The 143,103-nt window shown below is 44.4% G+C and overlaps 7 protein-coding genes, 1 long non-coding RNA gene and 2 pseudogenes across 13 annotated transcripts; 2 read left to right on the top strand and 8 right to left on the bottom strand.

The window, feature by feature from the left end:
* Positions 1-13,529: 13,529 nt before the first annotated feature.
* On the bottom strand, positions 13,530-17,950 carry NUDX14 (nudix hydrolase homolog 14). 4 transcript variants are annotated; one of them, XR_015610633.1, is made up of 8 exons: positions 17,590-17,950; positions 17,397-17,474; positions 16,783-16,875; positions 16,604-16,696; positions 16,284-16,385; positions 15,440-15,798; positions 14,032-14,197; positions 13,530-13,832 (listed from the first exon to the last, which is right to left on the bottom strand). XR_015610633.1 is itself a non-coding variant. In XM_048686015.2 (6 exons), the coding sequence occupies exons 1-6, from the start codon at positions 17,923-17,925 to the stop codon at positions 15,538-15,540; spliced, it is 963 nt and encodes a 320-aa protein (XP_048541972.1). In that variant the 5' UTR covers positions 17,926-17,950; the 3' UTR covers positions 15,343-15,537. The 4 variants fall into 4 exon arrangements, 1 of the variants encoding a protein (XP_048541972.1); XR_007288932.2 differs by having other exon boundaries at positions 14,032-14,289; XR_007288933.2 differs by lacking the exon at positions 14,032-14,197.
* A 2,425-nt stretch (positions 17,951-20,375) lies between these two features.
* On the bottom strand, positions 20,376-26,667 carry LOC125525413 (disease resistance protein RGA5). Its single transcript, XM_048690416.2, has 4 exons — positions 25,786-26,667; positions 22,190-24,177; positions 22,036-22,084; positions 20,376-21,859 (listed from the first exon to the last, which is right to left on the bottom strand). Exons 1-3 carry the CDS (start codon positions 26,610-26,612, stop codon positions 22,047-22,049), a joined length of 2,853 nt encoding a protein of 950 aa, XP_048546373.1. The 5' UTR covers positions 26,613-26,667; the 3' UTR covers positions 20,376-21,859; positions 22,036-22,046.
* A 2,192-nt stretch (positions 26,668-28,859) lies between these two features.
* Positions 28,860-30,318, top strand: LOC125520806 (coiled-coil protein). 2 transcript variants are annotated; one of them, XM_048685832.2, is made up of 5 exons: positions 28,860-29,129; positions 29,214-29,278; positions 29,402-29,586; positions 29,858-29,984; positions 30,069-30,318. In XM_048685832.2, the coding sequence occupies exons 1-5, from the start codon at positions 28,967-28,969 to the stop codon at positions 30,186-30,188; spliced, it is 660 nt and encodes a 219-aa protein (XP_048541789.1). In that variant the 5' UTR covers positions 28,860-28,966; the 3' UTR covers positions 30,189-30,318. The 2 variants fall into 2 exon arrangements, with proteins under 2 accessions (XP_048541789.1, XP_048541788.1); XM_048685831.2 differs by having other exon boundaries at positions 28,861-29,129; positions 29,211-29,278.
* A 94-nt stretch (positions 30,319-30,412) lies between these two features.
* Positions 30,413-34,139, bottom strand: LOC125520803 (cytochrome P450 704C1). Of its 2 annotated transcripts, none has more exons than XM_048685828.2 (6): positions 33,768-34,139; positions 33,055-33,270; positions 32,538-32,822; positions 31,769-32,104; positions 31,182-31,382; positions 30,413-30,745 (listed from the first exon to the last, which is right to left on the bottom strand). In XM_048685828.2, exons 1-6 carry the CDS (start codon positions 34,110-34,112, stop codon positions 30,554-30,556), a joined length of 1,575 nt encoding a protein of 524 aa, XP_048541785.1. In that variant the 5' UTR covers positions 34,113-34,139; the 3' UTR covers positions 30,413-30,553. The 2 variants fall into 2 exon arrangements, with proteins under 2 accessions (XP_048541785.1, XP_087393800.1); XM_087537674.1 differs by having other exon boundaries at positions 30,549-30,741.
* A 1,872-nt stretch (positions 34,140-36,011) lies between these two features.
* LOC125520805 (sulfite exporter TauE/SafE family protein 2) lies at positions 36,012-38,002 on the bottom strand. The gene is made up of 4 exons (XM_048685830.2): positions 37,167-38,002; positions 36,889-37,029; positions 36,633-36,782; positions 36,012-36,527 (listed from the first exon to the last, which is right to left on the bottom strand). Exons 1-4 carry the CDS (start codon positions 37,863-37,865, stop codon positions 36,219-36,221), a joined length of 1,299 nt encoding a protein of 432 aa, XP_048541787.2. The 5' UTR covers positions 37,866-38,002; the 3' UTR covers positions 36,012-36,218.
* Positions 38,003-38,963: 961 nt separating this feature from the next.
* CYP704A2 (cytochrome P450, family 704, subfamily A, polypeptide 2) lies at positions 38,964-42,093 on the bottom strand. Its single transcript, XM_048685829.2, has 6 exons — positions 41,749-42,093; positions 41,274-41,489; positions 40,628-40,912; positions 40,207-40,545; positions 39,880-40,080; positions 38,964-39,473 (listed from the first exon to the last, which is right to left on the bottom strand). The coding sequence occupies exons 1-6, from the start codon at positions 42,091-42,093 to the stop codon at positions 39,288-39,290; spliced, it is 1,572 nt and encodes a 523-aa protein (XP_048541786.1). The 3' UTR covers positions 38,964-39,287.
* LOC147957507 (uncharacterized) lies at positions 41,992-44,856 on the top strand. The gene is made up of 3 exons (XR_015612199.1): positions 41,992-42,120; positions 42,244-42,954; positions 44,050-44,856. It is a non-coding gene; the product is annotated as an uncharacterized LOC147957507 (long non-coding RNA).
* Positions 44,857-50,310: 5,454 nt separating this feature from the next.
* On the bottom strand, positions 50,311-53,494 carry LOC125518005 (putative indole-3-acetic acid-amido synthetase GH3.7). The gene is made up of 4 exons (XM_048682967.2): positions 53,064-53,494; positions 52,389-52,490; positions 51,451-52,286; positions 50,311-51,053 (listed from the first exon to the last, which is right to left on the bottom strand). The coding sequence occupies exons 1-4, from the start codon at positions 53,402-53,404 to the stop codon at positions 50,458-50,460; spliced, it is 1,875 nt and encodes a 624-aa protein (XP_048538924.1). The 5' UTR covers positions 53,405-53,494; the 3' UTR covers positions 50,311-50,457.
* A 1,532-nt stretch (positions 53,495-55,026) lies between these two features.
* On the bottom strand, positions 55,027-69,859 carry LOC147957508 (cytochrome P450 704C1-like; annotated as a pseudogene).
* A 49,791-nt stretch (positions 69,860-119,650) lies between these two features.
* LOC147957509 (cytochrome P450 704C1-like) lies at positions 119,651-127,420 on the bottom strand (annotated as a pseudogene).
* Between the last annotated feature and the right edge of the window lie 15,683 nt (positions 127,421-143,103).

Raw genomic sequence — 143,103 nt, forward strand, 5'->3', positions numbered from 1 at the left:
ACTCTTCTGCTGCGCGCAAGCTGTGAACCCCTATCTTATTCATTTCAAGTGATACCTATAAGAACTAAATTGCTTCAGGGTTTATGTTGGCATCCGTGCCTTTGATTTTGCGATGACTGCAAGGGATCCCAAAAACCTTGTATACATCCTCAGCCCAGAACTTGAGGACCTTGATGCCTGTCAGCACTATCTCTCTCCAACTGACACTTACCCTGCTCATTATCCAAGGGAAGGTAACAACCGAAGCTGATAATGCATGTATTACATGTAAAATAGGAGTGGAAGAGGTGCTGTCCAGCTACATGAAAAATTGTACTGTTCAGTTAAAATTCGAGGAAGAGAATAAGAGATACGGTGAGTTCCTGTTCAATCCATTTTTGTTGCCTTGCCTATCATGCCTTCATTGAACCGAAAAAATGGACTACGACAAGAATAGACAAGTTTATATTTAGGCATTTCTGCAAAACAGAAGACACAACTTTGCCAGCTCAGCTCAACTTTGCCATAGGCCACGATCATCACAAACAGCATGAGAACCACTTGATCTTGGACTTCTGAAGATGCGTCTGGCGTGCGCAGCTCAACTTTGCCATAGGCCAACTGGCATCCGCTGGCGACAAAGCTTAGGCATAGTCTGGTCTTGAAACTGCTCGCATGACTCATTGGCTTCCCGAGCTTCCCATCACCGCCTAGACCCAGCTGTTCATCTTTTTTCGTAATAGCCTGATCATGTCCATTGTGGCTGCTTGTAAAGTGATGGAGGAAATGACAGTCATCGCCAAAGCGGTAGTCGCTGCTGCTGCGCTTTAAAAAAAATAGATCCACCGCAAGGAAAATGAGAGAAAATAATCCAGCTGTTGCAAAGTGATTGCAGGCAGCAAATTTTTGTTGTAGATACAAAAGGTTGTTGTTCACAACATGCCATCCTTTCAGAAAAAGATTTGCTTTTCGAATGGAACAGCTTGATATTTATGACCGCAGAAAATTAACCTGGAGGACCTGGTGTATATCTTTTTGATTTGTTAAATGCCAACAAAGTCAGTGTATCTTTTAACTGAAGGAACTGGTTACATGCTCCCATACTACTCCCTCCGTCCCATAATGTAAGACGTTTTTTGACACTACACTAGAGTCAAAAAACATATTACATTATGGGATGGAGGGAGTACTTTCAAATGCAAAAAATGTTTTGAGACATCAATGCATGATTCTAGTTGTTCCCATGGACTGTTGGTGTGGAAGCAGATTGAATGCCGAGAGGACAAAGTCAATGCAGGAGATCGTTTGTGGCTGCCTGGTGTGTACTTAAATCTGTTTTTTTTTCGTTTGTTAGAGAATATAAAATAGTTGGAAATGTAATTGACAATGACTCTCGGTTTTGCAAAGCAGGGTAAGCCAGATGCAGAGAATAGAAGGTCGTGTAGATGCGATTGACCTGCATTAATACGGCTACTGTGGGCGGCTGAAAATAGTTGGTATATAATAGAGCATCATGAGAATCACAGCCAAGCACATAGACGTGTACACGAATGATCTGATACAGCCAGATGAAGCGGCGCAGGATGATGGCGAGGTGAGCACTGCAAACTTAGAGCAGGCAACATTCGCCTTTGGTTTTATGCGATTGCTCCACGGTGATAAGTGTTCCAGGGTGAAGTTGTCCTCATGGATGGCAAAGGCGGAACGAGCTGCAAGCAGGAAGTGGGCGTGGACTCAGGTTGCAGTTCTTTTGGAAGAAGATTTTGGCGATTTCCCAACCTCCGGCATGCAGGTCAATAAAGTGTTGCTATAACTGATGTGGAAAATGGATCCGACCGTGTATGTGCCGATTGACTTTAATGACACTTGCTCACACGAAGAGGAGGTCAGTAGCATCTCCTGTAAGCGTAGGCAAACAAAGAGTTGGTTTTGTTGATTGTCTGTGTCGCTGTGTTTTTTCGGTCTCGCATGTAGAGCTTTGACTACTAGCGTAGTTACTGGGGTTTGCATTTTGGGAGCACTTGTTGAAGGCAGTAGTCTGATATGCGTGAGCCAGCTTTTTTGATTGTCGAAACCATTGGTGTTGTAATGTACGACCTTGTTGCCGGAGTGCATCTGTTAGTACATTTTTAGTCGTAGTTTTTTGGTCATGGCTGGTGTGAGGAGGTGCGTGCGTGTAAAAGATGCAAATCATGCCTCAAGAAATAGAAAATGGCATTCGTATTATTTCATTAATGACAAATCATGCCTCATTGGCATGTGTAATACAGACGAGCCGGATGTGTGTCCCTTACAGCAGCTAACCAACCAAGACGGCTCAGCCGGGTACAGGAAATCAACTGAGCCGTGCACGGGTCATCTGTTCCAGCTGAAGGTGACGGTGGCCGTCGCAATTAATGCACGCAGGAACAAGCCATATTTGAGTGCAATACAATGGCTATACCTGACGCAAATACAGTCACATGCACAGATCCAGATGGTAGCGAATGGTGTTGATTTCAGGTTCAGCTGAGCCCGAGCTCAGAATGGAATATCCGGCTAGTACGAGCTTAGCTAGTTGGCAGGCATGCATGATGCGTGCTCCATTCACGACCACAACTATCTAGTAGTATATAGAACTAATTAACCTAGCAGATTCTTGATGCTGCTAGAAGATTACTCAACCTCCTACGTATCTGAAGTAAGTGGAGTACTACCGTGGAGTGGAGTAGCTCGTAGTCTCGTACAGTACATTCCAAGATCAGATCAGCATGTTGAACTGTTGGGCATGTTGTGGGCGGTTGACCTATACATCAATCCTATAAATAGACATCATCCACCTTGCCTAATTTGCTCATCTCCTCTCCACTCCAACCGGCTTCCTTGCCTTTTCTGGCTCTTATCGTCAGATACCACCTCTAAAAAGCACTCCTAAGATGGCTGCTAGCTCCGGCAGGGTGGCCACCCTCCTCCTCCTCCTCCTCTGCCCGGCGATGGCCCTGGGTTGTGTCTGCCCCGGGGGGGCGTGGGCCTGCACCGACGAGGAAAGAGCGTGCATGCAGACGTTATGCGACCCCGACTGCCACCAGTGGTTAGGAAGCCTCGTCTGCCTGGAAGGTTGCCGGCAGTGCCTGCAGGAAAGTCCACTGGAATGCCGCAAATCGTTCCAGGATTGCACGTCCAGATGCGAACAGCCAGACCAGTATTGCCATAGCAACTGCCACATCAACAACAAATCCGAATGTGACGTTGGCTGCGACAAGAAAACGACGAATGCGTGTCCCAGTGCCTCAAGGCCCTCTAATCCATGTCTTGTTTGGTTCTGCGGAGCTCAACGCATTTGTTCTCCTGTCATGTCTTGTCATTTCTTTCCTTCCCTCGTGAAGTCATGTATGTGTTGTCATCATGCCTTCTTGCGTTTTTTTTGCGGGGACCTTCCTGTGTGTTTGCTTGATCGTTGTCTTAGTTTGTGTTTCACAATAAACGGACAATACTTGCAGTTACTGTTTGGATCGATTGTGATTGCATACATTGTAGTAGTACCATTTTTTTTAAATCATAGTGTAGACACGCACACGCCCACATACACGTACACACACTCATTCCTATGACAGATGCACGCACACTGTACCTGCGAGCACCTTCGAGAGACTTAGCCGGCGGGTCTTGAAATTGACCAAGTCACCATAGGCATGTCGCTACTCGCTAGCGATAGGAACTTCGCGTTCCACTCAAAAAACAAGCAGCCTTTGTGAGACAGGTTTGATCCCAGATATGCTGCGGGTAGAACATTCGTACTAACCATTCAAGCACAGATTGGTTCTCATGCTAGTACCATATTGAGTATGTCATGAATCATCTAAACAAGCCTAACATTATATTGCCGTGATTGGCATGAGTGGGAAGTTAGTTACTTCGCGTGAGTATTTACAAAAATCCTATATTCACCGACATTTTCATGTGGACTGGTTACTTGACAATCGGGTCGACGCAGCGGAAGCAACTGTAGTCAAAGTAGTGATGTCATCCAAGGTAGTGTGTTTGATCCAAGAACGATGGCGACGGTCGTGCCTGCACGATGGCAAGAACGAGAATGGGGCAGCACAGGGCGATGCTAGCAGCCCTGTGCAACAGAAAGGAAACAGAGGGCGTGGAGATGTGGAGGCAGAGGTGGTGGCCAGACTAGATCTTGTTGTGCCCCTTTTGCCCCTCTTTTATATAGCGCCCCCCCCCCCCCCACCCCGCCTTCACAAGGTAGGAGTGGTGTGCTCCCCTTTCCATAAAAGAGAGCGCCCCTCCCCCGAAAGGAAGGGAATCTTTCCCTTCATTTCACACAGGTTTAATTCCTTGTTCCCTTTATTTTCCACCAATATATTTCCTTATTGTATTTATAGCTGAATAAGGAAAGTTTCGTATTGGGTTAAGCGTGCAACCTGATAGGTCCAGTAATCAGTAGGGGAATATAGATAGTCATACCAACTCCGAGACAAATACGAAGGTCCTATCGAACAAATCTTGTACATGTCATATGTGACCCATTTCCCTCACGGTATATGTCGAGCTCAAGGCGAGGTTATCATCCTTGTTGTTGGCCAAAATCACCTTATTAATAGTTATTATGCCGATCGGGCTAATATGACAACTATGCAAGGGTTGCTCTTATAAAGGGTAGGCTTAGTTAACATGTGATTTACAAATCTCTTATCATCAGCAAAACAATTGGGTAGCTACACAAGATTCTACGAAAGGGCCGCTCGCCTCTGTGGCTTTCTAATCTGACCGAGCAACGTGGGAGGAGCACTAGCTCACCAGCGTTCGTCTTGTTCTGCTGATTTTTTTATTTTATTACTTTTATTTATACTTTTGAAATGGTAAAGTATATTACTTAAATTGAAGAAACAATGATCACGCAGTGTAAAAAACTGTCCATGCAACTTTAAAAAATATTGATAGCATATAAAAAAGATGTTTGGAACATTTTAAAAAATGTTCGCACATTTTGAAATATGATCATGATTTTTTTTAAATGTTAGGGTAATTTATAAAAAAATGTTTATTACCATTCAGGGAAAACTTTGAGAGATTAAAAAAAATGTTTAAGCATTTTAAAAATATGTTCTGACTTTTCTAAAAATGTTTATACATTGTAAAAAAATGTTTACATAAATTTTCAAAAGCGTTTGATACCATTCAAAGAATGATCGTGCCATTTAAAGAAAGTTCGCACATTACAAACATATGTTCATCATTTTCTAAGAAACGTTAATACAATGTAAAATAATAATGTACTCTTTTAGAAAAAATGCATAGGTAAAGAAAATGTTCAACATGTGTTTGAAAAAAGTTTAACATGTATTGAAAAGGTTGTTGTATTTGAAAAATGTTAAAATGCATAGAATTTTTTTAATGTGTAGTTGAAAAATGTTTAAAACATATCAAAAATTAAGGTTGTGCAAACTTGTATTTGAAAAACAATACAAAAATGGTTGAACATGTATCAAAAACTATATTTCACATGTATACTAAGCATGTATAACCGATGAAGATATATTTCACGTGTATACTAAAAAAAGAAAAAAAAAGACATTAAGAACACACAGAAAACAAAAAAAAACAGCATAAAAGGTTATAAAACTGGTCTATATAACCTTCTCAAAACCGTTTTAATCGGCTGGGCACTAATACAAGTGTGCCCCAGTGCCACCAGATGGGAGGCAGCACTAAGTCTCACAATAAGCTAGACATAGCCCCCTCAACGAGGACGTACTCGCCCAACCCACCCCGGTTTGGAGACCGTGCATCCCCTTCCCGGTGCTTGTTGAGGTTTTTTTTTCACATGAAGCATGAACAGACCAAAAACAACAAAGAATATTATGATCTGGGGCACCTAATAATGCGCTAAACCAAATTGAGTCACCCTAGTTATGTTATTCTTTTCTGGAACAAAAATTTTGTCAAATTTGTAAAGTGAAGGTAATTGAGTCTTCCGAGAAGCTAATTTTTTTCCATCACCTACCATCCATCTAGAACAACATTTAACTGCTTTACATATGCACGCCATTGAGCAGACAAACTTCAGATAATACAGGCATTTTTAACGGAGACTTAGGTGATACCCGAGCCGAGACCATCCATCACTTCTCAGCTCAACGCATGAGGGGTATATAACGAAAAATGCATAAAACTATTTACATATGCACGCCGGCCAGGCTTTCTCCCATATACATGCACGTGTTTTTCTAACCAGGCCAACCCCTTTCCATCACTTGTGTAACAGAAATACAAGTCGTATTTTTTTTAGAACGAAGACGCAGGAAGCGTCCGGCTTTAAATTAATAAAGCCCACCGACAGGCAGCATCCAACAAGTTCAACGCAGAACTACAGCAGAAGATAAATGGCCGTAGCCAAAGTACGGTACATGCAACCGGCCTGAGCCTGATAGATAAAGAAGAAACAATAGCACGCAAGCGACCAGTCCAAAATAGCACAGCGAGCAGCATCCTAGTGACGGGCTTCATACTGAATCGTGCGGATCCACTCCATGGCCTCCGTCATCCGATCTGCATCACGCCATCTCCCTAACTGTGTCCATGTCTGAAGAAACAAGTGACATTTGAAGATAATATCAGCAGGATGGTTAGGGAACTTGTGTTCAATAGTCATCTTATTACGAGTGGTCCATAATGCCCAGCACAGCGCCCCTACGCATCTCCACAAAACTCGCCCAAAGCCACCCCTATGAGCGAGAAGGATCTCACGGAGGTCCGAAGCCGTATTAGGATTACAATTCTGCGCAAACGCCTCGTGAACGGCGCTCCAAGCAAATCGGGCTAGGTGGCATTTGAAGAAGATGTGGTTATCATCTTCATGCGCTCGACACAACACACAAGTCCCATCCGAAGGGCCATGCCTAATAGCGATGTTGTTAGAGGAGGGAAGACGGTCACGGAACAATTGCCAAAGAAAAACTTTTATCTTCAGAGGATAGACGCTTTCCATAGCCCCCTAGCTATGTCTAGAGTCGGTCCCTCGGTCAGCTTGTTGTATAGAGACTGGACTGTGAACTTTCCGGAACTCGACAGGGACCACGAGACCGTGTCGGCCTCAGGGCAGAGAGTCACCCCATCCAAAGCAGTTAGGAGCCCGTCCCAACATGCCCGTTCATGGGTGAGGAGTGGTCTTTTGAAAGAAATGGCAGGAGGATTTGTTCTGAGCGCATCGGCCACAAGAATATCAACGTTAGTGGCTAATTGGTAAATGACAGAATGGCTGCGCCAAAGAGGTTCCGCCCCAAGCCAATGGTCGAGCCAAAACCTCGTGGAGATGCCATTCTTAACGCAAAACTTGGCTCCTAACGTGAAGGCAGGCTTAACAGCCTGGATCCCGTTCCAAAAAGGCGATCCCTTAGCCTTAGAGGTGAGGAAATTCCCATCAGGGAAATATTTAGCGCGTAGGATATCCGCCCAAAGCCCTTGTTCGTTCTGGGAAAGTTTCCAGATCCACTTGACAAGGAGCGCAACATTCATGAGTTTGGAGTTAAGGATCCCTAGGCCACCAAATTTCTTGGGGCGGCAGAGCGCCGCCCACTTGATCAGGTGGTATTTCTTTTTTGTCCCAGTTCCTTCCCAAAAGAACTTAGACCGAGGGGTGTCGAGCTTGGCGTGAACTCCATCGGCCAGCAAGAACATGCCCATAGTAAACATGGGTAAAGAGGACAGACTAGAGTTTGTCAAAATCAGGCTGGCCGCGAAAGATAAAAACCTGCCGCGCCAGGGGCTAACCCGGTTCGCCACCTTGCCGTACAAGGGTTCCCACTCAAGAATCGAGATGTGTTTCTCCGAGATGGGGATACCTAAGTACTTAATTGGGAAGCTCCCTAGCTTGCAGTTAAGCAGGTTGGCTATAAGTTTGGCAAGGGGATAGTCCATCCCAATGGCTATCACCTCACTCTTAAGGAAGTTGATCTTCAGGCCTAAGATGATCTCGAAAGCGAGGAGGATGAGCTTAATCGAGGCTATACTATGGTCATCAGGCTCGAAGAGCAGCAAAGTGTCATCCGCATATTGGAGGTGAGTGATCCCTCCGGGGATGAGGTGAGGCACCACACCACGAATGTGGCCGGCGTTCTTGGCCTTGTTCACCATGGCCGAAAGGGCATCAGCAACAAAGTTAAAGATCAAAGGCAAGGATCTCCCTGTCTGAGACCTCGTTTGTTGCGGAAGAAGTTCCCCACTTCTCCGTTAATCGACACCGCAGTCTGTCCCCCCGAGACAGTTTGCATGATGCGGTGTACAAAACCCGACTCGAATCCCTTCCGAGTCAGAACCTCGCGAATGAACTCCCAGTTCACTCGGTCGTAGGCTTTCTCGAAGTCAAGCTTAAAGAGCACGGCCGGCTGACGCGTGCGTTTAAGCTCGTGAACGATCTCTTGCAATACTACCGGTCCTTCTAGGATGTTACGGCCTTTGAGGAAGCCCGACTGGCTACGATCAATCACACGCTGTGCGACCGGGGCAAGTCTCGTAGTGTAGGCTTTGGAGCAAATTTTGAACGGCACGTTAATAAGGGTAATGGGGCGGTATTGCTTAATAGTGTCGGCCCCTGTAACTTTTGGGATGAGGCTGATAACACCGAAGTTAAGGCGTGAGATGTCTACCGTGCCTAGTGCAAAACCGTTGATAATATCGTAGAAAATGTCCTTGAGTGCCGGCCAAAACCGGCGGAAGAAAGACATCGGCCAACCACCCGGCCCTGGTGCAGTATCAATCTTCATCGAGCCAAGCGCATCGTCGATCTCCCCCGTGGAGAAGGACAAGGCCAGGGCATCATTCTCGTCATACGACACTCGTGACTCTTCCCCCCAAAAGTCAGCACGAAGGCGCAGAGGCTTCTCCTCCGCTGTACCCAACAGGTTAAGGAAGAATTCATAGATATGACCCGAGATTTCGGCTTGACTGACCAGCAGCCCGTGATCAGATTGCAATCTCAAGATCGAGCATTTCCGTTTGCGGTCATTGGCGAAGGCATGAAAATAGCCCGTATTCGCATCACCCTTGGTAATCCACTTGACGCCGCCCCTACGGCGCCAATATTCCTCCTCTTCCCTGAGGATGGCCAGCACTTGATTTCCGAGGGCGTAGCGGTTAGCCCACTCCGCTTCTGAAAAGGTTCTAGAGTCAGCTTGCACATCAAGGGCTTTAATTTCCTCGATAATAGCTTCCCTTGCTCGTTTAGCTTCACTCCCGTGGTTTGCACCCCACCCTCGGAAGAAACCACGCAGGGCCCCGGCCGCCGAAACCCAAGTGTCAATAGGACCCCTGGAACGACCAGCCGCAGCCCTTGCTTGCTCCCAGCGCGCAAGGAGCATGGGGACGAAACCCTCTACCTCGAACCACCCTATTTCGAAGTAGAAACGAGGACTACGTTTGATCCTATCCTCCCCAAAGGCCAAGATCAACGGCACATGGTCAGAACCAATGCGCGTTTCAGCGACCAACGTACACATGGGGAAGATCACTTCCCAGTCTGCCGTAACAAACACTCGGTCAAGAACGCTCTGCACCGGAGTGAGTTGCTTGTTTGTCCACGTATATCTAGCCCCTGTCCTAGCGACTTCCCGCAACGCACAAGCCGCAATGGCATTGTTAAAGAGGGAGACTCTAGGCCAGTCAATGTTGCGGTTATTTTTGTCCGCGCCCAAACGAATAAGGTTAAAATTGCCCCCAAGAACAATGGGGATATTAGCGGCTTGCTTGGCCCCGACCAAGTCTTGGATTTCCCCCAGGAAGTCTGCCGCGCACGAGTGGTCAGCTGGACCGTAAACACACACAATCGCCCAGGAAGCCAGAGAAACCTTATGCTTAATCGTAACAGAAATGAAAAACGAGCCCACGTCCCAGGTTACAACATCACATACATCAGAATTACATCCCAGGAGAAGACTGCCCGAATGTCCACTGGAAGGAACCCAGCCCCACACGAAGCGGTAAAGGGGGTCATAAGCCGCAAGATCACGATAAGAAAAATCAGCTTTGATCGTTTCTTGAAGCGCCACTACGTCAATCCTCTCGTGAGCAATATACTCTTTAAGTTGCGTGCGACGACCCGAGTGCCCGCAACCCCGAATGTTCCAGAAGATGTATCGCATCAAATAATACGGTTGCGTAGGCGAACCCCTTTGGAGGTCATCGGTTTTGCCACACGTTTCTTAGCCTGGGCTCGGCTCGTCGTTGGCGCTGCGTCAACCTCCCTGGTTGCAGCAGCCCCCTCCGACAGGACTAACGAGATGGAATTGGCCACAGCCCCAGAAGAAACAGGGGCCGACAGCGCCGTGGCGGCGGCCTCCCTGGCCTTGGCCGCTGCAGCTGCCTCTGCCAAAGCCGCTTGGGCCTCCTCGCGAGCACGGATAAGGGACACTAGCTCACCACGCTCCGCGCCTAACTCGAAACCGCCGTCGTCTAAGATAGAAACAAGTTGCGGATCTGTAAACGCGTTCAGAATCTTAAAGGAGGGAGGGGGGTTACGTGAAGTCTCAAGATTCTTGTCCGCAAGGCGTAACTGCGCACTCTCCAGGGAAGACAGGTCCCCCAGCGCCGCCTTGGCCCGAGCACTTGGAGCATGCTGAGGGCCCGGGGAGGCCCGAGAAAGCCGCGCCTTGGTCGCCGTGCCCGCAGAACCCAGCGCAGCCTGCAGATCCACACACGCCGGCGCCACAGGCGAAGGGAGCGACAACACTGCTTGATTGGCCGTAGGCTTCCGCCCGGCCGTCTTCTTAGGAGCCCGCCCGGAGCCCCCCGAGCTGCAGCGACTTGACAGCGGGGTGCGAATGAAAGGCTCATTGAGCACCACGCCCATGTTAGAGCCGAGCAGACTGGGGGAGGCTGGGGCGACCGCAGCAACAGTGCGACCAGCAGCAGGCAGCGTCAACGAGCCCACCTGATTGAAAGCCCCCACCAGCGCGCGGGACGGAGGCGGACTGCTCCCAGCCGTGTCCGAGATCGCGCGACCCAGGCTCCGCGCTCTCCTTCCCCGCGTAGAGCGCAAGCTCTTTGATGCCCAGTTGATTCCAAGTCTCCGTGTCGATTGACGTGTCTGGCATGTTGTCCTCAGGTTCGTCCTCACGGCCGGCCATGTCCACATCCATAGAGCGGCCATCGTTGCCATTGTGCTGCCCTCCCTGGGCCCCTGGGTCATTCTGCTGCTACCCAGCTGACCCCTCGGTCCCCGAACCAGGCGGACCAACGTTCTTGTCACCCGGGTGAGAAGGTGTGTTGCCAGGGCCAGGCGCCGCTGGCCCGTCTCCAGGGCGTTTTGGGAGCCGCTCCACCTCAACCCGGATATCGAATCCCTCATGGTTAAACCAGACTTGCACAAAACCGTTCAACTTGTCAGGGGCTTTGCATCCAAACTTCATCCTTACCAGTCCCACCCGGATGAGGGAGAGCTCATCCACCACGATTGGTCTTCCCAGCATCTTGAGCCCCTCCATCAGACGATCGACACGCCGGTGCTTCTTGGGGATGCCATGAAGGCAGAGCCACACCTCCGGCATGGAGAGGGGCACAATCGTCTCATGGATCGAGTCACGAACCAGCACCGTAATGTCATTGATGGAGAGGAAGAGCTTACCACTTGTCTTGGCCATATGCAGCAGATCTGCAGAAGGGAACACCACCGCAAAGTCGTTGTCACCAACCTGCGCAATCTGCCAGTCCCAGTCACCAGCCACCATGTGATTCAGCTCCTGCTTGAGCGTACGCAGCGAGAGCCTCCCTGGCTCCGCTGACAGAATGGCACCATTAGCAACCTTAAGATCGTCACCCTCCGCCACCTCTTCTTCTTCGAACTCCATGCAAAAGAAATCTTCGCCCGGAATAGCACTGCCCATGATCTGGAGGTGCATTGCTTGCCCCGCGAAGGGCAATAAGCCGAGGCGTGGCCCTCCTGCTTGCAGATCACACAGGGGGGGGGGGAGGTGCACTTGGCCTGGAAATGCCCGGTCCGACCGCACTTGAAGCACTCCCCGCCCTCTTCCTCGACCGGAATGGGCTCGTCCGCCGAGCCCCGCGGCGCATCAAGCAAGACTACCGCTAATGGGACAGCCGATGCCCGTGGCTTTTTGGCCAGCGGATCCCCATGGCCCCTGCCGCAAAGGGGGTGCTCCTGCGGCTTACGCTCCAGCTCGTGCCGCCGCGTCCCATGCTTGCGCTTCTTCTTCTTCTCTTGCTGGCCCCACCAGGGTGGAGGAGGACCCCAATCCCCCTCGCGCCCGTGGAAACCAGATCCAGATCCTTGACCCTGGTAGCCACCGTAGCCACGACCAGAACTGCCGTCTTGTCCATGCTCGAAACCGCCGCCGCCGTCCACACGCCCCGCCGCCTTGGCCCTCTGACCATGCTTCGCCTGCAGGACCATGCTTCGCCTGCTCCTGCAGGGCCTTCTCACGCCGTCGTTCCTCCTCGGAGATCGGAGGCTCCATCGGTCGCTTGTCCGTGCGCCTGTCACCCATGGCCGTAGCCTGAGTTTGGTGGAGACTGAGTTTGGTTGATGATCCTGAACAGCCTGGGAGAGTGAATGCTTCAATGTTCATCACGTGTATGAAGAGTCTGGACTGCTTCATAATCTGTTTTCAACATTAGAGATAAGTACTCCCTGTCCCAAAATATAAGAACGTTTTTAACACTACACTAATGTCAAAAACGTTCTTATATTATGAGACAGAGGGAGTAGTAAGTAATTCTGAACATCTTCATAACTTGCAAAAACCAGTTTGCAAGTAATCCTGAACATCTTTGTAGCTTGCAAGAACCAGACTGTTGCTGAATCTTTATCACTGTAACCCTATGCTCTTACAAAAACAACATTTCAATGAACGAATTCTCCTGATTCTGCTATATCTAAATCTCTACAATATTAGTTCTTTTGTAGAACAACTAGTTCTTTTATTGTACATTGTTTAATTGATTTATGCTGAAATGCTAAATGAGGGTTAGCATGCTATAGCTGCGCCATAGCGTTTCATAGCTTTTGGCCGAGCCGCCGCTAAGAGGCTTAGCGCACTATTTAAAACTTTGGTTGGATCTTTCGTCTTTTTTTTTCTTTTCTTGAACATCATCTTCTGCATCAGGGAGTTCACACAGAGACACCATGTCCGCCCACAGCTCACCGGACAGTGTTCCGCCAGCTTAATGACTTTTACAGGATCTTCGACGAGCATGTGACGTACGCGCTCCTACACGCCACCGTCGGGCTGGTCTACCCAAGGCAAACCGATGTTCTAACCGCTGACCTCGCCGTCATTGAGCAGACAAACTTCAGTCAATACAGTAGGGTGATCTTCCTTGCTGAACATCCTTGTTCCACCTCTCTTTCTTAACAAATAGCATGGTGAATTGCTGATAGATACATCAGTCTGTATGTCAGACGTTTAATTAGATCCTGCAAGATTTATAGAGGATGGAGTCAAAACTGAGTAGTATGAACAACATATTGCCATGTACTCCTGAATTGATTAACCATCATCAGGTAGACGATTAACCTTGACTTTAAATTCAAGGTAGTCAGACCAATCTAATTAATGATACTAAACTGAATGACTGTGGCAATGTACGGGGAGAAGTGGCGACATCAGAGAAAGCTAGCAAGCCACGAGTTCTCAACCAAAGTGCTACATGAGTTCAGCAGTGATGTTTTCAGAATCAATGCTGCAAAACTATCAGAGAAGATCTCATAATTGGCAGCTAACAGAATTACCATAAATATGCAGATACTTCCATGATCATCAGCAATATAAATAGGATAATATTTTAAGTGCTAAGATCATATTTCTAGCTTTAACAGTTCAGTCTGCCTGTCCAATTTAGCACTTCATAACCTACAAAAGAGAGAATCAAATCAAATCCTAGACCTGAATGGCAAAACCAAAATTCAGTGAGCTATTCTTGGGAAATAACTGCAGTAAACATAGTTTCTTCAGAACTTTTGAACTGGGCTATACTCAGATTTCAGAGTGAGCAAAGTAAATATATGAATTAATTGACTTTGAGTTCGAAGCTGAGGTAGCATGCTTGTACCAAAAGCTGAATGATTTGATGCGCATTTGCTGGCTGGCAGTTCTCTTAATTTCTACCATTTCGATGGCAAATCGAGTCTGAATGCACATTTCCTCGGGACCTTTCGATGAGAACAACTATGGATTCCATCTTCGAAGTGGATTCAATTTCGAGCTTAACACGCTATCTGGATGAGATTAATCCAGCATTAAATTCAGCAAGGCCTTTGATGAGGCAAATTCTCTTGTTTACTACCAGTATGTTGATATGTTCTGCAACCTGAAAAGGTATCTTAATATTGGGCCAGAAGCCAAACTGAAAAAGAGCATAACATAATGAATGACTTTGTGATACAGTTGATCCATCAAAAGAAAGAGAAAATGAAGAACAGAAGTGATTATGTAAGGGCTACGATGCTCCATCTATATGATAGTTTTCTTACAGTATGAGTACGTTTTAATACAAAAAGAGAAACTAATGACTGATACTTTTGGAGTAAAATATTTTTAGCATAAAGTTGAACTTAGTATTGGAATAGGATATCTTGGTCTTCAAGCATTTCAAATTTCATATATGTTCAATTCTATCTTTTATGGTGCATACAAAAGCCAGGAAGGACCTACTATCAAGATTCATACTTTAGAGAGAGAAGCATCGTATGTTGTTATGTCTATTTGTACTAGCAAGACTTATTCTTTGTTGACAAATAAAATAGTAACATGAACAGGATTAGAAAGGTAACATGTGACATTTGAGGAGCATAGACATAACAAAAAAGGCAACCACATTGAATAGGGAACGTCATTGATATGGAGAACAAAAAAGCATTCTAATTTCAAATGGACATCTTCACTGATCCGTAACATTACCAACAAGGTACTCCAATCAATAGATGAGTTGTCAAACAAGATTTGGGTTAACCACCCAAATCACACTTTTATCTCAATTTGAATCGCGTTACCCACCCAATTTCCAACAGGAAGTGCCTCCAATTTCCAACAGGAAGTGCCTCGATAGCTGGTTAGTCAATGGTTGGCCAACCATGACTAGCACATATCACCCAATGTTGAAGGTGTTGGCTCAAAGCTCTGGAAGCTTCGGAGATGAAAAAAAAAAATGTTTGACCTTTGGTTGAACTCATAAGCATCGGCACACGTGCAATGCTCTCTTCAAGGATTTGCCTAGCAGTAGTACATTTTTATTGGTTATATGTCATAGTGTTTGTGGTAGAATTATGAAGATTCTGCCACAAGTTTTGTAAACTGATTTGTTCGCCGGCAATGCTTAACTTTTAACTCGAAAAGAAAATAGTGAACATGGGTGCACACATACTCAGACTGATTATTTTTTTACTTTTTATTGGAAAGTCAAATATTTCTGAAACTTTTTCTGCAACAAGCATGGTCTAGCATTTTATATTTCTTGTTACCTTTCAGGCAGGCATGAACGGAGACTACGGTGCACTTGATCACCAATGTTCTCAAACATCTCGTTACAGAAGAACACACAGTATGCCCCGTTCGGTGTTTATAGGTTCGACGACGAGCCACTAGACGGCGGCGATGGTGGCAGGATGCCTTCCTTCTTGGCCATCTCGTACAGAGCTATGGCCGAGAGCGCCTTCGCGTCTGACGTTGAGCGCCAAAGCTGGTCGTAGGGGACCACACGCAGCTTGATGAGCTCGCCATGATCTCGCAGGCCCGTTTCCTTCCCTTGGAGAGCACTGATGGTCTCCTCATCCACATGCCCCCTGTAAAGGAACAGGCCAATCTCTTCGTCACAGCCACCCTGGTAAAAAGGGAAGCTAGTTAGTCATTGGTAGTATTGTAAAACATGTGTCAAAATTGTATCGGCATGGATCGGGAGAACTTTTCCATTCCAGGTATATGGTGCCAAAAGAACATCCCGCTTATAGAAGTTTTGCTGAATCACATGCCAACTAGTACATCCCACTTATAGAAGTTTTGCTGAATCACATCCCGCTACACAGTACTCTTTGCTATGTTTCCAAGCAGCATATATAGCAGGATTATTAAGATGTGCAAAGTTATTGCCAACTGAATGCATCCGGCTGTTTTCTGCTTTTTGTGCTGCGTGCGATTCTCAACAAAAACATATGGGTATACTGAAGCAAGGAACCCAAACTACGTATGTCAATGTTATCATCAGGTCGGCCCAGTGCACATAAGCCAATCTGAGTCAAGTTATGTTATTCTTTTCCGAAGCAGAAGTTACGCCTTAACTGTGAACTGAAGGGAATGCAGGCCACTTACCGGTGATGGTAGCATTCTGCACCCAGTAGTAGCAGGGTCCAGCAAAGCAGTAAGATCAACCATGTCCCCTAGATTTAACTTTATACCAGTTTCTTCTTCAACCTGCCAACAATCCAGGTATAATTACCGAACAGTGATGTATACATTAACTGAATACCTAGTACTTCAGAAATTAAGTCGGATTCCTGGCAGTGGCAGCAAGACTGGTATATGCCTTGTGAACCTAATAGAGTTAAAACAGGGCTAGTGTTTCTCACAAGCTGCAATAGCATGCAAACTTCAGTGGATAAACTGTATATTTGGGGAAAGAAGATACTAACCTCTCGGACTGCAGTGCCAACAAAGTCACCGTTTTCATCATCTAGCATTCCAGCTGGTAGTTCCAATATAAATTTTCCAATAGGAACTCTAGCCTGAAAAATTCCAAAAGGGTCAATAAGAAATAGAATGCTTTGGTCTAGGAATATTCAACCATCCGCTGCAAATCACAGTAATATACCTGTTCAGTAAGAACGGCATAAATTTGCCCTTTAGACTCCAAAAGAATCAACACAGCAACAGCAGGCCCTCTTGCGAAGACAATCCCTGGAATCTAAACATATTGTCGATCAATAAGATGAACAAAAATCCACAATAAGTACTTTGGTTATGAAGGAACTGTCTAGAATAGAGATTTCACAAGCATGCAAATTAGCTCTATAGCCATCATGCTCGCAGTGCCACCAAACGGTGCTTCAGCCTATGCATATCGACTTGGCAAACCCTGGTGAAGCACATATGTTGCCCACCTTGGTCCAGCCCGGCTCCTTCCCCTGTTCTTGTATCCTATTTGCACCTACCTTATGATCCCTTCTTGCTCATGTTGCTCCAAACCCTGTTTGTGTCTAGGCAATACTAATAGAGAACAAGCTAGCCATGACAAAATCACATACATTTCAGTTGGAGAAACACCATAAAATTGCATAAATCACAAACTGTTACTAGTGCCAAAAGGTTGGAGTTTCTTAAAGTACCCCCTCCGTCCCATAATGTAAGACGTTTTTTGACACTACAAAAAACGTCTTACATTATGGGACGGAGGGAGTATAATTTTGATAGGTACATCTTGATCACCTTGGATTGGGTCTCCTCGTCGACGATGTCGGCTTTGAACTTGAGGAACCCCACACGCTGCCCGAACATGTCCACCCCCTGCCCACACCGCGCGCCGTGAATTTCAGGTGCGCCGTCGGTCGATTGATTCGGGAACGACATCGTAACAGCTCAAACATTTCGATGTGAGAGTGTGAGAGGGGGAGGAGCAGACCTGGATGAGGATCTGGCGGAGGCTGAGCTTCCCGTGGGCGAGCAGGCCCCTCTCCGCCTGCAGGTTCTCCAGCCACCGCCTGAACAGCGCCGAGTCCAGCGCCTTCCTGAAGTCCACCTCGGGGAGGCCCGCCGCCGCCACGACCCGCACGGGCCCCGCCGCGCCGGGCACCTCCACGGTGGCGCCGAGCTGAGCGTCCGAAGAAGCCATGCGCACAGCCAGCGCGCCGCTCCGGCGGGGAAGGGGGAGGGAAGAGAGGAGAGGCAGCGGCGGCGCGCGGCGACGGACCAATCCGAGCAGACACTGCGCTGCTGCTGCACGTGCCGCCGCCGCCATTTTCTCTCTCTCGGGAAGCTTCGCGTCACGCGAGCCATGTGCCCCTTCACATGGGCCGGGCCGGGCAGAAGAAGCCCATTCACTGTGCCAATTTTGGCCCATCGGCCCGCTTGGCGCCTGTAACCTCGCCTCCTCTGCTCTAGGCCCAGTTCTTTTGGCGATTCTCCCACAATCTTTAGGATCAAACCTTTATCCAACTTCTCCCAGAATCTTGAACACATATTTTTTTGACAATCCTAGCTGTAAACATCCTAAACAAGCTAGGATTGTAAAAAAAAGATTTCAAGATTTTGGGAGAAGTGAGGGGAGGCTCGATTCTCAAGATTCTGGGAAAAGTGCCAAAAGAACTGGACCCTAACCCCGCGTACCAGTGGCGGCGGCGGTGGCGGAAAGAAACCAACCATCGAGCGAGGGAGCCGCGGCGGCGGGGGAGATGACAGGGAAGGGGGCGTGGCGGAGGGAGAAGAACTACCGGGTGTAGCACGGGGGCGACGCGCGGCTGCCCCCAACATTCCCCCAAGACGTCCACAAATTTAAAATCACATCCAATGCTCACACTTTGGATGTTGCCCATTTCCCCAGGGAGTTTACAAAAGCTTCCTCCAACTCCAAGCTCAAATTACCAAACCTAATTTTGAGATTTCTCAATCTTTTCATCTTGTCCAGCTCATTCACAAATCACAAATGCTTAGAGTGTCACCGTTGATGTCAAGCAACACTTCCATGGAGGACATGTTTCCCGATCTATACAACTAGAACTGGATACTAGAGACACTAAATGGATGTGGTGGCTCCAGAATCGCTTTCTCGCAGGGAGTCAAGGAAGGATCTTTGGGCGAGGCTAATATATAGTTATTACTATATGTTATGTTATTCTACTCACTTCTGTTGCTGCAAGAAGGTAAAAAAAGTTTGACATGTAGGAGTATATAAAGTGTTCTATCACTATGTCATTCAGTTCTCTATATGATATATAATTGGACCCTCCTCCTTTTTCCTGGTTTGGGACCGGCTATGAATAATATTGAGTCTAAGCTTCACATTAATGGCATAGGCGGAGTTCCCCACTTCCCAAACTCCTAAAAAATCTACCCATCGACCAAACCCAAATACAGAAAACCTAGCACATAATTAAGTACAAGACTAGTACATGTCATAGAACCTAAAACCTATCTTTTAATGAGTTTTTAGGCAACATACCACTAGGAGATCCAAAGCAAACAATTATTTTACTTCATTTTTTTGTCGAAACTAGTAAGATGCCAGTACTATGCTACGGAACCAAGTGAAATGATGTGGAATAGTAATGTATGGAGCCAAATATATATAGTACTTTCTCCGATCCATAATAATTGACACTGCTTTAATATGGATCTGAGGGAGTACGGAAAATATTTTTGTGAGAGAAGGTTGGGCTTTAATCAGATCAGGCAAGAGTATTTGTTGTATAATGACGTCCACCCCCCCCTCCCCCAAATCATAGTTATATGGAGGCACACCTGCTGCATTACCCTACATCAAACCTTAGCTAACACGCATGAACAACTATTTGGAGCTCACCCAGACAACGCGGCAAGCTGCAAAACTATTGCATTTCTCCTTGACCTCCAGTGTTAATGATGCACACATTGATATAGCAAAATTATTAGTAATGCTACACTTACGGAATATTACAGGCGTTTTACGGAGCAGTTTGGAATTGAGATGTTGTGATTGGTTTAGTGAGGAGGAAAGGGCCCCACCCACTTGAAAATCAGGGGGTGGAGAGGATTAAGGGAAGGCTCCATAATCACCCCGTAAAAGGCCCGTGGATGTAGGATTATTGCAAAATTATATTATAAAAAAAATGGTCGTTATTATCTCATAATCGATGGAGTGCATCTCCAACAGCAAACGTAGTACTCCTCGTTCATGTCCTATCGCTGACTTCCTGGGGAGGGTATCTGTTGAAATATTAGGGTGGGCCTAAGGCCCATCTAACAATTTTTGAAAATCTCTAAGGGACCATGTGGGTTTAATTGGCATTAGGTGTAGTGGGAAGTTTAGTCCCACCCGGAAGTTGAAGAGGAGTTGGACCTTCTTATAAGGGTTTCTCTTCCACATGCTATTGAAGTTTGAGAAGAGAAGAGGCCCTCGCGCATTCCTCCTCCGCCCCTCTTTCACATGGTATTGCTGCGGCTTCAGCCTGGCCTACTGGAGGGTATAACTCGTTTATCCCGCTCCTAGTGTTTTTCTGTTATAACCATGCTAGCATTATGCGTAGATGTGTCTGCCATTAGCGTAGTATATGTGCTTGTGTGATCCAGTATCAGCATTTTGTTAGTTCTGCCAATGTCATGCTAGTCTTTCATTCATGGGTTAAATTAATCGAAAAAATGCCTACTTATTCAACAATATCTTGATCCTCTAAATTTCAGTTTTGCAAGTAATAATATAACACATCATTAGACTGAGAAAACAGACCAGTGAATATTATACCACCAATTTCAATGGTGGATGCCGGCAATGGCATGCTTGATGATGGATTGGACACTAAAGAAGCACTTAGCTCAGGTATGGATTTTAGTAGAGTCGGTACTTACAAGCATGGGAAAATATTGTACAGTAGTAAGATATAGCAGCATGATAAAAAGTGCTTGAAGCGCACACACGCCTGCAAGGAATACGCCCTCCACGCGGTTTGGTGACGGCGACCGAGCGTGGCGACGGGTGGTGCAGCCTCCACGCGGTCTAGGCGAGCAATCGAGCAGAGCACACAGACACAGGTAGGGCCGTAGGGGTCGCAGCTTCCACGCTTGAGCTATGGTGATCCGTGAGCGAGCAGTGCCGACATCGACTGACCCTCAGCAGTGCGCTGGCTGCACGCTCGAGGCCCGAGGGACGACCGCTCAAGGCGCGGCATGAAGCCCGACCTCGGCGCTCGGCCTCTGCTGCTCGGTCTGTGGCCATCAACTCTGGCGAGGAGCAGAGGGGCAGCCAGGGACACCTTGAGGCGCGGCAGCTCACCTAGGAGGAATCCCGAGACGTCCTGCTCGGCCGCCGGCCCTTGCTGTTGTCCGCTGCCGCCGCAACTTGCTGCTGGCTTCCTGCTGCTGCACGTTGCTGCCGAGCACCCACAGACCACACACACGCACATCAAGCATGCACAGCACACATGAGCACATCAAGCACGCTGCTCCAGTTGGCGTTGATGGCCGCGGAGCTCATCCGTTTCCCTGCTGCCGGAGAAGTAGTCGACGGTGGTGAGCTGTCCAACCATGGCAGCCTAACGTGCGAAAGATGAGAGCTTCCTGCCCGGCTCCACCTGGGCGCCGTCGGGTTCAGCCTTGCCGTGGACTTGGCGCCGCCACCGCTGCACGTTGCTCTGCTACCCATCGGCTAGCTGGCGCCATGCCTCGCCGGAGCTGATGGCACAGAACCGAGCAGCAGAGGCCGAGCACTCGTGACAAGCGTAGGAATCGGCAAAGATCGGAGGCACGGTAGAAGTGAGAACTGAGCCAGTTGACAAGGCGTGGGAGTTTGCAGCCAGCTCACCAGAGTTTGAGTCTCGACTCAAGCGCTTGGTGCTCATGAAATTTTCTTCTATAAAAAAATGTCAACGGGCTAGTCTAGCCTGGGTTGGTCTTGTTTTTTTTTTACTTTAGAAGTAGGAAAAATTAGCATATGTTATTTTAAGAACTATTCAGTACTGAATAATTAATCTACATAAAAGTGCATAGTAATATGTATCACTAGTTTTCAAGTAAGTTGACCTACTAATGATCACAAACAGAACTATAAAAATACATTATTTTTCGTAAATTTCCTTTTTCTTTCTTTGTTGTTTAAGCCAGCAAATAAGCTCAATGATGAAGGAGTGTTGAAGTGTTGATCGGTGTTGCAGTCCGCAAATGTGCATGTTTTACATACAAGAGTCTCGAACACGCCGGCCAACCTACAAAATAATGTGTTACAAAATATAAGCATGGCTTCAAAATGGTTTTATTAATGGATTACTCTCTTCGTTCCATAATTCTTGCCGTGAACCATGACAAGAATCATGAAACGGAGGGACTAGAAAAGCAGTTTCAAATCGTTAACTGGTTTTCTTAACAGAAATATTAATATAACCTGCAGATTCTTCACTCCTCCTCAATGTGGACGTCACCGTCAGGAGCGTCTTCGGAAGAAGGAAAGATTAAGTGTCAATCAATAAGTATATAAAGACACGGATTCATAAAAGCGGTAGGAAAGAAAATTGGTATCATGGTTTCAAAATACGCACCTTCTGGTATGCTCGGCCTGATGGAAATTTCAAAGGTGGGACGGTTAGGATGGGTGCGGAGTGTGTTCCCTAGAGCAACCTCCGCTTGCTTGGCCTCACCGACCGTCACTCCGGAACGGTCAAATCTGACAGTGACGTCCCGAAGGGATGGCAAGTTCCCCATGCTCAGATCAAAACAATATCCAACACTGCCAACTACTTCCTCTCTTGTGACCCGCAGGCCGATATCGATGACAATTACTTCAATCTTCAGCAAAGCTCCTGGCTGGAACACGACTTGGCCTGGTGAACCAGAAAAGGACGTGAATGATGTCAGACAATGGAACTCATCGGCACCGATGACTAGCAGCTTGCTTCGGCGGAGGCTCCACAAGGCGAGATTACAAAGAGCCGGTAACTTTCCAAGGGATCTCAGATCAGCCTGTTGCACTTCCTCGACGAAGATGCTTAAGTTAGAGAGTTGTGGAAGATGCAAGGGATTATTTCTTATCCATGCAGGCAGTATGGAGAACTTGACATCTCTGAATGTGGTAAATTCCCGGAGACTTCGAGGGGGCACCCAATGTTCCCCCAAGATGTCCACAAATTTAAAATCACATCCAATGCTTACACTTTGGATGTTGGCCATTTCCCCCAGGGACTTCACAAAAGCTTCCTCCAACTCCAAGCTCAAATTACCAAACCTAATTGCGAGCTTTCTCAATCTTTTCATCTTGCCCAGCTCTTTCACAATGCTTAGAGTGTCACCATTGATGTCACGCAGCACTTCCATTGAGGACATGTTTCCCAATCCATCTGGAAATCTCTTGCAGTAATGGCTAATAAGCAGGCACATCAATCTTCCCAACTTACTAATAGTAGATGGCAGTTCTTGTATATCATAATTATTACTCAAATCCAGCACCTGCAGAAATTGCAACTTTCCAACTTCTTCTGGGAGCTTAGAAATACCTGTACTGGCTAGACCTAGGTACCTTAGGTGGAATAAACTCCCCAATTCCCGAAGGTTAAGATGACAACTAGGGCCAAGATGGCATTTAGTCATATCCAATACACGTAAAACATCAAAGCTCGAGAAAGATGGCATTACACGAATAGCAGGTTCAAATGTAGCAATGGACCTCACTTGTAATATACGCCCAGATTCCAGAGGTGTGGCTTCATGTTCTTCTTTGCTAACATTTTGGAGGGAAAGCCTGTGGACGTTGCTCTGAGAAGACATAGCACCAACACCATTCACTATAGTAACGAAGTTCTCTTCCCTTGATAACAAACAAATGAGATCAAGCACCATATCATGTACACGACAAGCACATATTGTGCCTATGACGCTTTCTTTATCATATACCGGCTGGATCATGCTTTTGTTCACAAGCTCATTGAAGTATGTTTCTCCAATCTCAAAGAGACTAATTCTTCCATTTCCAGACTCGACAAAGCTTTCTGCAATCCACATCCATATTAACCCATCCTTTTTAATTTCTTGATCTTCCGGGAACATGCTTAAATATAATAAACATGTCTTCAGATGAGAAGGAAGATCATAATAGCTAAATGATATTATCCTCATCATCTCCTCTACACTGGGGTTCTCTGTAAGTCCATGACCAATAGACTTAAGCAAAACATGCCATTCATCCTCTGGTTTTATGCATTGATCACTAGCCAAAAGACTAGCTATAGTAATGATGGCTAGTGGCACTCCACCACATTTCTTCAATATATTTGTGGACACTTCATCAAATTCAGGAGGACATCCACTCTCGCCAGAAAATATCCTTTTATAGAAGAGCCTTTTGGAATCATCATCACTAAGAGGTTCCATTTGATAAACTGAATCAGTACTAGAGGAGCAACACAATTTAGATACACTCACTATACGAGTTGTTGTGATCAACCGACTGCCAAACGTGTTACTCTTAGAGAATGCCAAGTTAATAGTGGCCCATAGTTTTTCATCCCATATATCATCAATTACAATGAGGTACCTATATCAGTTATGAAATCATTAGTGGAATGCATGTACCTATGGTAGGCCCAAGGGGGGAGAGTTTTAATATAGCATGATGAAATGGAGATATGGGTAGTTAATATGCAAGGGATAAGAAACAAGGACGGACCAATTCCTAGATGACTGATTGTGTTTTTTTGTGTGTGCATATAAGTACTCATGTATGCATCTATCTACATGAATTGACAGAGCACATGTATTTCATGAGAAAGAAAGTACATGTTTTCTAATATTACAACAGTGATAAGATCGATCTTCGTGATCAAGAGTTAAAACATGAAGCCCCTAGTAGGACAGTACAACATCCGTTTGTAAATAAGTGACGCTGTTTTAGTTCAGATTTGAACTGAAACAACATCACTTTTTTCGGAAGGGAGGGAATACGTACTATATTATAGTGATAGGTTGAATATACGTACAGCATAATATTTGCTCTTGGCATGCTTAAATTTATATATCTCTGTCCTATTGGATTCTCATTTTCTCATAGATTGGAAATATTTTTCAAGATAATATACAATATTAATATTAAATTTAAGTTATAAGAACTATATACACTCATTTTGTAAATACATGACATTTTATACATTGGCACATTCTCCAATATGAATCCTGAACATAAAAGTTTATATTATGCAAATAGTTTTCATTAGAAATCCAATGGTCTTTATATATTGTTTGTGCATCTGGGTTTGGAACCTATTCAAATATGAAGCCAAGCTCATTGAGTGCATGTGAGCTAAAAATTCGTTCTTATGCAATACTAAACTGATATTTAGAATAAAGTATGGATCGGAAAATGGCTAACATTGTACATGCTATTGTATCTATATACCGAATTAATCAAATTCTTTACAGATACAATTATAGAAATGAGTGAACAAACATACTAAACATGTCTATATACATCCGATTGACACAAAAATTGGAACATCTTATATTTATGAACCAAGGGAGTATTAGACAAGTCCATGAAACTAAATTTTAGTACTCCCTCAGTAAATTAATACAATACTTTTTAGATCACTAATTTAATGGTGTAAAAAGTCTTATACTTTGTAGTTTACAGAGGGAGTAGTTGTTGAAGTCCAAATCACCGTCTAGGTGGTTGTTGGCATTGAGATTGGGGCTAAACTAAATTAAAACCATAAGTATGTGTAGATCAGTAAGCATAACTGAAGTTTGCATCACCGAGTAGGCCATTGAGCACATGTGAAAGCGTTTATGGTATCGTGATATTATATTGGCGTAGAAAGTTAAAGTTGCATCGTGAATGACCATTCTCTCCTACTGAAACCTCATTGAAATATTGCAAAATATTCTCGTTACAACATGCGGGGGGCATATCTATCTAGTTTATCAAATGAGGCAGTACAATCTATTGGATTCTTTCCGATATTTGGCCCAAAAATTTATACTAGTTCTCAATTGTGCATACTACTACTTGTTAAAATTATTTTTATCATGAAAGGAATAGACATATTTCCCATGGACAATGTTTGAAACAACAACAGGTAATTAAGATATTTCGCACGCAATTACGAAGGCTAGTCTGCTAGTTGGGTAACAGGTGATATGTACGTACCTCTTGTTCTGTAGACTTTCCCTGAGTTTGTTGATAAGCTGTCTTTCATTCCACAGGGTGAGATTGCTTCCGCACATGCCAAGATCAACAAGGATGTCCATGAGAACTTTCTTCCCATCAGCATTTCTACCCACTGGAACAAAAGCCCGGCAATCAAAATCTTCTTTGATATTATCATAAACTGTTTTGACAAGAGTAGTCTTGCCCAATCCTCCAAATCCTACAACGGAGACAATTTTTAACTTCTCCTTGGACAGGATGTCTCCCTCTGAGAGCAACTTCATTAGTTCTTGATCCCTTTTTCCAACAATGCCAACCAGCTCTGTCACTTCAGTGTACAGAACCCGAAGGCGAGGATCGACGGGTGTCACTGTTGTAGGCCCGCAAACAATATTGTCGACGGCGTTTCTTCCACGCCTGTTAGCAACCTCCTGGACTTGCTTATTGATGTTCTTGATCGCAGTGGCGATCTCACGGCGAGCCTTCCCCTTGGTGAACAACCTGACCATATTCTTGATGAGCCGTGCGAGCTTATTTGAGTTGGCTGCAAGCTCAGAGCCATCATGGACACGCACCAGGAACTTGTCGACGACATCCTCCATGTCAAAGGATAGCTCTCTCACCTCCCCTGCCCAGAGCTTGACCTGTATGTCGAGCTGGTCTCGCGGCACGTCACGCACCTTGCATAGGGCAGCCTGCATGCTCTTCATCTCCTTCTCGAGAGAGTCGACTTTTTTCTTGATGCTCGTCTGCAGCATGTACTCCTCCTTGAGGAGCTCGGCCAACTTGGGGAGCAGGGAGCCCATGGCGCCCGTTGCCAGATCCATGGCTATCGCTTCTTGATTGCCTTGGTTGCTTTGTTATTTGGATGACAAACGCACAATGGTTCACTGTACTTTGAATGGCGCTGCAGGGCTGCTCTTTATAGAATCCGGGCATCCGTCCGGGGCGGGCAAGTTCACGCCATCATGTAGATATTTCTCTTGAGTGCTTATGTGCATCTCAAAGTCGTCGGCCAGGGCGGGGGGTAACGTGTGCATCCCTAATATTCTGCTGTGTATATAATCGCACAGAGCAGAGCTGGCCTAGCTGACGTGCACTATAAATTTGTAATCACATAGTAGGTAGTAGACAGAGCTGGCTTAACGTGCGCGCGGATGGCTCTTGTGCCATTTTTTGCAATCAATAGGAGATTGCGATCTTTGTTAGGTCCAAAGCCTTTATAATAGCAGTTTTGCTAAGTCTTAGTCGACTGAGACTTTGTTATGTCTCAGTCGATACTATATTCCTTTTGATTTTGCATATGGACTTCATACGGATGTATATAGACAGATTTTAGAGTACTCGTTTTGCTGCGTATGCAGTCCGTAGTTGAATCTCGAAAAACACTTATATTTAGGAATGGAGGAAGTATAAATCTTGTTTTTCCAACAAGCCAAAATATACTATCAGTGTATGCCTATATTTTTACTGATGTCATTTGAGAGTAAACCCCATATGCATTTTCCAGCGATGTTAAAGGTCTATCGACATTCTTTGTTTACAAGGTTTATTTACGAAGATATTTGCCTAAGACGGGAGCAGGATCAGCGGAAATTTAAATGGTCAGATCGAGGCACCAAGCCAACTCCCTCAGCAGTAGTACCTCTCTTACCATCTACCGGTAAAAACGACGCCATAGTTGAACCTCCTTCCATCCTCATAAGCTGGACAACGTTTCTATGATTTCAGCCCGCCTGCTGAGATTTTCTTCCTTTTTAATTTTGTTCTGGAATTCAAAGTCCCGTCCCAAATAGGAGCAAAACAGCTTCCTTTCCTCTCGGACCGCAGTGCCAACAAAGTCACCGTTTTCATCATCTAGCACTCCAGCTGGTAGCTCCAATATAAATCTTCCAATAGGAACTCTAGCCTAAAATTTCTGGAAGGGTCAACAATCAATAGAATTTGTGTTCACCGAATATGCAACCTTTCGCTGCAAATCACAGTAATATACTCCCTCCGTTCCAAATTACTCGTCGTGGTTTTACTTCAAATTTGAGCTAAAACCACAATGAGTAATTTGAAACGGAGGGAGTACTATATACCTATTCAGTATGAACGCCATTTTTTTTGAGAAACTTATGAACGTCATATGTTTGCCCTTTGGACTCCAAAAGAATCAACACAGCGACAGCAGGCCCTCTTGCAAAGACAATCCCTGGAATCTAAACATATTGTAGATCAATAAGATGAACGAAAATCCACAATATGTACTTCAGAAGATAAGACGGAGTACCGATGATTATTTAGGAACTGTCGAGAATAAAGATTTCGCGACTGGTGTTGCTCCAAATCCTGTTTGTGTCTAAGCAATCTTAATAATATAGAGAAGAAACAAAACATGGCAATTAACTCTAGATCCATCATGCTAACACTGACGATTATTTAGCAACGGTCCAGAACAGAGAATTCATGAGCATGTGAATTAGCTCTAAATCCATCATGCTAACACCAACGATTTGGCAAACCCTGGCGAAGCACGTATATTGCGCGCCTTGGTCTATCGCAGCTCCTCACCATGTTCTATCCAATTTGCAGCTACCTTATAATCTCTACTTACTCATGTTGCTCCAAACCCCTGTTTGTGCCTAAGCAGTCTTAACATAGAGAACAAACTGGCTAGACATGACAGTCACATCTATTCCAATTGGAGAAACACCTTAAGGGCATGTTTGGGACTGTTCCACTTCATCAAAATCAGTTTCACTCCACTAAATTCACTTTGGAGCAGTTTCATATACAAGTTGTAGCACTATCAAAGAGAATGTTTAGTTTTCATCTAGCTTCAGCTTCAAGAATGATTTTTTGGTAGAAATGATCCATTTGATTGGATGAGAGGGAAGAAACGAAGAGGTATCCACTTGCAGGTAGTGGTGGATAATTTCCACCAACTGTGGCCCTTTTCTGCAATTACGGGTAGAAGAGGTATCCAATTGCACGAATCATGAAGGAGAGAGGAGCAGTTTGGAAGCTTCGCGTCACATGGGCCGCACCAAAGAAGCCCATGCTCCTACAGTGGCAATTTAGGCCCTAACGGCCTACTTGGGCGGCTGTAACCTCGCCTCCTCCTCTGCTCTAACCCGGAGAGAGCGGCGGCGGAAAACAAACCCAGCATCGACCGGCGGCGGCGGAGGAGGAGGAGATGACGGGGAAGGGGGTGCGGCGGAGGGAGAAGAACTACCGGGCGGCGCACGGGGGCGATGCGCGGCTGCCCCCGCCGCCCAAGCAGCGGGAGCTCGAGGCGCTCCCGTCCAAGCTCCGCCGCCTCATCGCCATCCAGAAGAAGCAGGCCGACGCTTCCTCAGGTGAGCTTCCCTTATCCCTTTATCCGCCCCTCCTACGGCGGCGGCAGCGCTGGGCTGCTAATAGTCTTGCTTTTTGCCCAGCAGCAGGAGGGGCTCCCGGGAAGCATGGCGCTGATGCGACGGGGAAGGGCAAGGCGGGGAAGGATAAGGTAATGCGCCCTGTCTAGAGACAGGATGTAACTTGCGAAATTGTGCTTAACACAATTCGTCTTGCAAAATTAGCTTCTGTGGTCTGTGCCATTGTAATTTAGTAGCTGGTGTTGATTGTGCAGAAAACCAAGAAGCAGGCACTGGAGGCTGCCGCGGATGCCAAGGCAGCGGAGGCTGGACCGGCGGCTGAGGAGAACGCGAACGCCGACGGTGGAAAGAAGAAGAGGAAGCGGGGGAAGGTCGAGGATCTCCGTTTCAAGGAGCTCGAGGCGAATGTCTCTGTTTCAAAGAAGCAGAAAAGAAAGAAGTGAGTTGTCTAACCATTTGATCTGTCCTGGTTTGCTTTGCTCGGATTGTGTAGCTTTTGCATCAATCTATTTTGTTTCTATGTTGCCTGGTGCAAATAAAATGCCATCTACATAGTATCTTGCTTCAAGTGATGCTAAGTTAATTGCATACATTTTTTAACTAGGACATGTACTCTAGTGTAGTTGACACCTGCTTAAGAAAACCTCCATATTCAGTCATAGCAACGTATAATAAATGGACAATAACATATCTTGTATCATTGGTTTCAGACATCTGGATGAGAAGAAAAAGAAGCGCAAGGCTGGTAAGGCCGAGACTCATCTGGAATTCCCTGGACGTGAGAAGGTCAAATTTGGTGATATTGTTGAGGCTCCACCAAAGCTATCATTCCCAAAGGTACCTTCTCTTCTCATGTCCTTCTATGTGAACTCATTTACTTTGTTATTTCGTGGGTTAAGTGTGCTGTTCTTGTGTTTGTAGCGGAAGAGTCATTTGGATGTTTCTGCTGAGAGGCTAAGGAAAGAGGTGGTTGAGAATTACAGAAACATCAAAGGCTGGGCATCAAGGCCTGGTCTCCAGCTTCCCACTCTAGCTGAATAAACATCTGTGTAACCATTTATCTTGTACCTTCTTATGTTAGATCAGAGTTGCTTATATATTACAAGTTGTGCACTCTCGTGTAAGCAATTTTGAAACAGTATATTGTTGTTTGAGTCCAGTTTGCTTGTTCTGTTTTGCTTCCCGAAAGCAATTATTACTTCATTCTGGGTAATTGGGAATTCTGGGGATAAGAAAATTTATTGTTTGCTTTTGGATCAGCAATAGGACCATTAATCCATGCTACTTTGTTGTTCTTAAGCGAGAACTGGACATCATTATTACAACTTGTCAAAAGAGAAGCTGTTGGGGATTTACATATATGACAGTGCGATCAGAAAAGATCTACTAGTAGCTTGTTCAGGTGTTCAAGCTGAAATATTACGGGGGTACACAAATAGATGAAGGCCTTGATCCATATGCAGGGTAAACATTGTTTTGTATACTCGACTCTTGGATTCATCTTCCAGTTTGAACCTGAAGAAATGTATCAAGGTAGCAGCCATGATTTTCATCTGCCTGTATGCAAATTCTTTCCCCAAGCAGATACGTGGGCCTGCCTGATCATGGGAAGAAGACTTATTAATAAATAGTGAAAATTGCAATCTGGACTCTAAAGGAAAAATAAAATTATCTTTGCTTGTGTTTCTGACTTGAGAACTGATGATGTTAATACAGGCAGACTTTTTTATTAGTTTGTGTGCAAGTGCTTGATGTCAGCTGCGGTACTATTCTGAAAGTATATCTATTAGCAGATGTTTCCGAATTCCGACTTCATTTGTAATGTAATGCTTGATTTTCTGTTTTATGAACAGAAGGTTATATTTAAATACCAGCAATCTGACTTTTTACTATGTTTTTCACCAAATACTAACTCATAGTGATGTTCTCGCATGTGCCTAACATGACCCAATTTGTCAGAGTGGGTTATGCTGACTTAATAAAATTATAGGCCCTCTGAACATGTGCAGAGATTGTTTCTCCAGTAGTACTTACATTGAAAGATATAAACTTGTAAGGGCTTTCTTGCTGAAAGATTCCATCCACTAGCCATCGTTCAGGCCTGAATTCTTCGGCGTCCTCACCCCAAAGGTATTTCATTCTTCCCATGGCATAGATCATGTAGTTCATTCCATCCCCTTTAATCACTCTGTAGCCATTGGGTAGCAAATCATCTTCATCTGCCATCTTGCCATCCTGTAAAATTGCAAAAGATCTTCTTAACCATTGCAATGCCATTCTGGAGATAATATATTTCTGTGCAGAAGTGTAGAATTTTCGAATTAATTATTTCTCTTAATCGTTTTGACAACAGTTTAAGATTATATCGAGCAATTTATTTCTGCCCATTTTTCCAGGGGCTGCTATTCTAGTATTATCCTGACATTATTTTTTTTGGCAACTACAGTCCTCCCTTATTGATTTTTGTCTTTTTTATACAAAAGATGGGAAAGTGCATACATTACGTAACTATACATGCTCAGATTTGTCAAGATTATTATACATCATCTGAATGTTTACTCATTTTAGTTGTATTCTACTCTCTACAAGGAATAGCTACTGAAGTTTGGAGTTATTCATACCACTGGAACAGCAGGATACAGTCGGAGCGTCTCAGTTAATGTAGCATGAAGGTACTGCAACTTGTCAATGGCACCTTGTTTTAACCTTGCAGTGAAAGTTTCCATGTTATCTTCTTGCGCCAATTCAACAGATTCCTTGATTTCATAGGCAATCTTATCCTGCACTATGGGGTTCTTGCAGAGCATGTAGACGAACCATGATAGGGTATTTGCCGTGGTATCTTTCCCAGCAATCAGGAAGCTGAGGACTATGTCACGTAGGTAACGGTCGTTCATCGTCACTGGGTCCTCCTCACTTGCCAGTATGAATCTTGATAGTATGTCTTCTCTAGCTTTCTGCATGCATCATAAAAGAGAACACATAGTTAATACATCATGGTACATGTAGCTTTGCCTACAGCTTTATTTATTTGAAGAATGTTTCTTGAATTTTGAGCAGACCATATTCTGAACTTCCTCCAGAAATTGATGCCATGTGATATATATTATATACTTCAACTAATCCTGCCAAGCCTATTACATGATGTGTATTTGAAATAATCTCCATATTCTAATCTGTTAGAAATTGATGCCATGTGATATATATTATATACTTCAACTAATCTTGCCAAGCCTATTACAGGATGTGTATTTGAAATAATTTGGATACCAATATCTATTGCAACGCCAAGTTAAATATTATTCCTCAAGTTATCTGTGTACTTGACACTCGGACATTATTACACAGATTGTAACAAATTATAGCGAGATAGAGTTTCGTAGCCCTTACTTGATCCTGCCTATTCTTCATTTGCTCTCTCTTTTGGTGGATCAACTGCATCACAAAATCATCGATTATCTGAATGTTCTTTTTGAGTTTGGCTTCTGATCCGATATTAAGCTGGCGCTTTACTTGCCAGAACATATCAACATATCGGTAGTAAACAAGAGAGCTTGCTTCATCGAACGCCTTGCTGAATCGAATGCTAGATTCATCTGATCCGGATAGTGTGTTAAGCTCAAAACCAAGCCCCACTTTGAACATGGAATCCATTGTTGTTCTCATCAAAAGGTCCTGATAAAATTTGCAATCAAAAGGTAGAAAAAGGTAGAACAAAACAACCAGGTTGGTCTCTGAACTTTGCAGGTTGTTCTCATTTGGGTTTGGTTGGGTGTATGATTAAATATCTTTACTCTTTCATATGTTAATAAAGTGCTAAAATAAAATGGAGAAGAGATAAGGTGCAAATATGATCCTAGCAATTAATAATATTGTCTTTCTTTATTGATCATAGTCATGGAAGTACCTGCATGTTTATGGTAATTCTGTTAGCTGCTGCATATGAGATCTTCTCTGCCAGTTTTGCAGCATTAATTCTGAAAACTTCACTGCTGAAGTCACGCAGCACTTTGGTTGAGAACTCGTGACTTGCTAGCTTCCTCTGGTGTCGCCAGTTCTCCCCGTCAGTTGCGAAAATTCCATTACCAAAGAGGTCCCTCATGACTCGTGTGTTGAAATCCCCCTGTGAAATAGGCTCCGACGTTATCGAAAAATTGTGCTCACGGGCTCAGTTTTTTTTTTTTTTTACGTTTACATACATTTGCAGTAACTATTCAACTTGATCTATTTCTTGTAAGATTAAAACATGAGCAACCCGACTAGCCAGTATGTAGTTTTAAGGTTAATATCTGCGTCTTTGTGATTATTAGATCTATTTTGGTTTACATGGCATTATGCTGTTAGTCATCCTATTCTGAATGAGGATTGCTCTGTGTGTTGCACTATGAGTTGTTGGACCTCTAGATGATTGTGTGTGTGTGTGTGAACTTAATAATATCATAGCAAATTATAGCATTTATTGACAACTAAAGAAACTACTCAAAGTTTGACTTGATCATCCATTATTTAAATCTTCAGGATTTCAACATCGAAATTCAGAATTAATTATCTGTCTATTAGCTTATTATAATCCTTAAGAAAGGCAGAGAAGGAACAGGGCCAATCAGCATGGAGAATTACCTTACTGTATTTACTGAAGTTGGTTTTGAGAAAGTACTCGATGACAGCGGGGTCAGAGGTGAAGATCTCACTGTGCCCGGGATAGACCAGCCTGCTGGTGGGATGCAGAAGCGCATATGACACTTGTTCATCAAAGAGCTTGTCAAAGTTCTTGAGTTGACGAAGCACAGTCCCGATGAGCGGTGGCCGGTCTTGGGCTCTCTGGGCGAACTCTCTGGTGCAGAAGACTGCGAAGGACACAACAACGCCAAGGATGTAGAGGGTGATTACCAGGAAGGCCATGGCTAAAACTGAAACTAAGCAGATCCCCATGGACGCAGCAACGGAGGAGAGCTGGGAAGCCATTAGAGGTGCCTGCTGCTGCTTGCTGAATGTATGTTTACCATATGCATCTTATATATGTAATCTACTCGGCCAGCCATCCACTTTATCTCTTTGGGTTTAGTTAATGTTAATGTCACTGTCTTCTAGACTAGAACACTGACATGCATGTTTCTATATTCTTGGCGTTTTGGACTGTCCTGTATGATAGTAAGTGGGCAGTCACGTGGTCAAACTATTCAAATGGCTAAAAAAATCGCTTATGCTTTGATTAGATTTCAAGTTCAAATTTGTATCTGCAAATTATGTGTTTGGTAAGACTTTGTGTGGATAATTTAGGCTTGGAACTTTTTCATAGTAATGAAGTTCTCCATATGCATATTTCACTTACCATTATATATTCTGCTACTTCAGGATGAAGAATCTAATCGGGAAGACCAATATAGTGGAGAAGAATCAAGTCCACCCTTGAGTATGAATAATAATTGGCAACTGTGTTGAAGATTCAGCTTTTGGTTCAACAAAATTAAGCATCCAAAATAGTGATATGTGTCACTTAGGACTTAAACTCGCGTATAATAGCATTCTTTATGTACATCCTTGCTATGTTTCTACAGGGCAGCCTGGTGCACTTAGCTCCTACATTTCTGCAAGAGTCTACAGGGCAGCCTTGCTACTTTACCGCTGTGCCAAGGCTCCCTTTCACATCCTTGCTATGTTTTTGAGGGGGAAAATGCACAGCATTGTTGTGTTGTGTCTTTGGAATGTACTTACTTGGATGCTAAGTACCAGCAAGCTGAAGAAGTCAGAAGGAGCAGTGACATAGCTGATTCCGTTAGCATGAGTTCAGCAAACTGGATGATGGCGAAACTAAATTATATCTCAATTGGATTGGCAGTCAAGGACTTGCAACCTTGACAGCAACATCTACACTATGACATAGCAGTTAGATCTATCTATTTGTACTTTTATATATGGCATTGGTATGGGGAACAGTCCAGGTTTATTACTTCTGATACGATCACTTACACATACATTATGATGCATTGAGAACTAAATACTATGAATGAAGACCCCATTGGAGAGCCATCGTGCCTCTTTAGTTTAAGCTAATCGAGCAACAGAACATGGATTCTTTTGTCCTCAATGGGTCATGGTAGGCGAACGAAATACTTTTTAGGTTCCTTCTGCCTGATTGTGCCTTCATAGTTCTTGAGCTGATTGCTGGTGTACGTTTGTGATTATGCTGCATATAAATTTTATTAACTATGCAACTTCAGGTCAAGTCAAAGATTTTTTTTCTTTGTTTCTGTAAAGTGCATATATTTTAGTAAACCCATTGTTGCTGGTATGTGTGAACTTGTTGCTGCTGCAAATCGTTCCAGTAAATTAATACTGACACTTATTACCACCTATGTTATGTACCATGTTGTAGGTCACACCTGGTGCTCAAGTTGGTTGATTGTCTCTTATCTTACACAGATTTTCATTTATCCGACCAATGTACACGCCTGTCATGAGGTACCTATGATATACATTTCTCAGTGTAAAGCCGTATTTATGCCTTGTATTTGCATTGCTTACCATTGTACATTTGTTATGACACAATTTAGATGCATATTCACAGTCTATTATAGATTTTCTTTTTCATATCTGTCATTTTTTCACCTTTCAGTAACTCAGGACCTGTTAGGATAATCCTAGGATAACACTACACTCCATGGGAAATCTATACAATGAAAAAAGTAGCGTGCTATAGCATTCTGAGCAATGTCTTGTTAAAATAAATCAGTGTACAATCGTTCTCTATAGCATGATATAGCTTTGCCATAGTGCGATATAGGTTCGCTATAGCGGATTCTAAGTGTTGTGCTATTTTATTATAGCACTCTATTTTTTTTTCATGTGTCTGTATCCAAAATATTTGTGTCACAAACTTAGCAGTTGAAATAGTGTAACTGTTACATGGAACTCTTCACTAGCTAAACATCCTAGCATAGTGAAGTGTACAATTTATATCAAACCCACTGCCTTAACAGTGCAGCAGAGCGTGATAAACAAAAGGTCACTGGAACAACTCGGATCTCACTTGCACGGCTAAGCGTGCTTAATCCCTTCTAGTTTCTTGCTTTAGCATGGGAGCTTGAAGCCCATGTACTGCCCGCTAGTGTACTGCGCCCAGACATGGACCCCGCCGGAGCAAGCTATGACGACGGCGCTGAGCGCCAAGATGGCAGCAACCATGAGGACAATGAGTGAAACCCTGCCTGACCTCCTGATGGCCCCTTCTATCACGACCAGCCCAACGATGGAAGCCACAAAGCAGGTGAGGGCGTAGACCAATGCGCCCACGATCCCGTCAACTCCCAGGATTATGAACTGGACCATCGACATGGAGGCGCAGAAGAGGACCATGAACATTGTCGTCGCTGACGCAGTCTGAGACATAGAATCAGAATCACAACCACGAACTCATCAACCACGGAGCCTGCCATTAGTTGTTAATTTGGACCAGACATTAACACCCAAAAAAGAAAGAGTTACTTTTGGAGGCACTCCAATGTGGAGTAAGACAGGATTGAGAAGCAGTCCTCCTCCAATGCCGAAGAGTCCGCCCATCACACCGGTCAGCAGAGCAGCCACCGGGAAGGCGTACACTGGTAAAGCGTCCAGCCTGCTCTTCACGGAAGTTGCCTTCGTGTGTCGTCAAACAAACAGAAAAGGAAATTTTGTTATCGCAAATCAAGTGAAAAAAGGAGGTGTTTTTGGAGACTGGCTAGTATGATCTGTCGCAGCGTACCAGCTCAACCACTTGGCTTTTCCGAGTCTGCGATTTTCCTTTTTGGTGCGCGATACATGCTGTGAAAGCCACGGCGACAGGGATTTGAGCGACTGTGATGAGCCAGTATGCAACGCCACACGGCTTTATGTCAAAAGCCCCCTGATGGAAGTATCCAGTCCTCACAAATTTTAGTTCAGAACATACTACTAATTTGGAGCATTGAAGACATGACGATGGAAAAAGTTAATTGCATGATAAAGAACAGTCAGGATTCTGTAGTCGAGAGATTATCATACCTTGGCACCCTCACCTCCTATGAACAGATGAATGACGAAGAAGCAAAGCCAGACGGATAAAAGCACCGCTAAGTCCACCCAGTGATACCCATGGCCGGCCCCTTCTTTCTGGCCAATAAGCAGCGCTTCCTCGGCGCCCTCCCTGGTGCTCGCTCCCTCAAGCACCCCCCTTTCCGTTGCTTCCGACTCCGCTCGCCACCGCTTCAACCCGGTGCCGTATGTCTTGAACGTTGCCAAGGAGAGGAACCCGGTGAAGAGCACGGTGATGAGCCACTCGGGGAACATGACGTTGCACACCACACCGACGCTCACCCCGAGAAGCAGGCACGGCTGCGAGACCACGGCGACGTCGTAGTCGATCAGCCCGGGGCCACGGGCCAGCAGGGTGTAGAGCACGTTGGACAGCGTGCCACCGGTCACCATGAACGTCGAGAACGCCACGGAGGTCTTGAGGCTCAGCCCGGCCACGATGTTGAGGATCGGGACGTACAGCGAGCCACCGCCGACGCCCGCAGCGCTGGACATGGTCGCGGCCAAGAAGGAGAGGATGCATGCGAGGACCGTGCGGAGGAGGCTGCTCTGCTGTGCAAGCAATGAGGACTCCACTCCCATCATCATCTGTGATCTCCACTGGGTCAGGTAGAAGGATGAGTTGGCCGCTGTTGCAGCTGTGAGGAGTTGTGAGGACGATGAATCCATGGTTCTGGTCAATGCCTTTGGAGACGAGCTGCAGATCAGGAGGTGTTGCCTTCTTTGCAGTGCACGCCAACAAATAACAAATTGGAAGCCAACGTAGGGTGATGTGCTAGCACAACTTCCCGGGCATTAATCTGTCTCTTCTCCTATATATATCTTAATAAAGATCGGGTACTGGCCCTTCTGACCGTGCATTTGTCTCGGCAAAGATGCGAATGGGCATACTCTGTCTATCTCTAATAACGTCCACTTGCTCCGTATGGTGTGCAGCGTTCTACTCTTTGTCTCTAGTTTAGACTTTAGAGGCACCGACTACACTTTGTCTACTTATATTCTGTCAATTAACTAACTAAAAAAAAATTAGTTTTCGTCAATTATATGTATTTAGACTCTTTGCAGGTGTTTCATGTATCACAAACTGAAATGAAATAGGAGTGTTGGAATTGATCTCTAGGCTAACCTCCTGACAACCCGGGAGAAAAAAGGGGTGTGGGCTACTTAGTCCCAGTTTCTGTAACCTGGGGACATCTGGCCCTGATAGGTGTCCACAAGTGACTGGTCCAGCCTATCGATCATTGTACGAAGGGAGGCCAATGTATTTGTTGCCGGTATTATGTAGTATTGAGGGTGTTGGCGTCTTTGCTGGTATATGCACAAATATATAACAAAAATGGCAATGTCTTTGCATAGACCCCAATGAGCAACAGGAAAGGAATAAAAGAGTTGGGTTGACTCTGTCTAGAATAATTAATATCCACTTTCTCTGGTTATTTGTAGTTTAGAGGCACCAAAGACACTTATAGATGGATATATGATGTTACTTAATTAGCTAATAATTCAGTCTTGTCAACTATGTATCTAGACGCTTTGCAGGTGTTTGATGTATCACAAACTGAAATGAGACAAGAGTGTTGGAATTGATGGAGACACAATACCACTTTACTGGATAGTGGTGAGACCAAAACTAATTCTCGAGTGGATTGGCAGTCAAGGACTCGCAACTTGACAGTGACATCTATATGACGACACAGCAGTTAGACATAGATCCATCTGTTTGTACTTCTATGCATGACATTTATCTGGGGGACAATCCAGGTTAATACTCCTGGTATGCTCACTGAACACCTACAGTTTGATGCATTCTGAACTAAATATGGAGGAAAATTACCTAGCTAGGATCAGCACAAATTTCATGTAAATGGAAATTTGGGGTTGACATCACACCAGTCTGGATATCTCTCTGTTTTCTGACAGTTCAATATACTCTGTTTCGTGCAAAGTTATAGTATAAAGTATGAATTGACTAACCTGAATGCAACATCGGTTGGTGACATTTATTTTTACAACTTGAAAAAGTAGATGTTGATAACGTACATAGTTCAGTGCAACAACAGAGTATCTAGTAGCCTGTTCTGATGTTCAAGCTTAAATTTCACGGGGGTACACAAATAGATGAAGGCTTTTATCCATGTGGAGGGTAAACATTGTTTTGTATATTGGACCCTTGGATTCATCTTCCAGTCTGAACCTGAAGAATTGTATCAGGGTAGCAGCCACAATTTTCATCTGTCTATATGCAAATTCTTTCCCCAAGCAGATACGAGGTCCCGCCTGATCATTGGAAGAAGATTCGTCAAATGAAAAGGGTTACTTATACTCTAAAGGAAAATGAATTTATAACTTGAGAACTGATATTAAACCCATGCAACTTTTTGTATTAGGGTGCATGTGACCGCTTGCTGTTAGTTGCCGTCATCTTCTGAAAGTACAAGTGATTAGTAGTTAAGTAGCATGGTGGACCCTACTTGTTGGAATGCAATATTATATGCTTGATTTTCTGCTTTAGCAATAGAAGGCCAGACTTAAATACCACTAATGTTACTGTTTTTTAGGTTCTTTGCCAACTCTTGGTGATGATCTAGGTTGTGACCAACACAAATCTAATCTGTTAATTAGACCTGTTCACTTAGTAAAATTATTATAGGCTCTCTAATCATGTCTTCTCTGTAGAACTTACATTGAAAGCTATAAACTTGTAAGGGCTCTCTTGCTGGAAGACTCCATTCACAAGCCATCTTTCAGGCCTGAATTCTTCGGCATCCTCACCCCAAAGGTATTTCATCCTCCCCATGGCATAAATCATGTAGTTCATTCCATCTCCTTTTATCACTCGTTGGCCGTTTGGTAGTACATCATCTTCATCTGCCATCTTACCATCCTGAAAATGTACCACAAAATATGTTACTGTGTATGCCAGATCCAAATTAAATTCTGTCGAAGCTATCTGGACTTGTTAGTTTTAGACTCTACTCTTAAAATGAATAGCAAGAGGAATCATTTGTACCACCGGAACACCAGGATACAGCCGGAGGGTCTCGGTAATCGCAGCATGGAGGTAGTGCATTTTGTCAATAGCACCTTGTTTCAATCTTGCGGTGAACATTTCCATGCTGGCATCTTCTTGCGCCCACTCGACATATTCTCTGATTTCAAAGGCAACCTTATCCTGCACTACCGGGTTCTTACAGAGCATGTAGAAGAACCATGTAAGGGTATTTCCTGTGGTATCTTTACCAGCAATCAGGAAACTGAGGACTATGTCACGAAGGTAACGATCGTTCATTGTCTCAGGATCCTTCTCACTTTCCTGTATGAATCTTGACAGTATGTCATCTCTGGGTTTCTGCATTTATCATAAAAGATAGAATTGAACATATGTAAAATTTTGAAATAGCTGTAACAAACTACCGTACAGTTTTGCTTACATGGCCACTTATGTTTTTCATGTTCTCCCTCTTTTGATGGATCAACTGGAACACAAAGTGGTCAATTATCTTTATGCTCTTTTTCAGTTTAGCTTCTGACCCGATATTAAGATACCTTTTCAGCTTCCAGAACATATCAACATACCGATAGTAAACAAGAGAATTTGCCTCATCGAAGGCCTTGCTGAATTCGATGCTGGATTCATCTGATCCAGATAGCGTGTTAAGCTCAAAACCGAATCCCACTTCGAATATTGAATCCATAGTTGTTCTCATCAGAAGATCCTGAGGAAATGGTGGAAATTAAGAGAACTGCCAGCAAATGCGCATTAAGTCACTCCAAGTGTGTACCTAAAACTTCAAACTCGGAGTCAATTCATTCTTTGCTCACTCAGAAATCTGAGTAATGGATAACCCAATTCAGAAGTTCTGAAGAAACTAGGTTTACCCCAGTTATTTGCCATGAATGGTTAACTGAATTTTTGTTTGGCAGTTTAGGTCTAGCTAGGATTTGATTTGCTTCTCTCTTTTGTAGTTTAAAGTTCTAAATTTCATAGGCGTTGACTGAACTATTAAAGCTAGATATATGATCTTAGCAGTTACAATACTATCCTTTTATATTGATGGTAGATAATCATGGAAGTACCTGCATGTTTATGGTAATTCTGTTAGCTGCTGCAGATGAGGTCTTCTCTGCCAGTTTTATAGCATTCATTCTGAAAACGTCACTGCTGTAGTCACGTAGCACTTTGGTTGAGAACTCGTGGCTTGCTAGCTTCCTCTGGTGCCGCCACTTGTCCCCGTCTGTCACAAAAATCCCATTTCCAAAGAGATCCTTCACGATTTCTGTGTTGAAGGCCCCCTGTGAAATAGGATCCATCATTGTCAAATTGTAGTCAGACTAAGTATTGTCTTCTACTTTTTGTAAATTGCCACAGGCATTCAGTTTACTCTCTAAATAGCACGTATATGATTGGTCTCAAGTTTTGGCTGTCGACCATCCTCTGTTTAAATTTTGCAGGATCCAGTTTAACATCTGACATGCAGACTCCATCTACCATCATATTACTGGTTAACAGGAAAGGGAGGAGGAACAAAAATGATGAGCAAAGGAGAACTACCCTGCTGTATTTACTGAAGTTTGTCTTGAGGACATGCTCGATGACGGCAGGGTCGGCGGTTAAGATCTCACTGTGCCCTGGATAGACAAGCCTGATGGTGGGGTGCAGGAGCGCATACTTCACATGCTCATCGAAGATCTTGTCAAAGTTGTTGAGCTGCCGGAACACGGTACCGATAAGCGGTGGCCGGTCATGGGCTCTCTGGGTGAACTCTCTGATGCAGAAAACGGCAAAGGATCCGGCTGTGCCTAGGATGTAGAGGGTGATCACCAGAAGGGCTATGGCGAGAGCTGAGACTACGCAAATGCCCAAGGATGCAGCGAGAGAGGAGAGCTGGGGAGACATGATCAGAACTTGCTGCTGCTGCTGAGAGTAAGTTTACCATGTCTAGCATCTTATATATGTGATCTGTGCTGCCACAGTATTTGTTTCGATTTGGTTGATGTCACTGTCTTCTAGGATAGGACAGTGACATGAATGTTTCTATACTCTCAGGTTTTCGACAGTGTCGTGGAAAATGACAACCTGTGTTCAAACTATCTCCATGGTATGGGAGAACATTGCCTATGCGCTGATTGGTCGTTGAATCTGAATTTGTATCATCAAATTTTGAGTTTGGTAAGACTTTATGCATATCATTTTGACTACAAGCAGGCTTTCCTAGCAACCAAGATCTCCATATGCATATACCATGTCACACTGCTGTTTCAGGACAACCAAGATTCAACTTCTGATTCACCAAAATTTTGGTACCCGGGTATATGTCGCCGACATGTGGGCGCAGACCCGCAGCTGTGCTGGCCAGTACAGTGCAATCTAATGTGCATTGTATTTGTGGAGTTTCTGGCTAATTCTCTGATTCTAATGCAGGGCATTATTGTAACTTATGAACCAATTTGCATTGTTGTATCAGCAAACAGAGGAGAGGACGTCAGGGGAGGCAGTGACATAGCTGATTCCGTGGGCATGAGTTCAGCAAAACTGGATATTAGTTTCGCTCTTATTAACTGGAACGGCAACTTGCATTGACAGCAACACCTACACGGCATACATAGCAGCTGGATTTATCTGCTTGTATTCATGTGCTAGGCCAGCCTTTTATGTGAGAGGAAGAGCTCACGTCATTGGAGGATGGGAGTTGACAGGGCTGCATAAGAATGTTGTGTGGTGCACCAGATTACGATGCTAGAAGATGCGCTGGGCCAGGTGAAAATAACATTCTCTCTCCGTTTTCCGCCGTTTGAACCCTATTTCGTTTCCCCGCCTCCACCTTCCAGTGGAATTAACCGTGCTTGCTAATGTCCTGATGTCTCCAATTCCCGTATTATGTCCATACATATCTCTCCGGTTTTTAGAGAGACCTTTTTTGTGGTTGACACCAATCTTATGGACTTACATATACGCCCAGTAAGAGAGTCACTAGTTAGAACTCTGGGTATAGGATTTTGTGAAGATGGAGTGGTATATATAAAGGGTGAGATACATGGAGAACATTACTCACACAAGTGTGAGAGTTTGGTGGAGTCTTCATTCCTTCTCCACGATGAATGCTCACGGCCTGCTCTAGCCTAAACGTGTGGTCCTTTATTTGCTGGTAACTTGGTAGGCACCCCTATCTTCGGAGGGATATTTCAAACCTAATTATTAGTACAGAAAATGGTTTCACTATTGTGTTGACTCTCTTGACCTTGTTTACCTCCATATATATATGGTCACCTTTGTACATCGGCTTTAACCTTCTATGTCTTTGATGTGCTTTGTCCCTCTTGTACAATGTTTTGTTGGGGTTCATAAAAGGAGGATGTGCTCCGACAATAAGACAATTAGCTTGTTTGCCACACTGTTATTTATAGGTTGGCATGGAGTTATCCTCAAAATGATCTATATGCTACATGTTTTTTACTTTGGGGATGGTGACAGCCAGTTGTTACTGCTTTTATTGTAAGATGCTGATGGGTCCCAAATCAACCAGGCAGCCTAATAGTCCTACTTTTTTTTATTATTCCTCCTTGTGCCTAAGCATCATAATAATGCTAAAGTTTACTTTGTTCAAATTGGTCAGAATGAGTCTGACCATATTTTTTCCCAATCCCACGACACATAAGAAAGTAATTTGTGGGCATCACACCGGATAATTTCCTTAACTATGTGGTCTTAGAAGTTTTATTACAGATCTTAGAGACACTTTACATTAGGCTTATTGATTGATAGTATTTCCCTTTGATTAAGTTTTGTTTGTACTTCACAACTGCTTCCTAATGAAAGCGTCGAGTTTATTCTAATAAAATTGTTAAATCCAAGATGCGAGTCCATTTGAGCCAACCATCTCTGTTGAAATTGATGAGTGACACAAGGCTCAGACATGCCTCATGGAAAGAATATGAAGAGTTCATATCTCTGGACGACGGGAGTTAATAGGCCAGAATCTCTGAAGGATGAGAGTTGATAAGCATCTCTCTCATACCATGTCACACTGCTGTTTCAGGAAAACCAAGATCCAACTTCCAATTCATCAACATTTTGGTACCCGGTATGTCGCCGACATGTGGGCGCAGACGCGCAGTGCTGGCTAGCAATGCCCGTATAATTTGCGTTGTTTCGGGCTAATTGTCTGATTCTAATGCAGATCCTTGTTTTATGTTAGGAACTAATTTACATTGTTGTATCAGAAAACAAAACAGAGGGTGTCAGGCGAGGCAATGACATAGCTGGTTCCATGGGCATGAGCTCAGCAAAACTGGATACTGCGTCCTAATTAACTGGAATGGCAACATGACAGCAACACCTACACGACGTAGCAGCTGGATTTATCTGCTTGTATACATGTGTTAGGATAGGACAACCATTTATGTGACAGGAGGAAGAGTTCACATCTTTGGAGGATGAGAGTTGATAGGCCTCATAAGAATGTTGTATGGTATGTACTCCATCCCTTCGTTCCAGAATAGAAGTTTTAGGTTTGTCACGAGTCAAACTTTTTAAGTTTGACCAAATTTATGTAAAAGTATGTCAAAATATAGAATCTCAAATTTGCTTGATCAGATTCATTGTGAAATGTATTTACATATATTACAAAATTGGAAGGAAGAAAAATTCTTTTGGAACAGAGCGAGTTCATGAGATTATGATTCCAGAAGGTGTGCTGGGCGACTATAGCATTCTCTCTTTCCTTTTTCTTTTTGAACTATAATTCGTTTCGCCGCCTTCACCTTCTGGTCTTGTGAAACAACTGGTACTGGCATACTAGTGACTTGATTCAGCTTGAGGTCCCTGTGGAGCTTAGCAGTCATGCCTCCTCTGCTTTGTCTCGGAGGCAGATACCACCCAACCTGTTGATAGAAGCCCTGAAGTTATTTTATCATAGTATACTCTCTATTTTTGTTGTTGACACTATATCATGGGCTTACATATATGCCCAGTAAAAGAGTCGCCAGTTAGAACCGTGGATGGTGGAACAATATAGTTTGGTGAGTATGGGAATGGTATATGGAGAACATTACTCACACAAGTCTAAGAGTTTTTTGGAGTCTTCGTTCCTGCTTCACGGGATGAATGCTCACGGCTTGCTGTAGCCTATAGGTGTCGTCCTTTATATGTTGGTAACTTGGTAGGCGCCCAATCTTTGGAGAGATAGTTCAGATCTAATTATCAGTAAAGAAAATGGCTTCCATGTTGTGTTGACTCTTGCCCTTTTTTTTACCTCCATGTATGGGAACTTTTGTACATTACCTCCCCCGTTCTCTCTCTTCAACTTGCTTTCTCCCTCTTGTACAATGCTGGTTTTTTTTTTGGGTTCATATAATAGGAGGATGTACACCGACAACAAGGCATTTATCTTGTTTGCCACACTGTAATTTATAGTTGGGCATGGAGTTATTCACAAACTTATTTATATGCTATTTGTTTTTACTTTGGGGATGGTGACAAGTAAGATGCTAGTAAGACGTTGATGGGTCCCAAACACTAGGCAGCATAATATCGAAAAAAATTATCTTATGCCTCATTGTGCCTAAGCGTCATAATGATGCGAAAGTTTCCTTGTTCAAATTGGTCATGCTTTTTTTCATTTCCCTTTGGCATATACAAAAGTAATTTCTGGGTGTCACACATGATGATTTTGATGACTCTGTAGTATTAATAGATCTTATAGACATTCTAAATTGCGCTTACAATTGATAGTCTTTCCCTTTGATTAAGTTATGTTTGTACTTGACAAATACCTTCTAACGAAAGCGTTGAGTATATTATAATAAAATTGTTAAAACAATGATGTGAGTCCATTCAAGGCAGCCATCTCTATGGGAAATGATGAGTAACACAAGGCTCAACACATGCATCATAGAAAGAAGGGACAATTCCATTTCTCCCCCTAACTTGAGCCCACACCTGGCATTTGCCCCTAAATTTTAAGTATGCTCAAAATACCCGTCTTCCGTCAAGTGTCTTTATAGAAATGCCCCTCCGAACAATTTCCGTCTGGTCAAAGGCCTTTGACCATCTCTGAGACATTTTTCAGACATTTTTGCCCCTTCTGACAGGTGGGACCACATGACAGAAGGGGGGCCCACTGGTCAGCGTCTAAAATTCTAACTACTCTATATTGGTTAAGAACTAGTAATTGTGTTTAGCCCTAATTTAAACTCACACGGGCACATCTGGCGAGTGTGCAGCATGCCGGCGACGCACCAGATGGCACGGGAACACGCAAGGAGGGGGAGGGGGTTCAAGGAGCGCTTGAGCTACATGGGGCTGCGGCGGACTAGTCAAGCACGATAGTAGGATGCGAGACCTTCACAGACCACGACAACTGCGATCTCCGTCGGCGGCGAGTGGTGGCGCTAGGTGGGGTGGCGCTATGTTGCTCGGGCAGGCTCTGGAAAGAGGGCAAAATGTCCAAGGGATCACCAGGAACTCGAGGACATGCTCAGACGAGGAAGGGCGAGCATAGCCGAGGAGATCAGGGCGCGGCGGAGCACCGCCGGTGGTGGAGAAGACGAACACCATGGCGACGATTTGTGGCACCTCCGTTCAATTTATTCAGAGGTAACACTCTATAGGTAGAGGCGAACTTAACAGGTGTGTTTTCTGAGCTTCGAGTTGACTCTGGCCGCGAACTACGCTGGCGATGGCACGTACGGACGGACAAGGGAGGACTGAGCCTAGGTGGTTGCGTGGACTTTCGGCACACAACAGGCGCGCACGAGCAGGAGACGATGTGGTGAAGGTTGCTGCAGCGCCCTTCTGCTGCCCGCTGCTACTGCTCGCCGGCGGCGAGCTACTGCGGTTGCGTCCAGAGACAGAGAGAGGGGAGGAGGGAGAGAGGGAGAGTTTTTTTTTCTCTTTTTGGGTCCCACATGTAAGTTGCAGAGAGAGTTTTTGTTTTTATTTTTTTGGGTTGGGCACTATATGTAAATGACAAATGGAGGTAGGGCAAGAACGTCCAAGGAATTTTTCAGAGACGGTCAAAGGCCCTTGACCAGACGGAAACGGCATGGAAGGGCATTTCTATAAGGACACTTGACGGATGAGGGGTATTTTTGAGCATACTCGAAATTTAGGGGCAAATGCCAGGTGTGGGCTCAATTTAGGGGGAGAAATGGAATTGTCCCTAGAAAGGGGAAAGAATATGAAGAGTTCACATCTTTCGAGGGGAGTTAATAGGCCACAATATTTGGAGGATGAGAGTTGATAGTCCACATTAGAATGTTGAGGTCCTTTTTGGAGCTTTGCTTGTTTCATGAAAAAGAAAAATGATAGACAAGACTAAGATTCCAAAATATGCACTAGACGACGGAAAAATTCTTTCCTCGCTATTCGCTGCCAGCTCTTCATTTGAACCCTAATTTCACTCCTCGCCTCGCACACAACCATTGCCATGCATCAGTGAATCAATTTAGGTTGAACAACCTTGTCTGAAACTTACTAGTTTCGCATGGCTTAGTTATTAGTCAGAAATCCCATGATTAACCGTCATCACGTTATCAATCCTAGAGACCAAATGAGCTTCCATCATCTAATAACTAAGATTAGTGATGTTACTAATCAGACAAGAGAAACCAATTAAAAGAATCATAAAATCTTGGAGCTCGAACATTGAGTTCTACACTTTGATTTTGTTTTGTACCTTCGTAACAGAAGTAAGAACAAGGCATCTCGTGTTAAAAAATGAACAAGTCATATGACCCTCTAAAACCTTTTTAAGGGAAACTTTGTGTGCCTAGCAAAGAACTAGTGGCCCATTGGAAAAGCACGGACAAGCTGGGCTAGGCTGGGTTGGGTTGGGCCTAGCACTAGCAAGAAGGCTGTTTCCTCAACCGTATACTTAGTTACTCACTCATCGATAAGCACTATCAAGAATGGCACACCATGTTCATCGTGGTGCAGTGCCAGTGGAGGCTGAGCTCTCGCCACCGGCACCCTCCATCGTCAACACTAGGTCCGTGTGCCCGGCTTCTTTGCCGGTACATTTGACAAAGAAAATGTTGCGATAATGCATGTGTGTACATAGACTAGCGTGTCAGATTTATTATCGGATGGGTTGAGCCGTCGGAGAACGAGCTCTTGCCATCACCATCTCCCCTAGGTCTGCATGCTCTGTTGATTCCTTCTTACTCGTAGGTATGCATGCTTAACTCTAACATTGCTTGTATATTTTTCTCTTCGTCCCCTGTTCTAAAGGGCTTGTGTGACATTGTGCTATTGTTGTGTCACATTGTGTTAAAGTCCGAAAAATGATCTATGATATAGGAGAAGGGGAAAACCGAATGTGCATTGCTATAGAGTAGTTATGTGTATGGGTCAGGTGGTACACTAGACCCAGTAGCCGACCCATGCATCCATGTGGAGGAAGAGTGAGAGATTAGAGATATAAAATAGCAAGACCATGGATAGTGCAAACCCATGTGTAAGGTTAGTAGGGAGCTAGCCTGGCTCATCACGTTGGTGTGAAGGTGGCCCCGGCCTGCAGTAGTGACTTAATTCAGCTTGAGTGCCCTATGGAGCTTAGCAGTCCCGCCTGCCTTGCCCTGTCTAAGAGACATTGCCCACAAAAGCGTGTTCCCTATTGTCTTGATGTCTCCGGTTACCCCATTATTTCACACATATGTTCCCAGTTCTTATTTCATGGTCTAATCTGTATTTGCAGCTGCGACTTACCTCATGTGTGCTAACATGTAGGCCCAATAACAGGATCACTAGTTGGAAGTACAGATGGAGGAGAAATATAGTTTGGTGAAGATGGAGTGATATATGTAAAGGGCGAGATGCACCGAGAACATTACTGATTACTCATAAAAATTTGGAGTCTTTAATCCTTCTCCACAAGATGATTGCTCACAGCATGTTGGGAGTGGTCCTTTATATGTTGCGACTTGGTAATCACTTAGACTTTGGAGAGGGACTATTCAAATATAATTATAATTAAGTAAAGAAAATTGCTTCACTATTTGGTTGACTCTCTTGACCCTGTTGTATTCCTCCTCCTGTACAGTGCCTCCCCTCTTTTGTGTCGCCCCATGCTTTATCCCTCTTGTGTAATGTTGTTTTATATATTGGTTCGATAAAACAAGGTTTAATAAGTTGTAGTTAGGCCTCTTATCGAGAAACATATTTATTTGTTACTTATTTCACTATGGAGAAGGTGGCAACATGTTATTGTTTTCTGAAGAGGCCGGTAGGTTGTTGATGGGTACCAATTGCACTAGGTAGTCTAATATCGTATCCTTTAATTTTATGTCTGCTTGTGCCTAAGCATTAAAATAATGATATCATATGGTTTCTTTTGTGCAATTCCCTAGACATATAAGAAAGATTTGTGTGTGTCACTAACAATTTCTTTGCCATCGCGCCCATTAGAAGCTTTACTGAAGTTTGTGTTGAGTACATGCTCCTCGACGGTGTGATCACCGTTCTAGATCTCGTTGCCCCCGGGATTGACCGGACTGGTAGTGGGGTGCAGGAGTCTTGTACTTCACTTGCTCGTTCAAGGTCATGTCGAAACTGGACAAATCATGTATTCGAACGGTGTCTAATGCTCGAAAGAATATTGCCAATGCGCTCATCGGGCATAAGCAGCAAATTTCATACATGCTGGGATGACCTAGGCATATGATTGAGAAGAATCACGCCACTCTTATTCCATACTTACTAGACAAGGAAGTTCAGGATTCACTTTTGTTTGAGGGAGTTCCAGAAATTTTCACTAAATGAAATTGAGCACCCAAAATTACGGTATGTATGTGTGCCACTGACTTGTGGACTTGTGGCCCAAGTGCTCCATGCTTAGGCTCCTGTAGAATAGTTCCTTTTCTTTAATGTGCATATCTATGATATTTCTAGGCTAATTTTGTTATGGAAATGGACAACATTGTTGTATCTTTTGAACTAGCTTCCTTAGCTTCAAGGTACCAGCAAACAGAAGAGAAGACGTCACACGAGGCAGTGACCGGACCTATAGTAGTGCGTGCCAGTTCAAATCATGATCTTCACCAACCTGGATTTGGTTCTCTTTCAAAAATGACTTGATGCAGAGATGAGAACATGTAGTCCTGAAAATACCGCAACTAAATACGGAAAGAATGTCACGTCTTCTATTTCTTTGTTGCGCGTATTCTCTGACCATATTTATTGCATTTCCATGGGGATTAACACATACGTATCCATACACATGAGTAAAACACTCGTCTTCTAATCAACCCATCAGGGCATCAATCATTTCTTCACGTAATCATCATATAGAGAACCATGGGGAATTTCTTTGCTAAAGAACCTTGCCACCACCCTCTCTTCCAACACCATCATCGCTTCTTTTGACCGAATAGCCGTTGGAGTCTTGTACTGGCCCGCCGATGCGCCTCTAGACACGAAGAAGTCCATCAGAGCGTCGAACGCGCCCTGCTCAAGCACCCTTATCTCAAGCGCGGTGATGTTCGCGCGCTGCCTGATTTTGCAGTACATTTGGTCGAAGCATTCTTCAATTGTCGAGCAACAATTCTCCATGACAGTTTGATTGGGGATGTCGCCAACCATGTGGTTACTCCTTGCGTTGGTTAGCTCCCAGAACAGGACGTAGTGGCCTGGCAACTTGGATATGTCTGCAATGGCGGTGCTTCCACTGAGCATATACCCAAGAGGGCCAAGATGGAGCTCAATAGCCTTTGAAATTGCCCTGAGTAATTCCTCCTCGCTTATCTTCTCATGGTCTATGCTTAAGATGACATCATGCCGTCCCGAGAAGAGGAACAACGGCGTTGCGTTGTAGAAGCCAGTCACGGTGAGAAGGTCACCAACTCGGTACCTGTAAAGACCTGGTATGGTTTGCACATGATATATATGAAATCAAATCATAGCTACTGAACTAATAAATAATTCTTACACAAGTTGGCTAAACACAATAATTCCTATTACTTTTCATCAATTATTATTACTATTATTGGAATCCTTTATCTATATAGTCAGACAATGACCGGTTGCAAGCTCGGGATTACAGGGCAAGAACATTTGACTTAAAGTTTCATATTTTCTTTATTTCTTGGAACTAGAAACTTATGTAAAGTCTGCTTTTACAAACACAATGCCCGGCAAAAAAGACTATTCTAAAAATAAAACACCGAATGAAGTAGGGCAATATACAAAAATCAAGATACTTCAAGACTTATATAAGGAGGGGGCAAAGTGTATATGAGGAGGTCTTAACTAGCTAACCTGCAAAGGTGGTGACAACCAGCTCATAGGACCGACCAATTTCGACATCCACAAGATCCACAAGCTTCATCTCACCCGGATCGCCATCGTCATCAACAGTAGGAGTTTCTTCATCATGAGGCTGGATCTCAGCAAATTCGAAGTAGGCGATGTTGGGAAGCAATGCATACGACGCACGGCCGGGTGGGTCGAGAGGCCTTAGATTGACTCCGGCGGCGCACTCAGTAGACGCATAACAGGGTGAGACGATCGGCAACCGGCCACCGCAGTAGCTCCGGAGAATCGGAATGTACTGCGCCATCGAGCCGGTGACAATGGTGAGGGCACACCGTGCCCGCGGCCATAGTCTGGCGACAATCCCGTCCCAGGGCTTGGCGGCACACTCCGACGCGACCTCGTCCGCCAGTGCTGGATCGGGCCCTCGTAGGTATCGCTGGATGACGGCGTCGCGCAAGGGCGCGTGCGTTATCCGGCCACTGAGGCTGCCGGTGCGGATGTCGGAGCACATCTCTTCCCAGTTGTGCTCCAGGAACTTGATGGCTCGCACGAGGCTGTTGGCGAAGGAGGTGCCGACGTGGTCCACGGAGTCGCGGTGGACCAGGCCGCAGAGCAGCTGGCAGTACATGCTCTGCTCGGCGTCCGGGCAAAGGATGGCCTCCATGGGGCTGGTGCACCGGTCAAACCCGCCCACCTCCTGGTCCCGGAACTGGCTGCTGCAGTAGTAGGCGGTGGTGGCCGCCTGGACGTGAAGGCCGGACGGCGTGTGTTCGACGGGGAAGGTGAGGGTGAGGCGCATCCCCATGCCGCGCTTGCTCTCCTGGTCAGCATGCAGATGCCTAGATCGAACAACGCCTCATTGATTAGTATCTTGTTGAGATCACCAAACTTACTGGACCAAGCGAGCAATGCAATATGTAATACTACGTGTTTACACGTACATGTTCCTCACGAGTGCCTGGACGCCATAGAAGAAGAGCTTCCGGTCGAGCTCCTCCGCGGTGGACGGGAAGATCTTCTGCTTCCCACCAGACGTGCCCGAGCTGCACACCATGACACGGAAGGAAGGGACATAAATGGGAGCGATAATTTTAATTTGGGTCAGTCGATCATTCTCTGCCCTTGATTTCTGATCTAGCGGCCAGAGTGTGTCTTCTTCCTCCGACCTGTTCTTCCTCAAAAACAGATCACAACCGCCTCCATCTTCTTCCTCCCGCCGCCTGTTGCTACCGGCGTGCTACAGCCGCCCGCGGCCGGTGACACTCTCGCGCCAGCATCGCCGCCCCACCCTCCCACCAACCGCCGCCTACCCTCGTGTTGCCGCCGCCTCCGGCCATCCCTCTAACCCCGGGAATGAGCAGATTTTTTTTCCGGCGAACTTGCACCCCCCTCCACCCCCACCCCTAAAATAGATTGCCGGTGAGCCTGCCACCCTACCACTCTAAGATAGAACGTCGACGGCTGCTCCTTCCTTCCTTCCTTCCCTCCGGCGAGCATTCTTCTTCCAAAAATCGACTAACCCAAACTGTAAATTCCTTACATATACTAGCTATTATGGACATATAAACATGTCGAGACTTGAGATAGCTGCACCGCACGGGCACAGCTTAATTTACCTTCTAAGGAGGTGGGTGATGGGCTCGGAGCAGAGGAGGTTGGTGGACGGCGGGCCTGAGGCGATTCGATGCACATATGGCTTGATGTCGTCGTAGCAGGAGACAGGCACGAGCTTCTTGAAGGCCTCCCGGAGGTCGCCGTCCGGTGGCAAGCCGCCATCCGGGCGGAGGAGGAAGGGGCGGAGGTACTCGGTGTGGGCGTTCCTCTTGAGGATCTCTGTGAGGAGCTCTCGCTGGAGCACGGCGGCGTCGGTGGTGAGGCGATCGACAAAGCCATGGCCGGCGACCGTGTCTGTCGGGTCGAATTCCGGCAGCCACGGCGGCGGCGCCATTGCTTGCATACAGGAGCTCGATCAGCTGGCTGGTTCAACGTTCCACGGAGGGGTGGATGGTGCGAATTGGATAAGCAGCTAGCTGGCTGGCCTGGGCCTCATACATATTATATGCATAGATAATCGTTTGGATAAGCAGCTAGCTATCGCAGACTGGATCTTGTTTTCTTTTCGAATTTTTTAAGCTAGATAACTGTTCACGGGTTGCATCAGATCGGATCGCTTGGAATCAAATCAAGCGCCAATCTTCCGCACACATTTGAGTTGACTTTATTTGGAGATAGTATTATGTAGGAGTTGTTATTAAGTTTTTTTGGGGAGTGCCGTTGGTCTAGCTGTATTGATTTTCAAGAAAAGATACTTAGATACATGGCATCGTCCTAGGCAAACGAAGCTACGAGGATCAGTTTGGTAACTACGGTTGGGTGTAACTGCATAGAGATGAACTCCAACATCATCGAGGTGATAAAGAAAATGAAGAATGGAGGTCGATCTTCCAGTCTATCCACGGCAGTCTTTTGTGATACATATACATATACATACATACATACATACATATATATATATATATATATATATATATATATATATATATATATATATATATCACCTTGCGTGTGATTTTACGCATATTATTTTTTAGCATGCTCATTGAGAGTCTAATTATGCTGCCCATGATTTAGCCAAACTAGCTAGAAGTAAGGTGTGTGTGTGTGGTGGATGGAAGATCCACCTATCACCTATAGAGATTGTTGATACTTTTGTAAAAGATAATATAGTGATCACCTTGCAATAAAGAGTAATTTGATGTAAAAAAAGCTAGGAGGGTCATTGCCACTTACCAAAAGTTTCCAAAATTTGGAATTTTTAAAAATTTGGAACTTTTCCATTTTTTTGCTTTGAGGTCGATTGAGCTTAGCAAGTTTTGATGAGCAATTTTTCATTTTTTTGGAATTATTCAGAACACTAATCTGTCATTTAGGTAATATTTATAAAACAAAAATTAAGCTCACAACATACTTGAGACCTTTCGATAAATATTTTGGGATGAAAAATATTTCCATAAACTCATAGGATTTATTTGAAACCCTAAAGTCAATTTGGAATTAGACTGAACACAAAAGTATTCAGGGAATAAAATGATACCCTAAAATAGTGCGACAATTAAAATTTTAACTTGTGCCGCGAAGTGTTTTTCACAAGTCCCAAATAATGTTTTCCGCCTCTGTTATTTTTTTCAAAAAATGTTTAAGTTAATTTTTTATTTTTAATCAATTCAAAATTCAAAGGGACTTATTTCAAAAAGGCCTACATTTTAATTTTTTAGGAAATTAAATTCCATAATTCCTAAATATCGACCTTGATCCCTATGTTAAATTTCGAAGATGCATTTTAAAAAAGTTTATTTTTCTAACCAATTTGAAATTCAAAAAGGAAATAGAGAAACAGAAAATAAAAATAAAAATAAAATCTAGCTGAACAGCATCCAAACACATACAAATTTGGGGTTGACATCACACCAGTCTGGATCTCTCTGGTTTCTGACAGTTTACTTTAGTCTCTTTCTCCAAAGTTAAACTAATATAAATAATCTGACTAACCTGATGAAAACTCAATGGTGACACTTATTTTTAGAACTTCTTGAAATTTAGATATGGGTAAGGTACATAGTTCAGTGCAACAACAGAGGATCTAGCAGCTTGCTCTGATGTTGAAGCAGACATGTTACGGGGGTACACAAATAGATGAAGGCCATTATCCATGTGATGGGTAAACATTGTTTTGTATGTTGGACCCTTGGATTCGTCTTCCTGTCCGAACCTGGAAAATTGTATCAGGGTAGCAGCAACGATTTCCTCTGTCTGCATGCAAATTCTTTCCCAAAGCAGATATGTGGTCCTGCCTGATCATTAGAGAAGACTTGTTAAATGAAAATTTCAATTTAAATTCTACAGGAAAATGAAACCATCCTCCCCATTGTCCCTCCAAAGAAATTTCATCCTCCCAAAAGGCATTTCATCCGGCCCTAAATTCTTCAGCGGGCAGTTTTAACATGGTCCCTCCAAAGGTACTTCATCCTCCCCATGGCATAGATCATATAGTTCATTCCAGCTCCATTTATCACTTGATGGTCGTTTGGTAGTACACCATCCTGAAAGTGTACCACAAAGTAAGTTACTGTGTATGCCATGTCCTAATTAAATTATGTCGACACATATCCGGAGTTGTTATTGTTGAACTCTACACTTAAAAGTTAATAGCAAGAGGAATCATTTAAACTACTGGAATACCAGGCTGCACCCGGAGAGGCTCGGTAATCCCAGCATGGAGGTAGTGCATTTTGTCAATAGCACCTTTCTTTCAATCTTGCGGTGAACATTTCCATGCTGGTATATTCTTGCGCTCACTCGATAGATTCTATGATTTCAACGGCAACCTTATCCTCACCCGCCCAAAAAAAGGCAACCTTATCCTGCACTACTGGGTTCTTGCAGAACATGTAGAAGAACCATGTAAGGGTATTTCCTTTGGTGTCTTTACAAGCAATCAGGAAACTGAGGACTATGCCACGAAGGTAACGATCGTTCATCGTCTCAGGATCCTTCTATGTCTTTCTGCATTTATAATAAGAGATAGACTTGAACATATGTAAAATTTTGAAATAGTTGTTACAAACTACCGTATAGTTTTGCTTACATGGCCAGTCATGTTTTTCATGTTCTCTCTCTTTTGATGTATTAACTGTAACACAAAGTGGTCGGTTATCTTTATGCTCTTTTTCAGTTTGGCTTCTGACCCAATATTAAGATACCTTTTCAGCTTACAGAACATATCAACTTATCGATAGTAAACAAGAGAATTTGCCTCATTGAAGGCCTTGCTGAATTCAATGCTGGATTCATCTGATCCAGATAGCGTGTTAAGCTCAAAACCGAATCCCACTTCGAATATTGAATCCATAGTTGTTCTCATCAGAAGGTCCTGAGGAAATGGTAGAAATTAAGAGAACTGCCAGCAAATACACATCAAGTCAGCCAGCTTTTCGTACAAGTGTGCTACCTCAGATTTAACTCGGAGTCAATTAATACTTATCTTTACTTTGCTCACTTAGAAATCAGATTAATGCATAACCCAATTCAGAAGTTCTGAAGAAACTATGTTTATCCCAGTTATTTGCGAAGAATAGCTAACTCAATTTTTGTTTAGCCGTTGAGGTCTAGGATTTGATTTGCTTCTCTCTTTTGTAGCTTATTAAAGTAAATTTGTCAGGTGTAGACTGAACTATTAAAGATATAAATACGATATTGGCACTTAAAATAGTATCCTATTTATATTGATGATAACAATGGAAGTACCTGCATGTTTATGGTAATTCTGTTAGCTGCTGCTGCAGACGATTTCTGTGTTGAAGACCCCTATGAAATAGGATCTGTCATTGTCAAATTGTAGTCAGACTCAGTATTGTCTTCTAGTTTTTGCAAATTGGCACATGCATTCAGCTTATGTCTAAATAGCACGTATATGATTAGTCTGACTAGCATGAATCTGAATTCAAAGGTTGATAGCACATGACAATATGTTATACAGACTACTCAAGTTTGTCTTGAGGACAGGCTCAATGACGGCATGGTCGGCGGTTATTGGTTAGTAAGAAAGAGAGGAGGAACAAATATGATAAGCAAGGAGAACAACCCTGCTGTATTTACTGAAGTTTGTCTTGAGGACAGGCTCGATGACGGCATGGTCGGCGGTTAAGATCTCACTGTGCCCTGGATAGACGAGCCTGATGTTGGAATTTTTTTTGGTCTACCCCCTAATTCCTCTGCGCTTATCCGTGGTGCCGCTCACAATTCGCATATCTGAGGCTAGGGCGTAGGGGCCTTCTTATATTGTCTTTCCAAAGAGTCCGCCTCTTATACAGATATAAGATTCCTAGTCTTTTCCACTAGTTTCCGGGATAGAGTCCAGATCAAATTACCAACCACGATCATATTTGTCTGTTTAACGGATTCTACCCGTTTTGTTCCCGGAGCACGCGCTTGTGAGCAATGCGCCATAATAGAGTGTAAATTCCTCTAATTATGTAGATCAACATTAGGGCTGTAATCTAACTATACGATCTAACTCCTTCCAATCATCAGTGTACCCGGGTAGTCTTTTCAATATAAATAGTATATTGTATTCCACTGATAATTGACCAGCTTCCTTAAGCATACAACTTAAGTATGTTCCAACAAATGATAATTCCATGCTAAACATGTAAAGCAATTCCATGTACAAATACATGTATAATTCCATAATGAGGTATTCTGAATATTTAACAATTCCAGGTAATTTGAATATAGTTGCAGGACACATAATTCCAACATCTCCCACTTGTCCAAAACGATCATTCAAATATTCGTAAACCCATAGCCTTAACATGCTTGCCAAATACCTCCTGACTAAGAGGCTTAGTCAAGGGATCAACAATCATATTAACACTATGTTGAAAACCCACAAATATATATACGGTGATACTTCCCTTCAATATGTTTCCTTGCTGTGACACTTAAGATCACTAGAGACCTTTAGTTTCCGCCTAATTATTCCAGCATAGCTGTCCTTGGCACGTCGAGTATTATTTCCTCGAGTGTAATTCCACCTTTATAGGCACCTTGAGTATTTTGTTTCCTCAAGTGAAATTCTGCATCAATTATTTTCCATCACATATATAATAATATGATTAATTCCGCATCGAGTCAAGTATAAGATAACATGTTGAATAAAATTTGAAAACCACATAAATATCAAATCCAATAAGGAAATGAAGTTCCATGATTAACCATGTGTTGATAGAAATTCTTGACTTCGATTAGTGAACCTGCACCATATTAGTACTACAAAAAAATATGAATATGCGTACCTTGACTTATTTCTCATCTTGTAGACCTCCTCAATGTGTTTACCTTTAATATAAATTTAAGAACAAGTGACAGGTTGTGATGCACTTTCCACAATCTTATATGATGTGTGAGATTCCCTTAGCTGCTCATCTTTCCTTCCACTGCTTGAATGCAACATAAATTCCGATAGCTAAGGTATGATAATATAATGAAGATACATACGAACTCCAGTACCATTTATTATTCCATTTTTCCTCAGTAGTTCAAATATAATTCCTGACCGAGTATGATTCCCTTTATCAAAGGTATTTTAACACATTTGCAATTTTCCATAGAGAAACATTTCAAAGTATTTTCTATGTATTTCCACTCATAAAATTAAATAGGATTTTCAAATGTTCCTTTCATATGAAAGTTGAAACATGACCAAGTTTTGTAGATGACCGCCTTGATTCCTTTAGAAAACCATATGACCTGCTATTCCATTGATGTGAAGGTTCTTATATGACCATACATTAATACACTCAATTAGCAAACCATGTCTTTAGTTCCTCTTTCCCAAAATTCCAGGGGAGGCAGTTTCCACAAAGTATATTTCCCTTTATGTGAAGAATTGAATAACAAGAGTGACATTATAATATTCCAGCGAGCCAAATTTCCTTACAAAATATAAAAACACTTCCAGACAATAGGCTTGCGATTATTTGGTATGATATTAAGTTCCCAAACTATGCTCTTCCTCATTTGAGTTTATTCCTTCCCGCAATTCTTCCACCCATAGTTGACATTGATGAAAAAAAACTTTCTTAAGAGAATTTAGTGATTCCTCTAAAATTTAGAGTGACATCCCCCAATAACACATAATAATTATCCAGACGTCCAAGCTAATTCCTCCCACTTATCCTAAGCATGTTAATATTGGGAGTTTCACTACTTGTAGTTTCCTTTGGGGTCAAGATTATTCCAGTATGATTGTTAATATTTCCACCCTTGATCATAAAAATAATTGTTTTCCTACTTTCCACCAGTTTTACTTTTTCAAATGAAAAATAAAAACAAACCTTTGATCCACTAGAATAACCATGAAAAAAATTCCTGGTGTGCACTTTGTATTAACTGAGAATTTCCTGTCAAGATAGAAGATTTCCTTCTAGTCTACAAGACAATAGTGACTGTGCTAGATGAATAATGATATCAACAAACGACAGTGTCCAATACATCTTTAAAAATACAAGGGAGTATAAAAGACATTCAATAATTCCATGATATTTACATGTTCAATTGATATATTACTGAAGTGTACTTCCCCCACCAATTGGTTGTTAAAACGTTGGTAATCTTTAATCAACCGATTTTCCACTTCAGTACAACATGTGACAAGCACAATAAAACATTCCGACTTGTATTTTGAAATAGTATAAACATAACCATATCATGTGCAATCATCAATGATAAGATAAAAATAAATAACATGACCTCTAGTGGGAGTGTCCAAAAAATAATACCATAAGTACCACAAGAAAAAAGTGTGAAACCTTTTTATTTCCTTCCACCTTAAAAAAAGAAGGTGTGCAAGTAAAAATACTCATTATATATGCTTCCCAAGTACCACAATCCTCCCACTAAAGTTTAGAATTCCAGAATCAGTAAGCCACTCAGTTCTTACTCAATTATGTTCCGTGATATCTGACCAAGTCGTCCATGACAAAATAATAAATTCCAAGCTTGTGTTCTCATTATCAACATTCCTCTCCGTGAGTTATCTTCCCCAAATGACAATTTGGGTTGCTAACTTTCAATGGACCATCAAGAAAGAATAAACCATTGTGTGAAATTCCGTAATGCACTAATTTTATCATTGAGCAATATTTCCACTCTTCCCTTTCCAAATAGTATTTCATAAACAATGGGTTTCAAGATAGAACCATAAATCAAATCCCTTCTTACTAAAGTTGCACAGAATGTCCTATGACAAAAATACTTTTCCTCCACAAGGGAGTTTCATGGCAAATTTTCCAATTCCAAATTGTATAAGATTTAGCAGCAATGAGGAAACACATAAATATGGATAATTTCCTTTGGCACTATCAGCATGTCAATAAAATTGCTATTGTATTCCAGCAATAAGACATAGCCTAAATCCATTTATACTTGAAAAAATAGCACCAAATAAATAAATATAGTGCAAATATTATCATTAGGCATATCAGCAAATGAAGAGCAAATTTCCTTGTCCTCGGAGTAACTCACATCTTCCTCCATAAACAAGTGATGCAATAATAATATGTACTTCTCTGAAATCCCTTTCCAGGTTATGCGTAACTTTCCGCAGAATAATTCAACCATTTGCTGATCAACTTCTTCCAAGGAGTAGACATATTTTCCTTGTTATGACATACATGCAGTTGATTAGCAAACCATTAATGAGTGATGTAATAAAATATAATAATCAACATATAGGATTCGTAATTTGCTTCTTTTTCCTCGTAGCACCCGTGCACAAGTGCATGCGCGGCTCTTCCGGCCGGCCTCTCGACCGTGTAGTTGGCTACATGTTAGACACAATAAATAATAATAGAAATTCCCTCTCTTTCCTTCAAATAATGGCTTGAAATTCCAGTAATTTTCAAATGAAAAATTGCTGTTCTTGATGATATAGATAGTAGCGGCAGCAAGCGTTGGCATGACCTGCAGTTTCCGAGCAGTTGCTCGTTCAACTTGGAAAGTCCTTGAGTGGAGATTTCCTGTTCCTTGGTCAGCAAGCTGCCAAGTTCAGGTCAATTAGAGATGAGTTTGATCCTGTATAGCTGTCGACGCATCCGTGCCTATGCGTGCAGCAAGTAGGAGAGGCCGCAAACTTCTGAACGTCCCGACGGAGCGATGCGAGGACCATGTGAGTCGCGACTCATGTGGCTTCACGAAATATCAACACCAGTAGTACTCCTTGATCTCCATGCAGCAAGTTTAACCTTCCATGCCCCACGTGATGTCACGATTAGCTTCCTAGATTTCTGTCATGGCTGTGCTTCCGGTTGATCAACGCGCAAAACTTCCAGCAACCTGCAGTGCGGCGCGCTTGCCGCTTGATTTCTCGGTCCACATAAATTATTCAGCAGAACGATCCAGCAATTTGTACTAGTCTGACTCGATCCATGTGCCCCTTTTGCTTGGACATATAAAAAGTACTGTACGTACCAAGAGGTACACGTAGCTGTAGAAAAATTGCTGAATCAAAGAGCAGATCTGAAACCAGGCAGACTGCACGCGTGGGATGCGATTGTATAAGAGAACCGATCGACATACGAAGGAGAGTACACAGCGGAATCAGATGCGACCGGCGGCAATCACGACGACCGCGGATAGTTTGCACGGGACTAGGGTTAGAGCAATCGAACCTTGCGCTGATGCCAATGTTGGATTTTTTTGGTCTACCCCCTAATTCCTCTGCGCTTATCTGTGGTGCCGCTCATAATTCGCATATATGAGGCTAGGGGGTAGGGACCTTCTTATATCGTCTTTCCAAAGAGTCCGCCTCTTATACAGATATAAGATTCCTAGTTTTTTCCACTAGTTTCCGGGATAGAGTCCAGATCAAATTACCAACCACGATCATATTTGTCTGTTTAACGGATTCTACCCGTTTTGTCCCCGGAGCACGCGCTTGTGAGCAACGCGCCATAATAGAGTGTAAATTCCTCTAATTATGTAGATCAACATTAGGGCTGTAATCTAACTATACGATCTAACTCCTTCCAATCATCAGTTTACCCGGTTAGTCTTTCCAATATAAATAGTATATTGTATTCCACTGATAATTGACCAGCTTCCTTAAGCATACAACTTAAGTATGTTCCAACAAGTGATAATTCCATGCTAAACATGTAAAGCAATTCCATGTACAAATACATGTATAATTCCATAATAAGGTATTCTGAATATTTAACAATTCCAGGTAATTTGAATATAGTTGCAGGACACATAATTTCAACACCTCATGGTAGGGTGCAGGAGCGCATACTTGACACGCTCATCGAAGATCTTGTCAAAGTTGTTGAGCTGCCGGAACACGGTCCCGATGAGCGGCGGCCGGTCATGGGCTCTCAGGGTGAACTCTCTGATGCAGAAGACAGCAAAGGATCCGGCGACGCCAAGGATGTAGAGGGTGATCACCAGAAGCACTATGGCGAGTGGTGAGACTATGCATATGCCCGCGGATGCAGCGAGGGAGGAGAGCAGGGGAACCTGATCAGAGCTAGTTGCTGCTTGCTCAGTGTAAGTTTACCATGTTCAACATTTTATATATGTGATCTGCACTGCCACTGTATTTGTTTCGATTTGGTCGATGTCACTGTCTTCTAGGCTAGGACAGTGAGATGAATGTTTCTATACTCTCAGGTTTTTGACAGTCTTGTGTCGTAGAAAATGGATAACCTGTGTTCAAACTATCTTGATGGCTCGGGACACCATCGCCTACGCACTGATTGGTCGTCCAATACAAATTTGTATCTGCAAAATTTGAGTTTGGTAACATTTTTTTTTTCGCGAATACGCAAAAGTGCGTATCATTTCATTGATAGGAAGGGGGGGGGGGGGGGTACAGGAGAGCCTTTTTGAGGGTGGGATGCTCAGCCCACAATATTACATACATACACGCCTATGCCAGCAAAAGGTTGAATCCGCGAGCACCAGCTCGAGCCCAGGTCCGGGCCTCGTCTTGAATAGACGCCAACAGCGTCGAGATGGAGGGGGTATCGCCGTCGAACACGCAGCGGTTGCGGTGCTTCCATATGTTGTGCAGATCATTTTGACTTAAAGGCTTCCCTAGCAACCAAGATCCCCATAAGCATATCTCTTACCCTTACCATGTCACACTGCTGTTTTAGGACAATCAAGATTCATCAAAAAAAAAAAAAACTGGCACCCGGCATGTTGGGGCAGACCTGCAGTTGTGGTTGGTTAGTACAGTGCCTCATCTAATTTGTGTTGTATTTGTGGAGTTTCCGGCTAATTATCTGATTCTAAAGCAGATTTGCATTGTTGTATGAACAAACAGAGAAGAGGACGTCGGGCGAGATTCTAATGTGACATACCTGCTTCCGTGGGCATGAGTTCAGCAAAACTAGATTCTGTGTCCTAATTAACTGGAACGGCAAGTTGACAGCAACACCTGCGTGACGTAGCAACTGGATTTATCTGCTGGTATACATGTGCTAGGCCAACCTTTAATTGTACAGGAGGAAGTCTCGAAGAGTTCACGCCTTTGGTGGATGAGAGTTGCAGCCCACATAAGAATGTTCTATGGTCCACCAGATTATGGTTTATGATTCCAGAAGATGCGCTCGGTGACCATAGCATTCTCTGCCCGCTTTCAGCATTTTGAACTCCATTTTGTTTCGCTGCCTGCACCTTGCGATCTTGTTAGACAACTGGTTTTGGCGACCTAGTGACTTGATTCGGCTTGAGTTCCCTGTGGAGCTTAGCAGTCTCACATTCTCTTCATATTCTTGGAGGCACTTATCACTCAGCCTGTGGATATAACACCTACGAAGGAGCTTGCTAATTTCCTAATGTCTCCAATTCCCACGTTATGTCCATACATATCTTATTGGTTCCTATCATAGTATAATCTCTAATCTCTGTTTTCGTTGTTGACACCTATATTATGGGCTTAAATATATGCCCAGTAAAAGAATCATCAGTTAGGACTGTGGATCGAGGAACAATATAGTTTGGTGAGCATTGGAGTGGTATATATAAACGGTGAGATGCACGTAGAAGATTACTCGCACAAGTGTGAGAGTTTGTTAGAGCCTTCAGTCCTTCTCCACGAGATGAATGCTCACGGTCTGCTAAAGCCTATAGGTGTCGTCCTTAATAAGCTGGTACTTGGTAGGCGTACAACCTTCGGAGGGATGTTTCATATTTATAGTTATGAATAAATAAAATGGCTTCATTGTTGTGTTGACTCTCTTAACCTTTTTTATCTCCATGTATGGGCACTTTTGTACATTGCCTCTCCCTCTTGTACAGTGCTTTTTTCGAGTTCATATAAAAGTAGGATGTGCCCCGACAAGAAGAGGCTTAGCTTGTTTGCAGCGTGTAATTTATAGTTTGGCATGGAGTTATTCACAAACCGACTTGCATGCTACTCCCTCCGTTCCATAATTAGCTTGCAAAAAAGTCTAACATTATTGAACGGAGCAGTACTTGTTTTTACTTTGGGGATGATGACAAGTAAAGATGCTAGTTAGACGGGGTTATAAAAAAACATGCTAGTAAGACGTTGATGGGTCCCATATGCACTAGGCAGCCTAATATCCTAACCTTTTATTTTATGACTCCTTGTGCATAAGCATAGTAATGATTCTAAATTTTCCTTGTTCAAATTGACCACCATGATGCGTATGACATACGTCACTATAGCTCCTCCCCACATTTAGAATTTTTCCATGGACGTAGCCGATGGTTTCGTTCTTCGTTGCTCCCCTATCAAGTGCAAAGGGAAGGAAGAGAGGATATGTATTACTCTCACATCTTTACCTCTACATGCCTATCTTTACAATGACAGTAATACGCTTCATGGCCATTCAACATTCATAGTAATGGAGTGGTATATATAAAGTCAGGGACAGACATAGAACATTATTCACACAACCGCAAGAGTTGGTGGAGTGCTGGAGTATTCATTCTGTCTCAGCGAGTTGAAGGGACATGTGGGCTGTTGTAACATATAGATGTGGTCTTTTATGTTGATCAACGTTTATTCTCCGAAGGGACACCTTAAAATCTGCATTATCAATGGATAAGATGTAAACACATCCTACTAGGATCCCATAAATGTAGGTTACTCATTGTGAGTTGGATAATATCTACAAAAACACAACATCGCTTTTCGCCATTATGCTGTGGAATTTGGGTATCAACGCACCCCATGTGACCTTATGTTGGATCGGCGTGTTAAGTTATTTACCATCGTATGAAAAAACGATAAAGGGGCAAGTGCTGAGAATGGTGATTTCTGAGGAGAATACTAAGCTGCCGAAGGCCCGTTAAGAAAAAATACACTATGTTGCCAAAAATATATATTTGTTGACATTATACATATATTCTACAGTATCTGACCAAAACAGAGCAAACTGATAGGGAGCTTTGACAGACTGGGCTTGTAGATCTGCTCATCTCTTCGGGGATGCACTCAAGAGTGCTCACATTGAAGCGTCCACATTTGTTCACAAGCTTAGGGAGATGCTGGTTGTATGATATGAACTAATTTGCATTTTCGTATCAGCAAACAGAGGAGAGGACGTCAGGGGAGGCAGTGACATAGCTAATTCCGTGGGCACGAGTTCATCAAAACTGGATAAGTAGCAGCGTGACAGCAACACCTACACGGCCTAATTAGACAGCAACACCTAAACGGCATAAGTAGCAGCTGGATTTATGTGCTTGTATACATCTGCCAGGGCAACCTTTTTGTGACAGGAGGAAGAGCTCACGTCTTTGGAGGATGAGAATTGACAGGCCACATAAGAATGCTGCATGGTACTCCGAGATTATGATTCTTGAAGATGCTCTCCGATCTCTTGACATAACTCCTAAAAAAGTGCTCAGTCCAGGAGCCAAAGCAAGTGAAAACGTGTTTGCTAATGTTCTGCAGATGTGGTCCTTTATATGCTGGTAACTTGGTAGGTGGCCAATCTTTGTAGGGAGATTTCAAATCTAATTATTAGTACAGAAAAAATGGCTTCACTACTGTGTTGACACTCTTGACCTTGTTTACCTCCATATATGGCCACTTTTTACACCAGCTTCAACCTTGTATCTCTTCGACGTGTTTTCTCCCTCTTGTACAATTATTATTTTTTTGTTGATGGAAGGTGGATGTGGTCTGACAACAAGACGTTTAGCTTGTTTGTCATTATAGGTTCGCATGGAGTTATCCACAAACCGATTACATGCGACTTGTCTTTACCATGGTTTTCACTTTCAGTGAGATTTCGATGAAAGTCACTGAATTTCATTAATTTCAGCAGACACTGAAATATTATTTCGGCCAAAATATTTCGGCAATTTCAGTAGTACACAGAAATTCAAATAACTTTCAAAAAAATGTAAAAAAAATCTGAATTGAATTCAAGTGAATATTTCGGCCTTTTGACCGAAATGAAAACTAAAATTGCTGAATTTCTGTGATTTCGGTTGGTGCTAAAATTCTTCTGAAACTGAAATTGAAAACCATGGTCTTCACTTTGGGGATGGTGACAGTCTGTTGTTGCTTCTTTACTGCAAAATGTTGACGGGTCCCAAATCCACTAGGAAGCCTATCCCATTTTTTTCCATCCTTGTGCCTAAGCATCATAATAATGTTTGAGTTTCCTTTGTTCAAATTGGTCACCATGAGTAGGATCATTTTTTCCCAATCCCATGAATTAAGAAAGTAATTTATGGGCATCACACCAGATAATTTTCATAACTATATGGTATTAGAAGTTTTATTACAGATCTTAGAGACTCCCTATAACAAGCTTATCGATTGATAGTCATTTCCCTTCGATTAATTTCTTTTTGTACATGATAACTACTGTACTTGAAAGCGTCGAGTTTATTCTAATAAAAAATTAAACAATGATTTGAGTCCATTTGAGCCAACCATCTCTACTCAAATTGATGATTGACACAAGGCTCAAACATGCATCGTGGGAAGAATATGAAGAGTTCACATCTCTATAGGATGGGAGTTAATAGGCCACAACCTTTGGAGGATGAGCGTTGATAAGCATATTCTTTTCAACATAGTCGACGGGAGGCTGACATGATAGAATGATGGCACGCAATCTTGCATGACATGCTTTTTGATTCGAACAATACAGTAGTATGGGAGGGTAATCCCCCGTCTTTTATCTAGCAGGATCTAATAAACGGTGTAACTCTTTTGAAGTTTAAATAAAGTGCGCCGTATGGCACTCCTCTAAAAAAAGAACCAGGTTGTAGCGGCGGTGTTTGCAGAAGGGGAGCACACTGGTTGACCAGCAGAGGTGCTTTGCCTGCGTTCTGCAGTACCGGAGGAGGAACTCCAGGCTCCAACCCTGCCCACTCGCCGTCGGAACAGACTTGGCCGGGTAGATGGTGGTTGCCAGGCTTCTGATCTAATTATTTCCATGGCTTGGTGCGTCCCTATCTGGTTGCTAGCCGGTGATTCCGGTCTTCCGATCTGGTTCGTCTCCATGGCTTGGAATACGATCAAGACAAGCATGCGGGGCTGGTGCATGGATGCTTACGCACACAGACGGCCGTTTGAGGTGCACGTGCGTGCAGATGACGGCCACTGACTAGTTGCAGCCCATGGTCCTGGCTACTTGCCTCGCTGATTGCGGTCGCCATTGAAAGATCTTTGTGTGAGTTTCATCTCTGCAGATCAGGTGGTTGACTTCGGTGGCGAGATGCAAACTATGGATGGAGTCTTGATGCAGAGGGATGGTTGTGCAGCGATGATAGCTGCTGGGATTGTGAAAAAGTGGTGGCGACAACACCTGAATGACTTCGATGGTGGTGTTACTTGAGCACCCGGTCTCGAGCTCCGGGGTGAAAGCCTAGGTCTGACCCAATTTTGGTATACCTAGCAATGGCGATGTTTTACATCGTTACCTTGTTGAAGGCATTGTTCGGAATGCTCGGACTGATTCTTCAGGGTGAAAGCCTAGATTCTAGCTTTGGGTGGCTGGATCCGGTGACGGTGACATTTGAGTGTCGCTCCCTTCCTGAAGGCGTTGCTGTTGAAGAATCTCTTTGTCCGCGTGGTGTCATGAGATGGTCGGTGCAGATATGGTCATTGTTATAGTTTGTTGATCGTTGATCTGATCGCTTTGGGGATTTTTTAATTTTTTTTCTCGCCTACGTATAGCTTTGGTCTTATAAGACTTAGCTATTTACGGGCGTGTTTTTGTGTGCGTGCGTTGGTGTTGGCTGTATGCATCCTAGCAATGCAAAGGCCGAGTGTGTGCTCATTGTGTTTGTATCCTCTTGATGCTCCATTTTGAGTTAATAAAGTCCACCCTTTATCGAAAAAAGATGATTCGGTGCTTCACGATGTCTTGATCCTTCCCAAAAATCGTCGACCTGCTAACAGCTTTCACATCCAGTCATGGCATCAAATTTTTCCAGAATTCCCGCCAACGATTTCTGATGCTCCTCTCCATTCGATCCAACACAAAAACAATTTGAGCAGAAGACTTGCCTGGCTTAGAAGGTGTCGTTGCACCTATTGCAGTGGAATTTTACGAGTCCAATCTCGAGGATTTGAGCGCGAGCGAGGCAATCTAAGGCTCTGATTACCAATTTCTCATGGCTTGGATAATAGATTCATAAATCATCAAGTTACATCAGGGATCTGAGGTGGGGAACAGAGTACATATGTACAGGCGAGGATGAACATAGAATTTGGAAGATGTTCAAAGAAACAGGGAGACAGAGCTGAGAGACCAATTCACAGCTTACCTCCACGCACACGGGATCTGCCGCTACTTATACCAAGTGCCTACCATCACTTACTGGCGGTTCCAGGAACCCACCAACCCAGCTCATGGAGCCAACTACTTGCTGCTTACTCTGAATCTTTGCCTGACAGAGGAGTTGGTTTTGCTCCATCGCCTGGTTCGTTTGGGCCGGCAACTCGATGCCCACCTTCATAGGTGAAGGCGTGACACTGCAGGGATATATCACTGAACCTGTCGAGAGCCTAAAATTTTGAAAAACCAAGTAATAGACTGCCACGGTTTGCTAATATCTCGATGTCTCCAATTCCGACATGTCCATACATCTCCCTGGTTCCTATATATATATTATGGTCTCTCTCTATGTGGCTGCCACTTATCTTATGTGCTAATGTATATGCCGTCAATAAAAGAATCACTAGTTAGAAGTGTGGATGGATGAGCAATATAGCTTGGTGAAGATGGAGTGGTGTATTTAAAGGGAGAGATGGACGGAGAACATTACTCACAGAAGTGTAGGAGTTGGTGGAGTATTCATCACTTTAGCAATGAGGATAATGCACATTCAAGTCAAAGGATAGAAATAAGGAGAATTTACAGGAAATGAGCATTCAAGTCAATCATCTATTCGAACAAGCCGCTACCTCAGGTGTGGACTCGGTCACAGTCAAATTAGTACTTTCATTTACTTTTCCTAGTCAGAAATGTGAGTTACGCATATCAGAATGTGAACCTATTAATGAAATTATGTTTGCTCCAGTCTTTGCCCACAATAGCTAAGTCAATTTGGGTTTATCAGTTTAGGTGTATGACTAGATTTGCTTCTCTCTTTTTTTGGTTAAAGTGTGAACCTGGTAAAGCTAAAAATATGATCTTAGCACTTACGGTACTGTCATCTTTTTTGACCATAATCATGGAAGTACTAGTACCTGCATGTTTATGGTAGTTGTGCTAATAGCTGCAGATGAGATCTTATACGGCAGTTTTGCAGCATTCATTCTGAAAGCATCACTACTGAAATCGTCTAGCACATTGTCGTCACTTCTCCCCGTCTGTTGCCGTGGCTTCCTAGCTTCCTCCGATGTCATCACTTCTCCTCGTCTGTTGTGAAAATCGCATTCCCAAAAAGTTCCTTCACGATTTGCGTGTTGACTTAACGATATGTGAAATATGCCCCAACATTTCTCAAATTGTAGTCATAGTCAGTTTTACTCTCTTTTTAGCAAAATTAAATAACATATGATTGGTCCGACTAGCTGGAATATATAGAACGTCAGGGTTAACGAGGTTGCGGTGCTTCAATATGCTGACGATACTATTATCTGTTTGGATCACGATGTTGATAGAGCAGTTAACCTGAAGTTGCTGCTATACATATTTGAGCTGATGTCTTGGCTTAAAGTTAATTACCAAAAAAGCGAGATTTTCACTGTAGGTTGTGATGAGAGCATTGTGAAACACTATGCAGATTTGTTTAAATGTGATGTGGGTAGCTTTCCTATTAAATATCTTGGCATGCCTGTCAGCTATACTACTCTCAGAGATTAAGACTGGGAATTTATAGTGGCTAAGTATCTCAAAAGATTTGAGGCGTGGATTGGTAATGCCGCGTCCACTGGGGGAAGGCTTACCATGCTGGATTCGGTTGTTACCCAAATATCTCTATATCATATGTTTGTGGCTTATGAGTAAAACTTTCATTGAAAAGCTTGACAAGCATAGAAGAATTTTTTTTTGGCAAGGATGCAACAAGAAAAGGAGATATCATTTGCTCAAATGGAGCAGGATATGTAGATCAAGAGATAAGGATGGTTTTGGAGTTAAAAAAGTGATTATGATTCTTGAAGATGCTCTCCGATCTCTTGACAGAACTCCTAAAAAAGTGCTCGGTTCAGGAGCCAACGCAAGTGAAAAAGTGTTTGCTAATGTTCTGATGCCTCCGGTTCCCGCATTATGTCCATACATATCTCTCCCGTTCGTTTACCATGGTATACTCTCTGTTTTTGTGGTTGGCACCTACCTTATGAATCGCTAGTTAGAATTGTGGGTGGAGGAACAATTACATTAATTGTGAAAATGGAGCGGTATATATGAAAGGCGAGATGCACAGAGAATATTACTCCCACAAGTGCAGGAGTTTGGTGGAGTCTTCATTCCTTCTCCACGAGATGAATGCTCATGGCCTGCAGATGTGGTCCTTTATATGCTGGTAACTTGGTAGGCGCCCAATCTTTGTAGGGAGATTTTGAATCTACTCCCTCCGTCCGGAAATACTTGTCATAGAAATGGATGTATCTAGACGCATTTTAGTTCTAGATACATCCAGTTTTATTCATTTTTGCTACAAGTAATTCAGGACGGAGGGAGTAATTATTAGTACAGAAAAAAATGACTTCACTATTGCGTTGACACTCTTGACCATGTTTACCTACATATATGGCCACTTTTTGCACCTTATTCAACGTGTTTTACCTACATGTCTATCTCTTCGACGTGTTTTATTCCTCTTGTACAATTTTTTTTGGTTCATGGAAGGTGGATGTGCTCCAACAACAAGACGTTTACCTTGTTTGTCGTTATAGGTTCGCATGGAGTTATCCACAAACCGATTACATGCTACTTGTCTTTACTTTGGGGATGGTGACAGTCTGTTGTTGCTTTTTTACTGCAAAATGTTGAGGGGACCCAAATCCACTAGGTAGCCTATCCCATTTTCCATCCCATCCTTGTGCCTAAGCATCATAATAATGCTTAAGTTTCCTTTGTTCAAATTGGTCACCATGAGTATTCAATTTTTCCCAATCCCATGGCGTAAGAAAGTAATTTATGGGCATCACACCAGATAATTTTCATAACTATGTGGTAGTATTAGAAGTTTTATTACAGATCTTAGAGACTCCCTATAATAGGCTTATCGATTGATAGTCATTTCCCTTTGATTAATTTCTTTTTGTACTTGATAACTACTGTACTTTCTATTGAAAGCATCGAGTTTATTCTAATATAATTGTTAAAACAACGATTTGAGTCCATTTGAGCCAACCATGTCTATTGAAATTGATGACTCACACAAGGCTGAAACATGCATGGTGGGAAGAATATGAAGAGTTCACATCTCTATAGGATGGGAGTTAATAGGCCACAATCTTTGGAGGATGAGCGTCGATAAGCATATTCTTTTCAACATAGTCCACGGGAGGCCGACATGATAGAATGATGGCACGCAATCTTGCATGACATTCTTCGGCTGCAATTTTCCAACTAGTTCATTCTTCGGCTGCAATTTTCGCTCCGAAGAGGCGCCGGCAGGCAGGGTAGCGGCCCGGTCAGACTTGCGGTGCCACTCAGGGTCACAACGATGGTTATGGATGCGCAACTTGCATGACGGCCGGCGGCGGATGCCGGGGCTGAATGCTTCGGTTGGTTGCGGGGCGGCTGCACGATGTCGGCTTCGACTGTGCCATCTGCTCGGCTTAGTTCCCCGTGAGGGAGCACAACAACGTGGATGTGGTGGTGCTGACGAGGACAAGCAAGACAATGCTGGTGGTGGTGGAGCCCAGCTTGAGCGCCGAGTTCGTCATGGTGGGTTGCAGCACCGTGTACGGCGCGCTGGTGGATTTGCTCCCAGAGGTGTTCGTCAGCATGTCGGTGAAGCTGCGGGCTGTGGTTGGGGACATGTGCACCGCTATGAAGTGGTGCGACCGGGAGAGCAGCCTGCACATGGCGCCGTGGAGGAAGCGCAGGTACATGGAGGCCGAGAGGCTCGACACGCCAAACCGTCTCCTGCTGACTGCCGGCGCGCTCTCCGGTGTTTTTTCCCGTCAATCTCGTCGTGGCAAATGCGTACATGGAGAGCCGGATCCGGGCGGACACGAAGAGAGCACGTAGACCCCCTCCAGATGGAACCCATGGTGCTTACAGGGACGCGCATGTGTTTCCATTGTTGGTATGTGCACGTGTTAAGATTAGCTGTTGCGTAATTTTTTTTGTGCCTTATTTGATGGATGTTGTATTGTTCGGTGGAATTCCACTCTTTCATATACTCTGCCTGGAGTTTACGTTTGCTAAAAAATGAACTAGTTCGTCTGCAGCAAAAACAACTCTGATCGATTCATTTAGAGTTACAACGGTACAATACACACTTAAGCCAAATCTTGAAAACTAGAGGTCATTCTAGTGATTTAGCATGTTGCTGCACAAGCCATCACTGCTACAACACAACTACAAAAGGTTACAACTCAGCTCTAATTTTCTTGCCATAGCTAGCAGATACAACGGCTGCTTTTCGCTGGAACCGCTGCTACTGCAGCTGTGGAAATTGCAGCCGAAGCATCACACACCCAGTGATTACTTTGGAGCTTAGCGGTGCCACCGGTTTTGCTTTGCGTAAAAGGCACATAGCACCCAACATGTCGATAGATGACCTCAGAAAGTGTTTGCTAATGTCCTGATGTCTGCAATTCCCATATCATGTCCATACATATCTCTCTGGTTCATTTATCATGGTGTACTCTATTGTTGTGGTTGCCGTGTATCTTATCGGCTTGCATATAGCGGATTACGGACCCACTAATTAAAAACGATGGATGGATGAACATAGTTTGGTGAATAGGGGAAGATGCACAGAGAACGTTACTCACATAAGTGTGGGAATTTGGTGGAGTCTTCATTACTTCTCCTTGGGATGAAGGCGTGCCTAGTGAGTCTCGGGAGGGACGTTGCAAATATAGTTATACTATTGGGTTAACTTGCTTCACCTTGTTGTATACTTCCTTGTATAGGCCCCTTTTTTACAACACCTCCCCTATTCTATGTCTCCATCGTGCTTTCTTCCTCTTGAAAGTGTGAGAGCTGTTCGCGTGCTCTCGAAAAAAAAAGTGTGAGAGCTGTAGACAGTGCATTTTACTATTAATCTCACTCGAACAGGCTTTCCCCACGCTTTAAATATAGAGTAAATAATGGCCGTAAAAATATATGGTGATGAGGAAATCTTCTTACAAGCAGGTCAAAAGAAAGACAATCACCGAGCAAGTAACTAAATCACCATGAAGTCAACGTCGACCAAAAAAATAGATAAGCCACCCCAACAATAATCACCCAAGACCACAGACCGAAACATGCACCTTCTAGGGAAACCGATGGATGCCGATCCGCCAAACACACCAAACTTACTAGAGAGGGCCGCCTTCCCTCTCGCACCGGGAGACGTAGCGCTGATCTTGCCTGTGGACAGCAAGGACCAAGAATGATGACCATGAGGTCACGTCTAAAAGGTAGGAGACAAAACGACACCTCTCCATGCAGGGAACCTGGATGCTTCGTCCCAAGGATGGAGTTAGGTACCGGAGTTTCATGACACAAAAGAGTGTAATGATGACATGCGTCACCATCGCTGAGCCCGAAAATTTGACTACGGACTTCACCCAATGCCGAGACATGGAACGGCGCCCTTAAGACGGAAGCAGCACCCGCAAGCAATACCGTCATCGGTGCCAGAGCATGGATCTTTTGCTCAGAGGCTCAACCCTGTATCTTCAACTACCAAGAACACGAATACAACCCGAAGGGAGGATTGATGTTGGTAGTTCGAGTCATTCAGGACACTACTAGGAAGCCACCGGCACCGAAGCACCGACGACATCAACATCACCCGCAACCCCTAACTGACGCCATTCACACAACCACGGGGATGGTCCACAACAACACTACCACTCATAGAGCCAATATGTGTAAGAGTGTTCGACTTCGGGGATGAACCACCACAACACTCCATGTGTTTTATTAACACCAAACTTCTAGTCAGTGTCCTAAACTCAGAACTGGGTATAGTTTCTTGGACGTTGGGAATAATAGTAGGGGAAGGAAAGAGATAATGTGGGATTCCACATTTCTGTCGTTGATTCAGTCTTGTCCCACGAAGTTAAGGTTCTCCGCCCCCATGCTCTCTTGGGATGCACCTCTTTTGTAGGCTTAGAAGTTGTTGGACTTGTGTTGGGACACTAACAATAATCCATTTATTAATACTGTCCATTCTTAATAAAACATTAATACTGTCCATGAGCTTGGCAAGGAATTGGTCGGTCTAGTGCTCGTTGTTTCATCATCTTATTAATTGGTCCAGGCAACTGGCGTCTAGCTAGTCCACTAACACTAGGACTAGGAGAAATATGTCATCGAACTTATTGAGAACCAAACAACTTGAACAACTAAACATCTCGCAGGTGCGATTTGATAATTTTCTGACGTCTCTGATTCCTGCATGTCTACGCATATCTCTCTGGTTCTTTATTATGGCGCATGCCCATGTGGTTTCTACGTACCTATCTTACGAGCTCATATATATATGGATGATAAGAGAGTCACTGATTAGAAGTGTGTATGAATGAACAATATTTTATCGTGAAAATGGAGTGGTATAAATATAGTGAGGGACAGACGGAGAACATTATTCACACGGTGCAAGAGTTGGTGGATTACTGGAGTACTAATTCCATCTTGGTGAGCTGAACACGCATGGTCGTTGTTAGCATTACCACATACTCCCTCCATCCTTCAAAGAGTGTACTTCCAACTTTGTTGATGAGTCAAACTATTTCAAAGTTTGACCAAGTTAGTGCAAAAATATATCAATATTTGTGAAACCAAATGGGTATACGGTGAATTTTTTTTTCATGAATCTAAATCTACTCATTTGATGGCATAAATGTTGGTGTACTATTGTATAAATACGGTAAAACATAGAAATGTTTGACTGTCCAACAAAGTTGGAAGTACACTCTTTAAAGGACGGAGGGAGTAGATGTGTTCCTTTATGTTGGTTAACGTTTTTTGGAGGGACACTTTAAAATCTGCATCTATGTAGATATCTAAACAAATGTAAAAAGATCGAAAGGTGCAAATCCAATTAGTTTCTGCCGTCAAATCATTTCAATCCAACAACCTAGGTTGCTCCAATGGTGAGTGTCCAACTTGTTTAGCAATCAACTAATATCATATCAAATATCAACGTCTGTGCTAATCATATAATTAATGTATAATTGGTATCGTACCTAATTTCAACCTCTAAATAATTTTCTTCTAAATATAACCGTCCATTATACGTACACATTTTCAGGCGAGTTTTGGAATTACAGGAATTAAAAACAAAGTGTGTCAATGTTTCCGGCCGAGCCACGACACCCAGATGTTTAAAATTCATTATCATTTCTTGCATGGGACCTAAACATTCACCCAAGGACACATATATGATTTTTCAACCCATCTTGACGCACTGGAGCATGTGCATGATGCTCAAATTTGAACTATGACAATTAAATGCGTAGAAAACTCAAATAGTGTATAAAAAGGGCAAAAATCACCCTGAATAATTTCAAAATTTAGCACGGAACTCCTATTGATCAATGTTGCCTCTGTAAAAAATCAAGGTGGAAAGAGGCAGCGTATGTTAATTCGCACACAGAGGTGATAGGTTCCCTTTCGGAACCACGAGCATTGTTGAGAGAAGCTCCGGCTTGCAAGAAGCTTACACCAAAACTTGTCCCAAATCAGACGAAATTTTTACCACAGCATGTTGGTGCCATGTCATGAGACAATGCCAAAATTCATGATTTTTAGGCGAGTTTTGGATTTACATGAATTTAAAAATCAAGTTTCTCAATGTTTCCGGCCGAGGCACAATGCCCAGATGTTTGAAATTCATTCTTATTTCTTGCACAGGACCTAAACATTCACCTAGATACACATATATGATTTTTCAACCGGTCATTGGCGCACTAGAGCATGTGCATGTAGCTCAAATTTGAATTACACACATTAAATGCCTAGAAAACTCAAATAATGTAGAAAAAGGCAAAAATCACCCTGAATAATTCCAAAATTTAGCACGGAACTCCTATTGGTCTATGTTGCCTCTGTAAAAAAAATTCAATGTGGGAAGAGGCAACGTATGTCATTCTGCACACAGAGGTGAAAGGTTCCCTCTCGGAACCACGAGCTTTCTTGAGAGAAGCTCCGACTTGCAAGAAGCTTAGACCGTAACTTGTCCCAAATCGGACGAAATTTTTACAACTGCATGTTGATGCCATGTCATGAGACCATGCCAAGTTCCATGTTGGTACCAAGTTTCTCAATATTTCCGGCCTAGCCACGACTCCTAGATGTTTGAAATTCATTCTCATTTCTTGCATGGGACCTTAACATTCACTCCAGGACACACATATGATTTTCCCACCAGCTTTGATACACTGGAGCATGTGCATGTAATTCAAATTTGAATTATGCATATTAAATGCCTATAGAACTCAATTAATGCATAAAAAGGCCAGACGAACCCGGATTAATTCCAAAAATTAGCACCATACTCCTATTGGTCTATGTTTCCTCTGTAGAAAAAATCAAGGCGGAAAGAGGCGGTCTATATCGTCTCGCACACAGAGGTGACACGTCCCCTTCTCGGAACCATGAGACTTCTTGAGAGAAGCTCCGTTTTGTAAGAAGGTTACACCAAAACTTGTCTCAAATCGTACACATTTTTTACCACAGCATGTTGGTGTCATTTCATGATACCATGCCAAGGTTTGTGATTTTTAGACGATTTTTGGATATACGAGAATTTAAAAACCAAGTATCTCAATGTTTCCGGCCGAGCCACGATGCCGACATGTTAAAAATTCTTTCTCGTTTCTTGCATGGGACCTAAACATCCTCATCAGGCCGCGCACGATTGCTCACGACATTTTTGAAAGTTTTATCTCCATTACCTCCTTGATGTTGCAGCTGAGTGGTTAAAGTAAAGGCCTCAAACGGTACAAAAAACATTCAATATGAATTGTAATATTAAGACCTAACTGCTGGCTCACCCCTACCAGTTGTGCTTTATCGTTCAATGGATCAAGCCATCAGGAATACACTCTTAGGTTTATGCACTAGAGTTACTTCGAGATTATTTGAAACAAAGCTACATCAGATTTAGCGAGGCTGCATTTTACATTGTTTTTCATACGTGTCGTCGATCATAACAAATAAATGTGAGAACCATATTACAATTGTTTCTATTTTACAATACCTTATAAAACTACACTCCAAATATTAATTTTTAGATTTTATAGGGCAGTCAACAAAGATAGGAGTATATGTTAAGGTACCAAGTATCTGATGTGTCATGGTGACATTAACTTTTTCTTCAGTGTTAAATACTTAAAATTAGTTCTTGGAATACTTAAATATGGAATATTATATCTCCCTACCGTAGAATACATCTTATACCTTGCTCTGTTGGGTCTCTTCTCTGGAGATAACTACTCCCTGTCTTACATGGTCTCATAAATTTGAGACAAGCATGCTCGAATCTTTTTCACTATGCAAGGTATTTGATGGCTTGCTTCTATCAAAAATCCTTTTCCCTATTCTATTAAATGATCTATAGAGAAATTATAGTGTACTTATTGTTGCCATACTTTTCTTGCCTTGAGAACATGTACTGTTTCTAAGCAAACGAAATGTTGTGCCTTTCTTGAAAACACAGAATGATGCATCGAGTTGAGAAATATGAGTGTCGTATCCCTAAGGTAACGAAGAACTTTAGTTTTTAGTATGACTTCCACATCTCTATTTTTATGGATTTTTTTGCAACCGTATGATCATGTAAAGAAAGTTTCGCATTCCACCCTTCTTTTAGGTGTTTTTATCTGAATTCAATTGGTGAAAGACATGAATGTTCTTTTTTCACACCATGATTCCATATAGTATAATTTCAACTTGCCATATATACTCAAGACAATTTTATCTCATATATGTGGTGGTTATACCAAAATTATGATAAGTGCAGTTCACAACATGTATAGTACAATATTGATGTTCTGAACAGTGATATAACCTAGTTGCATATATCCACCTCTTCATTCTAGATGCCAAGTGTATCTCCTGTGGTGTTAAACTAATGTACTCAATTGGATAGCCAACACTTTGATTTGTAGCAGATCATGAGATGATGAGAACGAAGCTATATGTCCTGTTGGAGAGCACAATTGTTTGGGTGGAAAATAAAAGATGTTGGCAGAGACTTCATGTAGATTGTAGCATAAAAACCCACTATGTTTCAATGGATACACTAATAACTCTACCTTTTAATGGGACCTCCTTTGGAAGGTTTTTATGGACTTACATAAGAGGTCTCACATTTATGAAAATGGGGTAGATGTATAATGGATTTTTTCTTTGCTGAATATTTTAAAATTATTAAGATAATAGTTTTCATTAATACTTTTGGTTTTGTTTTAAATCACAAATTACTTTATCTGTTAATAAGTCAAATTAAAGAAATATTTTGTAATTGATTATTGGTTGTAAGTCAAAATGGCGTGTCAATTAAGGAAGCATCGACTAACTAAAGGAAATGTGACTTTCCCCATGCAACACCAGTAATTTTTTGTTTTCAGATAGATGGTTGCTCTAACAAATTAGAACGTGATTGAATTTATATGTCTCCTTTAAAATGATGTTGGTACTGCACACGTCCGAAGGAGATCTGTGATACTACATTTGGCTTGATCGACATTCAGGATTTACAGAGAATATTCCCATGGTCAAAAAGTTATTTTCCAGAAGGTTGTTAAATATCCAGAGATCACATGTACAATTTTTATGTTTTCATAGGTTCAATTTAATATGTCTAAAATATCTTTATCGTTTCCTAAGTTTTGTATAAAACATAAAAATGCATGTTTACTTGCAATAATCTTTTTGTAGTCGGCTGGGAAATTGCATTCAATTTAATATATTAATAAGATATTCTCAAAATTCTGATGGGCTAATAACTGGCAGCGGTGGTGCCAATTTGTTAGATAGTGGTTATATAAACTCATATTATCTTATTAATATGAAAAATTGATGAACTCGGTAATTTTATAAACTAATCCATCTGTAAGGAGCATCTCTAGCCTCTAAGCAAGGACATCACTTACTTGATATCCCACAAGCCGCTGCTCCGATTGTCCCGCGGGCCCGTCGATGAGGGGGGGCGAGGTGAGCGAACGCACAGGGCCCTAAAATCGTGGGGCCCCCATCGATAAAAAAACCCTTCGTACGATGCCTCCCTTCCGCTGACTAAGAAAACCCAGGAAAGGAAACTAACGTAGTGTGTATGTTACTTGGTGTCTGCTAGAGGCTCAAATAACAGACTTACAGAAAAGAAGGTTGGATGCCCAATAGCTCGATTGGAAGACTGGATACAGATCGCTCCATTCCAGCGATTGCAGGTGAACAGGCAGCGAACTGCCGTCTAGGCCTCGCCGGCCGTGATAGGGGATTGACTAAGGCCCTAGCAGAGCGCAGTTAGCTTCGATCAATTCCTATTGCTGATCGTCTTGCTGCATTAAGATGCAACAGTCCAGGACTACGATTCCATTGCTCGATTCAATAAGGATTGAGGAACACGTCCAGGCCCTACGGACTGTGTTTTAATCTCCAAGTGCAATGTTCTACTTTCAGTTCATTTTCTTTGTATATGAATGATATATTCATCTAGTGATTCTTACTATTAGAAACTAATTAGATTCTGTTTGACCAATGATCACTTCTAATTTGTTAGGCATTGTTTCTGAATCTTTATCATGTCTACTAGGAAGCATGAATCTGGTGCTGCAAAACGTAAGAAGAAACAAAGACTCGAAGTTCAGGCTCAATCTCTAACAGGTTCCCTTGATAGATATTTGGTGAAAGACCCCCAATATAATTCTGAAAATCAAACTACATATGTTAATGTTGATGATGGTCGTGATGATAATGCAACAGAGGTTGTGGCTCATGATGTAGAAATTGATTATCGTAGTATTGCCAGTGAAGCTCCCTTTTGCAACGAAGATATGATTGAAGATTTTATTTCAATAAATACTAGACTAATGCTCCTTTTTGGTAGAACATGAGGTCCGTTCATTGCTTTGCAATCCCTTTTAACTTTTTAGCATTAGTGTTGATATATGCCTAAATAAAGTACAATTAAAGCAGACTTGCAATTATATAATAAAGTCAGAGCATGCTTTATGCATAATCATTCTTCTGTTATGTGAATTGTTTAAAGTTTTAGGCCCCATTTTGGTTTTCGCCCGGTGCCACGAATTTCTGGAGACAGCCCTGCCAGAGCGTGTACTGCTATAGCGTGGCCGGCACGTCCAGGGAGACGTCCTGCACCGTCTAGCCCACCCGGATCACACACACATACTGGACCTGCAATTCCGGTGACCATGAGACAGTCGCGCTATTGCCCTCTTTTATAGGACCGCCGCACACACGGCCTACTCAGTTTGTCGGCCGCGCAGTTCACTGCTGCCTGCATGTACCTGACCTGAACAAAGAGCATGCGGTGGTGCATAAGTTGCGTCCCGGCCATGAGAGGCATGGTCTCCTAGCTGCCACCATGTGTGCACCGTGCACGTGATGCCCCCATATCATCAAAGAAGCATACACAATCTGCATCTTGTTACCAACGATGACCAAAAACACGACGCGCACGACGGCGACCCTGGCTGGTCGCTGACGTTGGGGCTGCAGCAGCAGCACAACACGCACGACCGCGACGGCGGAGAGAAACTTGCGTTCGACTACGGTCTGTGGAGCACGGAGCGAGCGGGTTCCTGATCTCGTCGTGCTGCACACGATGTCATGGCATTCCAGGAGCTGCTGCTCGTCCAGGACGTGACCTGGACGTCTACATCCGAATGGCATAAGCAAGGCATTGTGGGCGGCAACCCGGAAGACGCGTGATAGATCGGCCTCGTGGTGGTTCTATAGCTCGGCACGGTAAGCGCTGCTGGTTCATAGCATGCCGTCGAGCTCTACAGGAAAGGAGCCCGCACGCCACTAGAACCACCAAGGCCGGAGCACCCAAAATTGCGAAGTCTGGTTTTAGTCCAAAACCATGCCACGTCAGTAGAAAACCACCCAAAAGCGACAGGAGGGACTAGACTTATCCGGTTTTAAAAGTTGAGAGACCAAGGTTTGCTGGTTTTAAAATTGAGTGACTATTTTTATACTATCGAGAAAGTTAAGGGATGAAAAGTATATTTTTTTCTCAATTAAATATATAGATGTTATATTTCCTGAAATTGCAATATTTTTCATGTGTTTTTTTTAATTGTTGCATATACAATGAATCTATCTTATCTCTGAGAATAGAAGAGAAGGAAATGCTGAAATATATTGCCCGCCTCCCTTCATCAGTTCGGGCTTTTGAATGAGTTGATCGGAGTATTAATTCAATATGGTACCAGAGCAAAGAGGTCTTGAGTTCAAGATCCTGCCAACGTAGTTATTAAAAATATGATTCTGCGTCCTACATCGATCTCACGTCTAAGGACTAAAATAGTCTAGAGGCGAGTGGGAGTGTTAAAATATATTGCCTGTCTTCCTCCATCGGTTCGAACTTTTGGATGAGTTGGTCGGTGCATGAATTCAATATGGTATCCGGGCCAAGAGGTCCTGAGTTCAAGACCCTGCCACCGCAGTATTAAATAAAAAACGATTCTACGGCTTACATCGATCCCACGTCTACGGACTAAAATAGCCTAGACGTGAGGGGGGGGGGGGGGTGTTGAAATATATTGCACGTCTTCATCAGTTCGGACTTTTGGATGAGTTGGCTGAAGCATGAATTCAATATGGTATCCGAGCCATCCTCCATCAGTTGGGACTTTTGGATGAGTTGGCTAAATCTTGAATTGAATATGGCATCCGAGCCAAGAGGTCTTGAGTTCAAGACACATGCTAACGCAGTATTAAAATACAAAGATTCTGCGGCCTACATCGATCCCCACGTGTAAGGACTAAAATAGGCTAGCCATGAGGGGGAGTGTTGAAATATATTGCCCGCCTCCCTCCATCAGTTCAGACTTTTGGATGAGTTGGTCGGTGCATGAATTCAATAGGAAATTGCTGGTCTTATGGCTTGATTTGGATCTTATGGATTTCTTTTTTTTTTGTGAGAGAATCTTATGGATTTCTCCGGCATGTGAAACTACTTAACATTTTTGTGCTTTTGAATTAGTGTTCATGTTAACCATCTCAAATTCAAGAACACGTTGAAATGAATTGCTACAAATAAAGATGTTTGAAACATGCACCTTATCGGTTGGTTTTTTTACAGGTACAACCTCACTTCATTCATCAAACAGTGTTACATCATGTGGAGTTTCCCGAAACAAAACAGTCTTTCGTCATACCGAAACAAGACATCCATGTACAAACCGATATGGCGTGACGGTGGAAACACGGCGTCCAGGTACATGTTGTGCATGAATCTTATTCGTCACCAGTCCAGGCAATGAGCTTGTGTGGATTTCAAGAAGACCTACACGTGGTACTAGTTATTAGGCTAGTCATAGCAGGGAGTAATTTAGTCACATTACATTATTTCCTCTGTGCTGAACTGCTGGTTCATTAGTCACATTACAAAAATAAAATAATCCTAATATAATTAGGCGCGATGCATTATCTCACCACCTTGTTTCCTGTTTCTTGCCACGAAAAAAGGAACGGGCCAATAGGAGATGTGAGACGTGTGTGCCTTCAATGACTCAAGACTAGCGAACACGACATGCAGTTATCAACTCTTTGCATGCAACGTATTAATTAGCAAATAAACATCAAGTGTCCTTGTTTATCTCTCTGTCTTGGTCGCGGTGCACCATCTAATATGCCTACCGATACGGAGGGGGTAGTTTATGTGACTACCTAGTGCAAAGTAACATAGAGTTAGTGTCATAAATAGTTACATTTATTAGCTTGTACACTCATTTTCTCTTAGGAAGCGCTATGTGATTATGTTACCATAAACATCTCTCTCCTTATTAACAACATGTCACATAAGAAAATTTGTCTTTAGGTGCGTTATGTTACTAGCTAAGTTACTCCGACTACCCAAAGATACAGAAAATGCTTATGTGCCACTATGCCATTGCACGGGGCTGAATACGTGGTTGTGTATACAAAGGATGTGAGCTATATATATACTACAAGACTTATATGCAGTACGCAGATCCATATGGACGTGCATGGTCCAGATATGCATAGCACTGTCCACAAAAGCAAGTTTTTCTTCTTCTTTTTGGCCTTCTTCCTTTAGTTTCCGCACCGCCTGATCCACACAAACTGTTAAGTTGTGATCCGAATTCGTATATATAAAGTATAAAGACTAGCTTCTGATGCACAAGAGCGGAGTGTAAGTTAGCCCATATTGGCTCGTCTGCTGGCATCTACAAAAGCTTGGCGCTCCAAGTAGTGCATGGCGACGTCATGCCGAGGGACCGCGTCGGGCACAACGCCCATGTGGCAGCCAAGGCTGCTAGCTCCTGGGTGTCGCAAATTCTCTCAACTTCTCCCGCGACGACGCAATGGGCACCGCGCCGAGAGTGGGAGTTGCCATTGTCGTGGCCGTCGACGCTTGGTTGAGCAACGGTGTGGATATCATTTCCATGACTCTCGGTGGACCCATGACCCCCTGTACGATGACACCATGCCAATAACCACCCTTGGTGTGGTTAGGTGAGGCATCTTGGCCATCCTTGCCGGTGGGAACAACAGTCCCAGGGCATGGACAGTGACGAACGTCGCATCGTGGATGACCACGGTGCGTGCCACTACCATGGATCGTGTGTTTCCGGTGATGCTCAAGCTTGGCAACCGGGGTGTGCTCACGAGGGACCCTCTCCACGATGAAGGCACAAGGGACGTGCGCCAGGAGGTCGTTGAATATTGAATGCATGCTCCTATCAACTCATCATAAAGTCTGAACTGATAAAAAGAGGCGGACAATATATTTTAGTCTTTTGCTTCGGTACATCCCCTCAAAAAAGTAAAGGGTAATTTAGTCTTTTAGTACAAATTAAAAGCTTATTGGCACGTTGCTGATCGCAAATGCCCAATCGTGAGCTGACTTTGTAGTCATCTATTACATACAAATCAATCTATAAGCCGGACGCCGCGTCTCCTAAAAAAGTAACACTCCCGCTCGCAGCTGCACATAGGTGGCACACCAGCTGTCCTCTGTCTCCGCTAGTCTGCTCCACCATCTGCCCGTCTCAGCCCTCGATTTCTCTCGAACACCGCACCCCGGCTCGATGGCTCTGCATTATACTTCGGCCGTCCATCGGACATTTCCTGCATCAATTTTGCTTCATTTATCACTAGATCATTGAAACCTCGTGTTGCTGCATTCATCTATTTTGACTCATAGTTGTTATGGATATCAAAAAAATTGTATGCAACGGTATCAAGTACTATGTTTTTCGTGTGACTTGTTTTTATCGCTTTCATTTTCCATTTCTATTATATGGGTATTTAATGAAGAGGAATCTGATTGGTTAGTAAGAAAGTAGTGTGACCCACATTGTTATGCACGTCTATTTTTCTATAATATCAACTCGTGCTAGTAATACATAGTGGCATGAAACATGAATATCATAATATTAGTTGATTTTTCTTTTATTCAGAACAAAAATAGTAATAGAATTTCCTACTAATAGGTAGTGTCATGAAATATGAAAAATTAAATACTAAACAAGTTTTTGTGTTTTAAGAACATCCCAGAATTGAACTTTCTGGATTAAGAAAACCTAGTACGGATCGGTACTTTTTCTTGAAAGTATAATAAACAAAACATATGGAAAAGTAAATATATCGAATTTAGCTGTAAGACCTGTTACTATATGATATAAAATGAACACATAGCATCCACAAAGAACTTTAGAACAAAATGGGTTCTCAAATTCCCTAAATTTGAGTACAAGGAACTCAAGATTTAAGGGCATATACCAACTATATGGTATGTAATGTTCAGAACGTTGAATAATGCCCTTGCAGGTTCTCATGATCTCTTTCAAGGCTGCTTATATCCTGATCTTTGAAACATGATTCAAACCCCATATTTAAATGTACATGAGAATTTCCTAAAATCAGCAAACTTAAATTTGAGAATTTCCTTAACTAATATATGCCTGAGAAGTAAGATACTTCCCAATATAAACTATGTCTAAATTCATACCAATTCTTCATTGTCAAAATTTGTCTCCCGGGTGTATTCAGCCATATTGCTACCCAGCCATTCCTCAGGCCAGCATACATTTCACGATCTTGTTACCCTTGCTTGCTGTCAAGAACCCATGGATTGCCATTTCCATTGGGTTCTAGGGCATGACCGGCGCAGACGCCTCCCCCCAAAAAGCATAGGTTTCCTCTGCATCTTACTGGCGCTGCCGCCAGTCCACCTCATCTCCAGTGGCCTTAGGGACATGGCTGCGTGGTGGATCCATACCCATGCCAGCGTGAGGGCTCCGACTTTAGATGTTCATTCGAGTTTTGTTCGGGTTTGTGTCCTGCTCAGGACAACGACATGGCGACACCACCCTGAAGATGGAATAAGGTTCTTCCCGCCTAGCCGTCGTTCCGGTGGTGCTTCTAGCATCGTCGGCGCTCACGTGGAGGTGTATCTCCGGTGGATATGTCCTTGGTGGATTTGCTCGGATATAATCGTAGTTCATCTACGTTCGTGTGTCTTCACATTGGATCCTTCCAATCTGTGCTACTCTTCAACGGTGGTGATTGTTGTTCTGGTGCGTTGGATCTATCGGGCCTTAGCACGATGACTTCACGACTTGTCTACTTCAACAACTTTTGCTCGGCTCTGGCGAGGGAGGGTGATGACGGAGGCTTATTTTGGACACTGACTGACCAAGCTCTGCTACATTCCAGGATTCATTAAAAATTTCGGATGTACTTCGAATGTAGATGCAGTTACTCTTTTCGCCCATCTTTCGGGGCTCATGTGAGAAAATATATGGTTCCTCCTATTAATTCTAACAAAGAGAGCCCAATTTTCCAACTTCTCCGCCTTCACCTACTTAGCTGGTTTGGTTGATAATTTGAGGCGGTATACTCAAACATACAAATTGTCAAACAAATGATAAATTTGCAGAATGCTTACAACGAGGGCCAGCCATGATAGAAAAGTCGAGCGAATTAGGTTTCCGCTCCCCTAGCAAGTGCAGCTAGCGGTCTGCCCAACTTCCACTGGCCCTTGGGGTCTTGGAGGTACGGCAGACCCTGCCCACTTGGTGACGGGAGGGATTATGACTTTTCTTTAGGTACTCTTAGTATGCTAATTGTGGCAGCGATGTTCCTAAGTCAAAATAATGTACTCTCTACGTATCCCCGCTCCAGTGATGTGCCTAGCATCGGCGGAGAGAATCTAGAGGTGTGTGAGTGTCTGTCTGGCAGATCTCCTTTGATCTGATTGTGGTTGGTCTCCGACAGATCTTCTTTGATCCGATCGGCGTTTATCTTTGGCGGATCTGTCATGATTCAGCAGTGTTGGAAACGGTCTTCGGCTGGTCTACTAGACACACGCCACACGGCTGCCAGGGCCTCAACTGCCCAGGATTGCATGAGCTATCTTTTTTTAAAGGAAAAAATTCATTAGTGCTTACTCCCTCCGTCCTTTAAAGAGTGTACTTCCAATTTTGTTGTAAAGTCAAACTTTTTATGTTTGACCGTATTTATATAATACTACACCAACATTTATGCCATCAAATTAATAGCATTAGATTGATGATAGAAAATATTTTTATCATATACTTATTTGGTTCCATAAACATTGATACATTTTTGCACAAACTCGGTCAAACTTTAAGATAGTTTGACCCTCCAACAATGTTGGAAGTACATTCTTTGAAGGATGGATAGAGTATTTGGTTGGGCCAGACTAGGTCTTATGTGTGTGAGATAGTAGATTGGAGTTAGGTTGGGCCAGATTGGGCCTGATGTGCCATAAACAAACTACTTAACTAATGTGGGTCCACCTAATCAAAGGCCAGATATTTATGATTTATGTGGGATTTTCTAGCTAATTACTCTATTTTTAATCCCTATTTTTCTTTTAGTAGATAACTAGCAGGATGGCCCTCGCAAAAGCGAGGGCTTTGTCTTTAGTTATTTGAACGTGTCTAGGAATTAATCTAGTCATATTATATGATACACGAAATTGTATGGTCATATCGTCCAAATAAATTTATTGTTTTATGGTTATTGATATTATATGATACACGGAATTGTTTGGTCCTATAACAACCGAAATATTCTGATAAATGAAATATGACGGGTATATGTGAGATGTGACATCTTTAATGACATTTAATTTGTGGGTGAATTATTATGAAGAGATGAATGACGAAGAAGCAAAGCCAGACAGGGAAAAGCACCGCTAAGTCCACCCATTGATACCCATGGCGCCCCCCGCCCCCCCCCCCCCCCCCCCCCCCCGCCGTCGTCGCGGGCGACTCCGCACGCCACCGCTTCAACCCGGTGCCGTATGTCTTGAATGTTGCCAAGGAGAGGAATGTGGCAAAGAGCACCGTGATGAGCCACTCAGGGGAACATGACGTTTCCCACCACCCCAACGCACACCCCAAGAAGCAGGCACAGCTGCGAGACCACGGCGACGTCGTAGTCGATCAGCCCGGGGCCGCGGGCCAGCAAGGTGTAGAGCACATAGGAGAGTGTGCCGCCGGTGACCTAGGTATCTTGGTTCTCAAAAAGAAAAGGCTAGCTAGCTTAGTGCTATACAACTATATACTACTACCAAGGTTTTGGATCCCAAGCAGACCTTTTTTCTCGAGGGTCACCGGAATATGCGGTCACCACGGTAACCGTGAAATTCCGAAAAAAATTCGGACGGAATTTAAAATCAAAATTTGAATTCAATATTTTTTACGTCGATATAGATACATACTTTACTCAAACGTTTCAGTAATAGTGCCCTGGCGTAGTGGCTAGTGGAGCGCAGCTTCCGCTTCCTCCTACGACGCGAGTTCGACCCCTGGAAGCTGCAGCATTTTTGAACTTGTTCTTCTTAAAAAGAACAAAAATGCGTGAGGAAAGACTCGAACCCGCGACTAGCTGGTAAGGAAAGGATGCCTTTGCAATGGGGGCTGCTAGGCGTCCGCTGGTGGATGAATTGGAAACATCCGCCGCCTGGCTGGCCGTTGGATGGATGCGCTGCTGGCCGTCCAATGTACCACCCACGTTCCCCACCTCCCTTCTGCAACAAGCGCGGCGTTGCAGAAACAAGCCCACCTCCCACGCCGTTAGATCTCCCCACGTGAGCGTCACAAATTGCAAGAAGTTGGTTATTGCTGAAACAATTGCAACAAGTTGGTTATTGCTGAAACAGAGACTTTGTGCGGAGACGTGATGTAACTTTTGCAATAATGGTATTGTTGCAGAAAACTTTGCAACTGTGATGATGTTTTCTGAAAAAATTGCAGAATTTTTTCTGCAACAAAGCTAATGTTGCAGAAATTTTTCTGCAACAAAGCTAATGTTGCAGAATTTTTTCAACGGAAGAAAGATTTGAAACATACCTAATGTTGCATAAATTTTTCTTGCAACCAAGAGGATGTTGCAATACCATGGTCACCAAAGAGTAACAGGCGTAGGATTTAAAAATGAAATGTACCGCGTAGTAGTAGTGGGGACCAGCATCATGCACAGAAGCCTGCATGCGGCGCTCTCATCACGGAACACGCGCGAGTGGAATCGAACGGCGGAGCGGGCGGCTGATGCCACGCAAGAAATCAGTCAGTTGATTATAAACTTTTCCCCTTTGCAATAGGCCATTGACTGTCCTGTTGTAAAAGAAGAGGTTGTGTCTATTTAACTAGACAGTGAGCGTTTGAATTCAAAATGTTCGAGATATTTTGCTCTGTACGAGTGTTTCTCGAGGCGAAACGGTAAACGCGGTAACCGCGTGAGATCACGAAATTTCGCTCGGTACCCAAAACGCTGACTACTACACGGTACGTATAGAGTGGCTAGCGTCTTGCCGAGCAGGTTAGTCGGGGTCAACAATGAGGGAGCAGTCAAGTACCGGGACCGGCAACATGGCAAGTTTATCGTCGAGTCCGCCAAAGCGGCATGGAGCAGCTCAAGTCCGGAAGAAGAGGGTGGCGGATGCATCGTCTCAGGCGGCTTTGTGGACGGAGGTGCCGATGCAAACACCGCAGCTAGGGACACACGGTGGCCTGCACTGCAGCGAGCATGAAAGCCCCGTCTTTCCTAGCCGGGGCAACGTCTTTCGAGATATTTTGCTCGGTACGAGTGTTTCTCGAGGGGGAACAGTAAACGCGGTAATCACGAAATTTCGCTCGGTACCCAAAACGCTGACTACTACACGGTATGTATAGAGTGGCTAGCATCTTGCCGAGCGGGTTAGTCGGGGTCAACAATGAGGGAGCGGTCAAGTACCGGGACCGGCAACATGGAAAGTTTATCGTCGAGTCCGCCAAAGCGGCATGGAGCGGCTCAAGTCCAGAAGAAGAGGGTGGCGGATGCATCGTCTCAGGCGGCTTTGTGGACGGAGGTGCCGATGCAAACACCGCGGCTAGGGACACACGGTGGCACTGCAGCGAGCATGAAAGCCCCGTCTTTCCTAGCCGGGGCAACCCCTCGCATGAGAAGTCACGACAAAATATCAGACTTCGGTCCCCGGAGCCGGTGGAGACGACGCGTCGGCCTCCTGGGACTAGGCGAGGATGAAGGCCAGGGCATCATCGCCACTGGAGTAGGAGCAGCGGCGGTGCTCAGGGTGCCGGCGAGCGGGAAGAAGTGGCGCAGCACATGCAGCAGGGAGGCAACAAGGGGCAGGAGCACGACGGCCGGGTCGACGGCTTGGCAGTAGAAGAAAGAGCCGCTTGGAAGCGGAACTGCCCCAAGTATTTGGCGGATAAGAAGGATGGCAAGGTGAACAAAGGTATATGTGATATACATGTTATTGATGTGTACCTTACTAGAGCTCGCAGTAACACCTGGGTATTTGATACTGGTTCTGTTGCTAATATTTGCAACTCGAAACAGGGACTACGGATTAAGCGAACACTGGCAAAGGACGAGGTGACGATGCGCGTGGGAAATGGTTCCAAAGTCGATGTGATCGCGGTCGGCATGCTACCTCTACATCTATCTTCGGGATTAGTTTTAGACCTAAATAATTGTTATTTGTGCCAGCGTTGAGCATGAACATTATATCTGGATCTTGTTTGATGCGAGACGGTTATTCATTTAAATCAGAGAATAATGGTTGTTCTATTTACATGAGTAATATCTTTTATGGTCATGCACCCTTGAAGAGTGGTCTATTTTTGATGAATCTCGAAAGTAGTGATACACATATTCATAATGTTGAAGCCAAAAGATGCAGAGTTGATAATGATAGTGCAACTTATTTGTGCCACTGCCGTTTAGGTCATATCGGTGTAAAGCACATGAACAAACTCCATACTGATGGACTTCTGGAACCACTTGATTATGAATCACTTGGTACTTGCGAACCGTACCTCATGGGCAAGATGACTAAAACGCCGTTCTCCGGTACTATGGAGAGAGCAACAGATTTGTTGGAAATCATACATACAGATGTATGTGGTCCGATGAATGTTGAGGCTCGTGGCGGATATCGTTATTTTCTCACTTTCACAGATGATTTAAGCATATATGGTATATCTATTTAATGAAGCATAAGTCCGAAACATTTGAAAAGTTCAAAGAATTTCAGAGTGAAGTTGAAAATCATCGTAACAAGAAAATAAAGTTTCTGCGATCTGATCATGGAGGAGAATATTTGAGTTACGAGTTTGGTCTACATTTGAAACAATGCGGAATAGTTTCGCAACTCACGCCACCCGGAACACCACAGCCTAATGGTGTGTCCGAACGTCGTAATCGTACTTTACTAGATATGGTGCGATCTATGATGTCTCTTACTGATTTACCGCTATCATTTTGGGGTTATGCTTTAGAGACGGCCGCATTCACGTTAAATAGGGCACAATCGAAATCCGTTGAGACGACGCCTTATGAACTATGGTTTGGCAAGAAACCAAAATTGTCGTTTCTTAAAGTTTGGGGCTGCGATGCTTATGTGATCAAAAGTTTCAACCTGATAAGCTCGAACCCAAATCGGAGAAATGTGTCTTCATAGGATACCCAAAGGAGACTGTTGGGTACACATTCTATCACAGATCCGAAGGCAAGACATTCGTTGCTAAGAATGGATCCTTTCTAGAGAGGGAGTTTCTCTCGAAAGAAGTGAGTGGGAGGAAAGTAGAACTTTATGAGGTAACTGTACCTGCTCCCTTATTGGAAAATATTTCATCACAGAAACCGGTTCATGTGACGCCTACACCAAATAGTGATGAAGTTAATGATGATGATCATGAAACTTCAGATCAAGTTACTACCGAACCTCGTAGGTCAACCAGAGTGAGATCCACACCAGAGTTGTACGGTAATCCTATTCTGGAGGTCATGTTACTTGACCATGACGAACCTACGAACTATGAGGAAGCGATGATGAGCCCAGATTCCACGAAATGGTTTGAGGCCATGAAATCTGTGATGGGATCCATGTATAAGAACAAAGTATGGACTTTGATTGACTTGCCCAATGATCGGCGAGACATTAAGATTAAATGGATCTTCAAGAGGAAGACGGACGCTGATAGTAGTGTTACTATCTACAAAGCTAGACTTGTCGGAAAATTGTTTTTGACAAAGTTCAAGGTGTTGACTATGATGAGATTTTCTCACTCGTAGCGATGCTTAAGTCTGTCCGAATCATGTTAGCAAATTGCCACATTTTATGAAATCTGGCAAATGGATGTCAAAACTACATTCCTTAATGGATTTCTTAAAGAAGAGTTGTATATGATGCAACCAGAAGGTTTTGTCAATCCTAAAGGTGCTAACAAAATATGCAAGCTCCAGCGATCCATCTATGGACTGGTGCAAGCATCTCGGAGTTGGAATATACGCTTTGATAAGTTGATCAAAGCATACAATTTTATACAGACTTGCGGTGAAGCCTGTATTTACAAGAAAGTGAGTGGGAGCACTACATCATTTTTGATAAGTATATGTGAATGACATATTGTTGATCGGAAATAATGTAGAATTATTCTGCAAAGCATAAAGGAGTGTTTGATAGGAGTTTTTCAAAGAAAGACCTCGGTGAAGCTGCTTACATATTGAGCATCAAGATCTATAAAGATAGATCAAGACGCTTGATACGTTTTTTCAATGAGTGCATACCTTGACAAGATTTTGAAGTAGTTCAAAATGGAACAGTCAAAGAAAGAGTTCTTGCCTATGTTACAAGGTGTGAAATTGAGTATGACTCAAAGCCCGACCACGGCAGAAGATAGAAAGAGAATGAAAGTCATTCCCTATGCCTCATCCATAGGTTCTACAAAGTATGCCATGCTGTGTACCAGATCTATTGTATACCCTACCACTGAGTTTGGCAAGGGAGTACAATAGTGATCTAGGAGTAGATCACTGGACAGCGGTCAAAATTATCCTTAGTGGAATAAGGATATGTTTCTCGATTATGGAGGTGACAAAAGATTCATCGTAAAGGGTTACGTCGATGCAAGTTTTGACACTGATCCAGATGACTCTAAATCTCAATCTGGATATATATTGAAAGTGGGAGCAATTAGGTAGAGTAGCTCCATGCAGAGCATTGTTGACATAGAAATTTGCAAAATACATGCGTATCTGAATGTGGCAGACCCGTTGAGTAAACTTCTCTCACAAGCAAAACATGATCACACCGTAGTACTCTTCGGGTGTTAATCACATAGCGATGTGAACTTATTGACTCTAGTAAACCCTTTGGGTGTTGGTCACATGACGATGTGAACTATTGGTGTTAAATCACATGGCGATGTGAACTAGATTATTGACTCTAGTGCAAGTGGGAGACTGAAGGAAATATGCCCTAGAGGCAATAATAAAGTTATTATTTATTTCCTTATTTCATGATAAATGTTTATTATTCATGCTAGAATTGTATTAACCGGAAACATAATACATGTGTGAATATATAGACAAACAGAGTGTCACTAGTATGCCTCTACTTGACTAGCTCGTTGATCAAAGATGGTTACGTTTCCTAGCCATTGACATGAGTTGTCATTTGATTAGCGGGATCACATCATTAGGAGAATGATGTGATTGACATGACCCATTCCGTTAGCTTAGCACACGATCGTTTAGTATGTTGCTATTGCTTTCTTCATGCACTACTAGGGAAAACCTTATAAACAGAATCTTAGCAGTAGCGCGGCATAAAAAGAGGCGCTGCTGCTAAGTAGTTGCAGCGCGGCTACGGAAAGCTCGCTACTGGTGCAAACTTAGCAGTAGCGCGTGACGCTTAAACCGCGCTGCTACAAAAATCCACCGACAGTACACAGCGACATAAGTTTACCAGTAGCGTGGCGCCAGGAAGCGCGCTGCTGCTAATGCCATAGTAGTAGCGCGCTTTTTTGTCATCTTGCTGCTGCTAATTTTGAAATTGTGCACAGGGTTGGCCCGTTTAGCGCGTGACAGGAAAGCGCGATGTTGCTACGCTCTTAGCAGCAACGCGCTTTTTCTCCCGCACTACTGCTAAGACGCAGCACCCACCACCTTTTCCACCTCCCCCTCCCCATCTCCTCTCCTCCCTTTCCCCTACCTCCCACATCCTCCCTCTCTCACTCTTCTTCTTCCTCAATACTTCTCCCCCCATTACTCTCCCTCTTCTACCTACCTATCTCTCTCTTCATTACTCCTAGCTATAACTACACCACCTCCATTAATTCATCTCCTTTCTCTTTTTCCTCCCCCCCTCCACTAGTTGAAGTTGTCTCCTCCCAAATTAGCTAGCTAGGTAGATGTAGCATTTAGTTAAGTGACCTATTTGCCCCCTAACTAGATCTTTCTTTGTCAAGAAGAGCTCTGTGCACTTTTGACCTCCCTACATCATCATCTCCACCGTGTGCTCGATCTCGAGATAGAGGTGTGATTAATATTTCATGCTCTTGCAAAATGGAAATATGTTTATGCATGTGTGTGTGATATTTTTATGGAAATTGTGTGTGTGGCATGAGTTGACGCCAAATTGTGCATTTGAGTTGCCTATGTTTTGCCGAAATGTCGATTTATTTCCGTTTCGGCGAATTCCGGGCAAACTCTAGATCTATATATGTCCTATTTTTAAGGAAGGTCATGCCGAATTTTTGTATGACTTTGATGAATGCACGCATTTTTGTAATCAATTTGTTTATTATTACCGTGCAGAGTTGACGATGGTCAGTGGAACGATGGTGGACAGGTGGTTGCGGTCGGCAGTGCAGGACATGAAGGAAAATAACCTGACAGAGGTTTTGTGTCCGTGTCGAAAATGCAAAGGAATAGTTTGGCCTGACCCCCATGTCGATGGTCGTGTCGAAGCGCACCTGCTCATGACTGGTTTCATGGATGGCTATACTCAGTGGATAATTGAAGATGAGGATGACGATGTTGAGGATGCCGACGGGGCAGGCAATGATGACACGGGGCAAGACGAAGAGATGATCGATAATGGCGGCGGGGAAGAGGCCGGACATGGCGGCGGAGAAGGGGCCGGACATGGCGGCGGAGAGAACGACATGGACTCCACGCAGCAGAGTTCGTCGGTACTAAGTTCAATCGTGCGGGACCCTCATGTTCAAGCATTGCTTCGCAAGGAGACGAGTACTGAGAGAGCTGCTTCTAGAGAGGAGGCTAAGCTGGAACAACTGGTGGTAGACTCGAACACTCCATTGTATGATGGTTGCAATCCTGAGGTGACCCGCTTGAGTTTCACGCTCCAACTCCTGAAGACGAAGGCTAAAAACAAATGGACCGACACTAGCCTCGATGAGCATCTCAAGTACCTAAAGGATGTTCTTCCCGAGGGTAATCTATGTCCTAGTAGTGTTGATGAGGCCAAGAAGATCGTGTGCCCTCTTGATCTGCCACACGTTAGATACCATGCATGCATCAACGATTGCATAATTTATCGGAAGGAGCACGCGGAAAAAACAAGTTGTCCGGTGTGCAATGCTTCTCGATACAAGAAGGCCGGGAAGAAATGTCCCCAAAAAGTTGTATGGTACTTACCGATCACTCCCCGTCTCCAGAGGTATTTTGTAGATCCCAAGGAAGCAAAGCTAATGCGCTGGCACGCGGAGAGGAAGAAGCCCGACGATGGAGATGATCCGAAGCTGAGACACGTCAAGGATGGAAGCCAGTGGAGAGCGTTGAACAGCTTCTATCGGTATTTTGAATGTGATGCAAGGAACATCGTGCTCGGGGCGTGTACCGATGGCATGAATCCATTTGGCAACCAGAGCACCAACCATAGCACATGGCCCGTGTTTGTATGGATGTACAACCTCCCCCCTGGTTGTGCATGAAATCGAAGTACATTCACATGAGCATGCTTATTCAAGGGCCGAAACAACCAGGAAATAATATTAATTTGTATTTGGGGCTACTTCAGGAGGAGTTAGACACGTTATGGAAAACACCGGCCAAGACATGGGACGCCAGCAAAGGCGAGTATTTCAACATGAGAGCCGCGCTGATCACGACAGTGCACGACTATCTTGGTTACGGATATGTGGCAGGCCAGGTGTGCCATGGATATTGCGGATGCACGCGGTGCATGGATGATACAACGTCTCAGCAGCTAACGTCAAGGAAAGATGGCGGGTCTGGGAAAATCGTGTACATGGGGCATCGAAGATGGCTCGAACAGGACGACCCGTGGAGAAACCTTGGGATCTATTCAATGGTCACGCTGAGCATTGAGGACCTCCACGTAAGCGGAGCGGTGCCGAAATCGATGAGCTGTTGAAAAACTGGAAGGAGTGCCCCGCGCCGGGAAAGACGATGAGAAAGGCACCGGAGCCGCTGCTGAAGGTATGGAAGACGAGGTCTGTGTTCTGGGACTTGGAGTACTGGCACAAACTCGATACACCTCATTGCCTTGATCAAATGCATATCTGTAAGAATGTCCTTGAGAGCTTGCTCGCAACACTGATGAACATGCCGGATAAGACCAAGGATGGGCCGAAAGCAAGAAAAGACTTGCAATATTTGAAAATCAGGGAAGATCTACACATGCCGCCTCGTAAAATGTCAGACAAGACAGAGACGGAGACAGAGGCACGGGAGAAGAAGGGCAAGAAAATAAAGAATGAGGATTATTGCCCCCTTCTTGCTTCACCTTAAGTCAGGCTGAGATCAATCAATTCTTTAAGTGCCTTACCGGAGTCAAAGTTAGTTCCGGTTACTGTGGCAAGATAAGTAGATATCTAGACACGGACAAGAAAAGGTTCAGCGGGATGAAGTCTCATGACTGTCATGTGATGATGACGCAGATATTACCTGTTGCCCTTAGAGGGATAATGGACAAGCACGTCCGTGACACGCTTATTGGTCTCTGCAACTTTTTCGACGTCATCTCTCTTTAGTCGATCAGTGTGAAGCAGCTCCGAAGGCTACAGGAAGAGATCGTTGTGATACTGAATGAACTTGAGATGTACTTCCCGCCCGCGTTCTTTGACGTGATGGTGCATCTGTGTGTCCATATTGTGGATGACATAATAGACCTGGGGCCGTCATTCCTGCACAACATGATGCCGTTTGAGAGGATGAATGGGATCATCAAAGATTTCGTTCGTAACATGTCCCGTCCGGATGGAAGCATCGTCCAGGGCTATTTGACACAAGAGTGCATATCTTTCTGTGAGAATTTTCTATATGGCGCAGACCAGCCGCCTGGTGTTAGTGTTGGTTTGCCCGTTAACAAGCACGATGGGAGGCTCGAAGGAGAAGGTCACTGCAACTGTCGCAGGGAACTGCACGTGGCATACTCAGATCGATGCAACGACTTTGACAGAGCAAACATGGTAGTGCTACAACACCTAGACGAGGTAGATCCTTTTGTGGCACTGCATAAAGAAATTATCGCAAACAAGTATCACGACCGGGGGGTATGCAGGACGGACGCCAAAGTTACTAGAGAGCACAACTCCACTTTCCTGCATTGGTTCAAAGAGCATATTATTGCTAATCCCCCGGAGGAGGGCTCTATGGACGGATTGCTCATATACACCTTAGCACATGGCCCATCGCCCAACCTCGTAACCTATCAGGCATATGATATCAACGGATACACGTTCTACACGGAGGCCAAAGATATGGACAGTGATGAATATCAGAACTCAGGGGTGACGATGGAATGCATGACTGGCAGCGACAACGGCGCAACTGAACGATTTTATGGAAGGGTCGAGGAGATCTGGGAGCTTGACTACTCTGGACTGCACAACACGACGATGTTCCGTGTCAGACGGGCTAAGAATGTCAAAAGAGATAGCCGGATTTCACTACCATGACTATACCCGACGCCAAGAGCGCTACCGTGAATGCTATCGCAAAAAACGAGCCATGGGTACATGCTAAGCACGTGACACAATGCTTCTTCATAACCGACCCATGCAATCCCAGTCGTGTCGTCATGAGGAAAGGCAAAAGAAACATCATTGGAATGGATGGAGTCGCCAACGAGGAAGACTATGATCAGTATGGCAACCCAATGAGGGAAGATGACGATGATGATGAAGTATACGTCAAAAGAAGAATCAATACTACATTACCAAAGAAAAATCGTACTCCATGGAAAAGGCAAAGTCACAATGAGGGGCTCAATTATTCTTCGACGAACAAGAAGGGAAAGAAGCTGACTCAAAAACGAAAACGTCAGCGCCGAGGAAATGATGTAATATATATATGTTCCTATTTTGTATACACACTTAATTAGCCATTATTATGCATGGGTCCAATGATGTAATATATATATGTTCCTATTTTGTATACACACTTAGCCATTATTATGCATGGGTCAAATGATGTAATATATATATATTCCTATTTTGTATACACACTTGGCCATTATTATGCAAGGGTCCAATGATGTAATATATATGTTCCTATTATGCTGAGGAAAAGAAAAAAGGGAAACTGGTTATAGCAGTAGCGCTTTAGTGAAAAAGAGCTACAGCTAGTCAAGGTAGCAGTAGCGGTTTCTGCAGAAAATCGCTATCGCTGCTCGTAATAGTAGTAGCGCGTTTCGTGTAAACGCGCTACTGCTATGTCCACTTAACCCAAAATTCTCCCTCTCCCTGCTTCATCCCACCTTTTCCCCCCAAATCACCACTCTCTTCCCCGGCCCCGTCGCACCGCCGCGCCCGCCCCCGACCCCGGCGCGCTCGCCCCCGACCCCGCCGCGCCCGACCCCGGCGCGCTTGCCCCCGACCCCGCCGCCCCCGACCCAGGCGCGCTCGGCCCTGGCGCCGGCGCTCGCCCCCGACCCCGGCACGCTCGCCCCCGACCCGTCGGCCCTCGCCTCCCTCCTCTGCTTCCTCCCCTCCCAACCTCGGCCGTCGTCGGGCCTGCCTCCTCGCCCTGCACCCTCTGTAAACCACCCCCCCTCTCTCTCTCTGCTAGCTAGGGTTAATTTACTTAGGTTTTAGTTATGTTAATTAGGTTATCTATTTAGTTATGAATTTAGATAGGTTTCAAAATTTGCTGAATTTATATGCAAATTTGAACTGGACATGTGATATGTGGATATGTCATGTTTTGGACATGTCATGTTTTGGTAAATGATCCGAGTGGCCTATGTTACGCCGGAATTTTGATTCATTTCCGTTCCGGTGAATTTCAGGCGCTCGATATGTCCATTTTTTAACAAAGGTCATGCCGAAATTTCCCGTGAATAAAGGCATGATTTGTGCTACATAGTTGGCATATCAAGTGCTGGCACATAGATTTCTTTTTTATCACATTTCTCATTTATTCATACTTTTAGAAATAAATGAGGACACTTAATCATAGGAAACATGTCGAACAACGAAGAAGCTGGGCCTTCTGACCAAGATGCCGACGAGATGGATTATGAGGGTGAACAAGACTACCTCGACTTTTTGACTGCTAAGCAAGGTTTGCAGGTCCCCCTCGATGATGGTACTGACACCGACACCGACACCGACGGCGCCGGCACCGATGGCGGCGCCGAGACCGGTGGGGAAGGTACTGGCGGGGAAGATACCGACGCCGATGCCGGTACCGAAAAGAGGAAGCATAAGAAGCAGAGGATACGCAAACCTAACAAACTAGGGATTGGACGACTTGTGATCACAAAGATGGCACCTGGCAAGTTTGAGCCGTTAGAGCCGGAAGAACCTCGCAAGTGCTATGGGAACCAAGTAGGATGCATCCTACGGGAATGCGCAAGCATCAACGACGATGACTTAAGGAGTAAAGAACATTTGACGCAGTTGCTCCTAACGAAGTTGCACAAGAGATTCAAGTTCCCCGACCGGGATGATAACATAGAACAACCGTGGGATGATCCGAAGATGAAAAAGATTAACAATCACGCCATGGGCATGTTCAGCAATGATTTGGCCTCCTGGAAATCGAGGGTGAAACGAGCTATTGAGGCTAAGGAACCGTTGTCCAAGATGTTGGAAATATGCCCTAGAGGCAATAATAAAAGCATTATTATTATATTTCCTTGGTCATGATAATTGTCTTTATTCATGCTATAATTGTGTTATCTGGAAATCGTAATACATGTGTGAATAACAGACACCAACATGTCCCTAGTAAGCCTCTAGTTGACTAGCTCGTTGATCAACAGATAGTCATGGTTTCCTGACTATGGACATTGGATGTCATTGATAACGAGATCACATCATTAGGAGAATGATGTGATGGACAAGACCCAATCCTAAACATAGCACAAGATCGTATAGTTCGTTTGCTAGAGTTTTCCAATGTCAAAGTATCTTTTCCTTAGACCATGAGATCGTGTAACTCCCGGATACCGTAGGAGTGCTTTCGGTATACCAAACGTCACAACGTAACTGGGTGACTATAAAGGTAGACTACGGGTATCTCCGAAAGTGTCTGTTGGGTTGACATGGATCAAGACTGGGATTTGTCACTCCGTATGACGGAGAGGTATCGCTGGGCCCACTCGGTAATGCATCATCATAATGAGCTCAAAGTGACCAAGTGTCTGGTCACGGGATCATGCATTACGGTATGAGTAAAGTGACTTGTCGGTAACGAGATTGAACGAGGTATTGGGATACCGACGATCGAATCTCGGGCAAGTAACATATCGATTGACAAAGGGAATTGAGTACGGGGTTGATTGAATCCTCGACATCGTGGTTCATCCGATGAGATCATCGTGGAGCATGTGGGAGCCAACATGGGTATCCACATCCCGCTGTTGGTTATTGGCCGGAGAGTCGTCTCGGTCATGTCTGCTTGTCTCCCGAACCCGTAGGGTCTACACACTTAAGGTTCGGTGACGCTAGGGTTGTGAAGATAAGTATATGCAGTAACCCGAATGTTGTTCGGAGTCCCGGATGAGATCCCGGACGTCACGAGGAGTTCCGGAATGGTCTGGAGGTAAAGAATTATATATAGGAAATGCTGTTTCGGCCATCGGGACAAGTTTCGGGGTTATCGGTATTGTACCGGGACCACCGGAGGGGTCCCGTGGGCCCACCGGGTGGGGCCACCTGTCCCGGGGGGCCACATGGGCTGTAGGGGGTGCGCCTTGGCCTACATGGGCCAAGGGCACCAGCCCTACTAGGCCCATGCGCCTAGGGTTTCACCAAGGAGGAGTCCAAGTGGTGGAAGGCACCCTGAGGTGCCTTGGGGGGGAGGGAAACCCTCCCCTGGCCGCCGCACCTAGGAGATCAGATCTCCTAGGCTGCGCACCACCCCCCCTTGGCCCTCCTATATATAGTGGGGGAGAGGAGGGATTTCATACACCAGCCCCTGGCGCCTCCCTCTCTCCCCGTTACGTCTCTCCCTCGTAGTCTTGGCGAAGCCCTGCTTCTGTGACGCCCTGCATCCACCACCACGCCGTCGTGCTGCTGGATCTTCATCAACCTCTCCTCCCCCCCTTGCTGGATCAAGAAGGAGGATACGTCTCCCGTCCCGTACGTGTGTTGAACGCGGAGGTGCCGTCCGTTCGGCGCTGGTCATCGGTGATTTGGATCAAGTCGAGTACGACTACATCATCACCGTTCTTTTGAAAGCTTCCGTGCGCCATCTACAAAGGTATGTAGATGCATTAGATGACTCGTTGCTAGATGAAATCCTAGATGATCTTGGTCAAACGAGTAGGAAAATTGTTGTTTTCTGCAACGTTCCCCAACACTGGCATCATGAGCTAGGTCTATGCGTAGTTCTTCTTGCGCGAGTAGAACACAATGAGTTGTGGGCGTAGATTTGTCAACTTTCTTGCCGTTACTAGTCTTTTCTTGCTTCAGCGGTATTGTGGGATGAAGCGGCCCGGACCAACCTTACACGTACGCTTACGTGAGACCGGTTCCACCGACTAACATGCACTAGTTGCATAAGGTGGCTGGCGGGTGTCTGTCTCTCCCACTTTAGTTGGAGCGGATTCGATGAACAGGGTCCTTATGAAGGGTAAATAGAAGTTGACAAATCACGTTGTGGCTTTAACGTAGGTAAGAAGACGTTCTTGCTAGAACCCTAATTCAGCCACGTAAAACTTGCAACAACAATTAGAGGACGTCTAACTTGTTTTTGCAGCAAGTGGGTTGTGATATGATATGGCTAAAGTTGTGATGAATGATGAATGATCTATATGTGATGTATGAGATGTTCATGCTATTGTAATAGGAATCACGACTTGCATGTCGATGAGTATGACAACCGGCAGGAGCCATAGGAGTTGTCTTTATTCTTTTATATGACCCGCGTGTCATCGAGAATCGCCATGTAAATTACTTTACTTTATTGCTAAACGCGTTAGCCATAGTAGTAGAAGTAATAGTTGGTGAGCAACTTCATGGAGACACGATGATGGAGATCATGATTATGGAGATCATGGTGTCAAGCCGGTGACAAGATGATCATGGAGCCCCAAGATGGAGATCAAAGGAGCTATGTGATATTGGCCATATCATGTCACGTTTATTATTTGATTGCATGTGATGTTTATCATGTTTTGCATCTTGTTTACTTAGAACGACGGTAGTAAATAAGATGATCCCTCATAATAATTTCAAGAAGTGTTCCCCCTAACTGTGCACCATTGCGACAGTTCGCTGTTTCAAAACACCACGTGATGATCGGGTGTTTTATTCAGATGTTCACATACAACGGGTGTAAGACAGATTTACACATGCAAACACTTAGGTTGACTTGACGAGCCTAGCATGTACAGACATGGCCTCGGAACACAGAAGACCGAAAGGTCGAGCATGAGTCGTATAGAAGATACGATCAACATGAAGATGTTCACCGACGTTGACTAGTCCGTCTCACGTGATGATCGGACACGGTCTAGTTAACTCGGATCATGTAATACTTAGATGACTGAAGGGATGTCTAATCTAAGTGGGAGTTCATTAATAATTTGATTAGATGAACTTAATTATCATGAACTTAGTCTAAAATCTTTGCAATATGTCTTGTAGATCAAATGGCCAACGTAGTCCTCAACTTCAACGTGTTCCTAGAGAAAACCAAGCTGAAAGACGATGGCAGCAACTATACGGACTGGGTCCGGAACCTGAGGATCATCCTCATAGCTGCCAAGAAAGATTATGTCCTACAAGCACCGCTAGGTGATCCTCCCGTCCCACAGAACCAAGACGTTATGAATGCTTGGCAGACACGTGTTGACGACTACTCCCTCGTTCAGTGCGGCATGCTTTACAGCTTAGAGCCGGGGCTCCAAAAACGTTTTGAGAGACATGGAGCATACGAGATGTTCGAAGAGCTGAAAAAGGTTTTTCAAGCTCATGCCCGGATCGAGAGATATGAAGTCTCCGATAAGTTCTTCAGCTGTAAGATGGAGGAAAATAGTTCTGTCAGTGAGCACATACTCACTATGTCTGGGTTGCATAACCGCTTGTCTCAGCTGGGAGTTAATCTCCCGGATGATGCGGTCATTGACAGAATCCTCCAGTCGCTTCCACCAAGCTACAAGAGCTTCGTGATGAACTTCAACATGCAGGGGATGCAAAAGACCATTCCTGAGTTGTTCTCAATGCTGAAATCAGCGGAGGTAGAAGTCAAGAAAGAACATCAAGTGTTGATGGTCAATAAAACCACTAAGTTTAAGAAAGGCAAGGGTAAAAAGAACTTCAAGAAGGACGGCAAGGAGGTTGCCGCGCCCGGCAAGCAAGCTGCCAGGAAGAAGCCAAAGAATGGACCCATGCCCGAGACTGAGTGCTTTTATTGCAAGGGAAGCGGTCACTGGAAGCGGAACTGCCCTAAGTACTTAGCGGATAAAAAGGCCGGCAAAACAAAAGGTATATGTGATATACATGTAATTGATGTGTACCTTACTAGTGCCCGTAGTAGCTCCTGGGTATTTGATACCAGTGCAGTTGCTCACATTTGTAACTCAAAGCAGGGGCTACGGAATAAGCGGAAACTGGCAAAGGACGAGGTGACGATGCGCATCGGGAATGGTTCCAAGGTCAATGTGATCGCCGTCGGCACGCTGCCTCTGCATCTCCCTTCGGGATTAGTTTTAAACCTTAATAATTGTTATTTAGTGCCAGCTTTGAGCATGAACATTGTATCGGGATCTCGTTTAATTCGAGATGGCTACTCTTTTAAATCTGAGAATAATGGTTGTTCCATTTTTATGAGAGATATGTTTTATGGTCATGCTCCTATGGTGAATGATTTATTCTTTATGAATCTTGAACGTGATGCTACACATGTTCATAATGTGAGTACCAAAAGAAGTAAGGTTGATAATGATAGTCCCACATACTTGTGGCACTGCCGCCTTGGTCACATAGGTGTCAAACGCATGAAGAAGCTCAATGCAGATGGACTTTTAGAGTCTCTTGATTATGAATCATTTGACACATGCGAACCATGCCTTATGGGTAAAATGACCAAGACTCCGTTCTCAGGAACAATGGAGCGAGCAACCGACTTATTGGAAATCATACATACTGATGTGTGCGGTCCAATGAGTGTTGAGGCTCGCGGTGGCTATCGTTATGTTCTCACCCTCACTGATGATTTAAGTAGGTATGGGTATATCTACTTAATGAAACACAAGTCTGAAACCTTTGAAAAGTTCAAGGAATTTCAGAGTGAGGTTGAAAATCAACGTGACAGGAAAATCAAGTTTCTACGATCAGATCGTGGAGGAGAATACTTGAGTCACGAATTTGGCCCGCACTTAAGAAAATGTGGAATAGTTTCACAACTCACGCCGCCTGGAACACCTCAACGTAACGGTGTGTCCGAACGTCGTAATCGCACTCTATTGGATATGGTGCGGTCTATGATGTCTCTTACTGATTTACCGCTATCTTTTTGGGGCTATGCTTTAGAGATTGCCGCATTCACTTTAAATAGGGCTCCGTCGAAATCCGTTGAGACGACACCGTATGAATTATGGTTTGGGAAGAAACCTAAGCTGTCGTTTCTAAAAGTTTGGGGATGCGATGCTTATGTGAAGAAACTTCAACCTGAGAAGCTCGAACCCAAGTCGGAAAAATGCGTCTTCATAGGATACCCAAAAGAAACTATTGGGTACACCTTCTACCTCAGATCCGAAGGCAAGATCTTTGTTGCCAAGAATGGGTCCTTTCTAGAGAAAGAGTTTCTCTCGAAAGAAGTAAGTGGGAGGAAAGTAGAGCTTGATGAAGTATTACCTCTTGAACCGGAAAATGGCGCAACTCAAGAAAATGTTCCTGAGGTGCCAGCACCGACTAGAGAGGAAGTTAATGATAATGATCAAGATACTTCTGATCAAGCTCCTACTGAAATTCGAAGGTCCACAAGGACACGTTCCGCACCAGAGTGGTACGGCAACCCTGTCTTGGAAATCATGTTGTTAGACAACGGTGAACCTTCGAACTATGAAGAAGCGATGGCGGGCCCGGATTCCGACAAATGGCTAGAAGCCATGAAATCCGAGATAGGATCCATGTATGAAAATGAAGTATGGACTTTGACTGACTTGCCCGTTGAACGGCGAGCCATAGAAAATAAATGGATCTTTAAGAAGAAGACAGACGCGGATGGTAATGTGACCATCTATAAAGCTCGACTTGTCGCTAAGGGTTATCGACAAGTTCAAGGGGTTGACTACGATGAGACTTTCTCACCGGTAGCGAAGCTAAAGTCCGTCCGAATCATGTTAGCAATTGCCGCATTCTACGATTATGAGATATGGCAAATGGACGTCAAAACGGCATTCCTTAATGGTTTCCTTAAGGAAGAATTGTATATGATGCAGCCGGAAGGTTTTGTCGATCCTAAGAATGCTGACAAGGTGTGCAAGCTCCAACGCTCGATTTATGGGCTGGTGCAAGCATCTCGGAGTTGGAACATTCGCTTTGATGAGATGATCAAAGCGTTTGGGTTTACGCAGACTTATGGAGAAGCCTGCGTTTACAAGAAAGTGAGTGGGAGCTCTGTAGCATTTCTCATATTATATATAGATGACATACTGTTGATGGGAAATGATATAGAACTCTTGGACAGCATCAAGGCCTACTTGAATAAGAGTTTTTCAATGAAGGACCTTGGAGAAGCTGCTTATATATTAGGCATCAAAATCTATAGAGATAGATCAAGACGCCTCATAGGTCTTTCACAAAGCACATACCTTGATAAGATATTGAAGAAGTTCAATATGGATCAATCTAAGAAGGGGTTCTTGCCTGTGTTACAAGGTATGAAATTGAGCTCAGCTCAATGTCCGACCACGGCAGAAGAAATAGAAGAGATGAGTGTCATCCCCTATGCCTCAGCCATAGGTTCTATTATGTATGCCATGCTGTGTACCAGACCTGATGTAAACCTTGCCGTAAGTTTGGTAGGAAGGTACCAAAGTAATCCCTGCAAGGAACACTGGACAGCGGTCAAGAATATCCTGAAGTACCTGAAAAGGACTAGGGAAATGTTTCTCGTTTATGGAGGTGACGAAGAGCTCGTCGTAAAGGGTTACGTCGACGCTAGCTTCGACATAGATCTGGATGACTCTAAGTCACAAACCGGATACGTGTATATTTTGAATGGTGGGGCAGTAAGCTGGTGTAGTTGCAAGCAAAGCGTCGTGGCGGGATCTACATGTGAAGCGGAGTACATGGCAGCCTCGGAGGCAGCACATGAAGCAATATGGGTGAAGGAGTTCATCACCGACCTAGGAGTCATACCCAATGCGTCGGGGCCGATCAAGCTCTTCCGTGACAACACTGGAGCTATTGCTCTTGCCAAGGAGCCCAGGTTTCACAAGAAGACAAGGCACATCAAGCGTCGCTTCAACTCCATTCGTGAAAATGTTCAAAATGGAGACATAGAAATTTGTAAAGTGCACACGGACCTGAATGTAGCAGATCCGTTGACTAAACCTCTCCCTAGAGCAAAACATGATCAACACCAGAATTCCATGGGTGTTCGATTCATCACAATGTAACTAGATTATTGACTCTAGTGCAAGTGGGAGACTGTTGGAAATATGCCCTGGAGGCAATAATAAAAGCATTATTATTATATTTCCTTGGTCATGATAATTGTCTTTATTCATGCTATAATTGTGTTATCCGGAAATCGTAATACATGTGTGAATAACAGACACCAACATGTCCCTAGTAAGCCTCTAGTTGACTAGCTCGTTGATCAATAGATAGTCATGGTTTCCTGACTATGGACATTGGATGTCATTGATAACGAGATCACATCATTAGGAGAATGATGTGATGGACAAGACCCAATCCTAAACATAGCACAAGATCGTATAGTTCGTTTGCTAGAGTTTTCCAATGTCAAAGTATCTTTTCCTTAGACCATGAGATCGTGTAACTCCCGGATACCGTAGGAGTGCTTTCGGTATACCAAACGTCACAACGTAACTGGGTGACTATAAAGGTAGACTACGGGTATCTCCGAAAGTGTCTGTTGGGTTGACATGGATCAAGACTGGGATTCGTCACTCCGTATGACAGAGAGGTATCGCTGGGCCCACTCGGTAATGCATCATCATAATGAGCTCAAAGTGACCAAGTGTTTGGTCACGGGATCATGCATTACGGTACGAGTAAAGTGACTTGTCGGTAACGAGATTGAACGAGGTATTGGGATACTGACGATCGAATCTCGGGCAAGTAACATATCGATTGACAAAGGGAATTGAGTACGAGGTTGATTGAATCCTCGACATCGTGGTTCATCCGATGAGATCATCGTGGAGCATGTGGGAGCCAACATGGGTATCCAGATCCCGCTGTTGGTTATTGGCCGGAGAGTCGTCTCGGTCATGTCTGCTTGTCTCCCGAACCCGTAGGGTCTACACACTTAAGGTTCGGTGACGCTAGGGTTGTGAAGATAAGTATATGCAGTAACCCGAATGTTGTTCGGAGTCCCGGATGAGATCCCGGACGTCACGAGGAGTTCCAGAATGGTCCGGAGGTAAAGAATTATATATAGGAAATGTTGTTTCGGCCATCGGGACAAGTTTCGGGGTTATCGGTATTGTACCGGGACCACCGGAGGGGTCCCGTGGGCCCACCGGGTGGGGCCACCTGTCCCGGGGGGCCACATGGGCTGTAGGGGGTGCGCCTTGGCCTACATGGGCCAAGGGCACCAGCCCTACTAGGCCCATGCGCCTATGGTTTCACCAAGGAGGAGTCCAAGTGGTGGAAGGCACCCCGAGGTGCCTTGGGGGGGAGGGAAACCCTCCCCTGGCCGCCGCACCTAGGAGATCAGATCTCCTAGCCTGCGCACCACCCCCCTTGGCCCTCCTATATATAGTGGGGGAGAGGAGGGATTTCATACACCAGCCCCTGGCGCCTCCCTCTCTCCCCGTTACGTCTCTCCCTCGTAGTCTTGGCGAAGCCCTGCTTCTGTGACGCCCTGCATCCACCACCACGTCGTCGTGCTGCTGGATCTTCATCAACCTCTCCTCCCCCCTTGCTGGATCAAGAAGGAGGAGACGTCTCCCGTCCCGTACGTGTGTTGAACGCGGAGGTGCCGTCCGTTCGGCGCTGGTCATCGGTGATTTGGATCACGTCGAGTACGACTACATCATCACCGTTCTTTTGAAAGCTTCCGTGCGCCATCAACAAAGGTATGTAGATGCATTAGATGACTCGTTGCTAGATGAAGTCCTAGATGATCTTGGTGAAACGAGTAGGAAAATTGTTGTTTTCTGCAACGTTCCCCAACACAAGATTCTGGAGGAAAATCCGACACTTACGGAAGAGGAGTTCGAAAAGTTCAAGGACACTTGCGCTACCGAGGACGCCAAGGCTAAGGCTGTGAAATTCAAGAGCCTTCCGCAAAGGAACACGGGGAAGCATCGCCTTGGAAGCCGTGGCTACCTCGGTAAAAGGCCCATATGGGATAAGGAGGACGCGGAACGTGAAGCCACGGGTCTCCCAGACCCCTTCGCGAAGTTCACCAACCCCTTGGAGCATGACTTCATCAGGGCCCGCTACAAGTGGGACAAGGAGAAAACGGTTTTTTACACGGACAAGATCACGAGGAAATTGATTAGACTACTGGAGAAGCAACACCAGCTTGCAGCCGAAAGCCCTACTTCTCCGATGAGGCCCAAGTGGGACACCCCTCTCAACCGGGCCTTGAACGAACTTAAGGGACTCCCTTTGGGCCAGCGGCCGCAATATGGTCGTGTGCACGACGCTGGAGACGGCGCCACGTGGAAGGTGTTTTACAACGAGGGCCCGGAGGCCAAGAAGCAGAAAAAGAAGTTTAGTCAGGCGGACATCGACGTGAAGGTGAAGCTTGCGGTCGAGAAAAAAGCAATTGAGGACGCGAAAAAAGCAGTCGAGGACAAATATGAGTTGTTACAGCAGGCAGTCAATGCAGCTGTAACTGCCTGCAGAAATGATTTCGCTACTAACTTGGTTCCAGTTATCATCAACTGGACGAAGGAAAATCCAGACAAGACGGTACATGATTTCCCGTTGCCCAGTTTCAACGGGAGCAAATCCATGAACAACAACATCATCGCACCATCACTTGCCCACGCAACCGGGCCTCCTCTCGCAGCCGCTCCCGCTCATGGCAGCCCGCCCTCAGTCTCTGGCGCGCTCGGTGGGCCTTCGTCTTTGGCTGAGCTCGCCGCCATCACGGTAATTACATGTCGCACCACCATATATATATAATATTCCATTTTTGTTGCCTTTCGGATGTTTTACGCCACAGACATATGTGTTTGCAGGCGAAAGAAACCCCGTGCACCATACTCTACTTGATCAAAGGCCAGAAGGTGGACGTGGGAAAGGGGATGATAATGGACCCCTTGCAACCCACGTTTCATAACCAGCCGATCCCTGCTGGGCACTTCAGGGTTAGCTTGTCCAGTGTGAAATCGGGGCACGAGGATTTGCCTCCTCCAGTACAGCATGTGGGAGCAGACGACGAGACCCCGCCACGGATTGGAAGCTGCAAGGGTTGGGTGCTGCTATGGCCAAAGAATCTTATTCGTCTGGAGCCGATCGAGAGCACACCAATAACCACACATCAACAAGCATGTGCAGAGACCACCACCCCGCCTACGCAATTACCAGCTCCTGTAGTGTCGGGTGAGAGGGGCGGACGACATGATGAAGGGGGTGCAATAGTGCTGGCTGATGTAATTTGTCCTGTAGAACAGAGAATGGATGATGAGATGGAGGTCGACCCTATGGATTTCCTCAATACAAACGCGTATGATTGTGACATAGAATTGATGAGTCAACCATATGACGAATCGGGCTATCAGCTTGCTAATGAGGATATGGATGATATGCCCGGGCAAGAAGGTCGTAGCAGGGATTGCAAAAAGTCTCTCTTCATGAAATCCTCACAGGACACGCCTGAAGATGCCGCCTCAACACAGGCTCAACTATCCCAGCGCGAGGGTCATACAGTACATAGCCCGGGAACACTGGGGCAGGGGTTAAGGAAGGGTCTAGAAGGTGTGCCCAAGAAAAAGGAGAGAAAGAGATCGGGGAAGATAGCTGCCTCCAAACAAGCCAGAGCACATAGCAGCCAGACGATGCATTCTGAAGAGCGTGTACCCGTGAAAGGTGCGGCCATGTTCCATCTCACGGGCGAGCCGATGCTAGCGCTGAAACCGCTGGAGGCACTATCAGGGGATCTCAGGAGACTGCACGACCATGTGCTGTCGACTGAGAAAAGCCTACTAGCCTCAAAGGATCTAGGATATCCAACATACGCGGCTCGTGTGCCTGAGGGGAAGTGCTACGTCAAGACACGGCCCGCGGAGGTGTTCTTCCTACGGTTTGACCATATCTTTGAGATGTTTCTGACAAGGCGGCTCGATTTTACAATCGTCCGCCTTTTTGCGCTACATATGAGCTCCGTCATGAACAGTGAAGAAGTCTCGCAAATCTGTGTGGCGGATCCGTACTACATGCACGAGTCTTTCTTGAGTCTCGGCGACTTCGAGCGTGAAACTGCTAGGGAGTACCTCCAAAACTTCATGGTACAGAATAAGGACCGGGAAATTGTCCTCGTGCCTTATCATCCAAAGTAAGTCAGTTTCGAACAACCCTTTCATACATTTCAATCATTCCTTCTCTCTCTATGGGGAATAATTTGAGGTGTCTTTTCCCCGCAGCAACGGGCGCGCCGTCCTTATCGTTCTTTATCCGCAAGTCTCCCACGCCGTGTATTTTGACCCTTCCAGAGACTACGAGAAAAAAGACTACACCCACATAATGAATATTCTAGATGATGCTCTCCAAGGCTTCAGCTTTAGAGGTGGCCACATGCAGATCAGGAAACAAAGGAACAAGAAGATGGGTTTCGCGCATAAAACTAACTTCTCCTACATCCATGTCCCAAAACCAAGCAAGAAGGATGGATTCTACATCCTCCATCTCATGATTCAGTTCAACACGGATCACCAAAAGCTTCGCATGAGAAGCAGAAATGATGATCATATCCACAAGTGGCTAGAATCTCATGGAGAAGCGGATTATAAACTTAGAGATGATTTCTTTCGCATCCAAACGACATTGCGATGATCATCACGAAAGAAGTCGTCGATGAGAAGGGGATGTTCCACCACGGCCCTATATCGCAAGCTGACGTCCGAACTCGCATAGGCATGCAACGTCTAGACCTCACGCCGTTCAAGAAGCTAGGGTCCATCCTCGATGATATGGAAGGATGGAACTTCTAGTGATTTATGATGCCGATGATGATGATATGTGTCGGTTGAACTTGTATAGTATTTGTAGCGATGAAACTTTGTGATGTCCACGATCCCTGCCGAACTTGCGTAACGCTACTTTGTTAGTTTGCGTACGATGACCTGCGTACCTCTAGTTAATTAATTTGCGTACTGTATGTCGCATCTAGTTGCTAACCCTTTCTTTTTCGGTGTTCTCTAGTATATTTTGTTGCATATATATGATTGTACATCCTCTTCATGAACATGCATCTCTAACAGGTACCTAGTTTCTTGATGGCGAGATGGAACTGCTATGTCGTGTACAAAGGGAAGGTTCCGGGGGTGTACAACGAGTGGCATGAGTGTCAGGCACAAGTGAATGGGTTCTCGGACGCCAGCCACAAAGGCTTCAAAAGCAGACAAGAAGGAGAAGCAAGTTACTTGAGGTTCACGCTAGCGCGACAGAGGACTCGTAACCGCCATCTCATGTACTGCATAGTTCCACTCTCACTCATAGTGATAGCTCTTCTCGCGTATACCTTTCTTTAGATGGATGACGTTGTAGTTGCAAGTATTCGAGACTTGCATGTATCGCTATTTTCGAGGTGATGACAAGATACCACTTTGTGTTGGATGATGATTATGACGAGAGTATTTGTATGTATATGCTATGATTACATTTGTGGTCTCGCAGGCATTTGTATGTGTATCATGATGACATTTTTATGTGCTAAAGATTCTTCTATAAAGCCTGTTCAAATACAAAACAAATATGCCGGAAAAAAAACTACTAAAATTAGCAGTAGCGAGTGGAGAAAAGTTAGCAGCAGCGCGGTTGTAGCAGTAGCGCGCACAGGGGAAGCGCGCTATAGCTATTAGCAGCAGCGAGCTTCCATTAAGCGCACCGATGACAACATGAACAACTTATGTTGTTATGCGGTCTGACCGATAAAGATCTTCGTAGAATATGTAGGAGCCAATATGAGCATCCAGGTTCCGCTATTGGTTATTGATCGGAGACATGTCTCGGTCATGTCTGCATAGTTCTCGAACCCGTAGGGTCCGCACGCTTAACGTTACAATGACAGTTTTATTATGAGTTTATGTGTTTTGATGTATCGAAGGTTGTTCAGAGTCCCGGATGTGATCATAGACATGACGAGGAGTCTCAAAATGGTCGAGACATGAAGATTGATATATTGGAAGCCATGTTTGGATATCGGAAGTGTTCCGGGTGAAATAGTGATTTTACCGGAGTACGGGAGGGGTTACCGGAACCCACGGAGGCTATTGGGCCTTATGGGCCCAAGTGGAGGAAGAGGAGAGGCGGCCAAGGGGCAGCCGCGCGCCCCTCACCCCCACCCCCCCAGTCCGAATTGGACAAGGAGGGGGGGGGCGCCCCCCCTTTCCTTTCCCCTCTCTCCTCCTTCTCCCCCAAGTCCTAATCCAACTAGGGAAAAGGGGGGGAGTCCTACTCCCGGTAGGAGTAGGACTCCTCCTGGCCGCACCTCTCCCCCCTTGCTCCTTTATATACGGGGGCAGGGGGGCACCCCATAGACACAACAATTGATCATTGATCTCTTAGCCGTGTGCGGTGCCCCCCTCCATCATAGTCCACCTCGATAATACTGTAGCGGTGCTTAGGCGAAGCCATGCGTCGGTAGAACATCATCATCGTCACCACGCCGTCGTGCTGACGAAACTCTCCCTCAACACTCGGCTGGATCGGAGTTCGAGGGACGTCATCGGGCTGAACGTGCGCTGAACTCGGAGGTTCCGTGCGTTCGGTACTTGATTGGTCGGATCGTGAAGACGTACGACTACATCAACCGCGTTGTGCTAACGCTTCCGCTTTCGGTCTACGAGGGTACGTAGATAACACTCTTTCCTCTCGTTGCTATGCATCACCATGATCTTGCGTGTGCGTAGGAATTTTTTTGAAATTACTACATTCCCCAACAGACGGCGGTAAGACGTGCAAACCTACCGCCAGGAGGACTGGCGATAGTCAAAAGGGTTAGATCCCGAAATATTTCCAGACAGGGGTCAGATCCCGAATTTCTTAGTAAAAAGGGTCAAAACGCCAAATTTTGCCGCCTTATGCAACAGAGCAAAGCTCAACATCCAGCGACACCCACAGACAAGCGAGCGTCCAGCCAACGCTCTGTTGTCCGTGTCCTGTTCCACGACATGCAGCATGCATGTGATGGATGTGACGTGAACTGAACAATGCGGAGACACGGCACCGTCGCTGGCAATGGCATTCCATGAGCACTTAGCCGTGTTATGATTTCACCTGTGTTGAGGCCAAGCCGCCATGTGCCTCCGTGCTGCTAGCCGTGATAGCCCTGCTTCTACCCCGCTTGCCCCACAAGGCTCGCCTAGCCTCAGCTCTCTGGCCGCCCTCTGCGTGTGCCGCCGCGAGCCAAACAAGGTCTTCTCTTGTTGCTCGACTCTCGTCAACTGCTTGATGAAATGCTCAGCTAAATTAAAACGGGAAGGACGAAGAAGATTACCACGTGGTCCATTAGTGGTCAAAAATGCCAAGTCAGCATGAAAACCACTTTGATGAGTCAAGGGATTAAAGTAATCTGGTTTGAGAAGTCGAGGGACTAAGATTTGCCGGTTTTAGAGTTGAGGGTCCATTTCTATACTTTCAAGAAAGTTCAGCGACGAAAAATATACTTTTCTCATATAAATAATCTGAATAACCTGATGAAAACTCAATTGGTGACATCCATTTTTACATCTAACTGAAATTTAGATGTCCGTAAGGTACATAGTTCAGTGCAGCTTGCTCTGATGTTCAAGCTGACATGTTACGGGGGTACACAAATAGATGAAGGCTATCCATTACTCAGATTTCTGAGTGAGCAAAGAATGAATTGACTCCGAGTTTGAAGTTTTAGAAAGCTTTGCCACGCTGTTTCAGGACAACCACAATTCAACTTCCCATTCAACAAAAAGTTGGTACTGGTAAGTGGTAAATTGTCCGCTGACATGTTGGGGCAGAATGGCAGTGCTGGCTAGTACAGTGCCCATAATTCCCGAATTCTCTAATTCTAGTGTAGAGCATTGTTGTATGTTATGAACTAATTTGCATTGTTGTTGCAGTGACATAGCTGAATCCATGGGCATGACTTCAGCAAAACTTGACACTGCATCCTAATTAACTGGAACGGCAACTTGACAGCAACACCTACATGATGTAACTGTTGGATTTATCTGCTTGTATACATGTGCTAGGCCAACAGTTCTTACGTGACAGGACGAAGAGTTCACCTCTTTGGAGGATGTGAATTGAGAGGCCGCATATAAAAATGCATTTGTCTCATCCACCAAAGCAACCAACAATGCAATATCCGGCAACAAAGCGACCAACAATGCAACATCCGGCAAAGGGAGGCACCTGCCAAATTCTAGAAATTAAAGCATTATCAACAAGGAATTAATCACATATGACTTGCAGTACCTCTAACAACATATAGGGAAATGCCTTTTTTTATACTACATTTGCACCAAATCAAGCTATTCTTAATACTAATTTCTTTGCATAGATAATTACAAAAGTGTTAAAAATAGCAACAGAAAGAAAACGCGCACAAGAAAACATAAAAAAGAAACTAACTAACAATTTTTTTTGCGCACCGACACCCTTGCAATCCGAGAAGACACCATCAGCTCCCACTATTAAATAAGAACGGCCTTTATCTTCCAGCCCACAGGAATGTCATCAGCTCCACCTCTAAGTATGCTTGTTTTTTCCAGCCCACAGGAAATTTATTTTACATCAGCCCATAATCCTTCAATTGTTCATGTTTTTTCATCCTTGTCTTCCAGTCCACAATATCGTCAGTTCCTCCTTTAATTATTCACGTTTTTCTAGCCCGTAGAAATTTTAGTTTACCTCAGCCCATGATCCTTCAATTATGCACGTCTTTCGATCCTTATCTTCCAGCCCACAATATCATCAGCCCCTCCTTTAATTATGCACGTTTTTCCAGCCCACAAGAATTTTAACTTACATTAGCCCATGATCCTACAATTATGCACTCATTCATCCCAGAAAAATCCATGTTTTATAGTGCTGTCATACAGCGTGTAAAGCCCCTCACACCTTGCATGTGAGAGATCCCGTTTAATTAGCTTACGATAGACAATGGTGCTGAACGTATATAAATTGATAAGAATCAGTTTTGTATAGTGAGGTGGACTGGCCAGTACGAAGCCTAGCGTGAGCCTGCGTGCGATGTACGAAAAGATAGCATACATGAAACCGAACAAAACCAGATGGCGAACGTGACACCGAACGAAACCAAATAGCGCACGTGAAATTAATCAAAGCGGGACCAAACGATGCGGAACGAAACCAAGAATATCACCTCCCATTAATAATATGTATAGAACTGTGGATGGAGGATCAATGTAGTTTGGTAAGTATGGGAGTTGTATATATAATGGGCGATATGTACGGAGAGCATTACTCACACAAGTGTGACAGTTTGGTGGACTATTCATTCCTTCTCTACGAGATGAATGCTAATGGCCTCCTCTAGCCTATAGGTGTGGTCCTTTACATGGTGGTAACTTTTTTTTTAAAACTTTTACCTGGTGGTAACTTGGTAATCTCTCAGACTCTTGAGCGATGTTTCAAATCTACTCCCTCCATCCCATAATATAAGAACGTTTTTGACACTAGAGGGAGTCATTATGAAACTGTTGGGTTGATTCGCTTGACCTGGTTGTGTACACTTGTATTGCCCCTTGTACAACACCTCCCCTATTCTATGTTTCCATCTTGCTTTCTCCCTCTGGTACAATGATGTTTTTCTATTTTGGTTAAAACAAAGGAGGATGGGCTCTAGCAATAAGACGTACATTTAACTTGTTTGCCACACTGTAATTTGTTGCTTGGGATGAAATTATTCAAAAATGATTTTTATGCTACTTGTATTACTTTGGAGATCATTGTGAGAGTCTGATATTGATGTTTGAAGAGGCTGGTAAGATGTTGACATGTGTCCCAAATGCACTAGGCAGCCTAAATATCCTAGACTTATATTTTAATCTTGTCTGTGCCTAAGCATTGTAATAATGCTCAGGTTACCTTTGTTCAAAATGGTCACCATATTAGGATCATGCTCAGTTTTCCAATCCATCGGCGTATAATTTGTGTGCATCACACTTGACAATTACATTACTCGCTGTCGTTAGAAATTTTAGTAGTGATCTTTGAGAGAATATAAATAAGGCTTATTTATTGATAGTCTTTCCCATTGATTAAATTTTGTTTGTACTTCTTCCTGATTTGAATATATATTTTGTTGCCTGATTTCTTAGTTACGCCACCTGACCTTCTGTTTTTTTTTAAATTGAGTAGAAAAGCTCCCACTTTCATTTAGCATGAAACTGATTACACATCATAGGACCCAGCTCCCAAAAATTACACCGTAGCACGATGTTACCTCAGCTGAAAACAAACCTTGTGGGCAACAGGCAGCGAGAAACAAACCCAAGCAACACGACATGGAAAATTAATACACAACACCTAACTCAGCACTACTGAAATCATTCTATGCCATCACCATAAGAACTGAACAAAAGCAGCGGACGAAACTTCGTCTGTGGCTAATCTATCAGTACTAGGACAAGTTGGCACAAATCATAGAACATGCCGAGAACCTAACAATATGACCGGCCCTTTATCCAGTATGCACTATTATCTAATGTACTGATGTCTCCTAATCCAATATGTATATACAAATCTGCCTATTTTTTATCACCATCTCCTTTGTCTATGTGGTTGCCACCTATCTTACATGCTAATGTATGCGCCCTTAGGAGAATCACTAGTAGGAACTAGGAATTGCAGACGAATGACCAATATATATATATATAAATATATATATAGTTTTCAGGATGTAGTGGTATATGTAAAGGGAGAGATGGACCTTGAATAGTACTCAAGTGTGAGAGGACGTCAGGGGAGGCTGTGACATAGCTCCTTCCGTCGGCATGAGTTCAGTAAAACTGGGTATTAATTGCATCCTAATTATATTAAGCCTGTCTAACATCCTTAACTAAACGCGCGATCAAGAAGCGATCTACACAACCCTTCGCAGCCCGCGCTGGTTCCCCTGCCCTCTGCCAGCCGCTGCGGCGGCCAGAGCGTGGGGGAACCTCGGATTGGATGACCGGTTCCTGTAGGGTCCTCGAGTTCTTCGCCTCCAGTGTAGGGGCATTGGCGGAGACGAGAATACAGGTCCTTCAGCCCGCCACAAATCGGTGTTCTTTTCTTGATGAGCGTCGACGGGCTAGAGTTTGGACTCGACCAGGCAGTAGGCCTGGCGTATTAAAGGTTTGTCTACAACGGCGACATTCAGTGGAGTGGATGATGTTGCAGCGTATTGATTTCCCCAAGTTACACCCCCGCCTGATGAAGCTCAACCAGATACGGCTTCACTAGGGAACTTGCGCGTTGGTGTCTCCCATCTCACGGTCTGGGATTATCTCTCGGCCCTTCTCAGTACTAGCTTCTCCGAAACGGCGATCTCTCGAGATCATGGTCGCCGGCATCTTCTGGTCTACGTCGATGACTTCCCAGCTTGGGTTTTTTCAAGATTTCTCCGACACGAGAGCTTTGCTATGCTGGAGGCCCAGAGGCGGCATCGAGCTTTGCTCACGGCACGCCGTCGAGAGATGTAGAAGGAAGATGGTGCTGAACTTTTCAATGACTTATAATTTATTTACTTTTATATGGACGTTCTTGTAAGGGCTCATTTCAGATAAGGGTGTAACTAGGTCTCAGTCGACTGAGACTTAAACCAAAGTCTCAGTCAGCTGATGTACGAATCTCTATGCAATATCAAAGGCATATAGCATCGACTGAGACAATAACGAAGTCTCGGTCGACTGAGACTTAGCAAAACTGTTCAGATAATATATGGCTTTATGCCTTTTCTGCAAAAAAAAAATGCGTCCTAATTAACAGGAACGGACACTGGATATAGCAACACCTACACGGCGTCGGTAGCAGTAGGATTTATGTTCTTGTATACATGTGCTAGGCTAACCTTTTATGTGATAGGAGGAAGAGTTGACGTCTTTGGGGGGTGAGAGTTGACAGGCCGTATAAGAATATTGTATGGTACTCGATATTACCATTCTAGAAGATGCACTGTGCTAGCATTCTCTCCCCGCTTTCAGCCTTTTGAACCCTAATTCGTCTCCCTGCCTCCACCTTTCGGACTTGTGATTGTGAGTCAACTCATGTTAGCACAATAGTGTCTTGATTCAGCTGTGAGTTCCCTGTGAAGCTGAGCAGTCCCACAGTCCTGGCAAGTCTTCGAGGCACGTACAACCGAACCTGTTGATAGAACATGTGATAAAGTGTTTGCTAATGTCCCGATGTCTCCGATTCCCTCATTATGTCGGTACATATATCTCTGTAACTTTTATTATGACATACTCTATTTTTATTGACATTATTGTTGCTAGGTATCTTATGGGCTTACATATTTGCCCAGTAAGAGAATCACTAACCCGTGGATGGATGCACAATATAGTTTGGCTAATATGGGAGTGGTTTATATAAAGGGTGGGATGCATGAAGAACATTACTCACACAACTGTGGGAGTTTGGTGTACTCCTCATTCCTTCTCCACGGGATTAATGCTCATGGCCTGCCGTAGCCTATAAGTGTGGTCCTTCACATGGTGCGATGCTGATAATTTTTTTCCACCGATCTTTTTGTACCAGAATGCAACTTCAACTAGTGACATTTAATTATTTTTACAGGTTGAAGAGGTAGATGCTGATAATATACATAGTTGAGTGCAACAACAGAGGATCTAGTAGCTTGTTCTGATGTTCAAGCTTAAATTTCACAGGGGTACACAAATAGATGAAGGCCGTTATCCATGTGGAGGGTAAACATTGTTTTGTATATTGGACCCTTGGATTCATCTTTCAGTCCGAACCTGAAGAATAGTATCAAGGTAGCGGCCACGATTTTCATCTGTCTTTATGCAAATTCTTTCCCCAAACAGATACGAGGTCTTGCCTGATCATTCGAGGAAGACTCTTTAAATGAAAATGGTAATTTAAATTTTACAGGAAAACAGACTCATCTTGCTTGGTGTTCCCTACTTTAGTTGGAATGCAATGGTTTATGCTTGATGTTTTTTTTTTCGCTTTAGCAACAAAAGGCCACATTCAAATACACTAACGTGATTATTTTCTGTTTTCTTAGCCAACTATTGGTGATGATCTAGACTGACCCTACATGAACCAAACCTGTTAGCTAGGTATTTTCACTTTGTAAAATTATTGGCCTTCATGTCATGTCTTCTCAGTAATATTTACATTGAAAGCTATAAACTTGTAAGGGCTCTCTTGCTCTTTTTTCGATAAAGGGTGGATTTTATTGACTCGCGATGCTGCAACAAGGGTATGACGCACAAGCACCGTCGTCGCCAGATCCAACACGGTCTTGGGTTTCACCCCGAAGAAGAAGTGCGAGGAAACTCCAGACAATGCCTCCAACAAGGTTATGGTGTGGAACACCACCATTGCCATATCAGACCTAGACTTTTCACTCCGGAGCTCAAGACCTTGTGCCCAGTAGTATCACTAAACTTAGGTCACAATGTACTATCGCACCCACTTTCAATGCATAAGTCACCATTGCAAACAAGATTGCCATGCTTCGACAGTCATACATGTTCACAACCCTGACGTGGGCATCATGCAAACTGGGCATAAAATGTACATGAGGAGCGGGTCAGGACACGCCCGCTGGCATCAGCAAAGTCACCGATGCCGCCAAGAGCCCAGGCAAGGGGCCATGTAGTAGGCTCAAGTCCTTGACAGTGAGCAGATACAGGCTACCGACAAAGACTATCGGTATCGCCAAGAACCCAAGTGGGGCCATCCTGCAACCCCGCTCTGTCTTTATAGGAGTCACTAGCAAACTTGCCCGTGCGTTGCAACGGAAGAATAAAAAATGTCAAATGCCCTTTACACAATAAGTATAACTCAAGACCTCACAAACTAATGCCCTCAGTTTCAAGACGACGCCACAATCATGTTGCCACTTACTTCCCTTGCTGCCCGGTGGCCTCCAAAGCGCTCCTACGGCTAAGCCTAGCCGCCAGCTCAACCTTGTCGGAGCGTCTGCTTTGTGCATCGGCTGACCACGACCTCCTTGCCTAGTTTCGGCTGCTAAAAATTCTCGTTCCATATAATACACAATTATAATCCTATATGATGCTACAATTATTTTGGGTTTTGAGTGTCTTTTGTAAGGTATGGACTTGAAATTGATGCGGAAGTCATTTAAAATTCCATAATCAAATCAACTCAAATAATTTCTCCGTCATATAAAATCTAAAATAAATATTTTAAAATTCCACTTAAAAAATAAAAGTAAATCATTAAGCATATGCAAGACACCTTAAATTCATTTGGAATAGAGTTTTGAAACTCAACGTAATTCTAAAAATTTTTGGAACGACGGCAGCTTAAATTTGAGTTACAATAAATAAGATATTTTTCTTAGAATTTAAGAGAATTTGTGTGTACTACTGGCTGCTACTGATTTACACAGTGATAACTGATGAGATATATGTGGGTATTTGTGGTTAATCTGTATTAGCAGATGAACACACGTGCCTCGATGTTTCCTCGCAGTGCCTGACGGAGGTAGACTTAGACCACCTTTAGGTAGAACACCGTCCATGTCGAAGATGGACGGCAATTAGAGCAGCCGCTACTGCTCCAACATGACGGCTTAGCTGCCGCAGTGTAGATGGCCTGCACCATTTTCCAATTTTCCAGTATAGGTACAATACCAGATCCATAATACGGAGGCTCGATGATGTATCTCATTAGAACCATCCATTAATGCACACAAAAATACAAGCAGTGTTGCCATCATGCAGCATGCATATATACTGAGGATCGCAGCGTTGAGAAAAAAGAGAAACAAAAGAGAGGAAACACAGGAAGAACCAGAGCAAAACTACTGCTATGTTTTGCTAGATCAGGCGTGATGGGACCTCGCTGGGCAGGCTGGAGGAGCAGCTTGCTGCACTGGTGGAGTAGATCAGACGGGGGTGGTCGTCCCTGGCAAGAGGCGATGGCAGTATGGATGGGGGGAGGGGGGGTCAATATGCTAATACATGTTTGACTACTGCACGGACCGCGTTGTCATCTTCCGCGGTCTCGCCTTGCCGCTCGACTCCTCGGCCTAAACAGAGCAAGCCTATTCCACCACAGTTGGCTGCTTCTTCCCAACCACGAGAGGGTCACGTCCAATGCCTCCAGCTGTGTTCGTGTCTCGGCATCTGTGGCACCTGTGGCGTGCGTCCTCAAGACGGAGACCGTGTTCCGCGGCTGCGCCCCATCTCTAGCTGCGTGACGACCTCCGTTGGCTTCCATTTCGTTGTTTCTTTGGATGCGAGAGGGGGCACCAGGCTACGATCATGTATGTATGACTGTATCGATGTTAACAAACATTGATTTATTTTTTTCCTTTGAGGTCGTGCGGGGGTAGGAAGCTCATTTTTTACCATAGAGATCAGGCGTATGTACGTGGGCCTCTTCCTCCTCCGATTAAGCTTGCCTTTTTCCTTGATTTGTTCCTTGTAGTGTTCGGGTTCCAATTTCTTTACGTGCCTGCAACTTTTAGTCTTCAATTTTTATTTATGTGCCTGTGTTCGGTCTTACTTGATTTTCTATTTGTATCCTTTTAAATCTCAGCCGTCAATTCTAATGGTTAACATAAAATCAATGGATATAAAAGAATGACCTATGAAGAACCATGAAAGCCTCCGTCCTTTAATATTAGGTATAGAGTATAGATTTGACGAGGGCCTAGGATAAGACATCGAGCATGCAGGCATGCAGAACTGGCACGGAGGCCTCTCAGGACCTGATCAACCACCGTCCACCACCTGTGCAATGCTCACATTATCCAACCACTGCCAAATACCTCCGGTTCTCGGCCACCATGCACTTTTAGCCAAGCAACCATGTGCCACACTTGTGCCAATCCACCACTGCAGACATCTTGTGTCCGCCATCGAACGTGGTATGCTTGCCACCACCACTACATAATTTGGGCGAAGGCCGCCACCACTGCAAGTCAGAAAGCCCGTCAGACTGGATCTATGCCGTCTACCAGCAGCCAGTGTACTTGACTGCGAACTCTGCCGCCACCCACGTCGAATGGCACCAAACGGTACCTCCACATCTACAAACCAAGGTAGATGGCCGAGAGTCATCAGATTTTAGGGAGAGAGTTGCAGAGGGCCGGAGACGGACGACAACGATGCGTCCTGGCCACCAACGGTGAAAGCCAGAGCCGTAAATTGCCTAGCAGCCATTGCCACCGGCCTCCACCAGCAGCATGCGCCACACCGCCCCGCCCGCCGCTGAAGAGAGCAACCCGCCGCGTGCAGTGCACAAACGCAGCCTTGGAGCCATGAGCAAACACCTCAAGAGCCTGACCCGCAGATCGATACCAGCGCAATCGTGCTCCCAGCAAGATCCCACACCGCCACCGCCCGCCATCGTGGAGCACCAGCAGTTACCACAGGATGGGGGACCAGCTGAGGCACCCCACCGCCGCCGCACGGGATTTGACCGGCATCGGCTGCCGGCGGTGGCAAGGGGAGAGACCAAACGGAGAGGGCTGGCAGACGGAAAGATTGATCGGCCCGAGTCGCCTGTTGGGGGACTGACTCGGGGTCAGATCCTACTTTTTCGGCTGTAAGGGCTCTCTTGCTGGAAGACTCCATTCACAAGCCATCTTTCATTTTTTTTGAAGAGGAGGATTACCCCCGGCCTCTGCATCTGAACGATGTATGTGGCCATATTATTAAAAATGCTGCAGCAAAAACAAGGTCTGGATTCTGTTTACAGCTTGCAAAAGGAGCAAAGATAAATAAAAGCCAACAAAGAAAATCCCACAACCGGCAGGACAATAGGAAAAAAATGACTAAGCATCTATCCTATTATGTGACCGCCATCCAAACCGATTGAAGATATCCCATGCTACCATCTTTCAGCGGTTGCACCCAGTAGCCAAATGCTCCCTGGAGTCCATAGGAGTGAGTAACAACCACGTACGGATCCATGTCATAGCTCTGAGTTCTTCCGCATATTCACAACAGAGGTGTTTCATCCTCCCCATGGCATAAATCATGTAGTTCATTCCATCTCCTTTTATCACTGGATGGCCGTTTGGTAGTAACCTCATCTACATCTGCCATCTTACCATCCTGAAAGTGCACCACAAAATAAGTTACTGTGTATGCCAAATCTAAATTAAATTATGTCGAATCATATCTGGACTTATTATTGCTTGACTCTCCTCTTAGAAGGAAATAGCAAGAGGAATCATTTATACCATTGGAACACTAGGATACAGCCGGAGAGTCTAGGTAATGGCAGCATGGAGGTAGTGCTTTTTTCCAATACGACCTTGTTTCAATCTTGCGGTGAACATTTCCATGGGTATCTTCTTGCGTCCACTCAACAGATTCTCTGATTTCAAAGGCAACCTTATCCTGCACTACTGGCTTCTTGCAGAGCATGTAGAAGAACCATGTAAGGGTATTTGCTGTAGTGTCTTAACGGGACAGTGTCACTTTCCAGTATGAATCTTGAAAGTATGCCATCTCTGGCTTTCTGCATTTACCATAAAAGATAAAAATGAACATATGTGAAAATTTGTAATAATTGTAAGAAACTATCGTACAGTTTGACTTACAAGACCACTTATGTTCTCTCTCTTTTCATGGATCAACTGTAGGACAAAGGCGTCGATTATCTTTATGCTCTTTTTCAGTTTGGCTTCTGACCTGATATTAAGATACCTTTTTAGCTTCCACAACATATCAACATACCGATAGTAAACAAGAGAAATTGCTTCATCAAAGGCCTTGCTGAATTCAAAGCAGGATTTATCTGATCCAGATAGTGTGTTCAGCTCAAAACCGAATCCCACTTCGAATATTGAATCCACAGTTCTCATCAAAAGGTCCTGAGTACTGCTAGCAAATGCGCATCAAGTCAATCTTCTTTTGGTGCAAGTGTGCTACCTCAAATTTCAATCTAGGAGTCAATTAATTCTTGTCTTTACTTCATAGCTCGATACAGAAGTTCTGAAGAAACTATGTTTACCCCCGTTATTTGCCAAATAGTTAACTGAATGTTTGTTTGGCAGTTTAGGTCCAGGGTTTGATTTGTTCACTCTTTTGTAGGTTAAAGTTCAAAAGTTGTCAGGCATAGACTGGACTATTAAAGCTAGAAATATGATCTTAGCACTTACAATACAATCATGTCTTACGGTTATTCTGTTAGCTGCTGCTGATGAGGTCTTCACTGCCAGTTTTACAGCATTCATTCTGAAAACATCACTGTTGTAGTCGCATAGCACTTTGGTTGAGAACTAATGGCTTGCTAGCTTCCTCTGGTGTCACCACTTCTCCCCTTCTGTCCGGAAAATCCCATTTCCAAAGAGATCCTTCACGATTTCCGTGTTGAAGGTCCCCTGTCAAATAGGATCTAACATTGTTAAATTGTAGTCAGACTCACTACTGTCTACCACTTTTTGTAAATTGCCACAGGCATTCAGTTTACTATCTAAATAGTACCCTGTAAATTGTAGAATATGATTAGTCTGACTAGATTGAATCTGAATTCACATGCCAATATGTTCTACAGACTACTCAAGTTTTGGGTTTTACCATCCTGTGTTTTAAATTTTGCAGGATCCAGTTTAACATATGACATGCAGGCTGAACAATGTTATTGGATAGCAAGATATAGAGGAGGAAATTTTTTTTTTAGAGAAAGAGGAAGACCCCCGGCCTCTGCATTTAGACGATGCATGCAGCCACTTCATTAATTGTTCAGACAAAACCTTACAAAGTAATACAACAATAAGACTAAAGGCACCGTCTAGGCAACATCTGTCGCTACTCCTATCGTGTTGATGAAGGGATGCTGATAGTCTAGGCCTAATACCAAACAGACCTCGCAGCCAAATCTAACATCTAAGACCTGAGGTCCCATCCAGGACGCCTGCCGGGTATGGGGCACCCACCGATCCAGCGCACTCCTCAACCAGGACGCCTATCGGGTATGAGGCCTCTACAGCCACCTGCCAACAATCCATCTTCAGAGCTGTACTGTCGCATCTACCTTGCCCGGTCTAGCTGTTGTCGACGCCACCATGACGCCAGACCGCTTCACCCTCCTGCGCGAGTCCATCTCTACGCATCGGACGCCGAGTCACCACAGCGTCATGCCGCCGAGATCCGCCGCCATCAATGAGTGAGACGACGCACCGCTCCACCAAAGAATCCGTCCTCTGGTCCCTCGATCACGTGTGTACCTCCAAGAATGACACCCCCAAGGGAGGAACGACACCAGAGCGCCGCTGTCATCCGATCATCCGATCTAGGGTTTCCCCGGAGGTAGCAGAGAGTGGCCTTGAACTTCTCCACGGCGATGCCTTCTAGAAGGGAACGATGCAGATAGCGCCGCCACCGCTGGCCTTGGCAGTAGCCAAAAGCAAGTTTTCACCCAGACCTGTCCGAAGGAATCCAACTCCCGTGCACGACCGTCGCCGCCACCAGGCTGATCACACGCCACCGTCGGCACCTCCACGATGCCCAGAGGCCGCGAGACTCGCCGCCACCACGCCTGACAGGCAGCCACGGCCAGGCCCGAGCACCACCCAGATCCAATCTGGGGTCAAGAGCCCTAGGCCGCAGCCGCTGTCTACGCAACACCACCAGACGGGGACAGGCCCTCCAACCTGCCACAAAGCGAGCCGCCGCCGGCGCTTCGAAGCGCCACGCCAGCAAGCCCACCGGGAGTGACTAAGCCGCCGCGAGGAAGAAGGGAAGATGCGCCAGGGAAGAAGCCCCACCGCCGCCGGCATTGCCTGGGCTTTGCCCAGCGATGGCTCTCGGCGGCGGCGAGGGGGAGGGGAGGGTGGAGGAAGGCCGGCGGCGGAGGCGGTTAGGGTTCCCCCATGTCGCCTCGGAGAGGGACGCGGGGGCGGCTAGCAATCAGGGCGGAGCAGGAAGAAAAATGATGAGCAAGGAAAACTTCCTGCCCAAGAAAGAGACGGGGAACAACAATGATGAACAAGAATGCTGAATTTACTGAAGTTTGTCTCGAGGACATGCTTGATGATGGCAGGATCGGCGGTTAAGATCTCACTGTGCCCAGGATAAACGAGCCTGGCAGTGGGGTGCAGGAGCGCATACTTCACATGCTCATCGAAGATCTTGTCAAAGTTGTCCAGCGGCTGGAACATGGTCCCGATGAGCGGTGGCCGGTCAAGGGCTCTATGGATGAGCTCTCTGATGCAGAAGACATAGAGGATCCAGCGTTGCTTAGGATGTAGAGGGTGATCACCAGCAGGGCTATGGTGAGAACGAAGACTACGCATATGCCCGCGGATGCAGAGAGGGAGGAGAGCTGGGTAGGCATGATTGAGCTTGAGGAGTTTAGCAGTCCCACCTTCCCTGTTCCGTCTTGGAGGCACGTACCACCCAACCTCTCGATCGACCTCCTGAAGCTGTATTTGCTTATGTACTGATGTCTCCAATTCCCGTGTTATGTACATACATACCTCTCCAGTTCTTTGATCATGGCATACTCCCTATTCCTGTGTTATGCAGGACTGCATTCGTCACATGCTCGTTGAAGATACCGTCGAAGCTATTTAGCTGGAGGAACACTGTCTCGATGAGTGGTATACGGTCATCTGCTCTCTGGGCGAACTCTCTGATGTAGAGGTCGCCGGAGGATCCGAGATGATGCATAGGATGTGTAGAGGGTGATGGCTAGCAGGGCTGTGGTAAGATCTAAGATTACACATGTGCTTGCGCCAGCGAGGGCGGAGAGCTGGGCATGCCATTATCAGAGTTACCTGCTGCTTGCTGAGAGTAACTTTAGCATGTGCAGCATCTTATATAGGTGATCTGCGCGGCCACTATATTTTCCACTGTCTTCTAGTCTACGTCAGTGACATTAATGGTTCTATACCTTCAGGTTTTGGACAATTTCTTATAAAATGGATAACATGTGTTCAAACTATCTTGATGGCTCGGGAGAACATCGCCTGAGCTGATCGTTCGTCGAATACAAATTTATATCTGCAAATTTAAAGTTTGGTAAGACTGTGTACATATAATTTTGACTTGATAGCTTCCCTAGCAACGAAGATCTCCATGAGCATATCTTTCACTCTTACCGTGTCACTCTGCTATTTCAGGACAACAAAGATTAAACGTCTCATTCATCAAAAAATGTACACGGGTAAATGCCGCCGACATGTGGGGGCAGACACACAGTTCTGGCTAGTAGAATACCTCATCTAATTTGCATTGTATTTGTGGTGTTTCGGGCTAATTCTCTGATTCTAATGAAGATCACTGTTGTATGTTATGAACTAATTTGCATTTTTGTATCAGAAAATAGAAGAGACGACGTCAGGGGAGTCAGAAACATAGCTGATTCCGTGTGCATGAGTTCAGCAAAACTGGATATTAACTGTTATCCTAATTAACTGGAACGGCAACTTGACAGCAACACCTACAGGACGTAACAGCTGGATTTTATCTGTTTTCCGGAGGATGAAAGTTGACAGATAGAACACCTTTCAAACCCTAATTCAATTCCCGCATCCAGCTTTCATTTCTGCTAGACAACAGGTTTTGTGGCACTGATCACTAGATTCAGCTTTAGTTCCTTGTGGAGCTTAGCAGTCCCACCTTCTCTTTTCTGTCATGGAGGCACCCAACCTCTCGATTGAGCTCTATATATATATATATATATATATATATGTGTGTGTGTGTGTGTGTGTGTGTGTGTGTGTGTGTGTGTGTGTGTGTGTGTGTGTGTGCCGAATATTCCTGCAAAAAAAATGTGCCCAATAAGAGAATCAGTACTTAGAACCCATGGATGGATGAACAATATATTTTTGTGATTATGGGAGTGGTATATATAGAGGGTGATATGGACAGAGAATTACTCACACATGTGTGGAGGTTTGGTGGAGTCTTCATTCCTTCTCCACGTGATGAGGGCTCACGGCCTGATGTAGCCTACAGGTCTGGTCCTTTATATGCTGGTAACTTGGTACTAAATATTAGTACAAAATATGGTTTATATGCTACTTGACCTTGTTTACCTCCATATATATGGCCTCTTCTGTATCGCCTGCCCTATTCTCTGCCTTCGACGTGCTTTCTCTCACTTGTACAATGGTGCTTTTTTTTCGGTTCAAAAGGATGCTGGGGTCCGACAACAAGACGTTTAACTTGTTTGCCACACGGTAATTTATTCTATGGCATGGAGTTATGTACAAATTGATCTATGTGCTACTTGTTTTTACTTCGGGGATGCAGACAGTCTGTTGTTATTTTTACTGTAAGATGCTGATTGGTCCGAAATGCACTAGGCAGTCCTATATCCCAAATTTTTATTATTCCTCCATTTGCCTAGGCATGGTAATAAAGCTAAAGTTTCTTCTATACATATTGGTCATGATCCTGTGTTTTTTCAATCCATTGACACATAAGAAAGTAAATTTGGCATCACACCTGATAATTTCCATGACTCTGTTGTGCTAGAATTTGTATTACAGAGCTTAGACACTCTGAATTAGGAGTATTTGACAAAAAAACTATCACAATTGGGGTTGGCATCCCAGATCCCACGGAACTAAACTTTTAAATTTTTGACCCAAAACTACGATTTTTTTCGTAATTCGTTCCTTAAAACTAAAGAAAATTATTGAATGACCGTTTTAGATGATTTAATGTGTATGACAGGCAGGACCCACCTGTCAGAGCTGAAGTGGCAGGAAAATCAACGTTGTTTATTTTGACTGTTATGACATGTAGGCCCCACACGCCAACATCATCTTTTTTCTTCCTCCTCCCTCTCATGCATTTCAACAAGTACCTGGTGTGCACTCAGATGAATCACGATCCCGGTACTCCTCCCGTGCCGCACCTTCACATCATCACATGCACATGGTGACCGTGGCCAGGAACACAAGTTGCTTCATGAGCTGCACCTTCAGTCGGGCAGCACCACATCATCACCGCACCTTGTCATGCAAATGGCGACCAATGGGCCCAGTAGCTAATTGAGTTCTCCAACTTTGTGGCGCCGGCGGCGCGGGCTGGCGCAGTACAGCATGAAGGCCGTGATGAACACAGCGGCCGGGACCTTGTCAGGGAACTCCTGCCGTCCGGGAGGTCAAGGAGCGTGTTCATCAGTGGGTGGGTGGAGTCCTCGAAAGTGAGCGCATCGCACAGCCTGCGCGCGTCGGCACCGCAGGCCACGAGCCTGCGTGCGTTCATCAGTGGGAAGTGGGCCCAGACGTCGGGAACCCTGCGTCTGGCCCTAGAGTCCGAGAAGGACTCTTTCCTTTCGGGTGAAACCGACTTTGTGGAGGCTTTTACTCCAAGTTTCAATCCCAAGGCTCAACATATAAATAGAGGGGTAGGGCTAACACCCAAGACACATCAAGAAACACTAAGCCGTGTGCCGGCAACCCCGTCCTCTCTAGTTTATCCTCAGTCATAGTTTTCGTAGTGCTTAGGCGAAGCCCTGCGGAGATTGTTCTTCACCAACACCGTCACCACGCCGTCGTGCTGCCGGAACTTATCTACTACTTCGCCCCTCTTGCTGGATCGAGAAGGCGAGGACATCACCGAGCCAAACGTGTGCAGAACTCGGAGATGCCGTCCTTTCGGTACTTGGATCGGTCGGACGTGAAGACGTATGACTACATCAACCGCGTTGATATAACGCTTCCGCGAACGGTCTACGAGGGTACGTAGACAACACTCCCCCCTCTCGTTGCTATGCATCACCACGATCTTGCGTGTGCGTAGGAATTTTTTTAAAATTACTACGTTCCCCAACAGTGGTATCAGAGCCTAGGTTTTTATGGTTTGATGTTATATGCACGAGTAGACCACAAGTGAGTTGTGGGCGATATAAGTCATACTGTCTACCAGCATGTCATACTTTGGTTCGGCGGTATTGTTGGATGAAGCGGCCCGGACCGACATTACGCGTACGCTTACGCGAGACTGGTTCTACCGCCGTGCTTTGCACACAGGTGGCTGGCGGGTGTCAGTTTCTCGAACTTTAGTTGAACCGAGTGTGGCTACGCCCGGTCCTTGCGAAGGTTAAAACGGCATCAACTTGACAAACTATCGTTGTGGTTTTGATGCGTAGGTAAGATTGGTTCTTGCTTAAGCCCATAGCAGCCACGTAAAACTTGCAACAATAAAGTAGAGGACGTCTAACTTATTTTTGCAGGGCATGTTGTGATGTGATATGGTCAAGACATGATGCTAAATTTTATTGTATGAGATGATCATGTTTTGTAACCGAGTTATCGGCAACTGGCAGGAGCCATATGGTTGTCGCTTTATTGTATGCAATGCAATCGCCCTGTAATGATTTACTTTATCACTAAGCGGTAGCGATAGTCGTAGAAGCATAAGATTGGCGAGACGACAACGATGCTACGATGGAGATCAAGGTGTCGCGCCGGTGACGATGGTGATCATGATGATGCTTCGGAGATGGAGATCACAAGCACAAGATGATGATGGCCATATCATATCACTTATATTGATTGCATGTGATGTTTATCTTTTATGCATCTTATCTTGCTTTGATTGACGGTAGCATTATAAGATGATCTCTCACTAATTATCAAGAAGTGTTCTCCCTGAGTATGCACCGTTGCGAAAGTTCTTCGTGCTGAAACACCACGTGATGATCGGGTGTGATAGGCTCTACGTTCAAATACAACGGGTGCAAAACAGTTGCACACGCGGAATACTCAGGTTATACTTGACGAGCCAAGCATATACAGATATGGCCTCGGAACACGGAGACCGAAAGGTCGAGCGTGAATCATATAGTAGATATGATCAACATAGTGATGTTCACCAATGAAACTACTCTATCTCACATGATGATCGGACATGGTTTAGTTGATTTGGATCACGTAATCACTTAGAGGATTAGAGGGATGTCCATCTAAGTGGGAGTTCTTTTAGTAAATTAATTGAACCTAAATTTATCATGAAACTTAGTACCTGATAGTATCTTGCTTGTTTATGTTTGATTGTAGATAGATGGCCCGTGCTGTTGTTCCGTTGAATTTTAATGCGTTCCTAGAGAAAGCAAAGTTGAAAGATGATGGTAGCAATTACACGGACTGGGTCCGTAACTTGAGGATTATCCTCATTGCTGCACAGAAGAATTACGTCCTGGCAGCACCGCTGGGTGCCAGGCCTGCTGCTGGAGCAACACCAGATGTTATGAACGTCTGGCAGAGCAAAACTGATGACTACTCGATAGTTCAGTGTGCCATGCTTTACGGCTTAGAATCAGGACTTAAACAATGTTTTGAACGTCATGGAGCATATGAGATGTTCCAGGAGTTGAAGTTAATATTTCAAGCAAATGCCCGGATTGAGAGATATGAAGTCTCCAATAAGTTCTATAGCTGCAAGATGGAGGAGAACAGTTCTGTCAGTGAGCATATACTCAAAATGTCTGGGTATAATAATCACTTGATTCAGATGGGAGTTAATCTTCCAGATGATTGCGTCATTGACAAAATTCTCCAATCACTACCACCAAGCTACAAGAGCTTCGTGATGAACTATAATATGCAAGGGATGAATAAGACTATTCCCGAGCTCTTCGCAATGCTGAAAGCTGCGGAGGTAGAAATCAAAAAGGAGCATCAAGTGTTGATGGTCAACAAGACCACTAGTTTCAAGAAAAAGGGCAAAGGGAAGAAGAAGGGGAACTTCAAGAAGAACGTCAAACAAGTTGCTGCTCAAGAGAAGAAACCCAAGTCTGGACCTAAGCCTGAAACTGAGTGCTTCTACTGCAAGCAGACTGGTCACTGGAAGCGGAACTGCCCCAAGTATTTGGCGGATAAGAAGGATGGCAAGGTGAACAAAGGTATATGTAATATACATGTTATTGATGTGTACCTTACTAATGCTCGCAGTAGCACCTGGGTATTTGATACTGGTTCTGTTGCTAATATTTGCAACTCGAAACAGGGACTACGGATTAAGCGAAGATTGGCTAAGGACAAGGTGACGATGCGCGTGGGAAACGGTTCCAAAGTCGATGTGATCGCAGTCGGCACGCTACCTCTACATCTACCTTCGGGATTAATATTAGACCTAAATAATTGTTATTTGGTACCAGTGTTAAGCATCAACATTATATCTGGATCTTGTTTGATGCGAGACGGTTATTCATTTAAATCTGAGAATAATGGTTGTTCTATTTATATGAGTAATATCTTTTATGGTCATGCACCCTTAAAGAGTGGTCTATTTTTGTTGAATCTCGATAGTAGTGACAGACATATTCATAATGTTGAAGCCAAAAGATGCAGAGTTGATAATGATAGTGCAACTTATTTGTGGCACTGCCGTTTAGGTCATATCGGTGTAAAACGCATGAAGAAACTCCATACTGATGGACTTTTGGAACCACTTGATTATGAATCACTTGGTACTTGCGAACCGTGCCTCATGGGCAAGATGACTAAAACACCGTTCTCCGGTACTATGAAGAGAGCAACAGATTTGTTGGAAATCATACATACAGATGTATGTGGTCCGATGAATATTGAGGCTCGTAGTGGATATCGTTATTTTCTCACCTTCACAGATGACTTAAGCAGATATGGGTATATCTACTTAATGAAACATAAGTCTGAAACATTTGAAAAGTTCAAAGAATTTCAGAGTGAAGTTGAAAATCATCGTAACAAGAAAATAAAGTTTCTACGATCTGATCGTGGAGGAGAATATTTGAGTTACGAGTTTGGTGTACATTTGAAAAATTGTGGAATAGTTTCGCAACTCACGCCACTCGGAACACCACAGCGTAATGGTGTGTCCGAACATCGTAATCGTACTTTACTAGATATGGTACGATCTATGATGTCTCTTACTGATTTACCGCTATCGTTTTGGGGATACGCTCTAGAGATAGCCGCATTCACGTTAAATAGGGCACCATCAAAATCCGTTGAGACGACGCCTTATGAACTGTGGTTTGGCAAGAAACAAAAGTTGTCATTTCTGAAAGTTTGGGGCTGCGATGCTTATGTGAAAAAGCTTCAACCTGATAAGCTCGAACCCAAATCGGAGAAATGTGTCTTCATAGGATATCCAAAGGAAACTATTGGATACACCTTCTATCACAGATCCGAAGGCAAGACTTTTGTTGCTAAATTCGGAAACTTTCTGGAGAAGGAGTTTCTCTCGAAAGATGTGAGTGGGAGGAAAGTAGAACTTGATGAGGTAATTGTACCTGCTCCCTTATTGGAAAGTAGTACATCACAGAAAACTGTTTCTGCGACACCTACACCAATAAGTGAGGAAGCTAATGATAATGATCATGAAACTTCAGGACAAGATACTACTGAACCTCGTAGATCAACCAGAGTGAGATCCGTGCCAGAGTGGTACGGTAATCCTGTTCTGGAAATCATGCTGCTAGATCATGATGAACCTACGAACTATGAAGAAGCGATGGAGAGCCTAGATTCCGCAAAATGGCTTGAAGCCATGAAATCTGAGATGGGATCCATGTATGAGAACAAAGTATGGACTTTGGTTGACTTGCCCGATGATCGGCAAGCAATTGAGAATAAATGGATCTTCAAGAAGAAGACTGACGCTGACGGTAATATTACTGTCTACAAAGCTCGACTTGTCGCAAAAGGTTTTCGACAAGTTCAAGGGGTTGACTACGATGAGACCTTCTCACCCGTAGCGATGCTTAAGTCTGTCCGAATCATGCTAGCAATTGCCGCATTTTATGATTATGAAATTTGGCAGATGGATGTCAAAACTGCATTCCTGAATGGATTTCTGGAAGAAGAGTTGTATATGATGCAACCGGAAGGTTTTGTCGATCCAAAGGGAGCTAACAAAGTGTGCAAGCTCCAGCGATCCATTTATGGACTGGTGCAAGCCTCTCGGAGTTGGAATAAACGCTTTGATAGTGTGATCAAAGCATTTGGTTTTATACAGACTTTCAGAGAAGCCTGCATTTACAAGAAAGTGAGTGGGAGCTCTGTAGCATTTCTGATATTGTATGTGGATGACATATTACTGATTGGAAATGATATAGAATTTCTGGATAGCATAAAGGGATACTTGAATAAGAGTTTTTCAATGAAAGACCTCGATGAAGCTGCTTACATATTAGGCATAAAGATCTATAGAGATAGATCAAGACGCTTAATTGGACTTTCACAAAGCACATACCTTGACAAGATTTTGAAAAAGTTTAAAATGGATCAAGCAAAGAAAGGGTTCTTGCCTGTGTTACAAGGTGTGAAGTTGAGTCAGACTCAATACCCGACCACTGCAGAAGATAGAGAGAAAATGAAAGATGTTCCCTATGCTTCAGCCATAGGCTCTACCATGTATGCAATGCTGTGTACCAGACCTGATGTGTGCCTTGCTATAAGCTTAGCAGGGAGGTACCAAAGTAATCCAGGAGTGGATCACTGGACAGCGGTCAAGAACATCCTGAAATACCTGAAAAGGACTAAGGATATGTTTTCGTATATGGAGGTGACAAAGAGCTCATCGTAAAAGGTTACGTTGATGCAAGCTTTGACACTGATCCGGACGATTCTAAATCGCAAACCGGATACGTGTTTACATTAAACGGTGGAGCTGTCAGTTGGTGCAGTTCTAAACAAAGCGTCGTAGCGGGATCTACATGTGAACCGGAGTACATAGCTGCTTCGGAAGCAGCAAATGAAGGAGTCTGGATGAAGGAGTTCATATCCGATCTAGGTGTCATACCTAATGCATCGGGTCCAATGAAAATCTTTTGTGACAATACTGGTGCAATTGCCTTGGCAAATGAATCCAGATTTCACAAGAGAACCAAGCACATCAAGAGACGCTTCAATTCCATCCGGGATCTAGTCCAGGTGGGAGACATAGAGATTTGCAAGATACATACGGATCTGAATGTGGCAGACCCGTTGACTAAGCCTCTTCCACGAGCAAAACATGATCAGCACCAAGACTCCATGGGTGTTAGAATCATTACTGTGTAATCTAGATTATTGACTCTAGTGCAAGTGGGAGACTGAAGGAAATATGCCCTAGAGGCAATAATAAAGTTATTATTTATTTCCTTATATCATGATAAATGTTTATTATTCATGCTAGAATTGTATTAACCGGAAACATAATACATGTGTGAATACATAGACAAACTGAGTGTCACTAGTATGCCTCTACTTGACTAGCTCGTTAATCAAAGATGGTTATGTTTCCTAACCATGAACAAAGAGTTGTTATTTGATTAACGGGATCACATCATTAGGTGAATGATCTGATTGACATGACCCATTCCATTAGCTTAGCACCCGATCGTTTATTATGTTGCTATTGCTTTCTTCATGACTTATACATGTTCCTATGACTATGAGATTATGCAACTCCCGTTTGCCGGAGGAACACTTTGTGTGCTACCAAACGTCACAACGTAAATGGGTGATTATAAAAGTGCTCTACAGGTGTCTCCAAAGGTAGATGTTGGGTTGACGTATTTCGAGATTAGGATTTGTCACTCTGATTGTCGGAGAGGTATCTCTGGTCCCTCTCGGTAATGCACATCACATAAGCCTTGCAAGCGTTGCAACTAATGAGTTAGTTGCGAGATGATGTATTACGTAACGAGTAAAGAGACTTGCCGGTAACGAGATTGAACTAGGTATTGGATACCGACGATCGAATCTCGGGCAAGTAACATACCGATGACAAAGGGAACAACATATGTTGTTATGCGGTCTGACCGATAAAGATCTTCGTAGAATATGTAGGAGCCAATATGGGCATCCAGGTCCCGCTATTGGTTATTGACAAGAGATGTGTCTTGGTCATGTCTACATAGTTCTCGAACCCGTAGGGTCCGCACGCTTAAACGTTCGTTGACGATATAGTACTATGAGTTATGTATGTTGGTGACCGAATGTTGTTCGGAGTTTTGGATAAGATCATAGATATGACGAGGAACTCCGGAATGGTCCGGAAGTAAAGATTGATATGTGGATAGTAGTGTTTGATCTCCGGAAGGGTTCCGGAATTCACCGGAAGTGGTTCCGGATGTTTCCCGAAATGTTTGGGCACGAGAACACTTTATCTGGGCCAAAGGGGAAAGCCCACGAAGTTTTTGGAAAGCGCAAAAGGAATTTTTGCGGAGTCTAGAGGCCAGACGCCAGGGTCCCTGGCGTCTGGGCCCAGACGCCGGGAACCCTGGCGTCTGACCCTGGAGTCCGAGAAGGACTCTTGCCTTTCGGGTGAAACCGACTTTGTGGAGGCTTTTACTCCAAGTTTCGACCCCAAGGCTCAATATATAAATAGAGGGGTAGGGCTAGCACCCAAGACACATCAAGAAACACCAAGCCGTGTGCCGGCAACCCCGTCCTCTCTAGTTTGTCCTCCGTCATAGTTTTCGTAGTGCTTAGGCGAAGCCCTGCGGAGATTGTTCTTCACCAACACCGTCACCACGCCGTCGTGCTGCCGGAACTCATCTACTACTTCGCCCCTCTTGCTGGATCGAGAAGGCGAGGACGTCACCGAGCCGAACGTGTGCAGAACTCGGAGATGCCGTGCTCTCGGTACTTGGATCGGTCGGACGTGAAGACGTACGACTACATCAACCGCGTTGATATAACGCTTCCGCGAACGGTCTACGAGGGTACGTAGACAAAACTCTCCCCTCTCGTTGCTATGCATCATCATGATCTTGCATGTGCGTAGGAAATTTTTTGAAATTACTACGTTCCCCAACAGAATCTGGTTTTCCAGATCGGACGATGGCGGCATTGCGGTGCCGTTTCTCTCTTAGGAGCATCGTTTGTGGAGCAGCGCTGCAAGACACAGATAGGAGGTGGAGCGGCTCCGGCTTGCATGGAGCTTCGGTGGAGCTGTCAAGTCATGCCTGGCCGACATGTGCTACGCTGAGTAATGCCTGGTTGGCAGGTGCTACGGACAACAGATCATCCAGAGCCTTTGCGTCTGGACGGACGAGCGCAGGGCGGTGGCGTCGACGGATGTCCGGACTGGTAAGGATGATGATGATCTATCTCCTGAAGATGGTTCAGTGGTCCGATGAAGATGGCGGCTTCTAAAACATGGGCATGTGGTGTGTGCTTTACATCTGCTGCGCCGGCTGTTAGTCCCGATACATTATGTGGATGGATCAGCGACGACACTGGTTTTAGGTATGGGGAGAGAGAGCACTCCTCATTATCGAATTTGTAGGTGTGAGTGGTGGCTTCGGGTGATTTGATGTATGTGTTTGTCAGATCTTTGTGAAATAATTAATAAAGATGGCTGCATGCATCGATTGCTGCAGAGGCAGGGGTTTAACCTCCTTAAAAAAACATCCACAGTCATGGCATCAAATTTTTCCTGAATTTCCGCCAACGATTTCTGATGCTCCTCTCCATTCGACCCAACGCCAAAATAATTTGAGCAGAAGGCTTGGCCGGCTTAGAAGGCGTCGTCGCACATTTTACAGTGGAATTTTACGAGTCCGATCTCGAGGGTTTGAGCGCGAGGGAGGCAGTCTAAGGCTCTGATTACCAATTTCTCATGGCTTGGATCATAGATTCATAAATCATCAGAAGTTACATCAGGGATTTGAGGCGGGGAACAGAGTACAGTTGTACATGCGAGAATGAACGTAGAATTTGGAAGATGTTCAGAGAAACAGAGAGAGTGAGTTCAGAGACCAATTGACACCTTACCTCCACGCACACGGGATCTGCCTCTAGTTATACCAAGCGCCTACCATCACTTACAGGCGGTTCCACTTCCAGGTACCCACCAACCCAGCTCATGGAGCCAACTACTTGTTGTTTACTCCGAATCTTTGCCTGACAGAAAAGCTGGTTTTGCTCCATCGCCTGGTTCTTTTTGCCCGCCAACTCGATGTCCGCCTTCATAGGTGAAGGCGTGACACTGTAGGCATGTATCACTGGACCTGTCGAGATCCTACAAATTTGAACAAGCAAATACTGAACTGACACGGTTTGCTAATATCCCGATGTCTCCAATTCCGACATGTCCATCATCTCCCTGGTTCCTTTTATTATGGTCTCTATCTATGTGGCTGCAACATATCTTACATGTATATGCCGCCAGTAAGAGAATCACTAGTTAGAAGTGTGGATGGGTGAGCAATATAGCTTGGTGAAGATGAAGTGGTGTATTTAAAGGGAGAGGCAGGGAGAGGCGGACGGAAAATATTACTCGTGGAAGTGTAGGAGTTGGTGGAGTATTCACTAGTTAGAAATGTAGGAGTTGGTGGAATATTACTCCATGAGGCGAATGCACATGGCTTGATTTGCAGTGAAATGATAAAATAAAGAAAATTTTCAGGGAATGAGCATTCAAGTCAATTATCTATTGGAACAAGCTGCTAACTGAGATTTAGAGTTCACTGGTAGAAAAAGGGCCTATAGTCCCGGTTTGTAAGGGCCTTTAGTCCCGGTTCCGGAACCGGGACTAAAGTGTCGGTACTAATACCTCCCCCCTTTAGTCCCGGTTCAATCCAGAACCGGGACTAAAGGCCCTCCACGTGGGTAGTGCGCAGAGCCCAGTCAGGAGACCCTTTGGTCCCGGTTGGGGGCACCAACCGGGACCAATAGGCATCCACGCGTCAGCACTTCTGTGGCTGGGGTTTTTGTTTTTTTTTTGAAAGGGGGGGGGTTGGGGGTTTTGGGGGGTTAATTTAGGTGTTTCATATATTGTGTTAGCTAGTTATAATTAATAGAGAGAAGTGTCCTCTGTTATGTCCGTGCTTGGTCGACGCTACGTACTATACATACATATATAGAGAGGACTAGACACGCTAGCTAGCTAGTAAGCAAACGAAGGAAACAGAAGATCGTCATGAACATATATGCATATATACAGAGAGAAGTGATATCGACCACCTCTCCTTCTCCGAGAGATTGGTCGAACAACAAGTTCTCGTATATCTATCTGACACTACCGGCTACATATATACAATAATTATCTCTTACAAATATAATCATACGGACTCAGGGTCCACATAGAATTCTCCGTCTTCAGGGATCACGTGGTCAAGAAAGAATGCCGCCAATTCCTCTTGAATTGCTCGCATGCGAGCTGGTGCTAGGAGTTCATCCCGCTTCCGAAACATCTAATTTGAAGAAGGGGGTCAATACGTATATATATATATATATATAAATGAATGAAACTCAACACAAATGATGGTAATAAAATAAAATTGTGAATGTTGTTATTTACGTACTTCATATTGTTCGTTAGAGTACCCGCCCCGCTCACAGGTCGTGTGGCGGATGGACTCGCAGATGTAGTATCCACAGAAATCATTCCCTTGTTCCTGCCACAACCACTTTACAAGAAATAGAGGTCAATCAAACTGATAAGCAAGAATGCTAAATGGTATTGATGAAACTAGCGCTTGAATCACTAGGAGATGCGCGGAACATGCTACTATAGTACTTACTTTCGGGTGTCTAAATTCCAACTCCTTCGGCAGTCCCGGAACTGTTTTGGTGAATTTTCTCCAAACCCTGCCGGACAAAGAAAACAATTACTTGATATCAGGAAATGAACAAAGTTGCTGATATGGTGGATAATGATCGATTTAACTTACTTCTTGAGGATTTCAGTCATGTCCGCATACTCCTTGGGATCTTTTCATTTAGAGTCCAAGACGGTTACTACTCCCTGCTCAAGCTTAATCTCTAGGAGAATATAGTGAAAACTGCACACACATGCATAACTCATGAATTACATTACTATAACCTTGACTAATATATAAGGGAAACCGAATACGCACAAGACAGTAACACTCACCTGAAGTTGTAAGGAAAGAGTATTATATCTTTGTTTTGATTTATTACGAACGATCGTAGCAAGCTGGCCTCGGTAGCTGCGGCATGAAGTTTAACCTGAGTTGCATCTATGAGATATGTGTTAATGAACCCAATATCACCGACTTGTCTTTTCTTCAATTCGGCGATCTTCAATCTGCATAATATAGTGAGGATGATTATAAATACATGCAATGAAAGAGCTAAGCTATATAGAGAAACTTAATGACAGAAGTAGTACTACTTACAGACAGTAGCAGGCGACCGTTGTTTTATCGAGGGCTAATTGATTGAAAAACTGATAGAACTCCTCAAATGGAACAGGCAACAGATCAATTCCAACGAGGTCATGCTCCTTTTTAACTTTCACATACAAAGTACTCCTCCCCCAGAGTCTCTGCATATTTTCAAGTACCAATCATGCAATCTTCGCATCATCGTTGATAGAGATCTTTCATCTTTGACGAGAGGCTTCCCGTACTCGTATCTTTGTATCTGCACCTCCATGGGTTCATAATGTACTTCTTCGGGCAGGTAATCTGCAAGATTGCTATAACCGGGCACCATCCTCGGATCATTATCGATGTTGTGGCTAGGCACCTTGAGCGGGGGGCACGATTGCTTCGCTTGTTCGCCGAGCTGGGCAATTTGTTTCCCAGCTCGTCGTTCTTTCAGCCTTTGATCACTGACAGTACTTCCCGACCGCTCCGCTTCAGCAAATTCCCTTCCAATAATGCGGTCATAGTTTCCTTTCGGCGGATCAGACTTCGGTGGTTTTGTCAGGGCAGCCAGAGTGCCCTTCACTTTCACCCGATCTACCTTCTCCTCCGGAGGTGGATGTTTCTTTGCTTTCACCCCTTCAAAGAATTTCTTCACTTCTTCTCGCGCGATCTCGGCGTTCTCCTCCTGGGTCCTCTCGTATGGTAACTTCTCTGGAGTCTTCAGAGAAGGACCGAATCTATATGTCCTCCCGCCTCTGGTTGTACTGCTAGACGCCGACCGAGCAGACGTAGAGGTTGTCTTCTTACTTGCTTAAGAGGCGGAGGAGAAGGACTACGACACGCCAGAGCAGCTGGAGCGGCGGCAGGTCTCTTCCGCCCTTGCTGATGAGGCGGAGAAGGAGGAGGCTGGCTGCTCGGGCGCGTCGACGCAGGCGGAGAAGGAGGCGGAGTGCCGCCACGCGCCGGAGAAGGAGCCGGCCGAGGGCCCTGATCGTCACTCACCGGAGGAGGAGGCGGTGGAGGCGGAGTGCCCTGACTCGCCGGAGGAGGAGGAGGAGGCGGTGGCGTCCAGTTCGGAAGGTTGAGGAGCTCCTTCCGCCATAGGCATGGAGTCTTCAGAGCAGACCCCAGCCGAGTCTCCCCTTCACCGGTAGGGTGGTCAAGCTGGAGGTCCTCAAATCCCTCCGTTATCTCATCCACCATCACCCTAGCATATCCTTCTGGAATCGGCCGGCAGTGAAAAGTTGCGCCGGGTTCAGTAGGATAAACAGAGCCAACAGCCGCCTTGACCTTCAAATTCATCCATTGCATCATAAGGTGGCAATTTTGAGACTCCGTTATAGCATCCACGGGATAGCTGGCAGGAGCCGTCAAGGCATGCTCCGGCTGAAGCAGCTCGGTGGAAGCCACGCTGCTTCTGCGCTGAGATGGCGGGGTAGCTTCGGGGGAGGCTTCGGCAGTACGTTTGCTGCGATTTGCTTCTCGTTCCTCTATCGCGTCTACCCTTGCTTGCAGCGCCTGCATTTGGGTCTGCTGCACTTTTTTCCTCCTCTCATGGGATTTGTAACCGCCTGCGTTCGGAAACCCAACCTTCCACGGAATGGAGCCTGGCGTGCCTCGTGTCCGTCCAGGGTGCTCAGGATTCCCGAGGGCCATTGTGAGCTCGTCGTTCTCTCTGTCTGGAAAGAACGTCCCTTCCTGCGCTGCTTTGATATACTGCTTAAGCTTACTGACTGGTATGTCCATTTGATCGTTCGTCCAAATGCACTTCCCTGTTACAGGGTCCAGGGTTCCGCCAGCCCCGAAGAACCAAGTCCGGCAACGGTCTGGCCAGTTAATTGTCTCTGGTTCGATCCCTTTATGAACCAGATCATTCTCAGTCTTGGACCACTTAGGCCGGGCTACGAGGTAGCCACCTGACCCCGTGCGATGGTGAAGCTTCTTCTTCGCAGTATTTTGCTTGTTTG

Source organism: Triticum urartu, chromosome 7A (assembly GCF_056163025.1).
Source record: "Triticum urartu cultivar PI428250 chromosome 7A, HENAU_Tu73, whole genome shotgun sequence".
NCBI lineage: Eukaryota > Viridiplantae > Streptophyta > Magnoliopsida > Poales > Poaceae > Triticum > Triticum urartu.

What these genes read in the sequence shown, in the direction of transcription:
- NUDX14 (XM_048686015.2), bottom strand. Translation starts at nt 17,925, where the DNA reads ATGGCGGCGGCGGCACGTGCAGCAGCAGCGCAGTGTCTGCTCGGATTG. An exon ending in ATGCCGTTCTTACTGAACAG is followed by an intron (nt 16,697 to 16,782) that starts GTATATTACTGT and finishes GGAATTTTTCAG; the next exon opens with GCTAGAGTTCCTATTGGAAA. An exon ending in TTGGCACTGCAGTCCGAGAG is followed by an intron (nt 16,386 to 16,603) that starts GTTAGTATCTTC and finishes GATTGTTGGCAG; the next exon opens with GTTGAAGAAGAAACTGGTAT.
- LOC125525413 (XM_048690416.2), bottom strand. Translation starts at nt 26,612, where the DNA reads ATGGATCTGGCAACGGGCGCCATGGGCTCCCTGCTCCCCAAGTTGGCC. An exon ending in GAAAGTCTACAGAACAAGAG is followed by an intron (nt 24,178 to 25,785) that starts GTACGTACATAT and finishes TAACTGATATAG; the next exon opens with GTACCTCATTGTAATTGATG. An exon ending in CAGGCCGAGCATACCAGAAG is followed by an intron (nt 22,085 to 22,189) that starts GTGCGTATTTTG and finishes CTTCTTCCGAAG; the next exon opens with ACGCTCCTGACGGTGACGTC.
- LOC125520806 (XM_048685831.2), top strand. Translation starts at nt 28,967, where the DNA reads ATGACGGGGAAGGGGGTGCGGCGGAGGGAGAAGAACTACCGGGCGGCG. An exon ending in GCAGGCCGACGCTTCCTCAG is followed by an intron (nt 29,130 to 29,210) that starts GTGAGCTTCCCT and finishes CTTTTTGCCCAG; the next exon opens with CAGCAGGAGGGGCTCCCGGG. An exon ending in GCAAGGCGGGGAAGGATAAG is followed by an intron (nt 29,279 to 29,401) that starts GTAATGCGCCCT and finishes TTGATTGTGCAG; the next exon opens with AAAACCAAGAAGCAGGCACT.
- LOC125520803 (XM_048685828.2), bottom strand. Translation starts at nt 34,112, where the DNA reads ATGGCTTCCCAGCTCTCCTCCGTTGCTGCGTCCATGGGGATCTGCTTA. An exon ending in GAATTACCATAAACATGCAG is followed by an intron (nt 32,823 to 33,054) that starts GTACTTCCATGA and finishes AAATTTTATCAG; the next exon opens with GACCTTTTGATGAGAACAAC. An exon ending in TGAAGAATAGGCAGGATCAA is followed by an intron (nt 32,105 to 32,537) that starts GTAAGGGCTACG and finishes TGATGCATGCAG; the next exon opens with AAAGCTAGAGAAGACATACT.
- LOC125520805 (XM_048685830.2), bottom strand. Translation starts at nt 37,865, where the DNA reads ATGGATTCATCGTCCTCACAACTCCTCACAGCTGCAACAGCGGCCAAC. An exon ending in TAGGAGGTGAGGGTGCCAAG is followed by an intron (nt 37,030 to 37,166) that starts GTATGATAATCT and finishes TACTTCCATCAG; the next exon opens with GGGGCTTTTGACATAAAGCC. An exon ending in ACATTGGAGTGCCTCCAAAA is followed by an intron (nt 36,528 to 36,632) that starts GTAACTCTTTCT and finishes TCTATGTCTCAG; the next exon opens with ACTGCGTCAGCGACGACAAT.
- CYP704A2 (XM_048685829.2), bottom strand. Translation starts at nt 42,093, where the DNA reads ATGTCTCCCCAGCTCTCCTCTCTCGCTGCATCCTTGGGCATTTGCGTA. An exon ending in TGTATCCTGGTGTTCCGGTG is followed by an intron (nt 40,081 to 40,206) that starts GTACAAATGATT and finishes GTACATTTTCAG; the next exon opens with GATGGTAAGATGGCAGATGA. An exon ending in ACAAGTTTATAGCTTTCAAT is followed by an intron (nt 39,474 to 39,879) that starts GTAAGTTCTACA and finishes TCCAATGATCAG; the next exon opens with GCGGGACCTCGTATCTGCTT.
- LOC125518005 (XM_048682967.2), bottom strand. Translation starts at nt 53,404, where the DNA reads ATGCAAGCAATGGCGCCGCCGCCGTGGCTGCCGGAATTCGACCCGACA. An exon ending in ATCACCCACCTCCTTAGAAG is followed by an intron (nt 52,491 to 53,063) that starts GTAAATTAAGCT and finishes CATGGTGTGCAG; the next exon opens with CTCGGGCACGTCTGGTGGGA. An exon ending in CAGGCACTCGTGAGGAACAT is followed by an intron (nt 52,287 to 52,388) that starts GTACGTGTAAAC and finishes TGTTCGATCTAG; the next exon opens with GCATCTGCATGCTGACCAGG.